This window comes from Motacilla alba, chromosome Z (genome assembly GCF_015832195.1).
Source record: "Motacilla alba alba isolate MOTALB_02 chromosome Z, Motacilla_alba_V1.0_pri, whole genome shotgun sequence".
NCBI classification, from domain to species: Eukaryota; Metazoa; Chordata; class Aves; order Passeriformes; family Motacillidae; genus Motacilla; species Motacilla alba.
In genome coordinates, this window is record NC_052046.1 from 12362395 (window position 1) to 12479713 (window position 117319).

The 117319-nt window shown below is 41.5% G+C and overlaps 1 protein-coding gene and 1 pseudogene across 3 annotated transcripts; both read left to right on the plus strand.

Annotated features, from left to right (window-relative positions):
- Nucleotides 1–30764: 30764 nt before the first annotated feature.
- EGFLAM (EGF like, fibronectin type III and laminin G domains) lies at nucleotides 30765–106429 on the plus strand. 3 transcript variants are annotated; one of them, XM_038125257.1, is made up of 24 exons: nucleotides 30765–31441; nucleotides 46942–47054; nucleotides 49004–49087; nucleotides 50205–50231; nucleotides 54570–54687; nucleotides 54931–55066; nucleotides 61443–61609; nucleotides 74375–74490; nucleotides 74747–75083; nucleotides 77565–77665; nucleotides 78899–78999; nucleotides 80082–80226; nucleotides 82080–82269; nucleotides 86092–86217; nucleotides 86968–87211; nucleotides 91459–91570; nucleotides 93083–93199; nucleotides 95383–95563; nucleotides 97807–97830; nucleotides 99955–100033; nucleotides 100930–101073; nucleotides 103601–103684; nucleotides 104724–104827; nucleotides 105339–106429. In XM_038125257.1, the coding sequence occupies exons 1-24, from the start codon at nucleotides 31333–31335 to the stop codon at nucleotides 105491–105493; spliced, it is 3114 nt and encodes a 1037-aa protein (XP_037981185.1). In that variant the 5' UTR covers nucleotides 30765–31332; the 3' UTR covers nucleotides 105494–106429. The 3 variants fall into 3 exon arrangements, with proteins under 3 accessions (XP_037981185.1, XP_037981188.1, XP_037981187.1); XM_038125259.1 differs by having other exon boundaries at nucleotides 30766–31441; nucleotides 46945–47054; XM_038125260.1 differs by lacking the exon at nucleotides 97807–97830.
- LOC119695252 lies at nucleotides 62453–74366 on the plus strand (annotated as a pseudogene).
- Nucleotides 106430–117319: the final 10890 nt, after the last annotated feature.

The window sequence follows — 117319 nt, forward strand, 5'->3', positions numbered from 1 at the left end:
CCTCCAATTCAAACCACTGAATGATTCTATGATTCTTTTTCATAATTATCTAGAACAGAGAGATGTCAAATGAAACAAGGTAGTGTCAGACTTAACATCAAAATGACATATTTCATAGTGGGCTCTGAACTGTGGAAAACTCTGGCAGAAGTTTGTAAGTGGCAGTGTGGCTTAACAGATAGGATTTGTTCCTTCACAGAATCGTTTCTGTGCCAGGAATATCTGGAGGCAGGGAAGGTACACTGAGACCTGTGGTTCTTCAGGGGCTGTTTTGGGAGAGGAATGCTGAATAGAGGAATGCTATAGGGTGACCCACTACAGCTTACTGACTTATAGCTGGGAGAAATAGCAATGGGAGTGTACAGGCTGTTCAGGATTCTGGTTACACGCTGAAGATGCCCATGCTGATATCTGTGCTGCTCTACCTTCGCCACTGTTTTTACCACGTTACCACGTGCAAGATCACAGCCAGCAAGAGGGAGTGCCTGTTCTAGTGTGCATGTGCTGCCAGGCTGCAGTGGAAGAGCTCAGAGCGCTCGTGCTCTGGGAAACGGGCTCAAATGTTGCAGATGTAGAGCAGCAGATGACTTTTCTCCCAGGTGCTCAGGTGCAAGTACCCTTATGTTCCTCACAATTCTGCTTAATGTTGCTGCGCTTGCAGGGTTATCTTCCTCCTTCAACAGCATGTCTGAGAAACTGCATACCCAAGACAGTAACCTTCTTTACCCACTAGATGTCCCACAAACCCAGCGATTGCAGTCATTCTGCTCAACTGGCACTTCTTTCAGCCACGAAAGTTTATCATCTCTGAAATAAAAAGGCTCTACTAAAAATAAATTCTTTATTCATCTGTATGCTGATGCTTGAGAAATACTGGAGAAGAAGCTTAATATTCCAAAACACATAGATTAGACTAGATTTCAGTGGGAAATTATTGTTAGAAGCCGGGCTTCATTCAAGGATTCAAATCAAGCAAGTTGTGAAAGTCTAATTGGACCACAGGGGATAAGAATGAACAAACCAGTTTAGGACCTGGGCTGTAAAGCTATTCACAGCTCACACAGAAGGGTTTTTACATAGCTGGTCCTAACTTGTTATTAATAATGTTTAGGGCTTTTTGTTTCTTTTGGGCTACTGCCTTTCTAAATAAGGCTTTTTCTTTCAAAATGTCAACTCTTCTGTCTCTAAACATACATAAGACCCCCACAGATATACAAGTTGCTCTGCTTAGCATACAAAGATCCACTTAACAACTCTTCCACTAAGGATATGGAAATTTAGCTGCCAGAGTATCTGCATCTTTTTTATTATTTGAACAAAACCAAGAGTTGCTGCTCCTGCTTTTAGGGTGGGAACACTGGATTTGTGAGCTAAAAGATAAAACTCGTTGCAATTATTGACTCTACAGCTACCACAGTGCCCTGGAATTTCTTTTCTGTGCTATTTAGGCAGCTGAATTTGGGATACCCTGTTCTAAATGTTGGTACACTACATAAACAGTGAAAAGCTTTTTTTTTTTTTTTCATTTTGCAGAAGAAATACTACTCAAAAATGTCTTAATAAGCTGGGTTTGCTTTTAAAAATATTTTATAAATGCAAAGAATTATAAGGACTTTTTTCTGACATGATTTTAGTACAGACCAGAGATACTGGCCATACAGTTGCTAATGCCAGTATTTAGAAAGGTTGCAACAGTTGAAGTGTTTGCCGAGAGTAACACAGCTTCTAGAAAGATATCTAAACTGCAAGACTGTAAAATCCACTGTGATTCTAGGTGTGTTGTTCTGCTAACTAATTTCTCTCATTACTAAAAATGTGTAGATTTCTTCACATGGAATTTTTCCACCTTTACTCCAGCCCTGGACCTGATTATGCCTTTCCATATTAGGCTAAAACCCACCAGAGCCAATACTAAGGCCTCTATTTGTTCTAATGAACATTTGTACTGATGAAACACTTTAAGACTCTTCAGGGTATGGTATGGTACCTGTTTAAAAGAGATGAAGAGGTCCACAGAAACTAGATTTAGATTGCTAGGAGAAACCTTAGGTCTTGATATTACATCACTTGCAATGGTTTTCCCTTCAAGTACCTGCTTAGTTAGAGACTGAAAAAAATAATAGAAAAATATTTAGTGTGGTGTGTTTCAGTGGGAAGGAAAACCTTTGTGTTTCCACAGCCCTGCCTGGTAGAGATTTTGGTAAAGTTCAAATGAAGATGGAGGGTTGTCTTCTATAGTTAATGTTTCTTAAAAATCAGAGAGTCTTTTTGGGAAGTAGGTGTCTTTCTAAACCCAAATAACCAGACAAACTAAGATAGTCTGAAATAACATGGCTTAGGACATTTATGGCTATTTCAGTATTAAAATAAAACAGATTAACAAAGCTTGTCCTCTTTGTTGGCAAAGAGATTTTTAGTGCTTTCTTTTTATTTTTCTTTTTTTCCCCTTCTTCTCAAGCCTATGACAAAGTGCTATTCCCTTTGGAGAATGAAAATATTTTCATATTTTCAGTGTGTTCTCAGCAGTTGCTGCCAAAATCTGGGGTTCTTTGACTTCATGTTTCTACTTAAGACATATCTCAGGGGAGACTTTCTAGCAGGCCTGGGGTGAAAAAGGCACTGGAGACTTTGGCTGTACAATGCGTACAGAGGGGAAATTTGCTGTGTAGTGATAAGAGAGCAGTTGAGGAAACGGTTTAGACACTGACCTTCAAGTTAGAAGGGAGCAAAATCTAGGACAGCAGAAGGAAATCTAGTAATTTGAAAGAAACAAAGAGCTCGTGAAAGATGTTTGAGACAAGAATGGAAAGAAGACTCTCTTGAAGTTGGGAAGGTTTTTGAACAGACCTAAGCTTCTCCAAAGCTAGGTTCAGCAGTATTTTGGGAAGGTGAAACAATAATGGGAATAGAGGTTCATGAGCTGTAAGTCTGGGTTTCTGTGGGACACTACCTCATCCAGTCCAGCTACCTGTGGAAAAATCTTTATTCTTGCCTCACGATTGGTCCTCTCAGAGGACTTACTCAGACATTTATTTATTTGCTGATTACTAATGTTTTGATTCTCAGATTAAATGTGTTCCAACACCGTTTGCAACAATTTTTTATGTCATAGAATCATAGGATATCCTGAGTTGGAAGGAACCCACAAGAGTCATCAAAGTCGAACTCCTGCTCCTTCAGAGGACTGTCCCTAGAGTCACACTATGTTCCTGAGAGCATTGTTTAAACAGTTCTTGAATTCTTTCAGGCTTAATGCTGTGACCAACTTACTGGGGAGCCTGTTGCAGTGCCCAACCACCCTCTGGGTGAAGAACCTTTACTAATATCCAACCTGAACCTCTCCTGACACAGCTTCAGGCCATTTAGGTCCTGTCACAGAGAAGAGATCAGTGTCTGCCCCTCCTCTTCCCCTCATGGGGAAGTTGTAATTGCAGTGAGGTCTCCAGACAGAATCCAGATAAAATTACCCCAGCCACACCTCTATGGCTTCTTCTCCAGACCTTTTACCTTCCTTGTGGCCCTTCTTTGGACACTTTCTGACAATTTATTGGTTTTTTTTGTGTTATGGCACCCTAAAGTGCCTCCAGGCACTCAGTGCAGAGCAGAGCGGGACAATCCCCTCCCTTGCCTGGCTGTTGATGCTGTGCCCGATGCCCCCAGGACAGGGTTGGCCCTCCTGGCTGCCAGGGCACTGCTGGCTCGTGTTTATCTTGCCATCGACCCAGAGCCCCTTGTTCCTGGGGCAGTGCTTTCCCAGCATCTCCTTCCCCAGTCTGTCAGTACATCCAGGGTTCCCCTGGCCCAGGTGCAGAATCCAGCACTTAGTTGAATGGTTGGTCATTGTCCAGCTCTGATTTGTCAAAGTCACCCTGCAGGTTCAGGCTCTTGTGGATGTCAATGTCCCAGTTTAGTGTCTTCAGCAAACTTGCTCAGTGTCCTTTCCAGCCCTGTGTCCAAGTAATTTATGAAGATGTTGAAGAGCACAGGGCTGAGGATGGAGCCCTGTGGAACCCCACTGGTGACAGCCTCATGTCACCCCAGTCACTGTAACTCTTCATGCCCCCACCATGAGCCAGTTGCTCACACATCACAGGATGTGTTTATCCAGCTGTGGGCTGGACATTTTGTCCAGAAGGACACTGGGAGACACTGTGTCAAAAGATCTGCCAGAATGCAGAAAAATTCCATTAATTGGCTTCTTTTTATCTGCTGTGTGGGTTACCTTGCCATGAAAGGAAATCAGGTTTCATAAGTAGGACTTTCCACTCATGAAGCTATGTTGGCTGTGACTGATGACTGTGTTGTTCTTCAGCTGTTTTTCAATATCTCCCAGAATAATTTTCTCCATAACTTTACCAGGAACTGAAGTGAGGCCGACAGGTCTGTAGTTTCTAGGCTCATCCTTCTCACCTTTCTTGAAAATGAGGACAACTTCCAGTCAAATGGGACCTCTCTAGATTCCCAAGATGGCTCAAAAGTTCATCAAGAGAGGCCTTGTGATGACATCAGCCAGCTCTTTGAGTATGCTCACATGAATCCCATCAGGCCCCGTAGATTTTTAAGGGTTCATCTGGCGTAGCTGATCCCACACTACTTCATAGTCATCTGAGAACTGGCCACTCTCACAGCCATGTTCCTCCACCTTAGAGCATTGGATGTCCTCAGTCCATCATCTGTATTGAAGACAGAGTCAATGAAAGCACTAAGCACATCTTCCTTGTCTCTATCCCTGTTCTGTGAAGTGACCATCCTTCAGCTTGTGACAGGCTGATGTTTTTTCTGCACTGACTTCTGCCAACACTGAATTTGAAAGTTTTTGTGTCCCCCCCATATTTCTGTCCAGCTTCTACTCCAATTGAGCTTTGGCCACATGAGTTTTCTCTCTGCTGTAGTATATTTCTCCCACACCACCTAATTTGCTTTCACTGGGAATATACTTTTCTTTTTGCCTTAGTTCCTTATGCCCATTCCTTATCTCAGTGATGCCCTTTATTTTAAATAACATTTTACTTTCCCTCATATTTACCTTTAGAATATAATCAGAGAAATCATTGTTTCAGACATGATTTTTTTAGAGTACTTAATCCACTCCAGTAGTATAGAATCTCTCTCTTTTTTATATTAAAAGATGTGTCTTATTTGAACATCTTATATTTAAATCTGGTACATTCATAAATGTTTGAAAATCATTATTGGTTATCTGTGAAATCAGCATAACATGTTTAAAAAGAAATTAGACTATATTACCATAATTTTTTTTAAGTACCAGTAAACATACTTGTTTTGCCAGATTAAAAGCTAAGTCTGTCCTGAGCCTGTAAAATCCTGAATAAAGTAGATTTTGAAGCTGAAACATGCTAGTTTAAAGACAGTACTTTTAACACTTGTTTTTATTTTGCTCAGGTCTCTGCCTTTGCAAATATTTTGTGTGTTGTTTTTCACTATAATGGATTGAGGACTTAAATTTTCATATTAGAAATTATTTGCCCGATTGAAGTAATATTTCAGTTAGTCAACTACCTCAGGTACTGCATTTTGCATTTCAGAAAAATATAACACTTTTCTTTTTTCACCCCACTAAGTTTATTTTGCCATTTGAAAACACATTTTCTTCCAAGTATCTTGTGAAATGACACCCGAGTAAAAAGTGCCAGAAAGACATCAAGTTTGGAGAGTTAAAAGAGTTTTTATCTTCCTTGGGTGATTTGTTGCCATGCTTGAAAAAGTCCTTTTGGAGTTTTGCTCTTTTGATGTAGAGATCTAGATTAAAAAAAAAAAAAAAAAAAAGAGAGAGAGAGAGAGAGATGTGTATTATTGGTTTAATATGTACACTCAAGCTTGATCCAATACACAGAGAAAGCAAAAGCCTTCCTTTAGATTTTATGGGCCCTTTAAACATCAGCATATCCTCCAGTGCAGCAGCTGATGAATTGTTGCTGATTGTGGCCTTTGAAAATGAACCATGGTGGGGTTTTTACCACTTCCAACAGGATCCCACCAAGGTAATCATTATGTACAAAGCTAAGTAAGAGAAACATTTATTCTGTAGCATATTATTTATGTTTCTCCTCTTGTCTCACAGTATCTCTTTCATTACACTCCCCTTTCCTATTTATTATCTCTGTAATCAGATTCTTTCAGTATGCATAATTTGATGGAATATAGCTGGTATGAAAGGCACCATAGGAAATAAGGTTTTATTTCATAAATAATTGCTTTTAAATGATGGACATATTGGCTATTGATTTCATTTTTATTGCACTATGAAATCATAAGCCACTTGAACACTTGAACTCTTATATCCTTCACAGCAAATAAGCAATGAAGTAATGAGTAATACATTTTTTATTTATGTTGCTTCCTGCAAGTTCCATCTAAGGCTATTGGGTGAAGATTTAATTTTCAATGCACTGTGTAGCTAGCAGTTGTACACCCATAATCTATCACAAAATAAATATTTGTATTGCTGCATTTAAAAACAAAGGAAAAACTTGGTGGGGGGGGACTGTGCTCCTGTTGAATAAAGCCTTTCTTTCTGTTTTTTATATCAGTTTTTACCCAGAGATCCTGCTATGGACAGTATGGTGAGTTTCCGGTGTATGTCTTACGTGAAGGTGGGTGAAAGTAAATTGTATTTTGGTATCTAAGGAAAGGTTGTGGACAGACAAACTGTTAGCCTAGGTATCCAAGTTAACATTGCTTTGGCAATGAGGGTTGATATGCTTGCTTTGCAGATGACACACAAGCATTAGAGCAGCCTCTTGATTATTCCTCCCTTAGACATTAGACATATCCAACACATGGGAGCCTCAGGAATTCATGCGTCTTGCCAACACTCAGATGGTATCTTGATGTTTGCAAAATGAAGTATCATTCCCCAGCACCCTCCCTTTCCCATCCATCCTTCTCTTCCATGGCTCATTTCCTCCATTTTTGCTAGCAAAATGACCTGGGGTTAATCTGAACTATTTTTGTTTTATTTTGTTTCAACAGACAGAGTCTTTCTTATCCAGCCTTTTTTGAAAATTAGATTTGAGGGGTTATTATCAAAATAACTACACAGTTAGTTCTAAAGGAATAGGAAGACAGGAAAAGGCACATGCATAGGATCAGTAAAACTAACTGAAGCACAGATGTGGCAGTTTTTCAGGTACTGGAATCTTTCCACTAAGCTACAGGCAAATGCTTGTTTTAACCCAAATGCTTATATTCAAACTTTCCAGTGTTGTGCCTGTTTTGCCTTTAGATCTCCTCTCTTAAGGATGAGGAACTCTTTGTAACACAAGAAACATTCAGAGGTGGCCTTTGTGATGATTTAAACCACTCCTGTGGCACAGATGGAACAGAAGCACCCTCCACTCCTAGAAAGACCTCAGAAATTTGGACTCCACTGAGTAGTTCTGATGCTGCCAAGGCTGAGAGGCCTCCAGAAGGTCCCTTCTCCATAGCTCTGTTCCCTCACCAGCTAGGAGGGAACCCCTTCCTAGTAAAACACTTTCAGGCTCACTGATGGTGGTCTAAGAGCTGGGGACTGTCAAACTGTAATGCAGCATGACAGCATGTCCACAATACTCCAGTGACATTGCACGTAGGCACTGAACATAAAACAGCCCTGTGAAGATAGCCAGAGACCCTCACTAAAACTGAAACTGATCACTGAAATTGATCTGAGGGAGTTTTCTTCTACTGCGAAATCAGAGGAAGTAGAAAGGTTCTCCTAAGCACAATATAATGTGTATAACAATTCCCTTTCTTTCAATGAACTGACCTTGTATCTATAACCTCTGATGCTGATAGACAGAGCTAGGCTCTTGGTAACCGGTTCTTCCTGGTACCCAAAGAACACTGGTGTCATCACATTGAAGTTTTCTTCCATTATTGCCTTTAATACCCAGAAGAATGATACAGAAGGCCCCTCTTAGTCCTGTGAGCCTGTGCCATGGGCCCTTTAGAACTCCTTTTTGTCCTACAACACCATGGGTGGTTTCCCTGAGACATGCAGTGGGCTGAAGTAAGACTGTCACTGAAATACAGGGATAGCTCTTAAGTGTCATTACCACATATTCCAGCTACTTGCATCAGTTACCTTCATGTTTATCAGCTTTCTTTCTTGCTGCAAAGGCTAGGATCTTATTTTCAATGGAAGCTGCACTACTGAATTGATCTTATGCCTCTGGAGCATGGGGCTCTCAGAGTGGTAAGGTAATATTTACAATATCGGTTGAACCTCCTAAAGAAAAAAGATCAGATAAATTGTTAGTTTATCTAGGAGAAAGAACTCTCAGTGACTTCCAGTTTTACTGGTATAGATCCTCCACTTGTGATCATTTGTTGCTAAGCTTAACCCCTTTTCCAAAGGTTTCTTCTTGTTCATCACTATTTTCAATTTTAAATACCTAACCTCCACTTCGAAATCAGGTCAAAGCTCAGATCCTACTTCACAGCTTCTCTATCCTTGTGCTTCTTTTGGCCTCTCATTGCCTTTCTCAGCCCATTGCTGTCATCAGCTGCTGTCTTTTTCTCATCTCCCACAGAACTTCAACAGGCTCAATTAGCATTGAAGTACATTATGTGAGTGCTTCCTCAGCACCTGACATGATGTTCACAGAAAAGGAAATTAAAGCTCCCAGTTTTTCTAAATATTCCTATGTGTCTTCTCCTTTGAAGAGGGTGAATTTTGTATCTTGTACATCTTAATTCTGTTGCTTACCAGCTCTTGTGCCATTGAGGGTTTATTGCCCAGGATCCCTTGCTGACATACACATTTTCCTTGAATATTGTAGCAGAAGTTAGGATGTAGCTTTGCTGATTAAGCAGCGGTATTGAGCAACAATAGCTCTATACATGATCAGAAGTATTTTTCGAAGCAGCAGCTCTTGGCGGCACAAAGCCCCCTCTCATCAGGCAGTGCCTATGAATACGTGAATACAAAGTCAGGCTGTGTGCAGGAGCTGTTTAACAGAACAGCACCGTGCACTTTACCAACCATAGGCAACAGTGGAAAGGGGACCAGGGCATGGAAACTCAGACCAAGAACAAAACCAAATCTGGTAACAGCTAAGCTTGTCATGCAAAGTCCTGTTCAGTACAAGCAGTCCTCTGAAAACGTACCACTGCAAGTGTTCTGCCACAGAAAGAATATATCAGTCCTATTTACCACATGGTAAATTGAATACAGCACAGCTTTCCATCCTTCCACAGTAGGGAGGCCCTGTGCTATAGGAGAAAGGGTAATCCAGGAATGTTTTTGCAGAAATTTCAGAGAAATCAGTGATGGAGGTTATAGGGCTGCTCAGAAGTACCTTTCAAAGAGAAAAATGATCCATGGGATGTGCAGGGGTATACTATATTGCCCATATCTAACAACAGCAAGTTTCCTCACATATCCCACAGAAATCTCTTTTGCCTCTACGCCACTGCTATAGAAAAATAAGAAAGGAAATGGGAGTCTCATTGTTGTTTTTTGTTCTTTTAATCTGAATCTGGGCATAAGTCTGAGACAGAGGACTTCAGAGTTACCTTCAGAGCAAATGCTATTAAATACCTCTTATTATTTGGTGGTCACTTTCCACATGAGACTCAGTCATGCTTCATTTTCATCTGCCAAAGCTGGATTAGGGGGCTGGGTGAGAGACTGTGAGATGTCTCCTGATTATGGTCTCAGCACATCCAGCTGAGTGCTGCCAGGTTTCTTTGAGGTTACATTGCAGCGAGGAGGGGATAACCTGCCAATGTGTTCTGTTTCCTCCACAGGGAGTAAATGAGATGAGCACTCACAGGAGAATTAACACGAGATAACCAAAATACTGCAATTCCCTTGCCAGTCAGTGACCCTCCTGGCAGATAAGCCTTCTTCACACCATGATCTTAAACCAGTGCAGTGAAATGTATGCTTAGCATTGCTTTGCTGTAAACTGCCTGCTGTCCCAGTAAATGTTTTAACTGCTGGTGTCAAACATGCCTATCATTGGCTGAAATACCAGCATTCACAGAGAAATTTGCACAAGCTTGGCTGAAGACATCTGTGTGTGGAGAAGTCTGGGCAGCAGGACCTCTTTGGAGTCCTAGCACAGAGTGGCCATGCAATATCTTTGCTCATCTGTAACAGCTGGGCTCCTCTAGGCAAAACAGAAAAACCCTCATCTTCTGTGTGTCCAAAACCCCATCTGCATTCCTGACCTGTGACAGAAACTTCCATTTCTGTATGCAGGGTTTTGCACTCAGATTTTTCTTTGCTACTGATCATTGCAGCACAGAAACAGCTGCACACAACAACATATTCATGATCCCAGCATCTGTGTACAGAAGGGCAGGAACCTTCTGCTGCAGCACAGGGATGCAGCTCCAGACTCATGTCTGGTATCTTTAGGACAGCAGCAGGTAGAGAAGAGAGTGGAGATTTTCCCCCTGCATACTGAAGCTTTTTTTCACGTACATTTTCCATCAGTAACATTACCTGCTAGCTTAGCATAAATTACTAGAAATTTAGAGAATATTACATTGATTCACTGACAAAGACACCAACGATGGGGTCAGTCAGGTGTACAGCTAATGCAAGAAAGTACTTTTGTCTTTTATTGCTATCATGTGCTGTTGTTTGTGTTTGAGTGTGGGAGTGTGTGTGTGTGTATTTTTAGCAGCTTGGGTGTAGAATAAAAGTAACTTCATTCCCTTGACAAAAAATATTAAGCATCTGACAAAAAGTGTAGGTTCAGCAATTGCATTCCACATCTATTTTCTTTGCCTTTTAAATTATTTGTACAGTTACACCCCCCATAGCTTCACAGTGTTTTGCACTCAGTGAAAAAATTCTATGTGGATAGGATTCACTCTTTTGTCTTTTCTTACCTGCTATAAGACATATAAAGTACAATGTGATAACAAACAAATGGCAGCGGATTATATGAAAAAAATTAGATTTTTATTACATGAATACCTCAAAGACAAAAAGAAAAGAGTTTATTTCTGCAAAGGGAAAACAGAGAAACAGAGAACAATAATATAAATACTGCAGCTAAACAAATAAATAGATCATATTCCTAGGCTTGCTGTTCTGATTAATTCCTAATAAAATACACAGATTTTTCTGGATTTAATTCCAGACACAACATGAGTGGCTTTTCACTGATGAAGTCACAGTCTGATGGCCTGAATTTAAGACAATGGTGGATTCTGAATATTCAGCATCAGCTTGTGAATCAGGTTATATGCAGCCAGACGAAACACACTGGTAACATAAAACTATAGAGACAATGAACCTGAGGCTGCACCTTGTCCTTATCAATGCTGATGGCAAACTTCCCATTGGCTTTAGTCTAATTATTTGCTTGTTTGTGAGGTTGGATAAATTATTATTAACTTGAAGCTATGTCACAGAAATGTTAACAAGGCAAAAAGAAATAACAAGGACACAAATTTTAGCAGGAAAACGAATCATTATTTATTCCATAGAAAATAATTTATGTTCTTGAATTGTAAATTATCCTCAGAGTTCATGCTTTTGCAGATTTCTCTAAAATCAAACATCAAGAAAAGATTTACATTTTCTCTCTAGGAACTTCCTTGTTGCATTAGAGAAAATAAAGTCTGACTTAAAACAGAAATTTGAAACTAAGCACTGACATTTCGAAACAAGCACTTTGGTTAGTTTCAAAACGTTATTTTGAAAAATGGAAATATTTTCTCAAAATTGCTATTTTCCCAGGGGTAGATGGGACTCTTTAAATTAGGAAATGCAGGAAACTTTTGTCCTCCACTAATTCATCTACTTGACTTTGGAATTTGAGAATGAAGCTGAGGCAGTTCTTTGAAGGAAAACTGAGTGTCTATAAAGAATAATAAACTCCAGTGTATCTCTCCATCTGCACAATATTATATCATGTCACATATTTTCTGTATTTTGCAAAGCAGGAACAGAAAGAGACTATACATCTGTGCTGTGCTTAACCTAAAAATATCCTGATTTTTGCCACAGTGCTAACAAGAACCAAAATGGGTTTGTCCAGTTCACTGTAATGTTCAATAAACCAATGAATAGAACTTCTGCACGTCCCGAGAAGGTAGATTAAAACACTCACTCTACCATTTTCTATTTTTTTTTTTTTTTAATATTCCTCAGGAAGGTACCAGGACCTTCTGCTGCACTTCAGCATATTTCAGGCTGCCTCAGTTGTAGCTGTGTCACTCATGTGTTTCAGAGCTCTGATGCCCAACACATATCTGTGTTAGAAGCTCTTTCCTGCTTCAAGGCCATCATTTCCCTGCATAAAGTCTGATTTTTTGCAGATTTTCCTGAGGTGAAAAGAATTCATGCTCCAGACAAACTCAGTCCCCTTATGCTGGATACAGAGATGATACTAATCTTGCTAAGCCTAGAAGCTTAGCTCTAATGTCCAATATTGTAAGCCGGTCTCATCCTGTTCCAGTTTCATAGCTGAAGATTTGCAATTTAACCTTACATGATGGTTTTGATCTGGAGGAGCCACTTGTTTCAGCTGGGTGCACTAAGGACATGCCTCAGATGACCAAAAGCAGCCAGACAAGATAGGTGATAAAGACACTGGGATTACTACCAGTGGGATAATTTTATATATATATATAAAGAAATGGCTGGCTAACTCAGTCCTTCACAAACTACACTGTTCTGTGTTTTGCCTCTTCCTAGTTTTGCCCTAGCAAAGAGACAAAGTAGCCATGAATCCTGGCTTTCCAGCCTGCTCCAGTGTCCTCCCCACCATGCCGTGCCAGGGTCTGCACCAGGCTCAGGTCACAGCACAAAGGATATGTGCTCTTGCTCATTTCTCTGCTCCTTAACTCTCTGCCCCCTGAACTTGAACTTGCTGACAGAAAATTACAGTCTGTCTCCATATGTTCCACCCAGCTGTGCTTTATAGTTCACTGCAGCCAAGAAGTCAGTGCTGATTCTCTGGTGCACAGGAGAATCCAGATTTCCCCTGGGATAACATGTCACTTTCTTTCAAGTACTAGCTTGCAAGCTTTGCACTGTCACAGCATGAAATCACAAGTCTGGACCTTATTTTGATTTTTTATTAGTAGCTGATTGACACTCGTAGCCAAGTAGAAAATAGACTGATATCCTGGAATACAGTGAAAAGCAAATGGAGTTGACAGTTGCTGCAGATATCCCATGTTATCTTCTCATTTCCTCACAGAATGGGAGAAGGTTCATTTTTCAGAGCTTTGCTGTCATTTGGCCATGTGAGCAAAAGCAGAGTCAGTGCAGCCTCATCTGACTGTGCGGGTGCCAGACAGAGCATCCCAAGCCCAGGGCCACCTTGGATGAGCAGCCCTGTTTCTTCATCATTCATTCTCTTTTTTTGGACTATTTTATTTATTATTGGAGGTACTACACAAACACCTTCTTGTGACAACATGAGGCCTCTTGTTGTTTAGAGCTAAATTGTACTGGGTAAGGGAAATCCCAAAACTTGCACAACCCTTCATTTCACATTCCCCTACTTCAAAGGCACATGAGGGAGTGTGGCTGTGTGTGTTCTGTTATAGCATCCCCTCTCTTCAAACACAAAAGGATATTCCTGGGATAACCCCAGGAACATAAGTTTGTACATGTATACATGTACAAATCCTCTTTGAAGAGGATTTTTTCCAAGTAGGACTGCCAGCAGAGATAGGAGAATGGGAAATGTTTTTAAAGTGAAAGAGGGTTAATTCAGACTAGATATATAAGGCGGAATTTTTTTATGCTGAGGGTGGTGAAACACTGAAACAGGTGACCCAGAGTACCTGTGGATGCTCTATGCATGGAAACAATCAAGGTCCGGTTGGATGGGGCCCTGAGCAAAGTGGTCCAGTGGAAAATCTCCCTGCCTGTGGAGGCTGGACTAGACAACTTTTAAAGGTCCCTTCTAACCCAAACCATTCAGTGCTTCTGTGATTTTTTTTTCAGGATAATGCTTCTAAAAGATTTATTTTCTGGTTCCAGTGTAAAACATCGTAACACCTATGTCAGGCAAGTAGTCATCACTGGGCTGTGAGGGGGTATGAAAAGACTTACTCCTGGCTCCCCTGAATTTCTGTTCTCAAAGTGGGACTGGGGAATAGGTAAGAATGTGAATATTCAGAAATAATATTATTTGCTTTAAAATAATGTAAAATTACCCAGATGAATAAATTTCCTTCCAACAGATTGCCTTTTGCTGTTGGATTTTTTAGGATTTATGCAGAACACTTCTTTTTTCCTCCAATTTAAACTACAACAACTGAGTTTTAAAATTAAATCCTTAATTCTCTATCTGATCATGTAACTCCTGGAGTTCATGTTTCATATTGCACAAATTGTCACCCCAACTGTTTCCTCAAAAAAATTGAGGGATTCAGAGCTCCTACAGAGCTTTTCAATAGAGCTGCACTTCTGAGCTGGCTCCTTTATCTTCATCTTTGACTTGCTATCTTTAGCACTCTCCCTAGACTTATTTCATGTCTCAGATCTTACATACCCTGCACGCTTACATACTTGGCTCTAGTTTTTTTCCCCTGGAGTTTGCTCTTCACTGGTTCTTCTCTCTGGCACTCACTGTCTCTCTCTATCAAGATACATCCTCTTTTGGAGTGTACATCTCAAATCTCCCTGTTTCTCATTATGCTAAACCCATTTCAGGCCCGCATCCATGCACTTTTATCTTTGCCTTGCAAACAAGGCGGATTTATCTTCTCTTTTAGCTGCTTTTTTATTTTCTTTTATCTACTGAATTTGTACAGTTTATCTGTTTATAGTCAAGGCTGTGCTAAACATTCTTGCACTCACCTCTGACGAAGCGTTTTTTGATTCTCTCGATGATACAGGTGTTGTGAATGCTAGTACCCCTTTCTTGCATGCAACCATCACTAGTAATTTCTTTGTTGTTGTTCCTTCCTTGTACTGATTTATGTTAGGTATTCCATTACCTTGATTATGCATGGATGTCATTTACATACACAATTTAGGCAACTGGACCATATTAATCTTGTTTGAAATGATGGCTTTCACTCTTTCACAGATTAACTCATTACAAAGAAAATCCTGTCATTCACTTACTAGAAGTTAGGCATTTTACTTCTCCAGCAATTAGAAATACATCCTTTTTACCAAAGAGTAGTTACTGAGCTACACAGACTTCCAAGGGAAGAAATGGAGAGCTGGACCTTTTTGATGAGGCCAAGGGCATCTCATAGCCTAATATCCCATTAGCAAGGAAAAGTTTGCAGGAGTCTGTGTCTTGTCTAAGTCATCATTCTCCTTTGTTCATGGAGAAAGGAAGGAAAAACACAGCCACTGCTGGTATAGAGCCCTTTCTCCTTATCACTTTTTTCATTTCAAAAGGGAAAAGTTTAGCTATCCTACCTCATCTTTGACCATCCTTTCTCTGTCCAGTTGCATGGGAGGAACAGCAACCATTACAAAAGTAGTTTTGTACCTCAGACTGGGCTTATGCACTGCAGCGTGGAGGTCATGAAGGACAGCCTCAGCTCTTTCTACCAGATCGTGTCAGGCATGGAGAACTGTTTACACAGATAGGAGTCAGTTGAAGGTTTCATTTCCTTTGTTTCTAAGAAATGCTCTGGAAAAGAAATGTCCCATTTACTTGCAGCTGTCCTTCAATTTTCTAATGATCTACTCATTTTCCCTTTTTGTGCAAGTTTTTTTCTGGAACTTAATTTCACCAGTGTTTTCATCTGTAAAAGCTTTTGTATCCTGTCTAACATCTTCCAAGGTAGATCCTCATTCACAGAATCATAAAATTGCTGAAGTTGGAAAAGATCTTTAAGATCAAGTCCAATCTAGCACCACCACTATGTTCACCATTAACCGCATCCTCAAGTGCATATTCACATGTTTCTTGAAGACTTTCAGGGATGGTGACTCCACCACCACCCTGAGCAGCCCATTCCAATGCTTAGTACTGTTTCAATGGTTAAATTCTTCCTGATGTCTGACCTGAACATCCTCTGGCACAGCTTGAGGCCATTTCCTCTTCTCCTCTCACTGGCTTCCAGGAAGAAGAGGCTGATCCCCACCTGGCTAAAACCTCCTTTCAGGAGGCTGTAGAAAGTGACAAGGTCTCCCCTGAGCCTCCTTTTCTCCAGGCTAAACACACCCAGTTCCCGCAGCTGCTTCTCAAAAGACTCATACACCAGACCCTTCCCCAGCCTTACTGCCCTTCTCTGGACCCTCTCCAGCACTTCAACAACTTTCTCGTACAGAGGGGCCCTGAACTGGATTGAGAACATGAGTTGTGGCCTTCACCAGTGCCCAGTGCAGGAGAACAATCCCTGCCCTGGTCCTGCTGGCCACACTATTGCTGATGCAGGCCAGGGTGTCCTTGGCCTTCTTGCCCACCTGGCACACACACTGGCTCACGTTCAGCTGCTGCTGACCAGCACTCCTGGTCCTTTCCCACCCAGCAGCTTTCCAGCCACTCTTAACCCAGCCTATAGCTCTGCCTGGGGCTGCTGTTACCTAAGGGCAGGGTTTACTGAGCCTCATACAATTGGCCTCGGGCCATGGACCTAGCCTGCCCACGTCCCAACTGACCCAACAGACAGATCTTAGACAAGAGAGCAGTCCCTCAGGGCTGGATTGTGAATCTCCAGTCTAAGCTGAGATGGATGGGGGAGCAGCATCACTTTGTGTGGGGATCAAAGTATAGGCTTTGTCCTTACCTCTTGTCCCCTCATTTGTTTTGGAAAAGCTGATATCACTAGCCTAAAGAATTGCACCACACTGTTCCCTGCCCTTTTACTATCAGCACCCAATAGTGGCTGGCTTCCACAGGAATGGAAGGCACTAGTTTTTCTCTGTTCTACTGCTATCTTTTTCCTAAGTCACCACTTTGCTTCTTGTAGTGTGGGGAGAATGAAGGCCTTTTCATTTTCTTTACCCACTAAGTTGGAGCAGTGTCAATTTAGTTTTCAGACAGCAGGTCACACCAGCCAATAAACAAACCCCAATGATCCCCTACAGCTTTCACAGGCCTGCACTTTGACATTTGATTTCTGAGACTCCCACTGCAGCTGAAAAGGTCTGTTCACATTTTGTTTCTAAGAGCTCTGGATGACATTCAAACTATCTTGTGTACATACAACATGGGCAAGGAATTTAATTGTTTATAACATGGCTAGGTATTCATAAGTATTTAAAGTGTCCCTAGACCAAGCCCCCAATGCATGGTTGCATTTCTAAGTCCTATTTGTTTTAAAATCCTTCTTGTTTGTATGAAGAAAACTAAGCACTGTTTTTTTACCACCTAAACCAATTTTTTGTTTTTGTTTTTCCAGAGTTCATGGACAATGGGTTTACAAATAGCAAGAGAAGTGGTTACAGCATGATTATAACCAGCAGCTGAGCATGTCTGGATGGTTTGTCACAATCATCGTGACACCCACTCTATTGCACTCAAGGGTGACAGACAGGCCAGCAGGGTTCAGATGCCTGTACTGTCACAAGTGCTTCAAAGTCAGGGGCCAACAGAACAGTTTGCTATATGTTGGTGTTGCAGAACAGTTTGCTATATTTTGGTGTGGGATCTGGACTCTGGTAGTGAGTGAAGCTGCAGTGCAGCTGAGAGCCACAGCCCAAAAGCCAGAGCATTCTGGTAAGATCAGAGACAGAACACTGCAGACTGTCTTCCTGATGTGGCTGTGCCAAACAGAAAAAAAATATAAGTTATTTTAGAATTAAATTCTGCATAAATTCAGCATTAGATTATTAGTGAGAGCAAAGGTTACAGGATTGGTTTTCAGCAGTATGTATTAATATAATATCTATAAAAATGAAGATATAAAACATTTTATGCTCTTAATTACATGCCACATGCACATAGCAAATAGATTTGGTTAGCTGAAATCTTGACAAATTTACAGGCTACAGAAGATGAAAATATATAGAGTTTTTTGGTCAGAGAAATTTAAAGAATGAGCCTCTTTAATAACTACCATTCTACTGCATGTGAAGAAGACAACAGATGGATCCAAGTGGTGTTCTCTTAACAGAAAATAGCATGTCTTACCTCTGGGATTGGTACAGGAATGGAAATAAATCAAAGAACAATTACTTTAGGAAGATACAGAATGGTATCCTTGAGGAAAGAAATCTAAATATGACACCAACAAATCAGCATTCAATAAATTTTAAATTGGCTTACTCCAAGAGACAGTGTGATGCCACAAAAATATGATACACGTGATGCAAGCTTCTATTATTTCTGTTGACACAATGCCATCTGGAAGGTCCTGAAGATCTGAGAAGTTTTTATGGGCATAACATGTTTCCTTCTTTCTTCTGAAAATATTGTTTTCCTGATGGTAGACAAAGGGAGAACAAACACACCTGTTCTTTCACCATGTAAGATAAAAAGTAAAAATAGTTTGTAGTGTTAAATATAATGTTAGAATACTTTTAATTAATAAGAAGACTCAGTCATTGTCTTCCTCCTGAATGAGTGAGAAAACGAAATCCTTGATGACTTCAAAGAAGGGTTTGGAAAACACAAGCTGCATAAACACTGGAATCTTATTTCATGAGCAGGCTGTCCCTTCCCCCCATACTGCTATAAGGTAATGTGCTAGGGCCAGACCCTTGGTCACTGTGACAGGCAATGTTTTTCTGAAGCTGATGGAGGATTCTAGGAGCTGTTCTCAAATCTACAAAGGACCTGAGCTAATACATTGCAAAAAATAATATGGCTAATGTAAAGGGGACATACATTTATATCCTTATTGGTCATCTGTGTGTTTGGCAGCAGCAAAGTGACCTCAGGAAACATGGTTGCAAAGCAAAGATACAGGTGGCATTTGTTGCTGTGGCAGCTTCAGACAAAACAATGAGCTTAGAGTTACACAGCAAAAAAATTACTTGGAATCTCCTCTTAATAAAATCCCTGGACTTCCTGTACCCAGTGTCTTTGAGATTGTTCTCTTTTATATGGAGGTTCCTTTAGTAACTAGAATGGAGAATTACAGCCTGGTTCATTCCACTTAATGTAAAGTTATGTATATGCCCTTTATCACTGCTCTGTCTTGAGCCTGACCTGAAAAATGATCCTGAACTGAAAAATGGTACTATAAATCCAGAATAGCTCCAAGATATGGGTAGAGATGGACAGATTACTCTGAGTATAAGCTGTTGTATTTTTGCTTTCAAATTGTGTAAAAGTCAGTATTTACCTCCTTCTACAAAGAAGGTAGCTTATCTAATATTTGATAGAGCTCATTGCTTACTAGAATATAAACATGAAAGAGGCACTACCTAATGTACTTAGAGCAACCATTTTTTCTGGCTACTCTTGTTCTGTCTGGAAATTTTACCTGGACAGAATTTAAGAACTTTTGCACATTTTTATGATCCCTCGGAATCAGGCCTAATGAAGCAGCAGACCTGATGACACTCATTAAGATTCCATATCCCGCTCAGTACACATGCTTTTTATACCAGCAGAGTAGGCACTAGACCATGCACACAGAGATGTGTTTCTGAAAGGAAAACCTGGTCAAAGCCACAGTAGTACCACTGAAATTATGATATTTGAGAGTACTGCAATTCAAAACAATTTAAAAAATATGTGGCATATAGGAAGGAAGTCTCTAAAAAACATGAAGTTCTCAGTTCCTACAGAAGAAAATATTTAAAAAAAAAAAGCCAAACATTTTTATTTCCCTTTAGTTCTTTATTTTCAATATTAAAGTTGTTTTAGTTCAGCCTTAGGTTTACTGTCCTTGTTACAGCATATCTGTGCAGATATTAAGACTGTTTAGGAAACCCTAGTAATCTGTAGCACGTGCACCTGAAGAAATAGGGCAGTCTTTAGGGGCTTGGTCAATGGCTCCTCTCTCCTGTCTTGTAAGCCAAAGCATAATTTGTTGCTTCTTAACTTTTTGTTAAAAAGTAAATTTCATGGGTTCTTACAGTATCCACATCAGGTTTCTTTTCTCACTAAGACTACACAAGAGTCTTGCTCTTAGACAAGAGCAGTGTAGCTCAGAGACCTTCACACTGTTTGGAAGCTGGATGCAAAGTCCTACATATGTGCATAAATCAGAGTACAAAGTGGTGTTTCCCAACTACTGCCCTTTTTTGCCTAGAGTAGGAGCAGCATGGTTGCAGCTTCATGTATCCCCAAACATAGAGGTATTAAAAAAGATGCCTGAGCACCTCAACATTCATCTGACAAATGCAAAATGACTGAAATCACTAAAAGGTTTTCAGTTGACTTTACCAGCTTTGGTTTCAGTCCAGTAAGGCAGTTGCATTAGTAAGTTTTCCAGAACCATGTGGTCTAAGTTACAAACAAAGTGTCTTATTTGTATTAGATCCATAGCAAAAAATGCTAAATCAGATGGAGAACTCATATTAGAATGACAAGCTGAATATACCATCCCGTTCCCTGTCTCTGAGAGAAAAATAAATTGGTATGTCCATTGGCAAGGGAACAGCTGGCCAACTTAATGCATAACTTCAAGTCCAAAACTGATGCAGTTCGCTTGAGGGAGCTAAGCTGTATGTTTGCTGGCAGAAGCAGGCAGACAAGGAGACTCCACACGGCTTCTGAGGGTGCTGATTAGATGAGGGTTTATTGGGGTCCCACCCCTGGGAGCAGCATGGTTTCTGACGGAGAAGGGGGAAGGGGGAGGAAGGGAGAGAGACAGAGAGCCTAGGGAGAAAAGGGCCGAGAGGTGGTCTCGTCTTCTCTGCACAGCTTAAGAGGGAGATTCAAAGTGGGCGTGGAATAAGACTTGGGCCAATGGGATTACAGATACATGACTCTGCAGGGGAGGATCACAGCTTGGAATAAACCGTACATTTTTGAGGGGTGATACAGAACATAGCATTTAACTAAAATGCAACACCACACAAAACCACAGTGCCTCGCAGTGACTTTGCCTCAGCACTTGGGTTGCCATATGTCTCAGCAGTGGGTACCAGAGAAGCAAATAGCAGGGTGGTCAGCATTGAAACTAGGGTGGTAATTTTAGGAAAAGAAGCTCAAGATGGACTCTGGGACAGGAACACAGTATCCTACACCTCACCAACTCTGCAAGATAACAGGACTGTTGGGTGGAAATGCATGTCAAAACTGCCTTGGCACTAGAAAACTGCTGGAACAATCTGGCCTTGAATGTCAAAGTCACAGGAAATGGAGATGCATGAACAGGCCAGAAGGCACCACAACTGACCAAGACTTGAGACATTTTTACATACACTAGCATGGATATCACACGTGATGTTAGTGCACAGCTGCCCTGCAAAGAGACCATCAGACACCTTCATCGGTTGCATCAATGGAATAGTACCCTCATCTCCTGAAACTGCATTACAGATCAGCCCCATTTCCCCTGTACTGCTTTACAGCCCACCAAGACACTTGGAACCTCAAATATGGATCCACAACATAGTCATTATAAACATAAATAAGATGAATGATGACATTTCCTACTCCATAAAATCTGCTGCTCTCCGACTGCTCAAGAGTTCATTTGGTCATGTGCTCTTGGGGAAACAAAAAATCTCCCAGATCCCTTATGTTAACAACTGGGCAGTTCTTGTGTTAGTGACTGCCGCCAAGCAGCCACCCTTGGTGGCCACACTTGAACTTGTCCCTCTGGAATTTTGTGGAACCTAGATATTACCCTATGCAGGTAAGCAAAAGGAAATTGCTGTCTTGTTTAAAACATCTTTCAGCCTAAAAATAAGAATCATGATTTTAGGATTAGTACCTTAGTAACCCACTGTTTTCATATTTGCACAAGCAGGGGGCTTTTATAATGACAAGAAAGATGTAAGATCACATTGAGTTAAGCTTGTGAAATAAATCACACTTTTTTTTTTTCTTAGTCAAAATATGAAAAAAGTTAAAAGGTTTCACAACTTATTCATCTTCTAATCCCACCCTGGTGCTGTTGGTGCCTTTATGGTTTATTGGCTGCACCTTGCTACCAGATATTTTTATATAAATATTACTACTCTGCTAGAGCAAACACTAAAAACTGTTTTAAAAGCTATCTTTAAAAAATTATGATTTTCAAAAACTCCTTAGAGGCGCATCAAGCTGCAAGACAGCTGGAGTTATCTCTATGCTATTTTCTCTGTGTTTCAAGACAGTGAATAATGTGTGACAAGTGAAGTTTTCAGTGATCTTTGGAAAGAGACAGAGGAGGAATATCTAAGATGAATCAATGATCAAAATTAGCTGGACACTTCTTATTTTTTATATTAATGTAAACTGGGAAACCATGCGATACCTACAAGAGGGTTTTTAATGTCAGGTTCAAGAGGCAAACTAATGTATGATATTATATCCATGGCAATGTGTCAGAACACTCAAGACCATGACTGGGCTCCTACAATGAACATGGCACTCATTCAGCAGCTTTCTCCTTGACTTGGAAAGAAAAATTCATCTTATTAAAACTTTTGCTTTTCCCTCCAGTGCTTATGTTCCTCTATGGAACGAGGAGAAGAGAATGACTGAGTGAAAGTAAACAAGCAGATCTTGTCATCTTCCACTTCTTCAATGACGTTCCCAGAAATGTCATTCCTTCTGCAAATTCATCTTTTAGTGCTCGCTCTGGCAAGTAAGAAGGGAGGAGTGGATGAGACCCCAGAATGCTGCATAGCCCTTCAGAAGAGCCTCAAGAGGTAGGAAAGATGGACAGAAAAGAACAGTTTGAAATTCTACGAGGGCAAATGCAGTGTCCTGCACCTGGGGAGGAACAACCCTGGGTACCAGCACAGGCTGGGGCCCAACCTGCTGGAAAGCAGCTCATGGGAGCAGGACCTGGGGGTCCTGGTGGACACCAAACTGAGCAGGAGCCAGCATGAACCAGCCATGAGCCTGTGTGGCCAGGACCAACAGAATCCTGGGATGCCTTTGGAAGAGCACTGCCAGAAATTCAAGGGAGGTGATCCTGCCCTGCCACTCAGCTCTAGTGAGGTCCCACCAGGAGCCTGTGCTCACTGCTGGTCTCTGGAGCACAACAAAGACATGGAACTCCTGGAGTGAGTCCAGCTATTGTGGGGTTTCACCCCCGGATTGTGGTGACCCCAAAAGATGGAAAAGTCCCTCCTCCAACCCGTGCCTTCGAAGAAAGACTCAGTAGTCTTCTGTTGTCTGTTCTCAAGGTAGTTTATTGTTGGTTATCTAAAAGATTCTTCTCCTGAACTGCTGTGGCCCGTTCAGCAGGTCAGACAAAGACACACTGCCCTCCCAGGGGGCTGGTGCCATCTTTTATATCATATATTACGTACTACATGTTTATACTTTTCCCCCAATACCTACTATCTATATTGAATGGTGACTTTCTACTCTAGACCAATCTGTGAGTGCCAACATCACCAAAGACATGGAGGTTAGGAAAGAGAAAGAAAGAGGACAGGGCACACCCAAATCCCTCCATCTTAGAATCCCTGACCCCCATGTACAAAACTTGGACCCCTGCGTACAAGGCTTAAAACCCCCCTGTACAGCACTCAAAAATCCTTCCTTTCACTTCGTGATTATCTCTACTACAATATCTAAACTTGTGTGTGTGTGTGGCTTGTAATTCTTCATACAGAGTTAGTAATTTGCTCCATGGGCTAAGATTGAAACCCCAAGAGTGTCTTTGGCTGCATGCCAGGGTCTCAGAGCCCCCTGCCAGCGGCTCTGGCCATCCAGGGCACCCAGAGGGATGTTCTGGATTCTGACAAGCTATAAAGGTGATCAAGGGGCTGGAGCATCTCTCTGATGAGGAAAGGCTGAGACAATCGATCCTGTTCACCCTTGAAAAGGGATAACTGAGAGGGGACCCCATCAGTGTCTGTCAGTGACGGCAGGGAGGGGTCAGAGCAGGGACTGGGCTCTGCTCAGTGCTGCCGAGCAGTAGGACAAGAGGCGATGGGCAGGAACTGATGCACAGGAAGTTTCAGCTGAACATGAGGAGGAACTTTTTTACTGTGCAGTGCCCGAGCAATGGAACAGTTAGCCCACAAAGGCTGTGGAGTCTCCCTCTCTGGAGATATCCCATTTTTTTGGATGCAATCCTGTGCCATGTGCCCTGGGATGGCTCTGCTTGGGCTGGGGTTTGGACCAGATGACCCATAGCGGTCCTTCCTGACCCATTTGGTGATTCTGAAATTCTGATCACAAACGTGGGAAAAATATCATGGGAAATTATATCCTCAGCTGGAGTTATACACCAGTCTGTGAAGTTAACAGATGAGGGGGTGGGGAAATGATACATATTATGTATCGTCATAAACAGAAAAACAATGAAAGACAATCTTTGAAGCTACTTTTTTTTGAGAGCAGCAGAAGGACTGAAATGGGAAAACGAATACGAAGATGGTGCCCTGAGCTCCTCAAAGCAATGTGGATAATTCATTTTTCATTATATCATTATCATCAACTAAAAAGACAAAACCCCATCTTTTTTCCAACACTTCCCACACTTACAAATAATAAATATTTAATATTTGCTGCATGTAAACTTTATGAGTGTCTAAAGCAATATGAAGTTTGTAAAAGACCACATCTCTTCCTTCTGCTGCTTTTCATTGCATTTATCATAGGTCCAAAGAACTGACTTGGAAAGAGGAGAACTTCCTCTGCTAAATCACCAGGAATAAACCTGGGAATTATTGACTTATCTGAGATGAAAGGGTGAGAGACGTGTATAAAAATTTGCTTATATTCTTAAGCAAATTTTTTTTTTGTATTTTGGTCTTTGTGCTTCTGCTGTTTCTTTATGAGTTGAATAAAGGACACTGTAAAGAGTGTCTGAGTTCAAAACAGTGCTTTCCCCACCTTATCAAAACATAGCCAAGGAAGAAGAAAGGAGAAGGAAAACAAGGTTATTAAACCAGGAACCTACAAATCCACAAACAAATCTGACAGAAAGAATAATTAAATAGCTTTCTCGTAAATAACAAGTGTCAGGTTTGGCTCTCACAAGCTACCACACTTGTTGCTGGGTCCCATTTCCATGGGGCTCCTTTGCTTATGAATCTTCCAATCTTGTAGTTAAATTTACTCAGATTGAATGGTCTTTGCAGCTTACTTTTGACATCTATAGCACACTGAAACCCTAATCTATGACCAAAGAGCTGTCAAATTCTTTGCTACAGGAGTCAGAAAAAGTAATATTTACCAAAAGAAACTACAGGATTACATTTTAGGATTTGAACACATAGACTACAACATCCATTTTGGAGTGCTGGCACAAATGAATGATTGTGTTCACTCCTACTCACATTTATTTTAAATTTTAAACAAAGTAACAAAGTTGGCCCACAAACGGAACACCTACTGTTTATTCCCTGTCATCCTATTGTTTTAGCAGTGTAAAGCATACTAGCTCTTTATTATAAATTATTATAAATTATAAATATAGATGATCTTAATTATAAATATACTGCAAAGTGTGACTAATAAAAAATGTATAGTGTGTTAGGGAAGAACACTTGATAACATGATAAATACTAATGTGGCATAAAACAAAAAGTGAAAATTAGTGAGGGCAAAAGAGGAATACAATGTTTTATACTGGCCAGATGACTGCAGGGCTGTGACCACTACCTTTCTTGTTGCTCATCATCCTCCCATTCCCCACTTTTGTTCTCAGTGTTTACTTGTGGCATGCTCAGAAGTCTGGGCCACAATGAGGCCTCGCTATATTATGTCCTGGTCTCTGTGTGTAGAGCTACAGGTCTTGGCTCTGGTTTGTAAGTCCTGATGGAGTACATGGGACAAAGTAACCCGTGAAATTATTTAGTAAAACCACCCTCAAATGTCATAGGAAGTGAAGAGATGGAGGGACCAAAAACTAGCCCAGAAACCAGCAGGAGGCAGGGGGTTAGGAGAAAGAGCTGACAGCATATGAACGAAGGTTGTAAAGATTCTCTTCCCTGTAGCACTGTCATTGCTTGCAGATGCTCATGTGTGCAATGGCAATGCTGGCAATGCTACAGCTAGTCTATAAGAGAGACAAGGGAGGACAGAAAGAATCTGAGCCCTTGGTGAGGATGATGGACTTCAAACCATCAGTTTGGCTAATAAATACATGTCAAATATTTATTGATGTAACAAGAGAAGGCTGATGCTGTTTATTTGGTCTTGTTTTTTCAGCATTTAGCACATGCCCATGTGTAATATGTCTCTGATGTACAGTTATTTCTATATTAAGATGTGACTAAATGGCAGGCAGGGATTGTTTTGGGTTCCTTCCCTTGAATGAATTAAATCAGGGCTTCATAGACTGTCTTCTGGAAAACATAAAGAAAGAAAGAGCCTTGAAGGCTCAGTTGAGATCCAGATCTAAAATAAGTTGATGGTGTCAGAAGCTAAGAGCCTAATAGGATAAATTCATCCCTTCACTGTTTCAATGTAGTTTAAATTTACATAGACCTTGATGTGTTTCCTAATAATATGCTAAGGAAGAAGCCCTACCAACTCTGCAGGAAAACTAGTTTCCATGACCTTTGCCCCTTGAGTTTGTTGGGCAGCCTGAATTTCCTAATCTGTTCAGATGTACATTGGCTGAAACAGCTCTACCCAAGACACTCTTTAGTTAAGCCAGGAAAAAACAGTTTATGCAGAGGAGTTATGGCTTTAAGTGAGATATTGTCATATGCACTCTATGCACATCTATGGCATTTTGAAAGTTAGGCAATTAGTTATTATAGAGATTAGTAGAAGCAACAAATATATTCATTTATTAAACATCACTGGTTTCTAATTTAATAATAACATACAAATTATCATTGGTTTGCTTGTTGTTGCTATAAAGCTAAATGTGGCTTGCTAAATTAAAGTTTGCTGGTTTTAAGTGATGTGACGTTTTTGAGGTTTAATTTTGAAAATTAGTAACTAATAGTCCTTCCATTTTCCATAAATTTATGACGTTACCAAAGTCAATAAAAAGATCTTTTCTTTCCTATAATTCTATTTAACACATGTACAGATTGGTATAACTCTTAATCAGTATCTCATTGGAATAAATACCAGGATGGTAAAATAGATAGAGTGAACTTGACATACTGAAAGGACCTTAGTGGGTCAAAAATTAATGCTCTTCCTTTGAGAAGAATTTATGAAAAACTCTCAACGAAAACTATAGTGGATCATGAACAAATTGACACAATGCTACATATGTGGAATTTGTCTTTTAAAAATTGCTGATTATTCAAAAAAAAAAGAGGGTGAACAACAGAATTTTTAAAGCTTTAATTCATGAGAAAAGAATCCATTCTTTATAATTATGAAAATGTCCAGATTCCAAATGTCTTAATCTGCCCCCTATACTCCTATCATAAAAATAATTATAAAGATGTAAAATATCCCATTTCAACATGAGATGCCCCCATTTGTACACTTCTATCTCAAAACACTTTTTCACTGTTTTTGTTTTATTCCTATTCTGGACTAAATATATCCACATGTTGAGCAAATCTGGAAAATGTTATTAATTTGCACTCCTGTTTCAAGTGAAGACAAGCTCCGAGGCAAAGACGTGGCTCTTCTACCCCCATGAATTACAGTGGAAAAGCCTGCTTAGCCTCACTGGTCAGATTCTACCGCTACCCAGTCTCTCCATCTGCTCACTGACTGCCCACAAACAAAGGTTTCCTTGCTTCTACCAAATAGTTTTGGGGTAAACATCCTGTTTTAGGTCCTTCCACAGTGATTTATTGTAAAATCAGGTGTTGAAAGTAAGTGTAGGGATCTATTTTTAACTATGAGGGGGTAATGGACTAGATGCCTACTAAACACACTTTGTTCCTTAGAGAGTCTTGATGTGCCAACTTTGAAATTTACCCAAAAAATGAAGTCCTGTTACACTGAACCTCCAACACCTGAAAAGGGAGGTTATGGCCATACTTGAAAATTTGGTGCTTTGCATTTATATCTATTTTTACCTTTTCAAGGAAAAGGGGTGACTTTAGATTCTGGCACTTGGAAATCACATGTTGATACAACAGGCTAATGGAGCTGCAAGCTGAATCAAGTTGATCCTTTAGGACATAGAGCTTTTAAAAGGGTCTGAGTACATAGAAATATGAGACACACTCTCTCCTGCCTTCCCAGGACATCATTCCTTGCATCCCTATTGCTGTATGCATGTGCACTGCCTCTTAAGGACAAGAGGTGAGAGGAAAATTCTCTGTGTTGTATCCCTTTGCTTCACTGAGAAAGAAACTATGGAGTTTCAGACTGGAGTCTGATTCTATGGAGAATCAGACTGGAGTCTGATTCCTTCCCAGAGCTACAGAGCAAGAGAAAGAATGGAAGATTCAACCTGAACACAGGGCTAGTATATCCCAATTCATGTGCTGGCTTTGTTAGCATCTTCCCTGGGGGAGGAGATAATGATAGAAAATTGCCTTCACCACCACTAGACTCCTGGGTTTATGGACTTTTGAAAGACTGTGTCTCAGTCCTTATCAACAAGTATTTACAACCACTGGAGAACCAGGCACCTGAAGGATATTTTACATATTCTCTGGAACAGAACAAAAATCTTATCACTGGTATAGAGGTGGCTCTGAGGCTAAATCAAATTGCAGACCACCGATTAAAGCCAAATCCAGAGAGAGCAAGTTTCAGGTGAGGACAAGGAGAAGCAGCTGGAAGAATATGGTGACAAGAGGTACAATTAGTAACTGTGCTTTTCTGGTACAACAGACTCCTCCATGATAAAGGTAATTTTTTGTCTGTAAGATGATGATGATGTATCTCACAAGCTGGTCTGAGACAGTCACAAAACTCAGCAACAGTCTAACCTCCCAAAACTCAGCACTGTCCAAAGTTCATGTAACTCTTCACTCATCTTTTCATCTCTCAGATCAATCAACAGCAAGGCATATGTTTATCTTTTAAACAAAATTCTAAGCTTTAATTCTACACACTCCACCAAAATGCTTCTCCCTCTAAAAGAGGTTGCATTAACAAAGGTGTGCCAAGTTTTATTAATTTTAATCAGTATGCTACTGGAAGACAACAGGGACTATGCCAATGAGGAGAGTGTAAAGATCTTTACAACATGGGAATCATGTTGTTATTTAGAGGGAATTCGCCAGGCTTGTGGTGGATTACCTTTGTTGGTAGGATTTTCAGGAAGAGCACCTCTCCATACATCCAGAACTGAATATCCTGCTCCATCGCAGCAGAAGGCAACTTGCCAACTTGCATGGCTGCAGAGATAATCTCCTAAAACTGTAATTAAAATTACAAAATCTGTCTGAATCTTATGACTGCCTGAAACTCAGCAGTATCAACTTTGGAGTTCCAATCATTTTGGCCTCAATATGTCCAACTACAACTTAATCACAGAATACTTTGGGTAGATAGGCATATGTGAGAAGACAAACTACAGTGGTTATTGTGAGTACTTTCAGAAAAGAAAGTCAGAGGAAGGCAATGGGGGAGTGAAGGAAGGGAGGAAGGTGATCAAGTGAGAAGAAAAACAGAAATTGTAATGTATTTGATGACAGCGCACTGTACCAACCACAATTACTTGGAGTGTATATAAAGGACAGGCTTTGCTTTTCTCCACCTTTGGCTGTGATCTGCTTGCCATTTTTGCCAAGGAGTGAGCAGTCCATGTGCCTTTTGGGCAAATATGGAGTCCAGAGTTCATTCTATGCCCTCTGAACTGCAGTTACTTAGCACACCACAGTTACTGACCCTGCCAGGAATTTCTGCCATGAGTCCTGCAGCTCTCCCACATGTACTGCAATTCCTCTGTCTCTGCAAAGGCAGGCTGATAAGAGTGTGAGACAGACATACCACTGGCATCCCAATCACGCTAACAAAACTACTCCTCATCTTTAATTCCTGTAGCCTTGAGCATATTCTCCTGGCAGTGATCATTTTGAAACTTGGATGGTGCCCTTTCTAAGGGGACTGAGTTTCTGTCTCTTCTCCTTTCCTGAGGCAGGCAAGGGCTGTTCTCTCCACTGTCTCCTGTAAAGGTTTGGATCACCGCCTCCACCTTCTTCATGAGGTACTTGCAGTACTTTTACAGAATAGAGGATCAAAATCCCTTCCTCCGATCTTCTGTCCAAAAGGACTTCATCACCATTTCCTTGCCACCTCTCATTGCTCCCACAGAGAGACAGTTTTTCTTCTGATCTCTTCCTGGTTTTTCTCCACATGTCATAAAATTACGGCATGGAACTCATTGAACAGACTATCAGTTTTACAGATTCACAAAGAGACTGTATAAACATACATAATTTATATGGACATCAAACCCACTGAAAGTTATCAAAGCAAACAGCAAAATAAACAAATTAAGCAAATTTCCAAACCAAGCCCACACAAACCCTCAAGACATAACAACTCTGGTGTTTCAGGGTTTATACTGATCTCTAACTAACCAATCTTAGGATGAGACCTGGAGCGGAGGATAGATAATCTCATGTCTGGTAATACAAAGTTTCTGCACTTCCTTCTGTCTTTTAAATTTCAAAGATGGGATACTGAACCAAATGGATTTGGTCCTTCATCCCACCAATGTTTCGTTGCTCTGAAGAGATGCCTTGGATTTCTTGTTTATCTCATTTTTTTTCTGGTATGGTCAAACTCCAGCACTTCCCCTTGCCTTCCTCCCCCTGCTCTCCCCATCCCCTCTAATCTCCACAGTGGTTTCTATATTAGTCTGAGTGGCTGGATAGGTCTCAGCCTCCATCTGGGGGGGGGGGGATTAAACTTAATTTATCCTCTTAATTCAGCAACAATTTCCTCACCAAATCCTCTTCCTAGCTTCGCCTTTGCTCCAGCAGTTGGTTAGCATTTCAGCCCCGTACCTTCGGGGGAAAAAAAAATGGAGGAAACCCGTTTCAAATGCCGACGCTCCCTGGGGAGAGCAGCACTGGAGCTGGGGTCCCTCAGGCCGGAACGGGGCCGAGGGCGGGGGGAGGGCAGCGGTCCCTGCTGAGGAAGGGGTGCCCCACGGTATCCAGGGGTGGGTCCCGAGCGCCCTCCCCGCGGGCAGGGCCGGGCTGCCGAGCCACCCCGCCGGCACAGGGTCTCCCTCCCGGCAGGGGACGCCGCGGCCCCTCCAGCGGGGCTGGGTCGGGCGAGCCGGGGCTGCGGCGCCCCGCGGGGGAGGTGCCGAGCCGTGCCCCTCGCCGAGCGGCCGTAATCCCATCAAAGCGCCGGACTCAGCCTCCTCCCCCCTTCCCTCCGTCCCTCCCCGTCCCAGCCCGGCCGCGTCCCAGCCCCGCTGTCCGCTGCTCGCCGCCCCGGCTCCGCTCCGCACCCGGGAGGGCGCCGCGCCCCTCGCCCGCGGCCAGCGGCCCCAGCTCCCCGCTCACTCGGGCGGGGGGACTCGGCGCACATGGAGGTGCCGGGCGGCTGTCACCGCCGCCGCCTCGCCTTGGTGCTGCTCCTGGCTTCGTGCATGGGGTGTGCGGCCACGCCGCGCAGGAACATCCCCCGCCGGCAAGGTAGGACGGGCGGCAGCGCCAGACGAGGGGTGCCCGCCCCGCGACGCGCTGGCCCCGGCGAAGTTCCGCGTCCCGTTGACGCCGGGGCTGCCCCGGGTCGGGCACAGGCGGCGGCGGGGCCGGGCGGCAGCCCCCGGGCGGGAAGCAGGGCAGTGCCTCGGGTCGGGCCGCCGCGCCCCCGATCAGCGAGCTCGTCCGGGAGCTCCGGGCGCCCGGCGGGGCGTCCGCCGCTCCTCGCCCTTCGCTGCGAGCCCCTGCCGCCCTCTCACGGGGAAGAGAGAATGCCCAGGCAGTGGCAGGGACCTGTGAAGTTGCCGGGTCGGTGTATGACCCGTTTCCTCCGACATCTTGCACTCAGTGCCGGTGGGCGCGCTCGATTTACAAACCAGGACCAGGCTGCAGCTACCGCAGAAGAAATTGGCGGAAATTTTATCCGGTTTTCCCTGGATGCCGTTACCTGCGGGGCGGCGTAAGCAGAGTTAGAAGCCAGGTGAACCTCTAAGCGGTCAGGAGTGACCTGTCTGGAAGGCTGTTCCGTGGCTGTGACATTGGTATGTGTGGCGGCGAATAACCTAAGACACAGAGTAGTAAATGTGAAAGAAAAATTACTAGAGAAGCAATGATTTTGTCCCAAAAAATGTAGCTATCATGTCCCAAGCATGATGTGATGTGCGTCCTGGTCCTGCTCCTGGCTGAGCGCTGCCCGTGCCCTGTGGGAGAGTTCCCACGGCTGTCGACGGGAGGTTTGCGTGCTGATCAAGGAGGTCCTGCACAGTCCTTAGAGGCTGAAAGTTAAAACCTCGAATCTGTTGAAACCCTTTTACAGTCTGCAGCATATGAAACAGTAAGGTAAAATGTAAGCAATAAGATGAGACATGGTGCGTAGTGAAGTTTGACATTCTGTATACTTTACAAATTGCGGTGCTAAGAGAAGATAACTATGCCTGCCTGGGACTCTCTCAAACACTGGGGCTGTCCTGGAGTCTCTGTGACCAACACCAACTCTTATCACTGAGTTCACTGAGATCCGTTCAGCTGAAAATACAAAAAGTTTAGTAAGTTCTGCCTCATTTCACACAGTGAGTTTGTAGCTTTAGATCCTTTTTTTATCTATCCCACGGTATTGGAAGATTTTTATTGTGCCTTTTCTTGCTCATATGAGAAGAAAACAAATGTACAGTTGGAAACTTAATACTTAAATACAGCCTGAGCTTAAAACCCTTACTGGACAGATGGCTAATTTTACTGGTCTGACCTTGTCTCTTAGGGATCTAGTCCCATGATCCTTGGTTGTCATAATAGCCACCGTTAAGTACTTGAGGAAATTAGGCAGACAGGCGTTGTGAATGAGATGATTAGTCACTTGCATTAAAAATACTGGCTGTGTGAAGTTGGGGAGGCAAATGTGTAAATATTTTAAGATATTCTTTGACTGTAACATACTGTTGTGTGTGTTTCCGCTAGTCACAGGAGAATGGCAGACCTGGGGAAAATGTATTTCTGTGCATTAAATAAAACAGCTTAAAGCTTGGAAATTTCACTGTAGTGTTATGAAGGAAAGGAATTAATATGTTTGTATTGTGTTTACGTTACTTTTGTTAGCACACATTTTTATGTTAATTTTTTATAACATGCTTCAGATTCACCAGCTGATTCAATCTTTCCTTTCTTGCTTCTTTTGCTGTATAAGAAGTAATGAGTATTATTGGGCAAAATTTTTTCAAAATCTGTGCAAACATTTGAAAATCCACTTGTAGCAAGATTTGAAGAGGGTGATCCCCCACAGAGATTGTGTGCAGTATATATTTATGATTTAAATCCCATCTGCATTTTGTGGGGACTGTTGGAATTAAGGGCTCCCAAGCGTGCCGTGACCGGGTCCTTACTATGAAATGTTGCTCTCAAAACACTCAGAACAGGTGTACTTTCAAGTAGCTGGAACATCTCTGCCTTGTTTTGCAGCATATCATGTGCTGGGTGGTTAAGAGTGGAAAAGAACTATCATTCACTCACACATCCAAAATTACACATTCAGTGAGTAAAAAAGAAATAAGATAGTAAAAAGTTCTTCAGGATTTTTTTCCTTTCATTTTGCCCTTTTAATAGTGATATAAGGGAGATTTGTACAGGAATTTTAACTGAGGTGAAAGCAAGAGCTTATATCAACAGAGAAGTCATAAAACAAATTGATCTTCAATAACAGAAGCTGAATTGGAGGTCCTGTGAATCAAAAGAAAAAATATAGTAAAATGGATCTCCATTTTTCCCAGGTTTCAGTTCAGGGCTTAGTTTACAAAGATCAGTTCTGTAATCCCAAGAAAGCAGCAAAGTGAGAAATCTGTTTGTGGAGTTAAAAATATGTAGCAAAATGGCCACAAATGCAACTTCTTAAATTAATCTTCAGGGGAAAGGGCTGTCTTACTCAACTACAAGACATTCTGATGACTGTTAAAATAATTTGAACATTTATTTACAGTTACATAATACATTTTCTGTAGACAAGAAAACGGGATGACAGACTCTTTGGGAAGGGCTTAAAACAAATCCTTAGACACCGTGTGGTGAACAGTATAGCTGGGAACAGATTAGCCTGGGATTCTCTATATCTTTTACTCCCAGAAGCTGGCACTCATACTGCTGCTTTCACATTGTTTTCTTGGTTTTGCCCTCTGCAAAGGCACAGGTTTTTGCCATCTCTGTTTCAAGTTTCAGCTGGTTGAAGAATAGAGAGTCTGAAGCTAGCTCCCAATGTGTTACTCTGCTACTAATATAAGCACAGTATTTAATATTAATGGTTGTGTGATTTTAGAGAATTTTAGGGGAAAGAGCTGACCAGTCCTGTGGATGTTCATGGCATTAAGTTGTTGCACTGTATTGCATTGATGCTTCTTTAGTAACACAGTGTAGAATTCCAACTCCCTGTAGAATAATAAAACGGGTAAGTCGGTCTGCATGGACAATAAAAATAATCATATCTGATGCTTTGGAATGCTTCTCCTTTTATAAATATATTATGCTTGCCAGCTAATATAAATAAAGAATTTGGCTTGTGTCTCTTTCCCAGATGTCCACAGCAGTAGATATCACCAGCTTTCTGTGTAAATGCTGGAAGAATCAGACCAGTTAAAGTCTGAAGATTTTACAAGAGAGTAGCACTCAATACCAGGGCCAGAGTTTCAAAAGAGTACAGATCCTTGGTCAGCACTACAGTAAATGAATTTTTTCCAAAGGATTTGGCACTGGGATACTTGAATTCTTTAGAAAATCTGACTATAATAAGAGCTGCTACATAAAGAACACTTTTGAAAGTCTGGCCATATTTATGTATCAGAATAGGTCAAACTGCCTTGAAATCAGGTCTACAGATTTGAAAAATGCAACAGTCTTTGAGAAAAAAAGGTGCTTATTTGAGTTTTTAAATATTACAGTTTTTTTGGAACGACAATAGGATGAATTCTTATTCACTGTCATAATAAATCCCACACGTAAAGCATGCAAGGGTAAGGTTGATTTGCTGCTGGATGTGAAGTGTCTGAGAAGAGGAATGACTTAGAAGCTGAATGAATCCTAATGTGAGGGATGTAGAGCTGTCAGAGACAGTGCATATCTGTGAGCTGGAACTAATAAAGAAGATGTGAATAATTGATTTGAAGGAAGATTAGTATCATTCTCTTACTGTTTCAAAAATGCCTGATTTATTCAACAGCAATAAAATCAAGCACTCATATATGTATTTGTTGTTTGTCACCTTCAGGTGTAAGTTGCGTCACAACATTATGTGACATTTTCATTTTGATTGGACTTCCTCATGTGCCTCTGGGGTCCATGGTGTGGTAAATTCTGAAAACTGATCAATCACATCACCACCTCATGCAAATAGGAGCATTCTGATAATACTTTCCAGGGCAGCAATAGAAATGCAGTGAATTAGTCCACTTGAGCATGTTACTCCGTGTGTCACTGTTACTCATTTTGAAGTATGTTTTCTGACTTTCTGTCTCGCAGCAAAATGTCTTGTGCCCTTTCCATCATGAAATTGCAATCTTCCTCTGTATAAGCAAACTTTCAGTAAATGTTTCTCATTGGCACCATTTTGCCAATGCCAATGTCTGAAATGACTATTCAGACTTCCAACAGTGTTCAGAAAGGTAAAATTAGCCATGGCATTCTATACCAAATACTGGGATTCACAGTGATGCTTTGGAGAGGAGGGGTTGTTTTGGAGTTAGGACACTAGAGTGATCCTTGGGGCTGCATTGAGGCTGTCACAGACTGTCTTTGATAGCTTGCCAGTCCTTCACAGGCCAGATTTTTATTTTTAAAAATGGGAATGGAGTGTTTTTATGCTTTTATCCTTTTCCAGCCATGCCACTTTAGACAGTGAAAATACTCCTACAGGGTGCTCATCACAGCTGTACCCCAATTTAAGTCAATGCTTCCAGGCTTTAACTGAGTGATAATGTGTAGGTGATTTTCACGGTGTGTTCTGGTGTGCCTTGCAGAAAAAAACCCTCTTTTTCTCTCAGTGACACCGGACTAGACAGGACACAGCACTGTGTACTGTTTGCAGTTTATTACAAGTGAACACATCCAACAGTGATACTCACCTTAAACTTAATGGCAGGGATTCTGAGTGTCAGTCACCCAAAAGACATCCTGAGGAAAAGAATAGTACTTTGTTTTCTTAAACTGGAAAATTTCAGTGCATGAGTTCTCTTCAGTGACCCTTAAAACTCATTGATTAGCTGAAAGAATACTTGGAAGTTTGTAACTCCTCAGGTCATGCTTAAATTGGGACTCACGTTTTTGCATGTTTCTATTTATTATCTTTTAATATTTGTTTATGCTCTTTTTAAAATTGAAAATAAAATTAATTTTAAAAGGTGACTATTATTGCTTCATGTCCTCAAAATAGGACTGATAGGACTTTTTCACAAGTTTTACATTATAAGGAAATGAAATTCTAAAATGCTTATAGAAAGTTTTTCATATTATAAAGTCATTAAAAGATATTAAAGATACCTGTAATCTATGCAAACAGCCATGAATAGGTCTTTGCAGAATTTATTATTTCATTATTGAGTGTACAGTTGGGTGCCATATTTATCAGTGAATGTGTGATTGGTGGTCTATGATTGCATTACAAAAGACTTCCTAAATTACAGGGACACAGGAGATTATGTTAGATGTGTGATCTTGAATAAAATTTCTTAATTGTTTTCTGTGCAAACAAATGATCTATCTAAAAAAAAAATCCCACAAATCAAACAAATTCTCAAACCTGTTCTTCATGGCTAATTCCAGCTGAAAGGAAATACTTTTGGGTAAGGCTAGGCAAGATTTTATTTTCTTTTGTTTTTTACTTTTAGTGAAGATGCTTACACATGACAACAAGATTAATTATTTCAGATAATGTGACCATCCAAACCACAGCAAAATATCAACATTACTTTTTCAGACTTTTCAGAGCCACTGAGCTGAGAACAAGCACACCAGAATTCGTCTTTGAAAGTAACTGCTTCAGGAGGGCATAAGCCACTGAAAATTGAAGGCTTAGGGGGAAAGCTTTTGCACAACCAGGTGCCTAACTCAAATCTAGATAATGATACGCTGTGTGATGATCCATAAAACTCTGCAGGTAAGAGGTGTATAGTGTGAAACTGGCACCAAGTTCATGCCAGTTCCTCCACTGAACATAGGGTAGCTACACTCAGGAGTAAAGACTCCTGTTGAGGAAAGTCCCTCAGGATATTGGCCTCTAATGAAAAAGGAATCCACACAATATTGATAAAGGGAGCCATTTGTTCAAAAGGGATAGGACAGCTATGTGGTCATGGGAGAAACCCTTTCTTCTCTTGGGTTGGATCCCTGTGGGTGGATAGCAAAATGCATTGGCTTTCTTTTCTTAAAAAGATGTCTCACTAAAGCATCGCCAAAGTTATCCTGGATTTTTAAAGCTAGGAAATAGAAATCATATGCAGGTGCTAGGAGCTGAACATGGCTTTCTGAGTGTATCCCCAAGTAGTGATAGGGTGTCTTTCCCCTTATATATGTTAACCTTACAGCTAATAAACACATTTTATGTAACAGTGCAAACAGCAGTTGTGTCAAGAACAGTTCTTCTGAGAAGTGGACAGAGTGGTTCTGAGTTTCCTCACACCCTTAGAGGATAGTCAGTCCAGTGTTATTTGCACAGAAAGATCTCTGAAGCTGGAAGAATCCCAAAATTGATTACTCTTCACACCTCTCTCAATTTTAAAAGTAGTTTAAAATTGCTGGCATCCATGAAAACAATTGTATATATCACTACTTATGTACATTTGGAACTTGCAAAATTGTCTTTCTCAAATGATGGGAAATTAATATCCTGTGAATGTTGATCAGACTACAGAAGTCATTCTGATCTTTCTGCTGTGCCAGAGGTATTGTTGCACATACAAAGTTTTAAATCAAGACTGGCTTTGTGTTTCTGTGTTCAAAAATCTTTTGACAAAAAATCCTAAGGGCAAAAATTATACAGTATTTCACTCAAGTTTAATTGCTTTTATGCATTAAAAATTTCAACTAGAGTATCATTTTAGGAAAAAAGAAGCCAAACTGTGAACAAAACCCATCAAACTGTAGATGATGGTAAGTACATGTCTAGGACCAAAATTTTTGTGGTTTAATTAGAGATTGCAGAAGCCAAAATCTGTTCCTTGGAACTGAAATGTGAGGTCTCTTTCATATTCTGCTTTCTAGACAATTACAGGAGAAGGTAACATGTTTCCAAAAATGAGCAGGCATTTTGTGAAGATGATTGTTTACAGAGTTGTTGGCATTGCAGCTGATACTCCAGCCATGCATGGAGATTGGTGTCCTGCTGGCATTTTTAGTTTTGGTTCCCATTTCATGATGTTCTTGTTCCCATGTGAACCTGTGGTGGGCAGGTTGCTAATGTTCCCATCTTAACTGATCAATCACAATGGCAGAGTTGAACTTTGCAGCGAAGAACTGTTTCTCTGTCCCTGTGTGTGCCAAAAGACTCACTCAGTAGGATGAGATGAGGGCCTTCCAGCCATTTACTCCTACAGAACCATAGGGTCATAGGATGGAAGAAGAAACCTCTAGAATATAAGCAATTCCTTGAGCGACTTCTGGACAAAGAACAAGACAGCACCTAAAAGGGCTTTAAAGGGAAAAAAAAAGCGAGCTGTTTGGACCAGCTGATGCCAAGTAAAGGGCATGGTTTGCATCAGGTAGCCCTGGTGGAGGTTGGACAAAGGGTTGGACTCTGCAGGCTGCAGGAGACAGTGAGCAGGGAATGATTTGAGAGGATTAGGGAGCATTAGATACTAGCTGTGTGGACATCATAGCTGGGCCTGTGTCATGTGTTATTTTCTGCCCTATGTATTTGTTCTTTATACTGGGATATATTTCCATGCCTCATTGTCTCTTGCACCAAAGAGGGTTTTGTCCTTCCCTTAGCTCTCTTAGCTCTCACATCCTGCTGCTTGTTACTGGTTCTTTGAATGCACAGGCTGTGTCCCACACTAAATCAGTGCAGAGATTCAGGTTTAAAAACCACAGTTATTTCAGTCACTTAGTACAGACAAAGAATTTCCTCTGGTTTTACTGATAGTGTTAGTGAATGGAGAGACTTGCTGACTGCAGAAGGTATTGAAGTTACCCCATTTCTTATGGAGGAACTGAGTTGGGGAAGAATTTCCTGCTCCTTGAGAAGATGCCAGATTTTCTTCAGAAGTAAAATACTTGTGGCAATCATACAAGTGTATAAAAATTATGAGGGAGTAATGAAGATGGAGCTAGGCTTTTCTCAGTGGTGCCCTGTGACAGGGCTGGAAGCAGTGGACACAAAGGAAAAGCAGGAAATTCCCTTTAACATGAGCAAATACTTTTTTACTGTGAGGGTGACTGAGAATTTAGCCTGAGAGATCGTGGAGTCTCTGTCCTTGGAGATATTCAAACCTCTTTATGCAAAGTCTTGGGCAATCTGGTGCAGCTGAGCCTGCTCTGAGCAGGGGTTTGGACTAGGTGATCTCCAAATGTGCCTTCCAGCCTCACTCCCTCTGTGATTTTGCAGAGTGTCACGAGGATCTCCTGAAAATGTCAGTTTCACCTTGCAGATTTAGCTTCCTTTGAGCTCTCCTGCACCCAGTCATGGACTGAAAACACCAACTGGACCCACTACTCTGCTTCTACAGAGAAATTAGTGTTTTCTGACATTGTCAGCAGTATAAAGTGTTTGGTGGGGGTTGCTGCTACACTTTGTGTTGTGTACCTCTATGAGGCCTGTGCCAGAACCTCAGGGATAATAAAGCCACATGCTGATTTTTGTGATACTTCCTGGGACAGGACAAGATCATTTGTGTCCATGAATTATGAGCTTCAGAACAGTCACTCAGGACTTGGAAGGATTGTGGTAACCCAAATGCTGCATGTCACATCCTCCCCCTGCACATTTGTCACATGGTCAGCTTTGTCCACTTTACACTTTAATCTTTTTGCATGTGTGTATGTAATGCATGTGTGATTGTCTGATTGTAATTTTTTTCTATCTGATCACTATTCGGGAAGCTCCCCTTTAATTATTTTCTTGTACCAAGTAAGATGTTTCTTCAATAACTGATTTGTTCTAGGTTTCAGCAAGAAAGAAATGTGTAGTAAGTAAAGCGAACCAATTAAGGTACATCAAGGAGAGCACTTTTCAACTGCCATGAACAATTTTGCCATGTGTTCCATTGCGTTAATAAGATTTGGACAGCAAACACCTGAAAAAAATAAGTGATATGAATTGATGGGATAATAAATTTTCAAGTTATTTGTTAGGCATTTTTACGATTTCACTGGGCTTTTTACTTTTCGAAGTGCTGTGGTTTGTGAAGCTCCTCCAGTATTTGTGCTTCCTAGCTCCTCGGACACATAACCCATGAGACAAAAGAGGTGGGAGGAGATGCCCGGATATGCTACTGGCATGCTGGTTCCTAAGCAGCCCATCCCACTGACTACAAAAGTCTATTACACAGACAGGGAGACGTACTGCTGCTTGATTTCAGCTACCTTCTGGCACTTAAGTTAAATCTCTTAGACAAGTTTTTTCAAAGTTATTTGAAAACTGCTGAAGCAGCTGATGAGAGGGCTGGCTGTGGCAGGGCAGGCAGTGTGCTGGCAGCAGGCAGGGCTGGCTGCAGCGTGCCAATCACTGGACACATCCACAGGGACAAGGCAGGTTGGAGCCCAGACAGGAAATCCTAAGACAGGAAAAATACTGAGCTTTGCATTCAAGCAGCTTGTAGGCTGGAGAAGGGAGAAGTGAGCCTCAGTACCGTCCTGTCCCTTCTCCAAGAACAGGAACCTGGTTACCAATTTCCTCTGCCAGGCCAAGGTGCTGCAGAGATATTGGGAATTAGGACAGCCATGCCCCAGCATTGGGGCTTCAATGGGCGAAGCACAAGCCTGGATTTAAGCATTAGATTAGTGGAGTGTTAGTGGAGTGTCTTGGTGGGGGTTTTTGTAGGCACCTATACTCCACTTCCTCTGGAAGTGGAAAATGCTTCCATTAGGAAAGCATAACTTCCACCAAGTTATCCAGGTGCAGTTACAAGGTGTGAACAGATATATTTTTGTGAATCAAACTGGCCTCTGAGCAGTAATTATTAAACACACAAGCCTGTAAGAGTTGCCTAGGGATTGCCTGTTGTGCTCATTTTGACTAGGGCAAGACAGCTACAAACTAGACCTTTGCTCAGAGATATGATGTCCCCTGCTTTTTATAACCTGCAGCACCAAGAATTCTTCAAAATTGTGTCCAGGGCATAACCATCCATAGCCAGAAATTTTTATATATAGCTCTCCAAAAGTTTTTTTAAAAAAGTAGTTAGTGCTTTTCCTTTTCAGTCCTCTAAGTCACTGTTGCACTGTGCAGAGCTCACCTCCTCTCTCCTTCCCTGTGCTGCAGCTGGAGCCTTCCTGGGAGCAGAGCCTTGCTCCAGGAAGGGGTGTAAGGAGAGAACTTCCCCTTGCTGCCTTTCTGTTTAGTGATCTGCCTGGCAAAGGTACAGCAGGAAAAACCACGACAAAGCCACCAGTGACATTGTGCCTGTTCGTTCTTAATGAGATTTGTGGTGTTGCACTGTAGCTTAAGTTCTGAGCTTTGTATCCTTCATTCCCCTTTGCTGGGCTATAAAAATCCCAGTGACTGTCACCTCAGTTGTCCCTGGGGCAGATAACAGAGGCTATATAAGCATCAGCAAAACATCACATGAGTCCAAGCCTGTTATTTATTAAAATGTTCAGAGATTTTTTTCATTGTGGTTTCTTTTGCAGTATTTTTAAAAGACTATGAAGGTCAGGTGAGTCTCTCCAAAGATTTGTGCACTGGTTTGAATCAAAAACCATGGTGCCTTTCTAGTGCCATGTAACCTGCCACCTCTGCTGCAGGATCTGATGCAGTGGTAGGCGATTCATTCAGAGAAACGATTATCAGGATTTTTGGTGTGTGGATGTTGCTGCTCTGGGTGCAGAACCAGGACAGGCTGGCTGAGATTTTCCAGTTTTGAGTCCTTGTCCTTTGTAGTTGTTGTGGCTGCGAAATTCTTGCTCTCTTACGTACTGCTGCTGGGCAGTTGGAGCTGGAAAAGGCTTCAAAGAAATTTAAAGATGGCATATTTTTCTCATTTAGAATTTCCGGACCTTTTCAGTTTGTCATATTGTCTTCCTTCCACTGTGGTGTTTGCATAACTTTTGGTCTGTAAAATAGGGAAGCAAAAAACCTTATCACTGTTTATAGTTTAATAAATAAGAATTTCACCAATATTTCAGTGAGAGAGTGAATGGACTGTCTACACTTTGTTTCACCTCTTGGAGTGGACAAGCTTTTTTCCTTTGAAAACAGCTATTACAATAATAAAATGCTATTTTAATAAAATCCATTGGGAGTTTGGTTTTTTTGTGAATTGGTGAACAAAAATAATGTTTTAAAGAGAAGAAATTTAGAGGTATTTCTGAAAAATGTTTTTTTTTTCAGAAAACTTCAATTTAGAATTAGTTTGAATTGTTTTCTTTAGCTTTTTTTATTCCTCTTTTCTTACATTGTGACATGTTAGTAGTGACAGCTGGCATTTCATCAACAAGTTTCACTTGTTTCATGGGACACAAATGGGAGACATATTAACCTGGAAAGTAAGGAGCCCTCCAATCAGTACCTCTTAGGCTGTTACCCACAGAGATTTAGGAGCAAAACAGTGAAATGCTTATCTCCTTTTATTGGCTTATGCTCTTCCATTAAGAGTAGTATAGAAAATGTAGTATAAAGATTTTGATTTTCCAAACTACAAACTCATAAAGATGAAATTAACCATCTGTTTTCTCTTAAATGTATTACTGTATTATTGCATGTGGATTGTATCAGTGAATTTGGATGTTGTTTCAGGATCTGCAAGTGCCTGTGACTATCTGCATGCCTTGATACAGCGACAACATCTAAAAAGAAAATATTAAATTCAAAATATTATTAGAATTTTAAAAGCAAAATTTCTAACACAAATACTTTCAGATATTCTGTTCATCAGTATTTAAGTTTAAAACTGTTTTCAATCACTAGTATTTTAATCTAATTTAAAATTTGAATCAGTTTTGAAATTTGCTCTAAAATAGTAGTACTAGTAGTATATACTAGTAAGGATGAGCTTTATCCAATTCATCCAAAGTGCTTCGAATGTGAAGCTTATGAACATTTGAAATGTATTTGGCTTGAAGTTGAGGTATTTTCTCACAACTGTTCATCACTGTAGTTAAATTTTGGTTTCAGTCCATGACTAGAAGGAAGGAAGGAAGGAAGGAAGGAAGGAAGGAAGGAAGGAAGGAAGGAAGGAAGGAAGGAAGGAAGGAAGGAAGGAAGGAAGGGCTTCCTGCATAAGCAGTTTTTTGGAGTAGCTGGAGGAAAGGATCCAGATGAGGTGGCTGCTCCTGAGCCCTGCACAAGGCCAGCATGGTTGGCCTGGGAGCAGAGGGTGGATTCACTGGAAGTGTTTCTGCTGTGTACTCGAGGTAACTGCACAAAATCACAGGGACAGACGTAGAAGTGACATTTCTGCTGATGGATTCAGTGATGGCGAGGAGCATCCAGAGGCACTGGTGCACAGAATCACAGAATAGTAGAATGCTAAGGGGTTGAAGGGACCTTAAAGACCATCTAATCCCAATCCCCTTTCCATAGGGACACCTCCCACTAGACTGGTTTGCTCAAGGCCTTATCTAACCTGACCATGAACTTTGCCAAGGCTGGGGCATCCACAGCCTCTTAGTGCAACCTCTGACAGTGCCTCACCACCCTCACAGCAAAGAATTTCATCTCTTCATTGCAGTAAAGGATAACACCATTGAGGGGCCCAGGCTGGGGAACATTCCCAGGAGGCATGCATTTAGCCTGGGCCACCCTGATGGTAGCCCATGGGTATTTAATATATGGGCAGAGGCTGTTGTATGTAGCAGTGAGAGCCACAGTGGAAGTGACACTTGTATTGATGGTGTAAGCATTTTCACCATTTTTAATTTGAGTTGCTCTTGTGAAGCAAAAATTTAAATAATAGTCATTATTTTGAAATGGCAAAATTTACTCCATCTCTGGGAGACTTCTTATGTATTCTTCAGCTTACTTGGAGAGCTTCTTTGGGGACTTTTTTACTGGTTTGGTGTTTTTTCCATATTTTTAGAAGTACGGAACCAAAGACGTATAAACGGGAAGGAAAGTAGCTGTAAACAGAAAAGTAAACACAACATTGTCAGCTCAACATTGTTTATCTAATGAGGCTAAATCCTCATTAAGTTCTTGTGTTTGATATACTTTCACAATGTATAGTCATAATATGTGTGAGAGTGCTCCCCCTTGATTAATGGCTTCTTTGCATCGCACTGGAGTCATTGCTTCCATTACCATAAAAGCATTTTGGACGGTATTGAACTTTCTGTGCCTGATGGGCCGGAAATGAGAACGATTGTGTTTGTACAAAACATGTTTAATTTCATTGTTTATATAAATTGGCTCCTTGTTCTTTATCATCAGAGCAAATCTCCATGCCTTCTTAGGTATTCATTGACCCAACTGCAGAGGGCACTGGCAGGGGGATCATCACTCAGGCAGATCTTCAGACCATGTACAAGTAGTGGATATGTCTCACCCGCCTTGTCTGCAGATTCACGGTCCACGGGGTGCAGAGGGGAGGAGGCTCTGTTGTGAGTTTGCACTGTGCCTGGTCCTACCAGATTAACAGAGGTTTCATGCTGAGTTTTGAGAAGAGGTATTTCAGCCCCCAGTTGTGGAGGAAACTACAAATACCCCAAGAGTTTTACCCTTGAAAACTCTTTATTATTTTTAATACTCTAAACATGACGTTTGACATAAAGATGTAAATGTTTAGACCAGCTTCAATATCTGTGTTTAGTATGACTAAAACATGATGCTCTGTAAAATCATGCAAAATTAAGCTCAGATTTAATCATGTAAAATCATGCAAAATTAAGCTCAGATTTATCTCAAAATGGCTTGTCAGTAGAGCAGTGACATGTGCTGCAGCAGTTGTGGTCAGCTGACAAACCACTTTGATATGGTTGTTCAAAAGCCATGACATCTCCTGCAGCTCAGTGCCATAAACAATGCTAGTGTCAGATCCTGCCGTCACTTTGCCACGGCTGAGAAGGGAAAGTTCAGTCCAGAAATGGATATTTTTTACTTTCTGCCAGGTTTTGAGAAATTCTGACAACGAGAAGTGACTCTGAATCCCCAGATGCACATCACTGAGCTGTCAGGCCAGGAGTGGTGACAGCAGAGGACTCTGGGACTGCCATGCTGCATGAGATACTCCTCTCTGCCTTGCCCTCTAGCCTCCCCAGGAAATAACTCTGTGCATGGGTCACAGCTGCCACTGGCTTTCTTTTTCCTCTTGGCTCCTGGTCTGGGCATGAGGCAGCAGGTCCCCTGCAGTGCGAGTGCCATGTGCCTGCCTGTCACACGGCTTTGTCACAGAGAGGGCAGGATGCAGTGGTGTGGTGGCCATCACCTGAGGCTGCTTGCAAAGACAGCGATGGTGTCTGATGGTGCTTATGCCTGGTTCCCAAGCAAGCATCCAGCCATACCCCTGTTGTGTTAGGAGAATTCCCTAACTTCTAGGGAGAACTAAACAGGGAGGATAAATATATAGGCCTCTCTGGCTTCTTGCTCTTGTTTTCCCTGTCATAGTCCAGGGCTTTGTATTTACTCCACAGTGACAATTTATAGGCCAGTGTAACTGAGGTCACTGTTTGGCTCTCTGTGTCTCTTTCATCATCTGCAACCTGGAGATAGTAGTGTTTTCTAGGGCTGAGTGAATAATTCATTATGTGGCTCCTTATTAAACAGATGCTGTCTCTCTGTTTGCAGATAGTCTACAAATGGATTGCATTTTGTTCAAATTTATTTGTTGTTCCAAATTATTCACCAAATATTTTCAGTAAATAATGTTATTGGCCTATAGTGCATCCAGAATATGAATTTGAAACTTGCCTTATATGACTATTTGTCATTGCTGGTTAAAATTCATTATTTCAGCAACTATGCCTTCCAGCAAATTTGTCTCATAGAGCTTCCCCAGAAGTAACACAAGGATGCTATGAATATGCTAAGAGTGAATGCTTAGGGGGTATTCTTTCTTCCTTATTACTAATGCAGCTGAAATGCTAATCTGCCTCATTGAGTATTGTGAAGACTGGAAAGCTGTTTTCTGAATGTGAAATCCTTCTCAGGTGGACACCAGCCCTGGCTGCTTGTCCTTGCCACTCCTTTAAGTAGCAGGTGGTGTGTGGTTCCAGCTACTGCTGAGTGCAGGGCAGAAAGTAAGCATAGGAGGTAGCACATGCTGTGTTCAGAGCCACTGATTCAATTAGGAATCTATGGGACTAAGTCTGTGCTAATGAAGAAAATTGGCGAGGGCACGGGAGCATGGCATGGTTTGGCTCTCTTCCACACAGTTGAACTTTCCTTCCCCAAAGATGTCCATATGGACTTACAGATGTGTGAGAGGTGCTGTCTTCTACACTGTTCCTGGGAGACCTTCCCAGTAGTCTGAATCTGTGCCACAGCTGTACTGTACAAGCAGTATGAATGTGTGAATGTCCCTGTCTTTGGGTCCTGGGTAGTATCCAGCATTTCATGAACATGTTTAAAAGCCTATGAGTTGTTCAATGGCATTGCTTGAAGCACTGGGTTCTCCTAAGCTAAGCAACAGCTTGCCCACTAAGAAGATATGTCCCCCTTTACACCCCCTCTCCTGGTGTTCCACTGCTACCTTGGAAGTCAGAAGTGGAGAGGGAAAAGGGGCACCCAAGTCAAATCTGCGTAGTGGTCTGTGTTTGATAGTTTGGAGTGAGGGCAGCACAGGCCTGTTCTTCAAAGACATACCTGCCAGGCAGCTGAAGGAGAGGGATTTCATCCTATGGCTCCTTACACAATGCCATTTTGTTTTTAGCAGATAGGCTGGGGCCTCCTCTGGATATTCTGCTGGATTCACTGAACTGCACAGCGTTGAGCGTGCAATGGAAGATGCCAAAGCAGCACACGAGCACCATCACGGGGTACACGGTAAGTGATGCTCCGTGCTGCTGCCTGGCCTCAGGCTGCACACACTGAAACCAGCAGGACAGCCCCTTCTCTTGACAAACAGTGCCACTGCCCAGAAAGCAGCCAGGGGACAGTGGGCTTGAGCAGACTGAGCTGTAACCTTTAAAAAAAAAAAAAAAAAAAAAAAAGCGGCTCATGTTCTAGAAACAAGCTGTGATGGGAATTTGGGTTGGATGCCAAGGGCCTGTAGTGGATATAGATTGCTTTTCTGTTGGGGTTTTCCTGCAAGGCTCTCAATTCTCTCTGATAAAGCAGTAAAGAAGAACAGAGTAGGTTGATATTGCACTGTGCAAGTGAGGGCTGACTTGTACTTCCAGCCTGAGGATTACTTTAGCAGGAATATGTTTTCAAACTAAGCCTCTAAAACTTCCCAGATTTGCAGCAGGTACAAGGGAAGAACTGTTTCATGGAATCTCTTCTTAGATGGGTACTGTACTGCATAGAATCCCTGGGAACCCACCTGCAGCCATAAATATCAAAAGGGCTTTTGTTTTATTCCCCCCTACCTCAGAAATCAGTTTCTGTTAAAGAAGCTGAATGATTTTCCTGTTGTACTCAGTAATTTTTTCGGGAAGTCTCTGACCCCCATCCAGCCTCTGCCATGTTACCTTCTGCCTACAGGACAAAACAGAAGGGCTAGGCTAAACTGGTTACTGTATTTTAGTGTGCAAGAAGCAAAACAATGAACACTAACATGCCATTCATTCATTTTTGTTAGGTATTGTTTTAACAGGTATTCCATGGCAATGAAACTCAGTCCCAAAATAGAAGTGAGTCAGTGGGAAATTAGCACACCAAAGGTGTGAGATGTTGACTAGAATGTGTTGCTTTCCCCTTCAACAACAACAAAAAAATGAATAGGAGTTTTTCTGATTAGCATTTTCGTGGACATATTTGAAATTTCCAATAATAAAAATTCAGTTTTATGTAAAAAGGTGGCAAGCAGAATACTACTGAGTACCTTATTATTAATGCACACTAAGAGAAAGAGAAAAATCCCTGCAATAGGTATTTCTGCTATACATGCTCCTTTATTCCACAGTCTTGTAAATGACACCAGTGCAGCCCAGCTGCAGAGTTAATTTCTTTGTTATGAAAGTGCTATGAATTAGCATACAGTAGTCTAAAACTCCAAAATGCACTTGCCGTGGCCAGGATCTGCCTCAGGTGAGCTCTGTGTGTAGCTGGGTCCACCCTTCTCTGTGAAAGCAAAGGTGCAGGTAGTAAGTGGCCTAAGTTGTACACAGTGATCACTCTTCATTCATGCAGATCAAGCATCTGAGCTCCACTTCTTTTTTCAAGCCTTGAGCTGGTGTGTGGCATGATCATAAAACCAATGACCAGCAGCATCAATAGTGGTCTGCCCAAAATGTCTTCACTGTAGTATCTTGACCCTCTGTCATCTCTGGGTCTGTGTGCACAGGAAAGCAGATTGTCTGTCTCATTAGTCTCCACTACATGGCAACAGACATGAAGAGACATTCTATGATAGAGCAATTTTTATAATGTCATAATCATGAAATGTCAACATCTTTCTTGCATGAAGTAAGGTGTCTGTACAGTGCAGACTAGTCCCACAACTCTTCAGCTGTCCATGTTAATGGCAGACAAATGATGCACAATGAAACAGCTCAGGCCTACAAGCTACAAGTGCTACAAGCACTACAACTGTGTTTCACATTAGGTAAGTGTATTCACTTTGAGATGGTGTCCTTTGGTCACACTGACAACTTCTAGCAAATTGGAAATGAATATTAAAGGACTTCAGCTTTTCCTGCCAAAAAGGCAGGGGATCAAGGGCTCAAATTCTGTCCTCAGTGTGAGAATGATGCACTGGTGCATTCATTCTCAAGTAATTCTGAAATACTGAGTTATTGTTGTAACTGGTTTGACTGTGTCTTCTTTGCAAGGTCTTTTACTCGGAAGTTGAAGGTGATAAAGCAGTTAAACAGCTCTCACACGATGTTCCCCTGAGTCTGGATATGATTAGCATGGTGAGTATTTCTTTTCATCAACAATCAGGTCATTGGAGCAGAACATGCAAGTGGAAACTTGCAACTGTCTCCTTGTAGTTTTGTGAAATATGTTGCGGATCCAAGCCCCAAATCTGCTCTGGATTGTGAGCAAAAGGAAATCACAAAGTTTTTGTGTTTGAATGATGCACTTTTTCTCCATCTTGTTGTACTGTTTTATCATGTAATACTATTGGGACTTGCCCTCAGCTTCCTAGTACTGACCTTTTTCAGTAAATGTACTAAAACAGAACTTTTAATCTTAAATGCATGCATTTTCACACATGGAAGGGCTGGAATTTCATGAGTCTATGGGAGAGAGTTGCATTATGACTGTACGTGTATTGCAGTGTCTGACACAGCTGTGTGAGTTAACACACAGAGTGTTTTTGCTTCTAAAGACTGTGGCCTCCTGAAATATGGCCACTTTAGTTGCAGTTCTGCAAGTTCATATTCTAGAAGATTCCCCCAGCCGCTGATGTTTATTTTGTTCTTGAAAGGATTAGTTTTTCTCATTGCTCTCCATTGTTTTTAAAGTTATGTTTTTTCTTTTATATCTCCTTTGCATTCTTGCTTTGGGTTTTTTCTTTCATTTTTCCCTTCTCTTTCCTCCTTCCCTTTTTCTGCCCCACTTCCTCACTAGAAGCGTAGGTGAGGAGGATGCTCAGATTTCCTGCAGGTTTCCATCACTCTGGTTGTCAGTTCTGACTTCTGCAGGATTCTGGGATCACAGTGAATAAAACAATATTGCTGTCATGATATATCATTTCTTTATTCATGCATTATTTTCTCCCTTCTTATCTTTATCTCTGTATTCCTTTCTTGCCTTTTTTGTTTCTTAAAAATTAGTTTTGCTAGTAGTGCCGAGAAAGATCAAACAGCACTGTTTTTTTTAATCTTAATCCTAACAGCAGTACTTCTTAATCACTGGGAGAGGAAAGTCTGTATCCCAGTACTCATGCAGATGATTAACAGCCACACAGACTGCTATATGCTGTAGCATTGGTCTTGTTTTAATTCCCTGACCCATTATTTATGTGCTTTTGGCATCACTTTTTATTATTTTAGTTCTTAACAAGTTCTATTTGTTTTTTCCCAGGGTCAACTTGAAGGACAAGCAATTTTTGTAAGTATTGATTCACATGAAACTTGGTCACAGATGTGATTAAAAATAAAATTGAATGTTTCTGACTTGGTCTCTCCACAGATGCACAAAAGTTGATCTCAGGTGTTGATTCTATGTAGCACTTATACTTATGATCTTTTGTAGTCAAAATGTAGCAGATAGTAGTCTCAAAAAGCTCAAAATCCACTGGTGGACAAGGTGGATACGTGTAGGCAAAGTAGCTCCCTTTTTAGGGAATGAATAAACCTTTTTCTCAGTCACCATAGGTATTTATGGATGTCATGTTTTAATGGAGTAAATTTGTGTAAAAAATATCCAGGCAGTGAGGATTTAGAGATTATGGGGATAGTCAAGTAGTCAGACAGACAGTAGAAGGGAAGAACAAAGTCTGGCAGTTGGAGAGGAGATGAAGAGGGAAAAATCTGAACCAGTCCAGAGAGAGCCAAGGAGGAGGAGGAGCACAGAAAGAAGCGCCAGCTTTGCAACGCCCAGGAGGAAGGAGTGGGAGACTAGCTACTAGCATAAAACAAGTTTGAAAGAAATACCAACTCTCTTAATGGCTTTGCAGCTGGTGAATTAATCAGATTGATTATTTCCAGTCCTGCACTCAGTCCAGTCTACTTCCTGTAAGCAGTAAACAGGTTGGGTTTATTGTGAGCAGGAAGCAAGCAGGAGGTGCTCGGGTTTGGGTGGGAGAAGGACAGCAATTTCAGTGTTTAACTGAAATCCCTGGCATCAACAGCCTCTTGCAAACTTTTGTTTTCTGAGGGCTGTTTTAGGAATAGAGAAATCTCACATGGTTGGTGGAGCTCACAGAACTTCTGTGGTCTGAAATAAGGGGAGTTTTTTTGGACTACAGGAGGCTCAGGATGCACTTGAATCAGGACTATCTGGTTCAATCCTAGCTGAGCTGAGTCTGGATTATGGCATTTCAGAATTGAGGTTCCATGCTTGGCACTTTCTTTCTGCTTGATAAAAATAACACTTCTGAAGGATACTAGTGGAGAAGTATGAATGGCTGGGATTAATCAGCTCCCAGCTGTCATTAATCCTCCAGGAAGTGGTGTTCTCGATGAAATGCCTTCTGTTGTATTCATACCAAACTCAACAGAAACGAAATCTGCAATAGTTTTGTGGTTAAGTCTTCATAGTTAATGTTTCCACCACTCCTCTCCTGGTGCTGGGTATGACCCTGCTGCTTTCTTGGAGGCTTCTCTGGGCCATGTGGGATTGCTGCAGCAGCAAGAGCTGTTTCTATTTATGTGTCTGTGTGTTAGCAAGGTGGATAATGTATTATTGTGTATTATATCATCGTAAAGCAGAGAATATGTAAGTGACAGCAGCCAGGGGAAGTGCAGATGCAGTACCATTTAGAGTAGGCAGTTTATCGAAAGGGGCATAATATTCAGGAACTCCAGTACACATAAAAATCAATAAAAATCAATAAAAATTAGTACGCTTTAAAGGTGGGAGGTTTTAGGCTGGGCACAGAGCCCTGGAGAGCAACACTGCTCCCTGTCAAATGACTAAACATACCAGTACAAAATGGGAAGTGACTAGCTGAGACCAGTAGTTCAGGGAAGGAATTGTCACCAGGTGACAGACTGTCATTAAAACAAGCTCAGTTCCTGCAGCTGTGAACCCAGAGTTTGATGGTTTTTTGGATTAAAACAAAACAGAAAACAGACATTCTTCTGGAAAACAATTTGTAATCCTGGTTTCTGTGAGGCAACTTACTGAGCCTCACAAACAGTTTCAACACACTTGTAGGGAAGGCAAGCTGTGTGGCAGGGCAGTGAGGGATATATGGGATAATCAGTGTGAAATTGGCTCCCCTACCACAGAAAAGGCATCACATTGCCTCACCCCATTCAACAATGTGAGATTGTAATGAGAATACCAAATGTCATTGATCAGGATTTTAGCGAGAGAATCGTGCAAGGCAGGAAAGTGAGGCTGGTGACTATTGTACCATCACCAGCAATTGAGTGATAAGTTTGGGGCATCAGACTTCAAAATATAGAGCTAATCTGAGCGGAGGGGGCACTGCAAAAATGATGGGGATAACTCTTCCACATACTGCCTGAATTTGTTATTTTTGAGGCCACTCTGTCTTCTGAGAGGGACAGAACTTGGGTTTAAGACCTGTCTTCTAGATACAAGCAAAAAAAGAAATTAAATATGTACTCCCAGGCTACTGAACAGTGGGGCACAAGGAACTGTGTTTCTTTTCTATGATCTGATTTGAAAGCGCTCCTGGTGTGAGGAGGTTATTCCCTGACATTGCCACAGGTCAGGGTAGCTTGATGGTGTCCTGAATTTTTACTTATTCACTGATATCCTGATCCTTGAAGATGAGGTGTTTGGTTTCAGAGATACTCACTGTGTGTTTCAGGGCTGTGTTCATGGAGAGGGCACTGCCAGAAGGAAGCAGGTAGCCATGTATGTAGGACATGAGTACACCTTGCTGAGGTTTTGAGGGCACACGCATAGAACTTGCTGAATACCTTAGCAGATATCAGGACTTTGATCTTGACTGGCCAGGCACTCAAAGAAATTCTCTCAGTTCAGTTTATTGTATACTTGAGTCTGGAGGTAATAATATGAGGCACATACATGAATATCTAACTCTCTCCGATGGCCAAATTCCTGAATAGTGTGAAAACAATACGAGAGATAATGAAGGATTTTTCCTTATAAGCATGAACATAATAAAGAGGAATACTGGCAGGAAAAAATGGACATAGTTTAAGGGCAGACAGACAGTACGTATGGCATGGAGGATAGACAGGCAGAAGCAGGGGTGTCAGTTCTGTCACCAGGAGGAGGTACAGAGTTTTCAGCAAGTGGCTTCTCAGGTCACATTGCAAAAGATCTCAGTCCCTTCAGCTATGAGATTGAAAGACACAGATTAATCTTTCAGAGTGAGTGTTCTTGCTGCCTCTCTCTGGACAGTTACTATTCCAGCATTGTTATCATCTCAGATTCATCTCAGACCTGTCCAGATCATTCAAGCAGATCAAGGGTGAATGATGGAAAAACAAGATAGTGGTCAGGTGGTCCATGTTAATCGGAAATCAGTGTTGGAGCTTCAAAACCACGTCCAGAGAAATGACAGATGGCAGGGTGTTGCTGAACAATGTTGTAGTAATAATGTAAGTTTCCCAAAGAGTAGAGAGGAATTGTTTTTTTCCAAAAGACCATCAAAAGAAAATTTAGCAGTTAATAAAATTTTGGGATTGTTTACTATTTTAATGCAACTGGAGGTGCAGATTTAAAGTTTGTTCCAACATGAAGAAAAAGGAGAACTCTACATTTTTCAAATGCACTGTGACTAATGTGTTTAACATCAGAGAATGAAAACCAGAAGAATAATAGCTGTAAAACAGGTTTTTTGTAAGTGCTTATTTTTCACACCAGAACAGGCTGTGGTATAGAACCTGATATTTCTTTTTCCTTGTACATTGCTGTCAAAATTCATAAATCTGGGATTAACATAGACATTCCAGGTAGGCTGCAGGTAAAGAATACTCAATTTCTTTACACATGTACGCACTCGCCATTAAAGATCAGATCTAAATGTCTGAGGCTGATCCATGCTATGTGAAGCAGCCAGTGATGAAATATAATGTTTTGGTGATGTTTTCTATTTTCTGGGAGATTTGAACAGGCTCCTCTGAAGAGTATTCATCAGCCCAAGCTCTTCACATGGAGCTGAGCATTGCCTCCTTTACGGTAGTTGTCTGTGGGTTAATCTTTCTGTGTTTATGGCAGAAGGACAAATAAGGGAAATGCTCGCTTCAGGTCAAGGCTGTTAGCTGAGCTCATAAAATTGTGAGAGATGATGGGATAGGACTCTGCTCCGTGAGAAATTAAGGATCATCAGTTCACACTGCATCAAATTGCTTCACTCTCAGGAGGTTTTATGGCCTCTGAATTTAAAAGAGAAATAAAAACAAACAAGAAAAAAAAAGGGGAAAACACACCAGACTGACACCAAATGCTAGCAGTTGGCTCAACAGAGGGAATAATATATGACTTTGACTTCACCAGTGAAAAAGCTAGATGTAAAATGCGAATAATCTGCAACCTTATGAAATATGCTGAGAAATGGGTCCAGGTTGACCTTGTGGATTCCCCTGGGGCAAAGCTGCAGCTTGAGAGGAAACATGATTCTATTTGTGTTTGTTGTTTCTAAGCTGAACTGGGCAGGGGACAATCTTCCAAGGAGAGCACAGGGAAAACACCATGTGAGATCCTGGAGACCCAGCTCACAGCACCATCCCCAGTTACATTGAACTGCTGTCACAACGTGCTTGTCTGCTCTTGACTTGGCAGGATGTTGTTATTGGCGACCTGAAGCCAGGCACTCCACACCGCGTTAGCGTTGGAGCGTACAGCTGGGCAGGGAAAGGACGGCCCAGCATGCCCAGGGAGGTGACAACTTTATCCCAAGGTAATTCTGCCTGCAGGGCTCTGTTGCAAAACTGGCAGGGCAGATGTCTGTAGCACTCACACCTAATCTCTGTCATGTACAGTATCATGGTATTTCTCCGGTACTTTTCCACATATGTAGGGTTTTAGAGGGGCAATAGCATGAGGGGAGAAGCCTATGAATTTGATTCCTAAGTTGTTGGTGTTGGGTATTGTGTGTAGCAACTCAGCTGCTTCTCTAATGCTACTCCTTTGCACTTCTTAGATAAGTGCATGCCTCCTGCGCCACCCTATCAGCCCCAGATTGTGGTGGTTTCTGATTCAGAAGTTGCGTTGTCCTGGAAGCCTGGAGTGAGTGAAGGAAGTTCTCCCATCCGGTACTATACTGTGGAGTTTATCAGGCAAGTTTGCTAGTGGAGTCTGAATTTCAGTGTTTGCGCGCTGTAGTGTTTTGGGGGTTTTTTAACCTCAACTGCACTATTCAACTGCATATAGACATGATTTATTTACTTACTGTGTATTGTATGCTTAGTTTTCCTCTCAGTGTGTGTTGAATTACCACGGAAATTTAAAGACAAAACCAGAAAGGATCCAATTTGTTGTAAAATCACCAATAAGTTGTACTTTCTGATGGAAAAAAAATAAGGTCTGATTTGATCTGTTTCATCTAACAGCAGCCTGGATCAATGAAGTTTTAAGTTTTTCCTGTTATCAAATGTTGTCAAACCATGCTGAGGAAAGGATGTTTGGCAGAGTGGTTTCCCTGGGCTGCTTTAGAAAATAATCTGAGGACTGAAAATTCAGTGTGTTTGACAGTTTTACCTGACAAAAATTATAGTATCGTAGAAATACCGGTTTTGGAAGAGACCTTCAAGATCATCCAGCCCGATCATCAACCCGACACTGTAGCCCCTAAATGACTAAATCACATAACCCAGTGCCAGACCCAGACACCTCTTGAACATAAAGTTGTTTTTGTCTTGAGCTTGCAGAATTTAAACTTGCTTTGTTATACTAACACTAATCAAGTTTACATAAAATGTTTATCTCTCTGATTTAGATTTGGGGAGAAGAGTGGGGTGTTGGTGGGGTGCTTTTTTTGTTCTTTTATGATGAACTCTTAAAATACACATCAGTGGAACTGAACTGTCAGAAGTTTCCAGTTAAATTGCTTTTATAAGCTTCATAAAAAGGGCCAGGAGGAGGTGATTGTATTTGCAAGCATAAACAAGTATCTGTACTTGACTGTTCATATGCTTGTGTGAGCTAATATCTGCATACAAATCTATTTATTTTTATTTGTCTAACTGTTTACCCTTACAGTGAATGTAAAATTCACCCTTTTAATCCTTTGAGCAAATACTTGATTACAGGTTTTAGGTGAGGTTCCTGGAAAAGAAGAGAGAATTGATTCTTAAACTACTCTGATGTGTAAAAGGTCAAAAAAAATGTTCTTAAGGAAAAAATAGTAATTTTAAAAAAAGAATTGTTGTTGTAAGAACACACAGGAAGATCTTGATTTTCAAAGTATGGGTGCAATCGAGAAGATATTGATATAGCAAAAAGATATTGACATAGCAGAAAGAATACCCAGACTGAAAACGTACTTGTTAACTGATGCACTTTGTGTTTGGGCTGAAAGCCCCCATTCAGTGCGCTGCGAGGCAGGACATGAGGGCTGAAGATACTTATCTCCTTTGTGTAATGTCTGCTGTAGACCTACAGTGAAATTTCTTCAGTATCTGTTTTTTGAACACAATTTTATCTGAGCTTTTTGCTCTCTCTCCATCTCTTCTCTCTCATTTGCTCAGTTGATGGGGAAGGGATTTTGTTGCGTTCTGATTGACTGCACAGTGGAACCTGGAGGCTTATGTAAACTTCTTCATAGCACCAGGAGCCTGCTAATGGAAGAAGTGGGCACCATCATCTCCATCTGACACACCGAAAGTGCACCCTTGAATGTTTTTGTTCAACCAGGGAGTGGAAAGCTGCTGTTTAGGTCAAAAGATGCAAGTGATTGAAATTTCAGTGTTTCATTGGCTTTAGACTTTGGGAAAGAATTTGCTAACAGCAAAATGTTTTGATTACACTGTTTAGTTTGAGCTTTAAAGCTAAGTTGAAAGTGCCTTTGTTAATCTTGGGATTATGCTCTCTTAGACTTGGAAGCTTGGTTGTATATTTGGGGTAAGTTCAATGAGCCATAAGCCCTAATGGCAGCTAAAGGTAAACATTTAACTAAGCTTCCTTGTCTTTTGCTGCATATATTTTAATTACTATAAAATGTATTATCATAAGTTAAAGCTAGTAGATTAAACCAATGTAAGACTAAAACAAATCAGTTCAAGTAAATTAGAATTGGGTCCTCTTATGTCAAAGAAATACACCATTATCCTGTGATTTGGCAAAATTAATAACAAATGCAAATTTGTAATTTTGCTTGGGCACAGCACAAATTTCTAAAAACTATGACATTGTTTAAGTTATTTCCATCTCCTTATAATTAACTTTATGTTTTTAACCATAGGAAAAACATGTTGGGACAAAACACTCCTCTCAATTGCTCATCTGTGATACTGGGGAAATGCATTGCATTCATGAAAAGTCAGTATATTAATTGTTTTGAGATACCAGAATCTAATCAGAACCAGAGCTAGCTGAATCCTGTCTCTACTCAGGGTCTAAATTTGGTGCTTTATTTAAGCATTTGCCTAAGGGATTTCCCTTGGGACCAAAGGAAGTAGTTGGTTCACTACAGGCAGTGGAGGGTAGCAGGCAGCTTCAGATATAAGATGAGCTGAGCTAATTCAGGCTCTGCTGTGCTGCTGACTAACAGAGGATGCTAAGGATATCACAATCCCACTTGTCTAAATGCTGAAAGTCTGGATGGAGACTGTAGGACTCAGTATTCACTGGAGAGTTCTAATTGAATGTGCAATAAAACCAAAATATATATGTCTGTGCAACTTTGTAGGCTCAGTGTAAATATTCTATTGGTTAATGGTGACAAGTATTTAATAAAAAATTACATTTCTATGAAAGTGTCTAAAGCAAGACCCCAGACTTAAACATATGAACTTAGGTGTTTTTCCTAAAGATGCTATGCAAAATGAATTCATAGAAATGTCTTGGATATTTTCACTCAAATACTACAAATACTCAAATTTTTAATCTGTTGAATGCCTACATGATCTTTTAAACTTGGTGATAAACTTACCTGAATTTTTATAGCCACATATTAACAGCTACAGAACCACAAGTGTTAGCAACACATGCCCTAAAACAATCAGGTCTCTTTCTTTTCATCTCATTGGTATGTAGATGAAATCAAAAGCTTTTAATATTAATCTTGGCATGCAAAGGAAATTTTTCAGTATCTTGGTAGTGACATGAAACTTCTGCTGCAATGAACTTGGCATGTTCTGCTGATAAAACTGGGAGATTTATTAGTATTCAGATGTTAGGGTGGTGCAGATTCAGCATAGTGTTGTGCACAGATTTCTTGATTAGTTTGAAGCCTTCCCTCTCCATCCCAGAAAAATCTATCCCTGCATCCCTGAATCCCTGCTGAACTGTCTCTGGCACTGCACTGAACCAGACAGTCATTGTTTGCTTTTGTTTGCAAAGAGCCTGAAACAACAGATCTGACCAGGGAGACACCTCCCAGTGTCTAGGAAAAAATACTTTTAATATTGTTTCCCTGATTATTGCATGAAACAGGCATATTTGACTCAGTAGTTAGCTCACTGCTTGTGAGATTAACTCCTTGAAGGAGGTGGTAGCTGATGAAGAAGGAGGAGTGAAAGATATTAGGGAGGAAGTGCTTAACAAAACTGATTGTATCACTGATTGTATTCTTTTGAATGTATCAGAAGAATATCTAACAAGAGAATGAGTTACCAAAATTGTTCACTTTTCCTTTCCTCACAGATGGCCTGGTATATCAGTTGATCTATTTTGTACAAAGTGTCACAATAATGTGAAATAATAATAGTTACTAAAAAGAATATGTTATAGTGCAGTATATTATATAAGAGATTTTTCCATTGCAAATGATGATAAATTGTAGTTGTCATCATATTTATTATTTGCTGGAATATTTTTAAAACCATTATAAGATTGAACTTTCCCCTTGAGATGAGTACAAATACAGCACGGAAGAACAATCAGAAACATTAGAAAAATTGGATTGCTATGGGGTGCCTCATACTTAAATAATTTCCAGGTGATTTTAAAAGGATGTTCAAGTGACTATAAAATTGCTGTTCTCTGCACCAGAAAGAATTCCCTTCTTGAATCAGTTCCCAAGTTACAACATAAAGCAATAATCCAAACTTTTTAGGTACATTTGGCATGAAATTCTGCCCTTGGTTTATACCCATCCAGTGCTATTGGCTTTAGCCATGTTTTTATTGTCTTAAAACCACTATGCCTTGTGTTAGATTCTTTCTGCATAACATTTATGTGTCAGTGATGCACAGCTGCGTCAAAAACAGGCAATGTCCATTGAAATTGTCTGATTTCCCCAGTCACAGATACAGTACTTGGAACTGCCCTGCAAGGTGTTGTCCCCTGTGTTGGGGGGTGTACTGCTGCAGAAAAAGGGGCAAAGTGGTCTCAGAATGGGCCCTTCCCGTGTAAAAGTTGACAACACATTGAAATACAACATAAAAAAAAAGGACCATGAAGACAGTTTTCAACAAAATGTTCTCATCTCAGGGAACATGGGAGCTGGCTTGCCCTGGATGCACTCACCAGCTGAATTTGTGTTCCTTTCCCCATCTGTTTGCCATGTTTTCATCTCATACAGTTTTGTTCACACAGGGAGCATTCTGGAGAAGTAGCAAAGGTCAAGTGATAAATCTCCCTCTTTCTCTCTCCTTCAGCTGCAGATCCTTACATGTTTGCAGGCATTTCCTTTATTACAAACTTCTGCAGAAGGAAATGTTGGGAGGGACAGTCAGTGTATTTGAAGCCTAGCCTGCTGTTTGTGTTATCTCCTAGATCTTTTCAGGGTGCAATGCCTCCTTTGGGTCCCTTAATCAAAGGTGTGTTGTTTCCACTTGGGTGGACACACGAGCAAGGTCTGCTGCAAAGAGGCTGCTCTTGAGCTAGCAGGAATTCCTTGGATGGGAATTAGAACCAAAAAAGGATGTGTACAGGAAAATTGAAAACACTACTAAGCGAGCCTTTGGAAGGGAGAAGTGTTAACAGCTTTCATTTGGAAAACACTGTATATTTTCATTTTGGCCCAGGCATCAAAAGCTCAGAGGAGGGAAACAATGGAAAAGTAGCCAAAATAAATGCCCTTCTGTCTACCAGGAAATGGTGGTGAAGGGTGACTTAAGATGGTCTGTTTAGCTATCATTAAATCTTGTGTGTTTGTCTGATTTTGTTTTTATTTTTAGCAAGACAATGAAATACTCATGTCCTGTGTGCCACTGTGCTCTTGAGACAGGCAGCTGGGAACTACTACTTTGCCACTGCGTTTGCCATGCTGGCACAAAGCAATGGACCTCAGTGATCAATAAATCTTGTATTGACCATTAAAAGAAAACATACATTAACTTTGGCATTTCCTTCCAGCTGAAAATAAACAAATACAAAATGCCTGCCTTGTGCTACAATTTTTAATTTGAAGACTGTTGGAGACATTTGCAGCTAGTCCTATGTAAACACTGGTAGATTCAGGGTGCACTCGGAGGTTATTTCCTGTAATAAATATTGCAAGAACACTGGAATAATTTTCTCTGCAAGCTATTTCTGTCCTAATTTTACTTTCATAAACTTTAGTTTTAATATTTTGGGTGGCCTAGAGTGAATGTTTACATTGTTGTGTTGTTTGTATTTGTTTAGCTTCTTATTTTGTTCTCTCTTTGATAAGAAGAGGCCACTTTTGGACAGAGTGGAAATGGTGTGAAAGCATCACAATACTCTCTCAGAGTACTTGAAGTCACCCACCCCTTTACAATGTGCCTGTATGCATGAAATTTAAACACTTAATAGCAAACTGCCATGTGAATGGTTATACTGGTTTCACTTGAAATATAATGGCACCTAGAGAAGTACTTATTGGCAGTTGGCTTCCATATGAATTGGGAGTTAACCAGGCATTATCCAAAAGTAGCTATAGGAATGTTGTTACAAAATCTGGGCACATACGCCATGTTCTCTGTGGGTTTTGTGTGTTGTCTGTGTGGGTTTTTTTGGTGGTTTTGTTTGGGCTTTTTTGTCTGTTTGTTTTTCTGAAGAGAAGACTTTGGATCCGTATGTTCCTGTGTAAGGATTAACCTGATTACCTGGGAGATCAAATGTTGGATTCTCATCTCGCTAATGCTTGTATATGTTTGAAGGGACTTACTGGCATTAGAACACAAACTCTTAAGAAATAAATCAAGACCTTTTCCTCTATTGCAAACTGTTGTTTTATACAGCCACATAGGGAGGTGGGAACTGTGGGTAAGAGATCTCCACTTGAAAACTATGAATCCAAAATCCACAAAACATATAAACTTAACTGGATTTGTCAGTCATTCCTTGACTTTATAAGCAAAATCTGAGTAATTTGGTTTGTATGATTATACAGTTTTGACATCACAGGCTTCACAGCTTGGTAATGGTGGGTTGCACAGTCTGATCTTTTAAGAGTGAAGGGTTTCAATGATGATTTAGTAGACTTCTGTCTCATTTATTAGTGTATCCCCCAGAAAAGTATAAATGCAGCTAAATTATACAGCTAGCTTTAATAATTCAAGATCTGGTCTTTGTTTGATCCTCAAGGCCAGACCTTGACAGCAACTGGACGGTAATAAGAGAGCAGATCCAGATGGAGTCCATGGTTCTCAAAGGACTTCTCCCAAACACGAAGTATCAGTTTGCCATCCGAGCAGCAAACTCCTTTGGCTCCAGCCCTGCCAGTGCACCGAGCGACGTCATTCGTACATTCAGTGAGTACAGCCACCTTTTTGTTATTAAAGCTAAAGAAAAATGAAGTATATCTGTAAATAAAGTGTATCTGGGGTAGCTGTGGAGGCCTGCTGGTGGAAATAGTTGCTCTCCAGGCAACCTCCATTCAGACACCTCTCAGTCCTGTCTGAGGAACTTGCAGCAAGCACCCTATGAAAGCCCAGCCATGAGCAAAGATTTGAAAAGACCCAGGCAGCATCACTCTCATGCCATTTCTTTGCTCTGGTGGTCTTTAACAGGTATTTTTGGATCAGTACTTTCTGAATTTTGTGCTGGCTTCATGCAGTACTAATAAATGAATATCATGGGGAGAAATGAGAGAGACGAGTCTATTGTTCATTTTTCCTGTTCTTTGAAGATGAACCTTATATATTACATTTATAATTTCAGCAGCTCAGAAAGACCAAATCAAACTTGTACAGTTGTCTGAGGAGTAAGACTCTTAACTATTAACCACAGTCATGAAAATAATGATATGAGGAAACAAGCACCCCTTTCTGATCAGAAGCTGCATAGCAAAAATATTAGGTGAACCTGCCAATATACCAACTTGTTAACTATTATATTTACATTTGTGTAGCAATATAGACCCTGCACACTGCAGTAAGTGTTGGTCCAGGTTGGGCTGCTGGGCTTCCTCAGGATGCAATCCTCTGCCAGTACTGGTTTCTCTGTAGGCTGACTTTAAGGAGTTGTTGCTCCTCATCACACCCAAATTCACAGCTTGCATGTGCGAATCCCAACCAAGCCAACACAGAGCATATTGGAAATCACAAAAAACACATCTTCTAACAGCAAAAAACCCAATGTCACAATGAGAAACAATGGAGGAAACAGAACCAAAGCCAGTAAGGTATGGGGACTAACTGAGCTATGTCATTAATGTTCCAAACTTTTTCTATAACAGTGTGTTATCAGTACTTTTAAGTTTAAGTGCCTTTTTTTCTTGTTTTCTCACCCTCTCAATTGCAAACCATCTTTAATTAACTAGTGAAAATGAGCAGCAGTTATTCAGGTAGGACTGTGAGCTCTGCAAGAAGAGTTTGCATGCTGCAAAAACATAAACAACATGCTTAGTGATCCACAAACTTAACCTGATAAAGATTTATTTCTAAACTGCCTCTCTGTTGTGGAATCCCTTTTCTCATTGACTCTAATATGGCAGTTTCCATTCCTTTTGTCCCTCTGTCATAAATTCAATTACTTGAACAGTTTGCATGTAGTTTGCTGTGGCTGCTGAGCTCCTAAGTTTAACTTCTGAAGTAAATGTTTGTGAAAACCTTGTGCAGTATACTCTGGAGTTCCTCAGCCCGTGGATCGTCCAGGGTCAACTCCTGCTGCCTCAGGCACACGTGTGCTCCTTGGTATCTTGTTTATCTTTGGATGCAAGCAGCTGCATCCTTTGGTCAGAAAAGATAAAGTGTTTAGCTCTGTTAATAAGGGTGGAATCATCCTCATGCTGTGCTTATTTCTGCAGTACTCCAGGGAAGGCACTTTGCCTTAGAAACTGCTTGTTCTGCAAAGGCCTGCCAAGATGTCTCTAGAACATGGGTTTCTGTCATTAGAGCTTGGAATCAAATTCACATCTGGTGTGCATAAGCATTGATTTCTAGAGAGGTTCATAAGGGACATTAGCTTGTCTCTCTATGCCTTGATCAGATCTGAAAATTCTGTATATTATGCATTTTGTACGGCTCTTTGATTGGGCTTAAAAAGTGTGTGCTGGCCCAGGATAGGCACATTGGTGCTGCAGTGGCTGAGGTTGGTTTCCCTGCTCCAAGAGCCTGGCAGTGCTTGGCAGAGACCCTCATGAGCAGGCAGAGCTCCTGCAGGCCAGGGCCATGTCATGTCCGTGATGTGCTCCAGCCCTGCTCCAGGCCTCTTGTACTTGGGGCTACTTTGGCCCTCTGGACTCTTTGGCAAATTCAAATGTTGTTCTTTTGTCAGTGTACTATTTGAAAATAGGCTTAAAAACTACATATAGCCTCTACCCATGAAAACCTGCATTATCTTCTGGATACCTGTTGTCACCTCAACCAGATTCATGCAGAGCAAGGAGTGTTGCTCAAAAGTGTCAGGGATGCATGCCTTTAGAAATAAATTATTTGGTTTTCTGAAGGGAGGAGTGTAGCTGAGATGATAGTCTAGCTGATAGCAGCTCTCACTTGTCTCTACTTGTGATGTCTGTGTAGGAGACTGACTTGATGTTAACCAGACACACAAGTACTCTGCATATTAGTACAAAAGCTAAACTTTTGTTGGAGAAAATTGTTCTTCATTAAAGCTCTGCATAGCCTGAACATTTATTTTTTTTTTTCCCCAAAACATTAAAAACTTCTGAAGAATGTTTCAAAGGACAAGTTTCAGAAAAAAAAACAGGAACAGAAAAAACCCCAAACTACACACTGTGCTCAAGGGCATCCAATTAAAACTCACTCCTAATTCACATTATGTATCTGAAGGTACCCTCCTGCTTCTAGCTGCCAGAAAAACCAGAATTTTGGTCCAGTTAATCACTCACTTCAGTTGCTCAGGTGTTAGTGTTCATCAGATTTGAGGTCCTCAAAGTTTTGTGGTTTTCATCAGTCTCTGCAGGAGGGCATGTGCCATTCACAGACACCTGATAGTCCCCTGGGGCTGGCTCAGGTGGTACCAGTTGCTTGACTGTCTCAAAGTGCCAGGGAGTGACCTCTTAGTCACCTGTGTTTTTGAAAAGGTGCCAGACAGTTGGTATCTCTGAAACTGAAGCACTGCTTTTTTTCAGAGTGCGCATCATAAGAATTACCACCTTCATTATTACCGTGGTTCCTCCTTCTACCTAAGCAGTGAAACATGCCACATGCCACAGATTTTTGATGCTATTTTCTGACTGCCCATGTATTCTTCAGAAATTCCTGAAATATCTCAGAAAGCTGGCAGAAGTTATATCTGACTCCTTTGCATTACATTTAGCTCACATGGTGCCGGCACTAAGGTCCTTAGTGTGTTTGGATTTTAAAAATTTGCAGTTTTACGCTTGTACATGCTGGATTTTCTATGCATGACTTGACATAAGTAGTGCTTTTCTGATGTTTATTTTAATTAATTAACAAATTCCTAACATTACCTCAAATGCAGAGGACCTTCAGGGTCCCTGATGTCTTGCACAGGTTCTCTTGCAGCTCTTGCAGGCAGGCTGAGGCAGAGATGAGTCCATGCTACTTGGGGATGTTTTCTGTTGTGGTTTATCTCATTCTCACAGGTAGTTCACTCATTTTGTTTTTAAAATGGGGCTGGATTTGCAGTACTCTTGACTGCATTGTTTCAGGTCAGCATAGGAAAACATCGTCTTGATTTGCTCCACTAAAGGGATGCTGACAGTTTCACCTAATGTGACAGACCTCCCAAGGTCCTTGAAAATAGAACATGTGGCCTTGATTATAAGCAGTTACCTCCTTACCTACTAAAAAATGCATGCTTCGTTAATTGCTCCATTTTCAGGGAGTAAAGAGAGGGCAAGTTTCCCCAAGGGTTCTCATTTATTTGTGATTTGGTTTCATTATTTTTCTTCTAGAGGGAAATGATGCAATAAATCAATTTTTTTTGTTGCCTTTCTTAATTACAGTTGCACATTGTGGGCATTTCACCTACATGGTTGCTGGGATTTTGTTGTATAAAATCTTTCGAAATATCATGGAAAATTCACTGGAAAATAAAAAATTGTACATACTCAGTTTAGAAACAACAAAATAAACTGTCCCAAAGAATAAAACAAAAAAATGTCATCACCTGCATTGCTTAAATACCCTTCATCTCCTCGGGAAACAGATGGAGTTTGCACTGTGCCTGCAAGGTCACCAGCCTTGGGCTTTACCAGACCAACAGAGGAAGTGTCTTCTGTTAAAAATACCTTCCTGCTTGTCTCCACAACAAAAGTGACAGAAGTGACTGCTTAAGCAGGGCTCATCCCTTCCTCTCCTCCTGGCTGTCACTGCCAGGATCACACAGGGCAGGGCATTGCCACAGATGCTTATATATTCTGCATGGAGCTTGAATGTGTCAGCTGAGGCTCAGGCACAAAAAAAAGGGCAGTCTCTGGGGCCCAAACCTTGATTTAAATGATGGTGATGTGTCCTGGAGGTAGTAAATGGAGAAGGTTTTCCACAGAACTGTTTCCCACACACGTCCAGAGAATTTACAAAAGCAGTGTTGGTAGTTGTAGGGACAGTGACAAAAAGCAAGAGACAGGCCAAGCGACATGCAGGGTCACACTGTGAGTCATTGAAAGGCATAAAGCGTGTTTTAAAATGTTACTGATGTATTTTGGATTAAGACCTTTTGGGGGGTTCTGGATGAAGCCAGTCAGTCTGTTAACAGTTCCATTCAATCTGTCTGTGTTACAGTGCCCCCTGTACTACCTCCTACACTCTCTCATGTCTCTTCATCAGTATGATGATGGCAACTTATTTAGCAGAACAAAAGTTTTTGTGGCTTTGTACTTGTTTTGAGAAGGATTTCTTTAGTATAACTTAATGCCTAATTATTTGGAAAGAAGCTGTCCAAAGTTCATGACCCCCACAAGTTCTTCAATTATTTGTAAAACAGGATTATAGGACCTGGTAAAAGGTCTTACTCAGACTTCATCTCCTTGTACACTGGAACACTGATTTAATTAAATATAGCCTGCTAATAATCTCTGCAGTCATTGTTCCGGTATTTGCAGAATACCACTTTGGTTAATTGTCCCTGATTTACCACCCATTACGAGATGAGCTCTCCAGAAAAGCAACATATTGCACTTAGGAGATGGGCTGATGTCATGGTTTACCTACAAAAAGTCCTGTTAATTTCTCTGCATCCTGTTTTGTAGTTATATTGCATCACGTCACATGTGGCTATCATATTATGTCCAGTGAGCAAAGACGAAATGTAGGGAAGAACAAGGCAGCTGAGAAACCACTGGTCTCATCAGTTCTGCGTGTACTCACTTGTGTAAGTTCAGACATGGTCAGGAGTGAGTGCATCCAGCAGGTGCATTGCTACCAAGTGCATTACATGTTACCAAAACTGCTCACAGATCAGCAGGTAGAGCAATGTAGCATGTGCTGGCTCAAATGCAGATAGCTAGAGTCAGGAAGGGGAAAAATTGGAGAGTTGGAGACCTCTGGATATTAGGACATCTTCTGAAGTCACACTTATTCTGGTGTGACTTACATAGTGAATGTCTTTGAAGAAGGGCCTCAAAGCAGTCTTTCTACCAGACACAATAAGCCATACCTTCTTTGTTCTCTTCAGGCTCTAAATGTTGTACCAGTTCAATAACGTGAAATGTACCATCATCCAGTTTAAAATAGTGGGTACATTTGGTCTCCCAAGGTCTTCTGTTGCAAAAGCATGGAACATTTTGATCTGCTGGATGAAAGAGGCACACCTGCTGTTTGGAGAGCTGCTACTCTCTCCTAAGCTACCACATCTCATTGCATGCTGGTGGTTATTAATGTATTTTAGTGATGACCACTCAAATCAGGAGAGTTACAATTCTGTGAAACTGGCATGATATTAAAATCATACCCATACATGCAAGTGCATTTATCTGAATATTAATTCCAGACCTATCATTTTCCTATGTGTGAATATATGGATACTTCATTTTCTGCATTGCTTCACTCCTGCCATCCATATAGAACTTCCATCCTATTAAGCCAATAGAACATTGGATTGGAAGGAAAAAGAAAGGACAGTATTTTGACCATAACAGATGTTTATTTTGTAGCTTATGACTTCTAAGTTAGAAAATGGAGTTTGTGTATTACAGCTTGTTTGGATACAGATTAGATTATTTCCCTTGACACATCATTGCGAGTTTTCCCTTCTTTATTCCCAAATTATCTATATGGCTTCCACTGCTCTTCGGCAAATTATAGTTTCATACACTGAAAGAACAAAATTAGCTCTGAAATACTTTCAGACATAATATAAAGGCAATAAGTAATAGTGCTGGAAAGGATACAACTTCTAAAATATCTAACTAACTTCAGTCAGGGATTTTGTTTGGCTTCACCCTAGGGAGAAGGGAATGGAAGTTTCTTTTTAAGGGACTGTTCCCTGGGCAGGGCTTGATGAGTCTGGGAAGAGATCAATAAGAATACCAAGAATGAGGACCTAATTAGCATCGAAGGCAAAGGGATCAGTAACCAATAGGAAACCAAATACTAAGAACTGTGTAACTTAGAACCAATGAACCAATGGATTTCTCTAGGTTTTGACTGTATGTGAAAAATCTAGTAAAGAGCCATGTGTGATGGAATGATTTTATCTGCACAAGTACAGGCAATGTGTGGATGAAATTTTCTGTTACACATCCTGGCCAGAATAAAGTAATGCCTTAATTCTCTAATACTTAAAAAATGTTGTTGGAGAGCTTTTGTTTTTCCTGTGGTTTTGGTGACAGTAGCATGGACCTGATTTAAAAGCAACAGTGTTCAGGGAGCTGAAAATTGCTGCAAATGCTGGGAGCTGAGTTAATGGTGTCCCTTCCCATGGCGTTGAGCTGTGAGCAGGATAAAGCTGAACATCTCTTTCCCAGCCACTGGCTGCCAGAAACCATTGAAGTGGATGATGGCTGCAAGCTAAGAACATTTTATGAGAAACAAATGGCCACAGAGGTCGGGGGTGACTCCCTTGGTGAGGAGTGGAAGTGATACTGAGTAAAGGCAAAGGGTTGTTTTGTGTGGACATAACTGCTAACTGCAGCATAATGAGAGAAAGTTTTTGCTTAAAACTGATATTCTCCAGCAGTACGGTCAAGGGCATACCTGGGCTGCTCTCCAAGTGAAGCTGTTGTACACTTGTAAATCTCGTCTCTGAGAAATAACTTGCAAAAACTGCAGGACTGGAACTTTTGCAAAGGGGGAAAAGAAATCTCCTGGCCAGGTAGCATATGCTCAGTCTAAGATGGTTGCCCACAGAGCACATGGTCAGTCTGAGATGGCTGTCCCAAATAAGATTAAAAAAATAAGGGGGTGTTAAATGGCTACCCAAAAAGAGAAGCACATTTTTGCTAAGGAGCTGATAAAGGTGCCACTTGCCTTGAAGGCTGAAACAACAGCTTGTCCTCAGGGCTGAGGCAGAGCTGATGGCCCAAAAGCAACTAGCCCAGAACCCCAGAAACCTATTTGTGCAGAGCTGAAGGGCTTTAGAATGCAAATTAACATCTTTGGGGGAAGCATGGATGCCAATCTGGACGCAGTGGTGGGCCACCCTGAACATGACCTCACCCCCAGGGAGGAGTTTGCACCAAAGCCAGACTCCTCCCCACAACACTGAACTCTGCCCACCTGTTAAAGATGAGGCGGCAGAGAGGGAGGCAGAGCTCCCTGACCATGGTGTTACTGATGCCACCTCCCTTCACACCTTGGAGGAGGGGGATAACTGATTGGAGCCACCCTCTCTGATAATCACCCTCAGGGCTGCTCTTTCTTAAGGCATTAGCATATGATGGAGCAGAGCTGATGGTGATAATACCACACCCTGCAACAGAATTAACTAAGTTACAAAGGACAGAGACTCTTTTGAAAATTTTACTAGTGTTGGAAAATTAAATAAAGCTTTCTGAAGAAAAAATGCACATGGCAAAGAGCTGTGTCTTTTAATCAGAATGCATACTGTTGCATGAGAAGTTTCCTTGTTGGAAAGGGGGGAACTGATCCCTCCATCCACTCCAACATGTGATAAAAATATTGGGAGTGTAGGGGAAATGGTGACCTTCCAAACAATGTCTGAGAGGGAGCTGGTACCCTGTTGGCTTTTTCCCAGATTATTGTTTTTCATTCCAAAATTTAAAGATCAGTACTGAGACAAAAAACTCTCAGAACCACTCCCAGAAGGTGAGCTGGGAGTGGGGGCCAAATTAGAATATCACAAAAAGCTTACTAAAAATGCATGGAAGTTTAGTTTCCCTGTATTTTCAGTGAAACTTTGCGAACAGTGTCCAGTGTGCCCAGGTGGCCAAGAAGGCCAATGGCATCCTGGCCAGTCTCAGGAATAGTGTGGCCAGCAGGAGCAGGGCAGTGATTGTCCCCCAGTACACGGCGCTGGTGAGGCCACACCTTGAATGCTGCATCCAGTTCTGGCCCCTTCAGCTTAGGAAGGATATTGAGATGCTCGAATGCATCCAGAGGAGGGCAGCAAGGCCTGGAACACAAGCCCTACGAAGAACGACTGAGTGAGCTGCGTGGTTTAGCCTGGAAAAAGAGGAGGCTCAGTGGAGACCTTATCACTCTCTACAACTTCCTGAAAAGAGGTTTGGGTCAGTGGCGGGTCAGTCTCTTCCCCAACCACTGACAGAACAAGCGGTCAGCATCTTATGCTGCACCAGGGGAAGTTTAGGCTGGACATTAGAAAGAAATTCTTCACTTTAAGAGTGATTGGGCACTAGAATCATCTGCCCAGGGAGGTGGTGGAGTCACCATCCCTAGACATGTTTTAAAAAAGACTGGATGTGGCACACTGTCATAGTTTTGTTGATTAAGTGGTGTTAGGTCATGGGTGGGACTTGATGATCTCAAAGGTCTTTTCCAACCTAGTTAATTCTGTGATGCTGTGATTCAGTGAGCTGAAAATTGCTGTGAGTGCTGGGAGCTGAGTTAAGCAGTGTCAAGGTGTGAGCATGATGAAGCTGAATATCTCTTTCTCAGCCACCAGCTGCCAAATGCTCATTGAAGTGGACAATGGGTGCAAACTAAGAACATTTTATGAGGAATGAATGGCCACAGAGCCATTCTGACTCCTTTGGTGAGGAGTGGGCGGGATATGTCATCTGCATCAGTGGTGGCAATGACAAAGGTTTCTCCATGAAGCAAGGTGACCTGCCTTAGAAATGTGTCTGCCTTCTGCTCAGCAAGGAGCATTCCTGCTATTACCCCAGAGGAACTGGAGAGAGAGAGCGCAAATCCATTCGGGGTTGCATTGTTGATGCAAATTTGAGTCACTCTGTCATAGTGAATAAGAGTGACAAGGGCATTCTGTCATCTTGGTCCCAAGAGGACCAGCAGAGTACCCAAGCTGTTCAACCTGTTTAAGAAGGATGATGTTTGCTGGTGTGTTGTGAGGAAGCCTCTGAACAAGGGATGGCAAGAAACCCAGAAACAAGGCTCCTAAAATCCAGTGACTCTCAAATGCTGCAGCAGAAGTGCCAGGCATATTGCTCTGAAGAAGCAGGGCACTCAAAAGAACAAGGAGGAAGCAGCAGAATACAAAGCTCTTGGCTAAGAGAATGAAGAAAGCCAATGAGAAATGCCAGGAGCAAATTGTGAACTGGAGCTGGCTTTCTTCGTTGAGAGCTTCTACATCTAAATCAAGGCAAGGATTAAGGACACTGTATGTGATGCTAAAAAGATATTGTACATGGTATTACAAATAAATCCCTTTTGTGATGAACTTTAAAAAAAAATTCCAACATTAAAACCAAAATAAAATCATCACAACACAGAACAAAAATGAACAATTTGCACAAAATTCACTCCTTGATCCTTCACCACAATTACAAGAAAAATTCCCCATGATCATTATAACACTTAACACTTTTCAGTACTTGTTTTGCCCATTACTTCTCCCAGCTACTGTCCTTATCTGAAAATCTTCATGATTGTCCACATCCTCCAGTAAGAAGACTGGGTTAACCCGGGCCAGATACTAGGCCTCTACCAAAGCCACTCTCTCTCCGCTCTGCAGCTGGACTGAGGAGAAAAAAATTAATGAAGGGTTCAGGTGTTGAGGTGGGCACCTGTAGAGATCACTCATCAAATATCATCATGGGCAAAACTGGCTCAACTTAGAGATATGAAGGGAATTTATTACTAACAAAAACAGAACAGGATAATGAGAAGTAAAATAAATCCTTAAAAACACATTCCTCCACCCCTCCCTCCCTCCCAGCTCTACCTCCTACCCCAGCAGTGCAAGGAGACAGGGAATGGGGGTTGTGGTCAGTTCATCACCCAGGACTTCTCTCGCTGCTGAGGGAGAGGAGTCATTCCCCTGCTGCATCCTGGGGTCCCTCCTGTGGGAGACAGTTCTCCATGAACTTCTCCAGTGTGAGTCCATCCCATGGGCAGCAGCACCCCTCTGCTGCATTGGGTCACTCTTCTGGGAGGTGCAGTCCTTCAGGGACAGGCTGCTCCAGCCTGGGAGCAGGGCCCTTTTCCCACAGGTCTCCCACAGGCTCCTCTCAGGCACCCCCCTGCTCTGGTGTGGGCTCCTCCAGGGGCTGCAGGTGGATCCCTGCATGCCTGTGCACCTCCCTGTGCTGCAGGGGCACAGCTGCCTCACCAAGGGCTGCACCAGGGGCTGCCAGGGTACCTCGACTCTGGTGCCTGGACCCTCCTCCTTCACTGACCCTGTGTCTGCATGTTGCTCTTCTCACATGTTGTCATCTCCTACTCTGTCAGGAATTAAAACTGTGCCACAAACTTTGTTTTGATTTCTTCTCAAATGTGTTATTACTGGGGCATTACCATCATTTCTAATTGACCCAGCATGTCCATTTTTGGAGCCACCAGGGATTGAGTTTGCTGGATATGGAAGAAACTTCTAACATCTTCTCATAGAAGCCACCCCTGTAACCCTGCCCTGCTACAAAAACCAGGCAATGTAAAACCAATCCAACTACAAATCATATTTGTAATGCATATATTTGTGGTTTTACGGACTGAAACTCTTTTTTAGAAATGCATGTCTTACAGAATCACTGTTTACCAGAGAAGGGGATTCTGATGCAATGACAGGTAGGAGATGCAGCTTGATCATTGTAGGTTCCTTCCAACCCTGCTTTGCTGTACTGTACTCTACTCTGTTCTACTCTGCTCTACTCTACTCTACTGTACTCTACTCTACTCTTCTCTGCTTTAATCTCACTGGCTTTCTACCTGGCATAAAATTGTTCTGGATGGTGATTAACCTGAATGACTATAAAAGTGAATAGTAGGAGTAAGAGGGTTTTTTTACGTTTTGATTTCAGCATGGTGAAATTCATTCCAGTTTTTGTGGGACTGGGACCAGTTAATGAATGGGCAGTCTGATTCCGTAATAGTAATCCTTTGCCTGTGCATTCACAGTCAGTAGCAGAAATAATCTGGGTGTAGTTTGTAGTTTGCCTCATCTTGTTACCAGTCATAGAGCAGAGCTCTGTGCCTAGCTCATTTGGTTGAACTCAGTGCTGAATACCTCTATTTAATGTACAGATAAAATATATTATTTACAGATGACTAGGTATACATGTTAGAGTGGAAAGACTTACACACATGCTGTCCCAGTCCAGCATGCTTTCTTGGTTGCAAGTGTGGTTGCCTCATTATCCCTACTCATTTGTTTCTAATTTTTCTGTATGGTGATGTAATGTGCTGAGCCCGTTGATAAGTAACCCCTGCAGAGCATAGGGAGTGTGGCCAGTTAACCAGCCAGGGCACACATTCAACTCTGGCGCACATATGTTGGATTTCATAACTGCCTGCCAGGACTTCTGGGTTGCAATCACAGCAAAGGAGGAGAAAGTATAAAAAGATTTAGGTAAGTACACTCAGCTCAGTAGAGAGACTTCGTAAACCGAAGGTTGCTTATGCTGTTTATAAGTGATGGAAAAATATTGTATGGAAAAGGCAGATGTATGGGTCTGTTCTGTTAATGGTTTAAAGATATCTGTTCTCAGCCTCACTGAAATGACAAGTAACTGTAATGATTTGGTTACTTTTTCTGTATTTCTTCATGACCTGGTGAATTTTAATAGCTAAAATGCACAAACCATGGTTTAGGCAGAATTTGCTATGTGAAGTGCAGAAAAGTACAGATTCTTTCTGTGAAATAGAAATGAGGATCTCCTTACTGTTCAAACTGTCCATTCCCAGCCCAAAGTCCTCCAAAGCACAGTTCAGCACTCTGGGAAGTGGCAGAAGTACATTATGTACTTGAAAAACACATGGTCATAGAATCACTGAATATCTGGAGTTGGAAAGAATCAACAAGGACCATCAAGTCCAACTCCTGGCCCTGCACATGACAGCCCAAATAATCCCACCATGTGCCTGAGAGAATTGTCCAAGTGCTTCTTGAGCTCTGTGAGGCTTGGTGCCATGACCACTTCCCTGGGGAGCCTGTTCCAGTGCCCAACAACCCTCTGGGTGAAGGTGTTTGTGCATGTTTCCTGTTTCAAGGTGCTGACTATTTTAAAAAATAGTCTAAGAATACACATAGGACATTAATTTCAGGACTTTGAAGTCAGTGGAGGTAGATTAAATCCTAAACAGAGTGTATCTTACCTGTACACATCTCTTTTGCTGTTCCTATTTATTATCTCTCTTGCTGTTCCATTAAGGCAGATACAAGACTGTATTTCCAAAAGGGAAAAGCTTGACTTAAAAACAATTCAGTAATTAGAATGTTGTCCATGCCAAAAAAGTCTGAAACCTTTGTCCTGGAAAAATTATAAATACAAGTCAGTTTGCAGAGGGAGAACTGACGTTTGCCTGTTTTATTTGTTTAATCACCTAGTAAGTGACTAAATGTAGGTCTTCACTTGGTTTTAAGCTGTGTGTATATCACTTAGACAGGATCTGCCATCTCCAGACTGAATACACTTGCATTGTCTGTACAGGATGAACATTAGCATCAGTTCACATTTAAGTGTTGTGAATCGGGGGAGTGGTAAGATCTGAATTGCTGTGAGCAAAGAGAAAAATCTATATGAACTGAATATGCCCGTTATGTCTTTTCAGGCTCTGAGGAGTTGGGAAGTGGAAGCTATGGGCATCGGTACATCACAGACACAGTGACTGGTGATGGTGATGGATTTGATGTCGATGATTCAGACTATGACATTTATATAGAAGAGGTAAATGTCAAGATTTGTCTTTGGCACTTTCGTTTTCTTTACTTTCTTTCTTTCTTTCTGGATATTTTAAAGTGTCCGGTCCTCTCAAGACATTTAATATTTGATAATTAAGTGCTTAGATATAGTGATGTGGTCACTTCTTTTTCTTCATTGAGGATGAGTTTGTTGCCTCAGATCTGTATCTTGAAAGGTACTAATTTCATTTCCCCATAGCATTTATATTTTACTAAATTAGTGTTTCTTTACTTCCTTTCAGCTCAGACCACTTCCTGCTATCAAAGGAGGCAACAGAAAATTTCTGGTTGAAACAAAGGTCACTCCAGGGTCTAGTTCCAGGCTCCTGTCACGGGTCCTAACAACCACTTCTGAGCCCACTACTTCCACTGCTGCCAGCACACGGCCTTCGACCACAGCGAGGGTGACCACAGCGCGGGCCGCGCGGAGGGGCAGCGCGTCCTCTGCCGCGCGCCTCTCTGACCTGTCCTGCGACGAGGCCGTGTGCTCTGCCGACAGCTTCTGCATCAACGACTATGACCGGGGCGGCTCACGCTGCCACTGCAACTTGGGCAAAGGAGGGGAGGCGTGTGAGGAAGGTAGGTTTCTGTGTGCCCACTGCTGCTGGCTGCTCTTTTTCTGGGTCAAGGAGTGGCTTTGCAAAGAGCCCACCAATGTGCACTTTGGGAATAGCCAGCTGGGCTTTGTGGATCCCTACCAGTGGCAAATTGCAGTTCAGGCATCACCCCATTTGCTTTTTTCCCTCAATGAGGTGGGAAAAAGTCATTCCTTAAAAAAGCTGAATGCAGAACCCGTGTAAAGATGCACAGGGGCAGTTAATCCTCCTTCCTGCAACTAAGAGTCAGGAGATAGTGGAGCAGGTATGCTGTTAATCACCAGGTGTGACAGGATCCAATCATGACACCCTCAGGTGGAAGCTGAAGACATTCAACCCCTCTTTGACACTTGCAGCTGAAGCCCTGACCCTCCCTCATTTTCTCTGTGGTCCAGATGATGCTGGTCCCACCGCAGGGATGCGAGAAAGCTCCCATTGTAAAAATTCCTCCAGAGGAGGCTTTCCCCATGGTCTGCAAGTCTGTAGTGCAGCACTCGTGTCAGGCAAACTGGGGCAAGGGAGGAACAAAATCTCATCCCCAGTTCAAAAAGCATGTCCTGAAGGCTAGGTCCATGTGAGGATGTGTTTGTCAGGACTTGCCACATATCCTATTGCCTCTTTTCAGGGCAGCTGAGCCATGGCAAGTACTTGCTGAGTTGAAGGAGCCTGTCCTACTTCTTCCTTCACTGCCTTCTTGTTCTTTCCCTCTAGACACCTAAACCCACCCTTTCACAAGTTCAACACTGAGCAGGTCTCCTGGTGAGCCAGTCCAGCTCCCTCACCAGGCCACTTTTTCCTCCTGAAGTAATTTTTCTTCTGGTTTGGTGACCAAGGGGTCAGATGAATGCCAGGGCTCATGAAAAGAAAATGTCCCATTGGCTGGTGGTGGTGCTGTTCCTCCAGCTAAGAAGGAACTGATCTGCCCATCCCTCTGCTTGCTGATCTGATCTGCCAAGACTGTGCCATACAGCAAAGCATCAGGGACACATGTTTCTTCTACAGGGTTATGTTAGACTTTCATGTTGCACAGTGTCATGCATCAGGGATACAGACACCGAGGGTGCTTCATCTTCTTAAACTGGAGTGCTGGAACAAAGAGAGCTCCTTCTGAAAACAATTTGATGTGACTCAGCGACATGGAACAGCTGCAAGATATGATTTTAGTACTTGATCAAGTATGAAGAGTTGAGGATTTATTTGAACTGACAAGGCCATATACAACTTGTAAAGCAGTCTATTAACACCAGATCAAACCCTCTGTTTTTCACAGGGGAGGGTGTTACTCCAAAGTAAACATCATGTGCCAATACTCCTTTGTACCGAGTTTGTCTTCAACAGCCAATATTGTTAAATAATATATTAATCTGAATGGAAACAGACTTTTCTTCACATTCAATAGCTGCCTGGCACTCTGGTCCAGTCAGTTCTGCTTGTGATCAGGACATGAGATAATAGCCCTCTGCTGTGGTTGCATTCAGGTTTATAGCACTAATCCCCTTCAACTCAGCCTAAAATGTATGCCTTGCAAGCAAAAACGCTGAGAGAACTCTACCCAGATTCAAAAACTGAGTGAGAAAAACAGTATTTGAATAGCAAAGAGGAATAGGAATCCTCATCCTTCCTTCCTTATTAGACTTAAATCCACTGTCAGTATAAAAACTCAGTCCTGAAACTGTGTCTGTCCTCAGTGCTTCTTAGGAAAATAGGCTGCAATGGTAATTTTACAGCTGACAGTGGCTAGCAGTAAGACATCTCTAATTTTCATTTTCTCTCAGGGTCAGGGTCTAACACAAGACAGCAAAGGGTGAGGGTTGATAATGCCATTTGACAAGAGCATTTAAAAGAGCCACTGTTGCAGCAAGGGATGGAAGGATGCCTGCAAGGACTCTCTTCTCCCCATCACTCCTTTTAGGTTCTGTCCTGAGCTGACTTGAGAGAAGAGCTGGAACCTGTTGGGTTGTTATGAGACATCCAGTGATTCTCCAGATGCTGAATGCAGCAGCTACAGAGTAGCAATGACTAATGCTGCCTAGAGTCTGGTCATATTTCCCATGTGTGTTTTTGTAATCCTGCAGAACAGAAAATTACTTTGTCCTTTCTTTCTTAAATCAGTTCTTAAAAGAAGATAAATATAAAGTTGATGAGATCTTTATTCTATAACAAGGATGAAAACCTGCTGAAATTCTTTGAACTCTCTGATTAAACTATTGAGCATTATTTGGCCCTCAGTATCCTGTTTCTTTCCAAGTTCATCGGGTCCTTGGGAATAAAGGAATTAGCTGTAAAAAGTGGTGGGAGGACAAGGTAATAGGTTAACTGATTGTTGACTGCTAGTGACTAATGGTTGTCTCTAGAGGAACTCTGCCTTTCATTGGCACCTGATGTTATCCACTACTAAATGTGTATATGGTTTTTTATTTGGAAGAAACCTGCTAAATAACATGCTTCCCTCTTTACTTTTCAGACATTAGTATCCAGTATCCTCAGTTCTCTGGTTACTCATATATCACCTTTGAACCATTGAAAAAGTCCTATCAGACATTTCAAATTACCCTTGAATTCAGGGTAAGTTAAAGGAATTCTCACATTGGTGTTTTAAATTTTATGTACTTACTCTGATGTGGTGGACAATAGAGCAGTAATTTAGCTTCAGTGTAATTGTAGTGAACCTGTGTGTAACCTTCATCTGCAAAGATCTGGCTCGACCCTCAGTGAATATAAATTAAGTTTGTAAGCAGCTGAAGGGTGTTCATCCACTGTTGGTAAGCACTGCATGACAGAACCCCTGGGACTAGTAGTTGTGGACTAGCAGCAGTGTACGTTGGCAAGGTTACAGTCATGTGGTTGAGCTACAGGCTGAAGAACACAAAGAATTTTTGTGAATTAGACTTTGAAAGTGGTATGCAGTATCTTTGTGGATAAGAGATTATGATCCTGTCATATTAAGCAAAACACTGCCATATATACAGCATTCCTTTCCCACCCTGCAGGATCTTCGTGGACATTATTTTCCCCCTCTGAAGTTTGGGACATGGGCTACTAATACATTCAGGATACCGTATTACTTAAAATGCAGGATTAAAGTGGGGATACACCCCATGCTGGCTTGTGTTGGTGCTGTCTGTTCATTATGGACAGAACATGTAGGGCTGCCTCTAGGGAGGGTGGCCAAGCTCTTGGATGCATCCCCACCCCCACATAAAGCAGACTCACCAGCTTCACAATCTGGGAAGGAGGCTGTTACTAAAGCAGCAGCAATCAGTTGCCTCAGTGGTGATCTTACACTCCTCTGGCAACTTGCCATTTTAATATGCAGGATGGCTGCAAAAAGCCACCGTGTCAGCTGCTATGAGCATATGGAGAAATGCTGCCAGCACAGCTTGTTTGGCTTGAGGAGTGTCAGTCTCATGGAACATGTGAAGTAGGGTGTATGTATTCATACACAGTGAGTCTGATGTGTCTACCCTTACCAGGCTTGCTAGGACATTCTTGCTAGACTTTTTACTCAGGAGTCTCGTATGGGATGTGTCTGACAGTCTTTAGTACCTCCAGGCTTTTTTTCAGGTCTGATAGTATCATACTTTAGGAGATGGTCTTAAATTGTTTAACCATTAAGGCAGTGATTGTCTAGGTTTTTCAAATGCAGGATTCAAAACTGATCAAACAATTCTGATTCGGCAACTTAAAAACTCATTCTGAAAAATGATGACCCTTTTCTGGAGAAAAGTCCCCCACTGCTGCTTGCTTTTATCTGTAATTGTGAGGCTTTGATTTTTCATGTTGGCACAATGATTGCAGGCTGAATCTGAAGATGGTTTGCTGCTGTACTGTGGAGAAAATGAACATGGTCGTGGTGATTTTATGTCACTGGCAATTATCCGACGTAGCCTCCAGTTCAGGTAAAACCTCCATCCTAAATATGATGCAAAGAGAAATGGCTGTTGCTTCCTCCTGGGACTGCTACATGTGATGAATATCTCCAGTGTCTTTCACTTCTGCCCCATACAGTGCACCAAATGGACAGTATAATTTCATTTAAGAGTACTTTAATACTTTTTTCTCTCATATTTTTTAGTGTGTGAACATGTGCCCTGTTGAGCTCTTTTATTCAGACCTCAGTTTAAAGGCAAAATTATCAGTTTTCTTTAAGACATTTTTCTGGGGCTCATAGCTATGTTACCAGAGATGCCAGTGAGCCAATGTATTTACTAAGCTGGTGGTAGATTGATGGTATATTGAGTCAGTGTTTTTACTAAACAGAAAAAGGCTTGCAGATAATGTAGCAAAACAAAGGATGTAGTGCCAGCAAGGGGCCAGGAACTTCATCTTATATGCTTTGTTTAGATGACACCTTGTTTATGTTTCTTAAATGAAGATGAAAGGGGTTTCTTGTGGTCCGGTAGATATGAAGCAAATGAAAGAGTTATTTCCAGGGTCTCCTAAATTGGGAGGGTGAGTCCTTTAAAAGTGGGAATAACGAAGTGGGTGATGTGCCTTAATTGTGTTTCTGTTCACCTGCACTGCATGACAGTCAGGGAAAATGGGACATTTTGTGCACATTCAGCTTTCCTGGAGGTCTTCCTGTCAATCAATGCTGGGTTTCAAATAGACTAGCAGAGTTATTAATGTATCACTGCCTTTCACCAGGGAGCTAGAAAAATTCCCAGGAGAAATTACTGTGATAGCATGAACTCAGTTTGTAATACCCTCCATCTTGAAACAGTTTCAGCTGTTGGCAAGCTTGGCAATGCACTTGCTATGGACTGAGAATGCAAAATCTCCACGTTGGAAGACAGATAATGAAGTTTGAAATTTGGAACAGATCTTATGTAGACTTGCTCTCTGAATTTCTTGTGCTAATATGCAGTGTGGAACAGAGAGGTTCCCAAGTGCAAAAAGAATATTTGGAGTCTAAAACCAACTTTTGGTTATTTGGTCAATGTAAGATTATCACCTTGCCCTCTCCATCTCATGATCCCAGGTTCAACTGTGGCACGGGAGTTGGAGTCATAACGAGTGAAAACAAAATCAAGCTGGGGAACTGGCACAGTGTCACATTGTTCAGAGATGGGGTGAATGGCTGGCTCAGGATGGACAACAATGCTCCAGTGACAGGAAAATCTCAGGTTGGTAATCCTGCCTTTGTGGCTTGATCTTGGGGTCTCTCAAGGTTGTAATGTTGTTTCTTTTCTTGCCACCAGAAGCCTGATCAGATTTAAAAGGTGCAGTTTTATTTATTGGTGTTAGGACATTTAGTGAACTAAGATCAGAGTACAGATTACTCTTCCAAATACATAATCTAGAAATGACAGAGATAAGTATCTCAGGGCTGAATTCCATCACTGTTTCCCTGTTGTGCTCCATGTTTGCTCTGCCACCCTTCAGCTACCCCATGCCAGTCTCAAATACAGGCCATTAGAAGTTTACTAGATTGTACAGCTGCTGCCCCTGATCGCTTTCTTTTTCAAGCCTCAGAGAACTGTTCTGCTTCCTCAGAAATAAAAATTAGATGCATATGTATGTATGAGTATATATTTATGTATAATATGCACATATCCACATGAGATTGGTATACAGAGGTGTAATTACATGCATATCCTGGACAAAGATTTAAGCATAGTAATGGAGATAGACATTCTACCCTGACTTATGTTAACACCATCAAGTTCATACAGGGCTGACAAGATAAAATATAATACAGGAAGTTGCTTTGACTTGCTCATCTGTTGCTGGGCCAGAAAACAAAATTAAGGCACTGGAAGAAAAGGCAATTTCAAATTGTTTCAGATGTCTTTCCTTTGATAGCCACTATTAACATGCTATCCCTAGCCCTGAAAGAAAGCAGCTTCAGATGTCTTATTACTTTCCACTTTTATGTGCAGACACTGAAGAGAAAGAATTGCAGTGTATTGAGTTCTCATCAGCTGGAAATGACAGAGGAAAGAATTTCAGTGTGTCATGTGTTGCTGCTACCAATGCTATGAGGCCATGCAAAGGGCAGATGTGAGTCAGGAGATATATGTACAGCTTCTGCAGTGTACTTTGCAAGCAAATACCTGCAATCTCAATAACCTCAGCTTATTTAGCCTGCCCAAATACAGGCTATGGTGATAGAATGTGTTTTTATAAATGCTATGGGTGCTGGGCAGGGGTGAAAAATCCTGAAGGATTTTAGGCTAGAGGTCAGTGCTGTCAAAAGCACAGGTTGGTAAAACCTGGCCCCAAATAACTGAGAGTTTTTAATATTTTCTTCTAAAGGTCCATGGGGTTTTGAAAGAGCTCTTGAGTAGGAGGAAAAGTCATATTTTGATCAGTTTGTGGAAGGAATTTTGACTCATTTGTCTGCAGTAGCGTGGAGTTTGGGTCAGTGGTCCAAAAACGTTCTGTTGGTTTTGATGTTTTTTGTTCTTTCACTGTAGCAATTTTATTAAACTTGTATATGTAGGTTTCTATAGATTTGTTAAAGAGATGGGCAGTACATTTAGCAATGGCAAAGTGAGCAGAACCCTGCTAAGTTGTAACTTTACTGGCTTTTGCCTTTTCTTTGTTTTTTTTCCTTTTTTTGTCATTTCATAATTATTAATACTGAACACTTGTGGGATTCTGTCCAAAAGACAATATCTCATTGGTCTGTCCCTCAGGGCTTGCAGTTTAGAAGACAAACAATTTTTTGGCAGAAAGAAAGGAAGACATTGCAGCAAAAGACAGACCATGCTTTCTCCTCAGAACAGTGATTTCTGGTCTTTTTTATTGTGCTTTTAGTAGTTCATGTTATCCTGATGGGATGCAGGTGAAAAAGGTTGATTTCAAATGGTGGACTGATTTAGGGAATGACTAACGGGAAGGAATTACCAATGAACAACATTCCCTGACGCAGTTCTTCGTGGAGGAAAAGACTGGATTGTAAAGCGCTGTGGCTTAATGATTTCTCCAGTGTTATATCTGTTACACAGCATGCTGTGCTCTGCTCTCCCTTCAGGGCCAGTACAGCAAAATCACGTTCCAGACTCCCTTCTACGTTGGCGGTGCTCCCAGCGTGTACTGGCTGGTCAGGGCCACCGGCACCAACCGCGGCTTCCAGGGCTGCGTCCAGGCACTGAGCATCAATGGAAAGATAATTGACATGAGACCCTGGCCATTAGGGAAAGCTCTCAGTGGTGCTGACGTCGGTGAGTGTAATGGTGTGGGGTCTTTAATCAGTTACTAACCCGGGGTTATTTTTTATCCTGTTGGGACAAATTGAGCAATGGTCCAGGTTTGAGAGGGGGAAGGCACAGTCTCTATTTCTGGCCTGGTTTTCCTCTGTTCCTTTGCACATTGCTCTTGCTGGGTCTGTAGCAAGACAGTTCATCAGGCTGCACAAGCAAGCCCTTTGTGGACACACTGTGCACAGTAAATAGTAAACCCATTTTCATGAGAGAACAGTAAGATCTGTGTTGGAGATATCATTATAACTGCGCCGGTATTTCTGCCAGCAGCTCTCAGGGCACCTCTTCATGCCCCTGACTGACACAGTCACGTCATCAGAAATCAATATTTTGTATGCTGAGCTTGTGTTTGAAACAATACGGACCCAACAAAATGCGTTTTGCCTAAAGACATCATTGCACTTGTCCAAAGTAATACATGGTTCTCTCAGGCCCGCAGCAGCCCTGTGGATGTTACAGAAGGCTTTCTGTGTTACACCCAACCACTGCTGAAGTATATTGGCTTTCCTTTATACCATCCTTTGTTTTGCTATCCAGAGTCATGGTATGATTTAAAAATATCTTGGAATAAATGCTTCCAGCAGCTTTTTGAAGTGTTATTATAAAATTATTTTCCCTTCATAGAGTAAAAGGTGGAGAAGTAGGGAAGCTAATTAACTGGTCTTGTCTTATTTATTCAAGTATTTAATCCTTTTAGTGGGCACTTGAAAAAAGGCAGGGCAACAAAATCCTTGCTTTAATGATCTCCCAGTCTATACAGTATAAGAAGAAGGATAAACCCAATTCAGAAGGCAAGGGCTAACAGCAAGAAATAGATTCCATACCACTGAATTCTCCCTACCATGCTTCAGCCACAAAGTCATCTTTCTTCTCTTCTATAGCTGTGGATTTAACATCCCAAGAAGGAAATTATTTATGAGAAACTTCTTAACAATTACTCTGTATTCTCTAGATAACATGGCCAAAGTTCTGTGCAATATAGGGGTAGAACAGACTGGCCAAAGAAACAGTTGCTGAAAAGAGTAAGATTTTGGTATCAGAGTGTAATTTCACGATAGAGTGAGAATCTATGGAATTTAGACAGATGAAAGCCTGGCTGAACTTCTCTAGCCCTAATCTCTATTGCCTTTTGGGATGCAGCTAGCTTCATTCCCATCCATGAATGCTCCACATACTATTGCATTAACAATCAACATCAATGAAAATAAATGCTGTGCTCTGCCATGTGTGACTCGAAACTGACTGCTAACGCCTTGTTGTCCTTGTGTGACTGCACACATTTATATGAAACTGTACCAGAAGAGACTTGCAAACAATAGTTCATGTAAGTATAACTCAAAATAAAAACTTGCAAGTAAGCTCTGCTAGGGTTTAGGAATGACTTTTGTGAGTCAGTCACTTGGAGATTTTTTTCTGTTGGCACAGTATATAAACAGGACAGGACAGCTGTGCTACATGGATCACAGAACTGAGGGAGGCGAGGAGAGGGGTCCGTCCATCTCTCTGCTCTCTCTTCTGGCTACAGCAGAGGTCCCGCTATGAGCTGAGGGACCAACAGAGGATGGTCCAACCACTGGGCATGGTTTGGAGCGGGCATGGCAGGACCCCGGGACTCCTGCTGCAGCTTCTCTCCTTCTTCATCTGCTGTTGGAGCCAAGCAAATGAAGCCAACACACTTGTGGTTTGCCTCTTCAGCACAGTCACCTATGCTGGCCCAAAGGCTGTGAAAAGCCACTGGGACACTGGGAGAGCATCCTGTCCTTCAATGTCAAGACTACTCCAGTTCAAGCTGTTTCTCAAATCAGGGATCCCATGACTGGTCCTGTTGCTGTTGTCTTCTTTGTTCTTTTCTCAAAGACTTTGTTTAACTCTGATCTGTTTGAACATACTGTCAACATTAACACTGGAACAGATGCAGCAAAGATGAGCATTGATGCATAGAGATCACACACTTGATGCATAGAGATCCTTGTTTACACATGTCTTGGCTCTGTTTCCTTGCCTGTAAAACAGAGCTAGTGCCATTCTGTCAGTGTCACGATAATTGGTGGGTGTGTGAAGGATCTGAGGGACAAGATACCTGTCCTGCCTTGGTTCACTTGTGGCCATTAACAGTGCAGGCCAGAAGAGGCAAAGACAGCTCAATGAGCACCCCTGATCCCGTGGCTGGGCATGGGGCAGATGTAACTGTCCCCTTCCATGGAAAAGGAGCATTTTTTCCCTGCTGGGGGACTTGTGTGTTTTGTCTGTGCTCCTCAAGTCAGCCCTGGAGTCCTGTGTCATGGCTGCTGTACTCAGACCTTCCGTCCATACAACGAAAAGTGGTCCTGGTAGGAGATTTGTAGATGAGCAATAGGAGACAAGTCTGGTCTATCAGGGAGTTGTGCCAGATGACCTGTGAGTTGTTTCTGCTTCTGCCCTGAGTTAGTTAGAAAAGGTTGTTTTCCACTGTGGAGAGCGGAGTGATTTGGATGGACCACATCTGCCATTTATAGCTGCATATTTGTTTGTGGTTTTCTTTCTGCCTTTGGGTTGGGAATTCAAACTGTAAAGCTGGGGCTGTACAAACACCAGTGCCTTACTGAAGATGTGTAGAGACCTGCTCTCAAAACTGTCATTGCAATCAGAGTGCTGTGTTTAAACAACAACAACAACAACAAAAACAAACAAACAAACAAAAAAACCCAAAAAAAACCCCAAAAAAACCCCAACCAACCCAAAAAACCAAAAAAACCAAGCAAAGAAAAAAGAAAAAAGAAACCACCAAAATAAACCCCCAAAAAGGGCATATCCCCTTCTTGCAATAGTTTTTCAAGACTTCTCTTACTCACCTCAAGTTACAAAACTGTTCCCCAAGTGTTTATTGCCAGAACTGCCTCGTGAAATCTTTGTCATCTCAGAGGTGATACTTCAATGTCCCTCAAAATAAATGTGTAATTGTTAGTTTGCTTTAAGACACTAAGCCACTCCAAATGGTGTGCTTACTGTTGTACACCACAACTTGGTCTCTCTTAATGTATACAGATGATGTAGTTTGTTACTATTGATGAGGGGAGAGTTACTTGATCAGAAACTAAAAGAGAAAATAAATTCAACAAGAACTTCAATCAGGTGTAAGTTTGATGGTTGAATAGTTTCAGTTTGACAGTTTTATAGATATCAGTTTTAAGAAGCAAATGAGAATTTATTTGTTCTACAACAATTTCAGCTAAAATCCTGCAAGAAGAAATACCCTCCTTGTTATATAAGTTGATGTGCCAGCATAGTAGAGATGCTTCTTAAAAAGTCCATATGTTGATGGTATGGATCCCTTTTAGTGTGGACAAGAGGGTAGACAACCTCATTTTGGTTAATAAGATTAGTTGATGATGATTAACACCTCTCATGCTCAGCATGGCATGAATTTATAGTGAGCAAAGAAGCACTTGAGATAATTAAAATTAAGCCAGGCTTGGTGCAAACAATTCAGAGAAATTTGTATCTTATGAGAAAATAGGAAGAAGAGCAGACAATAGGTAATCCAAGGAATGATTGAATGTTACATCTATCATGGTTTGCTTGTAAGGGCTACTCCTTGCTATTTATAAGGTCTCTTGCTGGTCTGATATTAAAAAAAATACTAATAATCAGGTTTCCTTGTCTAAATTGCACACCATTTGACAAATTGGGAAAGAATCTAGGCATAAGAGCAAATTGTGTTGGTTAGTGGCAGCGATCAACAGCCAAATAAATCTTCTTTGAAAAACTTCTTTGATAAATTGATGTTCTGACTCCTGTGTTTAGGTGAATGTAGCAGTGGCATATGTGATGAGGCAGCCTGCATCAACAGTGGCACCTGTACTGCAAGCAAAGCAGACTCTTACATTTGCCTTTGTCCTCTTGGATTTAAAGGTCATCATTGCGAGGAAGGTGAGTGGATACTGGCATGCCTCTATTTCTTTGTGTGTGTTATTTAGTGTTTGATGTGTTTTCCACTTAGAGACACCCGAGGAGGTCTCATACTGTTACACTGACAGAAAAGAATACTTGTTACTTCATCTTTTTAAAGTCACCTATGGAAACCCTTCCCTTACTGCTTTGGAGCTACATCCAGCTCCTACACAATCTGTTATTCTCAAATCTCTTTGCTTATTTAAACTAACTGTAGTTAAGCATAGTTTAAGCATCTTGAAATTCCTATTCAGAAGTTAAAATAATGTACCACTCCACAGCTGCACATTAATCCTAAAAGAATACCCACCTTTCTCCTAAAACCAGTGCCATTTATATATTTTGAAATGTAAAGGACATAATGTCAATTGCCTGCTAATATCAGAGATCCAAGTACTAAAATACATGAGGCATTATTTTTTATGCTGTAGAAATTTTCATGCTACCACCCACTGTGTGCATGCTTGCTACTTTGAAAGGCGCTATTATGAATCACTAAATAAAAGGTACAAAATGCTTTACAATACAAATACATCGCTAGAAAAGGAAGGGATTAACTAGTATTGGGTAGGATTATAAAATATTTTTAATTTAGATTAAAAAAAAAATCAGGTTGTTTTGCTAATCATTAGCTTAAATACTTAACACAAGGAACAGACACTGGTTAGTAAGAGTCAATCCTTTGTGTTTGAGCCTCAAGTGACCTGCTTGTTATTTCTGGATTTCCAGCACTCACCTTGGCCATACCTCAGTTCAACGAATCCTTAAGATCATTTGCTAGCACACCCTGGCCCTTGGAACCACAGAATTACCTTTCCTTCATGGAGTTTGAGCTGACATTTCGTCCAGATTTAGAGACTGGTGTCCTTTTGTACAGCTATGACACAGACAGCAAGGACTTCCTCTCCATTAACATGGTGGCTGGCTACGTGGAGTTCAGGTTCGACTGCGGCTCAGGAACAGCTGTTATCAGGTAAATGGTGCTGCTGGTGTTTGCTTCCCAACAGTGCCACGGTGCTGATCCAGGAGAGGAGTGGACTGAAAAGAGTCACAGCCTATGATACGGTGTGTGAGCCTCTTGGTCTCTTGTGCCTGCTTCTGAGGAAGCACAGAAGCACTATTAAACACAATAATTTTGGTCAAGGGGACAGGATTTTTTCCCTACATTGGTGTATTTCAAAGCTTTATGCTTTGTCTTACTGCAGGTGTTATATTTGTGTCTGTATGGTATTGCAGTAATTCCCTTCTTGCCCCCATGACACTGTTAGGGGATCTATAAATATTTTATGCATATACTTTCTAGCCACAGGATTTCACAATATTGGCACTTATGTGAGCATCCTCCTTTCTGGTTTCCAGTTCCAAGCAGGGGTGCCAGGCTGGAGGTGGCACAAGAAGATACAACTCCAGGTCCCTCCACTTCCTCATAGTGCTTTTTTTGAGGGACCTGAGGCTAGTATCCAATTTATACTACGTCAGCTGTCTAAAACATAAATATGTGGTTTAACCTGGTCACCAAGGTTCCCAGACAGACCTTCTGTGAGTGACTCATTGCATCCAAAATTAATGTCTAGGAGGATAGAAGCAATGAAATGTCTCAAAACCACTGCTCTCTCCCCCTGTGTAACTGAGTGCCCAGTCACTGGGCAACTGTTCCTGGGCTTTCTGAAAAGGCACTGAGCTGAACAGAGGCACTGAGTATCTTGGATATGGCCCAGGAGGCTGCCAGTTTGACCAGGCTGACCTGATACTTAGAAATTATCTATATAAAGCTTATGCAAAATGTGTACACTGTCTGCAAGTCTTGCATGGCAATGATTCCTGTGGATGGGCATCAGGAATTTTGACTATACTGTGATTAGGGAAAATGTACTGATTTTACAATGAATGAGGACTTAAGCAAACAACTCAGTCAGTTTTGCAGACAAAATCAGATATGAAATATAGAGGGAGCAAATGCAAAATAATGCACAAGCCTAACAATGCACAGCTGTGAAAAACAGTTTGTGTTGTCAGACAGAGAAAGATCCTGGAGTCATCATGGATAGCTCTGTGGAAGCAACAGCAAACTGTTTGGAGACAAATAGGGAAACGTAAGTACAATGCAGAGAATTATTAGGAATGGAATAAGGAAGAATGTCTCTGCTGAAGCCCACAATGCACCCTGTCTTGAAAACTTACTGCTATTCTGGTCACATCATTTCAAAAGAAATTAGCAAAATTAAAAAGGAAGAGTAGTTTTGACATCCAGAAGAGGGAATGAAACATCTTCCACAAAACTCTTTCGCAGCAGGACTTTTCAACCTGGAAAATAAAGAGTTTGGTGGAAGTATGATAGAGATTTTAAAATAATGAATGACATGGACATTAATGAGTATTCTGTATTTTTTCAATATGCAAAGAAAATAAGGAACCAAAGAAAATAAGACTTTTTTTCTTTGGGTTTGGGGTTTATTTTTTTTCAGAGGAGTACATGAATAAGTTGTGGAAACTAATCGTCACAACAAGTTACAGATGCCAAAACTATAAATAGGTTTAAAAAAATTGGACAAATTTGAAGAAAGCTCCATTGAGGGAGATCAAATGCAATTGTACAGATGCAGCCTCTGACTCAGGATATTGCTAAATGACAAGTTGCCAGAAGCTGATAGGATATATTAAGGGAAGAATCACTTCCTACTTGCCCTATTCTATTCTCTTGCTGAAAAGTGGCAGAAATAGCTAATTTTGGAGACTTTTTCTCCAACTCAGAATAGCCCTTCTTACAACAGCCTTCAGTCTTTGCTGATTGCAGCCTTCTAATTCCTGTTACTGGCAACCATAAAATACTAAAGTAGAATTTTTTTTTTCTTCCAAGAATATTGTAGGACTTCAAAACACCTTGTACTGAAGTTTATCTGATATGTAGGGTTATGAAATGTAGAGAGAGCCACAAGCATATGCCTGGGAGTAGAAACTGCCCCTTTCTGCTGGAAAGCAGAAGAGCAAGCTGGATGGCAGCTACTGCCTGAGCTACATGCACTGGAGGAAAAGAGTGTGGTGAGGTAGCTGCAGAATGGGCAAGACTCAGGAGACCATCAGGACTCAGTGAAAATTGTCAGACTGTCCTGTTAGCTCTTTTTTCTAGATAAAATATGCAACTCGCACCCTGTCATCAGCTCTGTCAGTGATTAAATAAGACAAATAGATTCCCTGTTTTTCGTGCCTGCCTGGTCAATGTACTCTTAAAAGTCCATCTTTATCAAACTACTTCATGCCTACACTGTGTCTTTAACAGGGATATAGCTCTGGTCATCCTGATAGCTCTGCCATAGGACCACCAGGCTGTTAGATATTATATCATAATCTGAACACAGCCATAATAACTATAATTAGGATGAGGCAAGCTTATTTGTGTATGTCAGCAGCAGCAGTAGGAGAGCTGATGCTGGTGGAGGTTGTGATTTCCTGATGTATCCCAGGATGGAAGCAGAACAGTGTGCTCTGGGGGCTCCACAGGCAGAAGGGGTGCAGAGTGGGTGGCCAGATGCAGAACCTGAGTGCTGGAATGTCTCAGAGGAGAAGCTGTTGGGATTTCCCTTGGCCAAGCAGGATCAAGATTTTCATGATCTGGTGTATTTTTTAAGCTTTGGTGTACATGGGAAAAAGTAACCCCACAGCACATGAAGAGCCAGGAGTGTTCAAACATCAGAAGAAAGTGTTACCAAACTCATGTTGGTTTCAAAAAGCCCATGATTCCATGAAAGAGCTTGCAGCTCTGAAGTGATGACTCTGCAAGGCTTAATCATCCCTGATTGTAATTAAATCTAGCAAAGCAGGAGGGTTAGCATGATGATGACCTAAGCAGCAGAGGAGATAATGTTTGTTTTGCCACTTACTATGTAGCCAAACCTATCTGGTTCCTTTATATGTATATGTTGACTTCTTCAAGGTGATTAGATTTGCTTAGCTATTGATTTACCCAGAACAGTTAAACCCTAAGTGGTGCTACATAAGAAAGAGGACAAGTGACTGGCATTGCTTGATAATATTTTTAGTGGTGGTTTTGTGAACCAAGTGTCATTCAGAAGTGTCAAGTAATACTGCCAGCATCATTAAAATAGATGAAAATGAGCTTTAAGAAAACCTGAAGGATTGAAAAAATCATGACAGAAAGGTTTAAAAACTGATGTTGATTGTTAAGAAAAAAAAGAAAATATTTTCACATTTTCAAACTTATATAAGTTTTTTAATCAGCATTTGAATCACTGTTGACTCACTATTACAGATTACTATTTTTTCCTTTTTTTAATTTCAAAATTTTTTTTGTTTTGTTTTTAAATGCAAGTATTCTGAAAATACAAAACATTATTTCATACCCAGAAATTATATATTTTTTTCACTGAAGCTAGGAAGTCTTAGGGGTCCTAGATAACACAGTTCTCATTTTTCCAGCTTGGTCAGTAAATCAAACACAAGTTTCCAGTCCTCCTGGAGGAAAGGCTGCTACATCTCATTTAGACATAAAATGCTTTAACCAGTGTAGTAAAATGACATTTGAAAACAAGATACAAAGATCTATAGAACTCGTGAAAGGGAATGTGGTTTTGCCCTTCATACAGGCTGCTATTCATATTAGTGCTGTGCCAGTAAAGATTGAAAAATGCTTCCTTTGAGACTGGTGAATACTTTGCACAACTGGGGATTATTGTTCCTAGCCAAGATCTCATCACATCATTAGGATAATTTTTTAATTACTTCCCTTTTATGCACAGCATCCGGGCTGCACGTGTGTGTGTGTGTGTAGATGTCAGTGTAACAGGATGCATAAATAGAGCTGATAAGCCAACACAAAGTAGTTCTGTTTTAAAAGAGGATGAGGAATGTGGGGCTAAACCAACCATTAAGTGGGAAGCTTTTAGTGAATTGAGGATGTACAGCTGAGACAAAAACTCATTTTTACATGTTATAAATGACTGAACAGAAAAACTAGCACAGAGGTAGCTAAAGTGTGTGCTAGTGATAGTGTTTAATTTATAAATAAAACTAGAGTGCTTGTTATTTGCTCTAGAAATATGGTCTTTGCAGAGGATTGTTACTTCCTTATGAGGGAAGAATCACAGTGGCTGATATTTATTTTTTATTTAGAAAATAATCCCAGAGGACTTGACTTTTTAACATTACAGAGTATCAGAAAGGCACAGTGTTACATGCTTGAAAATTTTCTTGCCCTTAAAACAGGAGTGAAGAACCTGTCAGCTTGGGTCAGTGGCATGAATTGCGAGTGTCTCGCACGGCAAAGAATGGTATCCTGCAGGTGGACAAACAGAAGCCAGTGGAAGGGATGGCAGAGGTGAGCTTATGGCAGACTTGTCTTGAATGCAGCTGTTGGACTGTAAAGTGATTGCATGGTAGACTTCACAGCCTGCTGTCAAAGCTCTTACTGGCTTAAAACAGTATACACATTAGGACAGCATTTTCTTAAGCCCAGAGTTGGGAATTTGTGCATAAGGTCTTCCCTCTGAGGACAAGGACACCCATAATGGCAGGGATCCTGCTGGAATCCAACTATACCTGCTCCTGACATGTAACTGTATTCATATTTTTGTTCTGGTTCATGTATCTTCCTGAGGTTCTTTTGTTGGTTCTTGTTGTGGCTAAGTCTGTTGAGCAACGTGTGCACTATGAGAGGTGTAATTTGGGGAAGTATCATGCTGAAAAGTATGTGCCCAGTCTTTTTTTGCTTTTTGCTGAATATTGTCGTGGAAAGGGAGACGTGAAGAGAATTGTTTCTTTGTCATCTTCTTGCTAAAGTAATTTGCAGGCCAGAGTAAGTGCTGGAACAATTAGGCAGTTGATGACTTGCTTTTTGTTCTTCAGTCACCAAGTGATCATTGTGAGTCAAATTTATGATAAAGTGAAACTGTACTTGTACCAAGTAGGATATTCACTCTGGGCACTTAAATGCCTGCACAGAGATATATTTTCTATTTTGATATAAGCCAAGCCTAGACCTGCTGGAAGAATGTCTTTTACCTAGTGGAGAGTGCAGACAGAAAACCAGACTCCAGCTCCCATAGCAAAAAAATCCCATAGCAGAAAAATCCCATAGCAGACTTTTCAGAAAACTGGGAAACTTATATCAAAACTTTGACTTTTCTTCAAATATTTAAATAAATTTAAATTCCAGTTGTCTGTTGGGAAACAAATTGAGTGAGAAACATTTGACTGGAGCACTCAAGACTTCTTTAGATAGATGGGTTAAGGTGAAGACTCCCATTTTTTTTCTCTTAAGTGCTGCACTGCAGTGCTCCAGGAGGAGCAGAAGCTTCTGCAGGACTGGAGTTACAGTTATTCTGTCTTTAGCTGTTAAATGTCTTTCAGTTAACTCTAGGATCCTGAATATTCCTATCAGGTATCCTGAGCAACTGCTTCTGGTAGTTGGTACTCAATGTTTCTTTCATTTAGCCCTCTAACTTCCGTTAGGTTATCTCTTAGATGTTGGAAATACTGATTGAGTCTCTGTTGCATGAACTTTGCTCTGAATTTAGCTTTATGAACCTAATTGTAGTTATAGATTTACATCAGTGTACCTCAAGTCCTTGCAAATAAAGCTATATGTGCAGTTAGAAAACACAATGAGTCAGTTTCCTTTCCTTCTTCCTTCACTATTGCCATTTTTAAATACTTGAGATTTTTCAGCTGCTTCTGACAGGGATAGTGTAAATTCAGTCAAGAGTGTCCTACAATGACTTTCTTGATTGTACAAAGAGGAGGCATTGAAATAAGCTATATGACAACTAAACTGAAGACAGAAGCATGGTTCCAGCTACTCTAATAAAATATTATTCTATGTTTCTTGCAGGGGGCTTTTACACAGATTAAATGCAGCTCTGAAATATTTATTGGTGGAGTCCCTAATTATGATGATGTGAAGAAGAACTCTGGGATCCTCAGACCCTTCAGTGGGAGCATCCAGAAGGTGTGTGCCCAGAGAAACACACTGTGGGCACTTATTTCTGCTGTATCCATGCATGCTTTTTCTGCAAACCTGCCATTATTCAACTGGCAATATTCAAAATAATCAAGGATCTCACCTTGGGAGCCCAGCATGAAGTGGTTTAATGATTATTTCACAGTGAAAAGTCCATCTAGTGTGCTCTTACATCACCATGGAGATGTGCACCATACTGCTTTCCCCTCTTACAATTTTATATGGGGCACATGTATGGAGGAGATGTTTTCCATTGTTAGCCGACATTAGGGGTGATGTTCCCATGTGATCAGCTGAGCATGAGTGCAGTTTGTATCAGGCCCAGTAAATAATCAAATGAAAGTGGAAACTGAACTTACATTTTTCTTTCTAAACATACTTAAAATAACTTGGATAAAGTTGAAAGGTTGGGCCTGAATCCTCACAGTTTTAGAGGACCGAATTGCATCAGATTAGTGCAAAGAAATAACAAATAAAACCAAATTTTTAATAATAGTTTTTATTAAAAAGAATTTAAAGCTCTGCAGTTAATAATTGCTCCAGGACAGAAAAGTAATTGTAGTTCAGTGTAAATGGTTTAATCACTCAGTCTAACACTTTTTACTGTTTTTGTCAGCCATCTAGCAGAAAGCATGAAGTTCAGGAAAACTAGAGTGAGTAATAGTGATGGGAACAGGTCAGGCACATGAATGTCATTTGGAAGGTAGACTTGACTAAACACAATGTATTTTGGGATGCAAGACAGAGAGCCTAGGAGCAATTAACACAGGTTACAATTACAAGGTGAGGGGTCATACAATAGAGTAAAGGCACTGATAAGCATTGGGAAATGCAGAGTGTGAGCCTTTATCTCTGTGATGTACTTAGTAAGGTACATTTGTATTCTCAGAGGCATGAATGGGATGTCAAGGAAAAGTACTGCCTGCCTTTTGGGCACTGGGAACTTTGGTTGCCTTCTTTACACATGGTAGGATTTAGGAGAACTCTACAGAAATAGAGCTGCAAACATCGCCGAGTACTGGAAAATATGCAGTATAGAAAGATCTAAGATCACAATAGGTTTAGTTCAGTTAGATAAGGCTGAGAAGTGACTTTATTGTGGTCTTCTAGTTCCTAGATAAGGATGAGATTTCTTTGGATATATGGTGCTGGGATTATGCAGAAAAAGACATGATGAGAAACAAGGACTGGAAACTGAATAGAAATTTAAAACAAAAGACATGTTTTTATGAGTGGAGGCTTGTTAACCTCTGGAACAAGATTTGGAAAGAAGCTGAAAACATAGTGCAGTCTTCCCTGGTTCGTTACATGACAGGACTGGATGTTTTTTCTGCTGTTATAATTGTGTAGTGCTTTATGTAACCTGTTCTACCGGTTGGATCCCCGAAGGTGCATTGTCCAAGTTATGTAGGAGCCAGAGCAGCTATTGCTTTCTCAGTTCTGGCCTTAAAATCTATTGTTTGTTAAGACATACTTATTTTGATGTAGCTGAGATCAGATGCTGTGCCTGCATGCAATCCCTCTTGCTGAGATGTCAGCTGAGATTATACAAATGTTGATTTATTTTGAAGAACATATGCTGCTGACATATTGGAAAAATCCCAGCATTTAGAAGTTCTCTTCCATTTATATACAAACAGTTTTGTGAAGTCATTATTTATGTTTTTCATTCATCTTAACTCTAGCTTCTTTCAGGCAAGATGAGATACTAGAAAGCAATAGAAAATGTGAAAAACAAGCTTTTCTGCTTAGTATTTCTGTTGTCAACACTCATCTCCTAGGGGGTTTTCTGATCTCAGAAATGCTTTTCTACATCAGCACTCATCTAATTTTACCATCCCAGCTCACAGTTCAGCTACAACCAGTGTTGCACCAGTGTTCAGGCAAGGGCCTGGTTAATTCCACACAGCTTCATCCCTTACAGGGGTTGCCTAGGCTGTTTCACAAGACACAAAAGAGATTAATCTTTAATGGATCAGGGGGAACAAAAGTATGAGCTGGACCTCTGTAACTTGAAAGCACACAAGAATAGGGTTTGGGCCAAGTTTTGAGAGTTACAATTCAATGAAGTCTTTCAGAGGAATCTTCTAAGTAGCAGCAGGATACTCTGGTTTTGGAAGTTTTAACATTGTCTTTTCACACCTTTTTTTCTTTTTTTTTTTAACATACAGATTGTCTTGAATGACCGGACAATTGATGTGAAACAGGATTTCACTTTTGGAATCAACTTAGCAAATGCTGCCCACCCCTGTGTGACCTTACCATGTGCAAATGGAGGCACCTGTGTTCCCAAGAAGGACAGCTACGAATGTGACTGTCCCCTGGGCTTCGATGGGCAACATTGCCAAAAAGGTAACAATGGTTGGATATAAACCCAGGGATCGGGAGCTGATCATAAAAATAAGGAAGATTTAGCACCTACAACTGCTGCTGTACACATGCCTTGAAATAGAAACCCTGGAGGCCAGAGCACCCCTTTCATCTGTGTGCTTTCCATGTATCTAGGGAAGAATTTGTTTTGTTATTTAGGAATGTGGTAATTGTTATCCCAGCACAGGGCTAAGATCCATAGATAGCAACCTGGTATCTGGTTGCTTGTGGTGAACAACCCTGAACACTAACACTTTGTACACATCCCTAATTGTGCAGTGCTGTGCAAAGGGGGAATTCCTGCCAGGGTCCTCCGGACAGTAGTTATGTTACATCTCACACACAGAAAGGTCTGCTCCTGTTTTAGGCACTGACAACTCTGATGGAGGTTGGACCATCTGCAGAGATCCTGCCTTGGTGGGGCGAAGGAGACCACCAAGGAGGAAAACTCATCCACATGCACATTACTTTTTTTACTTCAGAGCCACTGTAATAGTTCAAACATCAGATTCAGGAAAGGGAGAAGTTGCAAAAAAAGCATTTAAAAACTGTGCTTTGTGTTCTTCCACTAGATGGAGTGGTTTCACTTCTGTCAAGCTTGATCTTAAAAAATTCCTGAGCAGAAGTTTTGTAATGTAACAGTAAACTCAAGAGCTGGCTGACATTATTGTCTTCACCCACTGCTTCATTTCTCACAGTCATAAACTTCAAAGTTAAATGTAGTGGTTTTGGTTAAATTGCAATGAATATATTGGCCTTTTTTTCAAAACAGACAATATCTTAGAACAAAAGCATTATAATAAAATGCAATGCAAGAATCCCCTTTGCTTACGTTGTTGTGGTCTAACTAAGAGCTGAAACAACGTCATTTACCCCGGCTTTTTTGTAGGGAGGCAAGAGAATTGGGATTTTGGCTTTCTAGGTATGTGCAGGATGCTAAATTCCTGACTTCAAGATGGTATCTGCAGCAGTACCAATACATGTCCAAGAACAGTCATTCAAGGGAATGCTTTGCAGCAGGGTGTGTGACTGCCTGCCCGTTTGGTGTGCAGTGCTGGGGCCATGGCTCCTCACCTCTGCTCAGCTCCTGGCCTGTGCTGAGCCCAGGGAGCAGTGTCTGAGCTCATGGTACCAGCAGTGCTGCCACTTGGCTGGCATGTCCTCGCTGTTGTCACCTCAGTGGATGTCCAGGCTTTCAGAGACAGTCTGAAGCACCTTTTTCCTTTTACTTAGCCAGATCCTGGGTGCTGCTGCCTATGTGAATCCAATCTTTATTAATTTTTAAGGGGGTCCAAAAGCATGAGCCACCTGGTTTCTGTTCCTAATACCTGTGGCTCATATTCAGGTGCAGCTCAACCTCCCTGAACTTGTGCAGCCTCAGCTGCCACCAAAAATTGAAAGGTTTTCTGATAGATGTGCACAGAGCGTGGAGTTGCTCTTGAACCTCAGTTCATGACAGCCTTGATGAGAACCACCTGAAACAGATTCCTCAAAATAATCCTTACCTGTGTCTCTGTTGGGCTGTAGACATTCTTGAGGTGAGATGCACATCTGTGTCCCCTTCTGTTTCACAACAGGTTTTTGGTTAGTGCAGTGAGAAGGTATGTGAAGTGAAGGTGCTGTCTCCATCCTTCTTGGTGGTAGGCTGCTATAAAAAACCCTAAAAAGCAAAGTGCTTTTGAGGGAGTGCACCTCATCCTTCAAAATTACGCACACCACTTAAAACCTCAAGTAATGCTGGTATAAGGTGTATGAGATATTGATTGTAATGGATCATTAGCTGACGATTCAGTGGAGTTTTTGCTGATATTGCTAGGTTTTATATTTCCTGTCCAAGCTTGGGGAGTGCTAAAGGTATTTTTATACTTTAACTGGAAGATGGAAGAGAACACCAAACACTTGTTTTCTCTTGGCTAGAGCTGATCCATGGGTAAAATCTGGTAAGTCGCTGAGATTTGAGAAGCAGGACCAGCAGAAGGATTTGCTGCTGGTCCCCCTGTCTTGTCCCTTTGTGTGTTTTGAGCAGACAAATATAGATACTTGGAGCAAACCAATTATGAAAACAGTACTACCTTCACAGTGATTGTAGTCATTTAAGCAAATCATAGGTGGAAGATTACACATTTGTAGAAAAGTAGGTATGAATTTGGACTAAAGAAGAATTTTATGCTTTAGAATAATAAACCCAGAATGTTCTTGTTTTGTTTTGTGCTGACTCACTGCAGAGTGTGGAAGTTACTGCCTAAACAGTAAGTACTGCAAATTATGTGAAAACTGCTCTGTTACTGTGTGTTTGTCTGGATGCTGGGTTTCCATTAAGCATGGCAAATTTCTGTCATTAAGCCAAAATATTTTCTAAAGTTATACAGTACTTCCTTAAACATTATGCTGTTGATATTTCAAACTTCATCCAAAGCATTTGCCAAGCTCAGAACAGTGGCTATAGAGCTGTCCCTGTATTTGCAGAACAGAGGGGCCAGGTAGCTGGCTGAGGGTTTTGTGATGAGACTTCAGACTGCCCTGCAGTCCGGAGCTCAGTTCTTCTTGGCATGAGAGCTTTGGTGCTTGTCTGCTGCATTGTGATGAGTAAAGAATGACTGTGTGTAGTCCTAGATCTCCTTACTGGCTCTGCTCCCTTCCAGCTGCAAAGATCCTGGCTGCATCAAGGGTACTGCTAAAATTTGCTTGTTTTTCTGCACTCAGATTCAGTGAAACAATTAAAGAGCAAGCAGAGGTAAATGCCCATTAAGCTCTCTGGAGAAAATCAGAGTACTCTAGCACAGGCAAAGGTTGCTGCGCGACACGGGCACCTTCCCCTGCTGAAGGCAAGAGCAGTGGGGCTCTAGCGCAGGATGTGATGGGGAAACAAGGGCTCCTTTCATGCTCTGCTGCCATCAGAGGCTGTCCAGTGCAGGAAATGTCAGACCTGGCGAGGAATATTTGGCCAGTGTAACACAACTTTTGCAATCTTCCAGTGACATAGGCAGATTGCAGGCTGGACATGGCCTGTGGTGGTTTCTTCAGACACATTAGGCAGCTTTCCTGATTTCACTATGGATGAAAACAGTCATTCATCACTGTCTAAAATTCTCAGTCTTGGCACCTAGAGCTAAATTTCATATTACTGTTGCTGACTGCCAGACTACACCAATTGTTGCATATCTGTGTCACAGTGAGCTCTAAAAGCCCAGCCAGACCCTGTGTTGCGTAAAGAAAGCAAGCATCCTTGCCCTGGAAATCTTGAAATTTATATAGATGGGATTAGCTGTGGGTTGAAGGGATTATTCCTCAGTAAGAAAATAGGATGAAGGCATCTATTTTAAGTAATTTATACAACTGGCTTATATTAATGCAGAAGTTATGGGAGATCAGCAACAAAACTGTAGGATGTTCACTCAACGTAAAAGTCTGTTTGGGGCGGTGCTTGTAGCCTGGTGAAGGGCTCTATATCAGGAGTGTTCCGTGGTTTATGTCACACAGCTGAGTTATTTTGCAAAGTCTTCTCCGTGGGCAGCAGTGCACCAACTCCAGTTCTGGCTGCAATGTTTGCCACTGTCCCAGCCATGCACCATAGGGGCACCTGGGGCTGTCCCTAGAGAAATGCTGTATGGGGACACAGAAAAAGATCCCCAAGGCTGCACTGCAGTGTTGAATACGTCAAAGGGCTCCACAGCCTCTGCCATGTAGCCTTTAGCATAGTCCCAGTTGTTTTCAATAGACTAAAGTGATCTGGGACTCTGGACTCTGTAACTCCTCCCTGAGATACCCTGCCCCCTCACTGCACCCCAGGGGTGAGCTCTGAGCAGGCAGCAGCTGCTCAGTGCAGTCTCATGCACAGAAAGAGAAAACAGGGAGCTCACAGGTTGTGTGTGCTGTCTCTCAGCCTCTCTTTGCAGGGTGAGAGGTCCCAATGTGCTCTGCATATGGTGCTCTGTTCGCAGCTGGGGAGGAGTTTCTTAGTCTATAAACAAAGGTGGTTAATGCACAGTCTTTGGCAAGAGGGAGTGTTGAACCACATAGAGAATCAAGGAATGTGGAAATGGGGGTAAAGAGAAAATTTGCAATGTTTTCCCAATGCTTCGTAATTTTCTGCACTAACATTTGTAGTGGAGCAATACATTAGGCTCCTGACATGGAGGCTGTAAGCAGAGGGACTGTCAGCCATTTAAACATTTAAACTGCTGCCCCTACATTTAGGTAAAATCTTGCAGTGCCTGTTTGTAAAGCAGTGTGGGTTCAGCTCAGTTCTGTGTCGCAGTCTGTTACCTGCCACTGCAGGAGTAAATCAATAAAAGAGTCTTGTCTCTTTTTCTCCTTCCATTCCCAAGTCAGCTATCTGACACTCATCTTCAATTTTTGTATTTACTTCTCAGCCATTACAGAAGCAATTGAAATCCCACAATTTATTGGTCGCAGTTACCTCACATATGATAATCCAGATATTCTCAAAAGGTAATGTATCTCCTCTGGACCTATGCATTCTGTTTCTTAAATGTTATAATGTTAGGAGCCTTATGTGAGAGAGTGCAGTATATGTACATGTTTTAAGCTGTATTAATAATATTTCTAACTGTATTTCTGACATATTTTTAAATTTCAGGGAAAAATATATTTTAAGTGCATATCCTTGTGGCTTACTTTATTATACTTGAGCATCTTACAGCCTGTCAAGAAATAGCACACCTACGTCTGGCATGGAGAGGGACTGTTTTTTCCCCTGAGGGCAAAGAACAGACATACAGAGCTTGTGTCTCAAATGGGACTAAGGACCTTAACTCTATTTTAACTCCTGCTTTAGCCTAACATTTAGATCCTCAAGGTTACTTTTTTGACTGCTTTGTATCCTAGAACATCCCCACATTCCAGCAAATGTTGGCTTGTTTTGACAAATTCCTCCATCTACCTTTATTTCAGCCACTGAGTAGAGAAGGGTTCACTAGTGTCCTCACCTGCCAGTTGGTACCTCCCACCTACTGGGGCTTACTGATTTGCCTTTCTTCTACTTCTTCCACTAGCTTCTGAGGGCATCACATCTACTGGGCATTTGCAAAATCTGCTTTTTGGGCTGGATTTCACACCAGGCTAGAGGAATAAAAGGATTTTTTCTTAATTGCATGGAATAATCTAGCAGCTATTGTGTAGAGAGATGAGTTAAATTCCCCTACTCTGAAATGGTGGGAATGGGGATGTGAGCCAGAATCCTTCACAGATCAGCATGTAAATGAGTTGCAGGAGAGTAACCCACCAGACCAGCGGAGACTAAATACTGCATCATCTTTATGTTTTTTTGAAAGAAAACTGGCACAATTTAGTATTTTACTACTATTTCCTTCTTCTACATTAAACAGGGTATCAGGAACAAGAACGAACGTGTTCATGAGGTTTAAAACCACAATGAAGGAGGGCCTTTTGATGTGGAGGGGAAACAGTCCCATGCGACCTAACAGTGATTTCATCTCGCTAGGCCTTCAGGAGGGAGCATTAATATTCAGGTAAACTTTCTCTCCCTTGTTTGTGTAACTCACAGGGCTCAAAGGAGTTGCTACAACACATACAGTGCACTTGTCCCTTGGCACAGTGTGAGACACTCTCATCCTCAAAGTTTTGTTCAATTGTGGATCCCATTTTCTGTCTGGAAGAGGATGTAAGTTGAAGAGGTAACATGCTGCAAAATTTGCATCACTCCTCCTTCCCAGTTTTTCAAATATCAGGGCTTTATTGTGATTTTCTGAAAGATTTCTTATGAGGGGATGAATACTCTTGGTAAGCCCCCCACATACCTATTAAATCTGTCTCAGGCAGAGCAGGGTAGGGCTGGCAGGAGTCGCAGACAAACTTTGGTGGTGCCATTGCTCACTGTGGGCTCACTCTATGCCAGACAGTGCACACAGGAGCAGGGCTTCCACCGCCTCAAACCCCCAGATATCTAGCCCTGTGACACACACACACAGCTGTCCCCACACCTTTTTTCTGCCGCCATCCAAAGAATCACTTAATTAAGCAGTAATACTGCTGTCAAAATGGTGAAATTGGGGAGTATTGGGAAATGCTGGGGTCTTGCTCCAGCATCTCTTTCTCCCTTGCAGATGCTCAGGCACACCCTGTGCAAGTTTTTGCATGGTGCTTTTTTGGGACTCCTCTGTTTTGAAAGCCTTATGTTTCCTCATGGTGCTCCTTTAGGTTGTGTAAGGCAAATACTGAAACAGCAAACTACAGATGCCATCACTATCATGGATTTTTGTGAGACACTATCGATCATGTGGCAGAGAGTTTATTATTTAAGCTAATTTTTTTTACTGTACTTAACTGGCTGTTCTTTGCTACCATGAATATATAGATAAGTTGCATGTTTCTATTTAAATTAATTTCTTTTACACTTCCGTTTTAAAAATGTGATTTAGCAGTGGCTAACTTGGCAAAAAACTGTTGGTTTCCTCATTGATTTATAAACAAGGAACTGACACTGCAGAAGTGGTGTGTTGTTTGAATGCTTTTGGAAGGGACTGTCTTTTTAAGATGCATGGTAGTAAGTGGCCACTTTATTCTGTTTCCAAAACACAGTGCAATTTTTATTAGGTTGCTGCTCTTCCTCAGAGCTAAAGATAGTCAAAAGCTTTAGACCAAACCAGCTGAATTTTACTGAAATATTTGTACCTTCCACATTCATTTAGGAAGATGAAAAATTAAACTTCCAAAATAAAACCCTCATAAGCAATAACTGCTTACTGAAGGGGAGCATCAAAGAAGATGGTGAAAGGACAAATGAAGAAAAAAAAAATTCTGAATGGTTGATCCTCATGCTATATTTCCATCTTTTGAGAGGTGAAGTCAGGAGACTATCAGGGCTGTAAATTTGTCTGAGGAATTTTCCTGCAGATCAAATTTAGATGTCTGTATTCTGATCCAATTTGAAATCCAAAACACACTTTTACTTTCCCGTTTTCTATGTCCTTATTACCTGTACAGTGTACTTGCTGCTAGAAATTCTTTCTGTTGCTCCCTGCCTCTGTCAAAGGTTATTTCACTGCTGTAGTGGGATAGCTGTTGTAGAAGGATTCATAAAGGATATTAATCTAATTTCTGTTATCAAAGGCCTAACATTTTGATGCATTCCTGAACACTCAAATCCTCTTTTTGTTTTTGACCTAGACTGGAGTTTGCATCCTGGGTAAAAGGGGGTGCTTGCCTGACACTCAAACCCCTGGGGGGGAAACAAATTTAGGATAACCAGTTTGCACTGGACAGCTCACAGTTTAATGTGCTGTTCTTCAGAACCTCACCCTGGCCATGAGTTCATTCCATGTTCAGTCGTTTTTGGAGAGATGGTGATGTTGGCTTTAATCCCTCCTGCTTCGAACAGGCTGAAGTCCAGCAGCAGCTAGTTCATCCGGAGCACTCAATAGCTCACTGTGCTGTAGCAGCTACTTCTCTTTTGTTAAGGTTGGCCCAAGCTTCAGGGACCCAGAAATTAAGATGCCTGAAGTGTAAACATGATGGGGACATTATATCTGCTGAGTTATTTTAATAGAAGCAAGCACAAAGAAATAATTAGAGTGGCAGCTGAAGTAGCAGCATTTATTAGACTTCATCTTTTCTAACATCACAAGTCTCAACCTTTGCTATATTTCAGATGGTTTGTAGATCTGTTATAGGTCGCATGCTTATTTTCTGTTGTAAAAATTTATTTATTAACTGTATTTGCATATTTGCGGTCTCCCACTAGGCCAAAGGTCTGCAGATCACTGACCTTCATAGTCCCCTGCTTTGGGGAGGAGTGGCCATGCAGAGGCTCTCTTCCTGCTCCCATGGGAAGGTGGTGATGGTACTCACCCTGACTCAGGGAGTTTTGCCTGCTTGTCCATGAGACTGACTTTGCAAAATAAGAGCACTGCTGCTCCAAAGGACTCCACTGATTGCCCCAAAATCTGAGCCAAAAGGGAGTAAGGATGCCCGAGCAGCTTGGCAGGCAACCGGTCCTTTCAAGGAAGGCAGTAACATTTCAATTTTCTTTAATTGCAGCTACAATTTGGGCAGTGGCATTGCTTCCATCACGGTGAACGGCTCCTTCAGCGACGGCCGATGGCACAGAGTCAAAGCTGTTCGGTAAGTGGGCAGGCTTCACCTGGCAGGCGCTTGGGAGTCACCCTGCCATTAAAGATGCTGATTGGCGTCTCTGGGTGCTGGCAGGGTGTTAATCACTGCGGCTCCACACTCACACCTCGTTTAGGAGTGGAACTGTTAGCAGCTTGGCTGTTTCAGGAGGATGTACACAAAGATTGCAGTATTTGAGGTGACAGTGCCAGCTCGGCACAGCTCAAGGCAGGCTGCCAAAGTCATGCAGGGCTATTCTGGGGCTGTGACAGACATTCTATTAAACCCGTACCATTTCGGCCAAGAGTATTTTTCTTTAATGTCTGCATTTTAAAATTCCCTGGTGAGTATTTTGTGGGCTGGCACAAGCATTGGAGCACAGACAGTGTAAACCTAGTTTTTCTATTTGGAGGAGGTGCAGACATCTTGCAGTGTATATATAACTCATATTTATAACTCATTACCTCATGGGAGGCAGAGAAAGCATACATCCCTCTCTTCATGAGAGGTTGATTCCCTGGAAATCACAATCTGACATTGAGCGCACCATGTTATCAAATTCAGTGGGAATAGGACCCATCAAGTAGCTTTCCTGTTAATACTGTTATTGACCATATGTAAAATGGCTCTAGTGATAAACAAAACTGCCTAAAAGTAAATTTTACCATAGCTTGCCCATTTTTTCCCTGCTGTTGGAACTTCTGCTGTTAACTTTTAACATTACATTTGATTTTTAACAGCAGGTTAGAATTTGCCCATCCCCTCTGTCCCCTACCTGTCCAATTTGATTCTTTTCCAGCACTTTCTGCTCTGAAAATGTGTCCTGCACACTTTGCAGGTCTTCTACATCTATAAAAAAAATCCTAAAACCTGAGAAGTCTGGATGGCCTTAATACACTGTGTCTGTGGGGCTCCCCAGTTCCAAGCCTTCACCATGAAACCAGCTAAGCTCTGAGTTGCTCTTGTCTCCTGGCAAGTGGAAAATGCCACTGCCCCTCCTCCCATCTGATTGTAGGCTGGTTGAACGAGAGTGGTTTGCTTTTTGTTTCAGGGATGGACAGTCTGGCAAAGTAACCGTGGACGATTATGGTGCCAGGACCGGTAAATCCCCTGGGAAGATGAGGCAGTTAAATATCAATGGAGATCTCTATGTAGGTGGGTGCTAATTATTCACTTTGAGGACACAGATGCAAGGTCAGCTGCAAGACGGGGCTTTCTAGCTCTGTCCGGCTCCTGGTGGAGGTGTCACTCAGCAGCCTCTAGTCTGCCACAGCCTGTTTTTTGTGAGGAGGCCTCTCTGAGTGGGATGGGGGAATGGGTATAAGAAGGGATGAGCACTGTAGGACACCCTATGGTACTCCTGGCAGGTACATAGAGAAACAGCAAGAGGCAGCTAGAAACCCCACACCTGGGCACAAGCTGATTCAGCTCTTACTGATGCTACAATTTCTGGAATAAATAATTAGTGTCCTAATTAATTACCTCCTGCTTATCCCCTCTGTAGTTTCAAGTGCTTAAAATCGTTACTTAAAACAACCAGAGCAACCTATACATTAAAATTCCCTTCTGAGGTGCACTAGGAATGGCATTGCTGGGTGTGCAGCCTGCCAAGCAGGAGCAGATGCCCGTGTTGGTGAAGAGTTTCTGACAGCTGCCTTTCCCACAGGTGGCATGAAGGAAATTGCCCTGCACACGAACCGGCAGTACCTGCGGGGGCTGGTGGGCTGCATCTCCCACCTCACGCTCTCAACTGACTACCACATCTCGCTGGTGGAGGATGCTGCCAACGGGAAGAACATCAACACATGTGGGACCAAGTGACAAGAGAGGAATCCCGGTGCTGAGGACCTGTCTTGTGCTTGTGTGTGTGGCTGAGTGAGAGCTGGCTGACACAGTCCTCTACAGCCGGACCATGTTTGCCATCTGGGAAGGTGACAAAGCCAAAGGGAAACCCAAAAACAAGGAAAAAAAAAGAACATTCTTCCCCTCTCATTCCCTCTCCTTTCTTCTCCTTTCCTGTCCAAATGAAACCAAGCAATTTGTGTATGAACCGTGCCCTCTACCCCTTAAGTGTCTAGTGAACGCTAAAGGTTGTGCATCAGTGCAAACGGCAAAGTGTGATGTTACAAGTAGCTCAGTGACTGTGTTTTGTGGTCCTTAGGTTATCTTTTGTAGTATCAGAGAAAGCAATCTTGAAACACCTGCAATCATCCCACCCTGCAGTGATACAGTGACTGTGCTGTTCAACAAATACACCATCGGGCAGCATATTTCTGCATTCACATGTAGGTCCTGGAACAAGCAGTTCTCCTTACCACTCCCTGATTTAGCTAAATTATGTTTCATCCTGTGTAGCAGGATAACAGTTACAATGACTGGTTTCAGAATATTGTTGTTTGTTGAGGAGGAAAGTTCTTACAAGTCTACTTTTTTATTACAAGCAACAAAAAATGAACCAATTTTGTAGAAGTAATTTTATACTTGTCTATTTTTTATAGCAGCAGCAGACCTGCTTACATGGCATCACTTTTAACATTTACACATACTATACAATTAGCTCTTTGCACACTTTCCTAAAATAGAAAAGTGACCTGTGGCTTAATGTCTGTATTATACAGTTTTAATGGGGATATTTGTGAGTTATGACCAGTTTTACATTTGACTCTTTTTGTTCTGTAAATTTTGACAGTTTAAAATTGTACATTATGAAGCTTTCCTGTCTTAAACAGATTAAAAGATTAGGAAAAAAAGAGCAAATACTTGCTACTGTGGTATTATATATTTTTTTAGAAATATGAGAAAAGCTATTGCAAGAGACCTTGGTGGGTCACAGTCCTCTTAAAATGTTGTGTTTTCTATGCACTGGACCAGCATTTATGCAACCTTGATTGCCAAAGTATAATTTAAGCAGGCAAAGAAGAGTGCTGTTGAGACACTGAAGAGGGGTCCAGAATTTCATAACTTGGAGATTTTTCTTTCTTAATTCTTTGTCCAAAGTGGATGAGTGAGCCTGTGAAGGGGCTGGTGGGAGGAACCATGTAACAGGGCACCCCACAGCCTGCCATGTGCTTGTGGCAGGGGAGCCACAAACTTTCTCAGGGGCTCATCTGAATGCCTGTGAGCTGAAAGGACCTGATGTGGTGAAAGCAATGGATGTGAGGAGGTTTCTGCTGCATTTTTATTGTGCTCAGAGTGCTCCTGGCCCCCTGAGAGGTCACACACATTCCCTGGATTCATCCCACCTACAGCAAATCTAGATAATGATACAGACAAATTCCTGCCAAGGACATCCCAGCTCCTGTCCTGCGTGCTAAAGGGACACCCTGATCTCTTAGATGAAAGATCTGCTACTCCTTGTAGATAAGGTAGCAGTGGTCAAAAGCAAATGCACGCACTTATTAGAAACAGAAAGTAAAATAAAAATACGTGGTGGTGCTGTCATGTGATGTGCACCTGTGCTCTGCCCCCTATTCAAATGATACTTCGGGAAAAAAAGTCTGTAGAAGACACAGGCAGCTTGCAGAGGAACTGGAGACATTCATGGCTCTCCTCCCAGGAGAAGCAAAGTTTTGTTTGGCTTGGGAGCCCCATGGGGAAGGAGAAACCCTCTGTGGCTGGGAAAAAGCAGGATAAAGTATACTAGATCAAGATGTGCCTTTGAAACCAAAGTAAATGGAAGTGGATGCCTTGGGATGTAAAAGGAAAATGTGTAGAGTCTGAAAAAGAGGGAAAGCTAAAATTTCTGGAGGCTGAAGATTTTTCTGTCTGTTCAGTGTAGCCCTGTGGGATTGGCCTGACATAGCCTTGGGTCATGTCTGAACTGCTGGCTGCCTGAGGGAAAATTCACATCTTAAGAGCCTGAGGGGTTTTCCAGATGCTAATGACCTGTCCTGACCTGGCAGAGAGTAGGGGAATTTGACTGGCTGTACCCCTGATCCTCTGGACATGCTGGGTTGGTGTTGATGGGGCTCAACCATGGTCCACAAACAGCATCATCCTCGGCTCTGTCTTATGTGCCTTGCCTTTCCTATCCTTTCGTTTCTGTCACAGGGTTTGGAGACCAGTTCCAAGACAAACATCTGGTGGGAGACGTCTCTATTTTAAGATAATTTACTGCAGAATACCGGGTGCTTTGGTACGAGGCGGTGCTTCGGTACAGGCAGTGCTTCTTCAAAACAAAAGCTCTTCTGAAATGTTGGGTAGGGAGGGGCGCGGGTAGGAAATACCTCTGTTGTTGTTGTGGGAAAAGAAGAGCAGCTTCCCAAATGCCTGTTTCCGACTCTGCTTATCACCACGTGGGAATTCAGGACCCCCTGCAGCGGTGCAGGCTGAACAGCAGCAGCACAGCTGTGCGGTGCCGGCCAGGCCGGGGGTGGAGGCGTGAATAGCAAAGATGCTGACTAGTTTAAATAATTAAAAAAATATTCTTTCTGCATCCTTTTAAAGACAATCTGAGAAACATTCTTCATCTACGTCTCCACTCTTCCTGGTAAAGCTTGGGCATGGGTGTCCACTGTGGTTTCCACGTCAGGGGCTGAACAGGAGACAGGTACCAGAAAATCAGGAACATCTGACCACATGTGGAGGCTCTGCCCCTCTCACCCTCTGTCACCCTCCCCACTGGCGCTGGGTCAGGGAAGGAGAAAGGAAAGGTGGACAGTGAATGGCAGAGTGATTAGTCATTTTCCTAGGAACTGGCCTGCATGTGCTGCTCGCTGTCTCCAGGAATGTTTATTAGTCACATTACTCATTGCTTGGGCTGACTCAGATGCAAGGCATGACCCCAGTGCTGAACAGGGTAAATTCTTGCCAGCTGGAGCCGTGTCCCTTTTGCTGCAGTTACCTGAGCAAACCAGCAGAGAAGGCAGCAGCCACAAGAGCTTGTACCTCTCTTTGCAATTTTATCTCCTTCCTTAAACTGCCGCTCTTAATTTTCTTACTAGTTTTCCACATTATTCCCTCTTAGTAGGGCTGAATACCTGCCTTGATGCCAGCTTTGGTGGGCTGAGTCAGGCTTTGTGCTGAGCACTGGCTGCTGGCCAGAGCTGCTTCCTGATTGCCCCTCACTCTGCTCAGGGAAAAGTGTGTCTTGCTGCTCTCCACTTATGAGAAGTGGAGAGCACCCCTACTCTATCTTTATGGGAAACAGGAATCAGCTACTAGGAATCAGCAGTTAGGCTTAATCTGCTTCATCCTAAAGGAAAATTAGGCTAAAAGAAAAAGAAAGCAAGTGAAGGGGCTCTGAAGCCAGATGAGACTTATAAATGCTCCCTATGGTTGGAAAATTCTTTCTGCATTGGTTTGTCCTGGGTCAGCTAGGAGCTCATTTCCATCCCAGTCCTCCAAGCTTGGCCCCAGGGAGCAAAAGAGTGAAGAGGAGGAGGAGGAGGAGGAGGAGGGGGCTGCCAGGGTTGGGAAGCTGCCCATTCCCTGGATGGAGTATTACCCTGCAATAGTTGCCTGGTAAAAGTTGCTATTTTGTCAGCCAGGCATTCCTTTTGAGAAAAAGTTTTCATTCTGTTTGCACGGCAAAGTAAGCTGGGTGGAAAATATATTGTTCCAGCTCTGCATGTTCAGCTCCCTCCACAACAGCATCATCCCTCAAGGGGAAAATCTCCTCACTTTAAAGGACTGGGTAAGGTAGAGTTGTAGTGTACTCAGGGAGAGCAATAGCCACATCCCATCAGACAGATATATCTTTCATCAGCATTTAATTTCTTGGGTGGTGGGGGGTGGGGTGGGGGTGTTCCCCTCCCCAGCTCTCTGCCACTCCATTTTTCATTGGTTTGAGTCATTGTGGGCACTATGGGGCCCACAAAGGCACTGTGATGTTCTGCCCTTGATTCTGCACTTAGGCATTTCACTCATGAATAACAGCCTGGAGCCAGCACCTGTGGTCACTGCAGCTCTGCAAGGTCCTGGCTTTCTATCCCTGTGGACAGGACTTGCTCATCTGTGAGTGCCCTCTTGTGAAACCCCTTGTGATGGAGACTGCCTGGCAGTGCTGTGACCGACTGCCCTGATTTCTTTTGAATATCCATTCACTGTCACAGCATTTTTCTTTGTTCATTGTGTGCTAAGACAAAGATGACATTGTTCTTCTTCCCCTGCTCTTTCTTTTTAAATCTTCCCTCAGTCTTTCTAGGAAAACAGCCGTGCCAGTTCTATCAACACTATCTCCACAGGCCATGTTTTCCAGCACTTTTTGTTACTGAGATATATGGAGAAGCATGGAAGAAATAGAGCTGCAGAGTACGGGCACCCCATGTTCTGTCTCACAAAGCAGCAGCTTTCCAACATAATTTTTTGTTTTGCAGATTCTTAAATAACAACCGACATCATCACTTTTTGTGGACATTGCAGAATTCTCCTAAATATTTCTATCTTTTGAAAGCATGGGAGGAGCAATGTCTAATATTTTCTTTACCATTTCACTTGCTTCCATTTTTTTCCTCTCTACAGTTTCTAGTTTTGATATCAGCAAAGCAGAATTCAAAAATGGAATCACCCATTTATCATTATGTTTGGGCAGCTTTCATTTAAACTGATTGTTCTTACCAAAACACAGATTTCTTTTGATAGGTAACAAATGTTTCATACAGAGGGACTTTAAGCTTTATTTTTGTGTTAAGAGAAGCTTTGGTGGCTGCAGATCACGGGGGGTGTGTACTTTGATGCCAGTGCCACATTGGGAGCAACCAGCACTGGCAGCACAGGGAGAGTCAAAAAGAAGATAAGGTTATGTGCTGGAACCAGAGAGAAAACATGGATGGTCTGACTCCCTCTCTCCACTCTCATTGTGGTGATGACATATGGGACACTTCATGGTCCTCTGCTGCTCCTGTTGTGTGTCTCCATGATGATTTTATTTACTGATTCTAGCTGCCCAGGAGCCGTGTTAAATATACAGCCCAGCTAGATTAACCTGGTTTTGCCAAGCATTGAATTAGCTATATCTGATCATGTGCAATATCTTCAAAAGATATTGCAAAGCCATCATCCTGTTAATTCTTTTAGACCTGAGACACAGATGATGGAGTGAGACCTGTCTGGAACTCTTCCCTGGTGTCCCTGCTCTGACCAGAGCAGTAGCAGGGCTAGAGAGGGCAGCTGTGGGTTTCACTTTTGAAACAATTAAGCCTTCCCTCATTTCCACAGTTCTAAGTGTCTTTTCAGAGCAGTACTTGTCAGTTCCACTAAAAGACCTAAATCCCACATCAACCCAGTGCTCAGAGGAGGTCCCACACCCTGCCCAGTTGCTGTCGTATCAAGCTGCACCAATCTGCTGTTTTGAGGCAAGGAATTGACTTTCAAGGACTCTGACTTTCAAGGATGCCTCTAAAGAGATAAAGAGAGCACAATGCCACCATGCCATGGTGGTTTTGTGCGACGTGCTGTGGTGCAGCACCGTCATTACACACATTGCAAAGCTCAGGTATCATTCCCAAGTAAAGGTGCTGTGGGTTGGATGAACCACAAAATTATTTGGCTGTCACTAAGACACCAAATGACAAGACTTAAATGGCCTCAAACATAAGGCCCATGACCATTAGCTGGTCATTTCACTTTCACTAAAGCATGCTGAGAAAGTGTCCTACACCACCCAAACCAACACCTAGTGCACAGCCTGGGCCCCTTCATCCTGCCATTTTGCCCTTCATCCCAGCACAGGGATGTTCCCTGTGCGGAGTCTGCAGGGGCTGATGTCTGCACACCCTCAGCCCAGGCATGCAGGGGGATCACATATCAAACCCCAGCTCTGTTAGAGCCACAAGCCAAGGAGGACACAGGTAAGTGACCCAGACTTTTTCCTATCACTGCATTGTACACGAAGAACAGGGGGGCTTCAATGGGCCTTGGAAATGGTAGGGCCTGTTGTGATGAGGAGAAGCCGCCTGGGGAGTATTTGTTACTATCCACTCTGCCTATCAGGAAGCCAAGGCTGTGCTTGCTAGATCCTGGGGTTATTTACTCTGGCACAAAATTCAAATAACTCTGTTTGTACTGGGGCATGAGCAGAATTTAACTCTTACTTAAAAAATAAATGGGAAAGCAAAGAATATGAAGACATATAAGAGTGTAAGAAAATATATTTATTAAATTTCATGGCAATACTATGGCAAAATTGTTAAACACATGCTTACTTTTAGACACCCAAGCAATACAACAGGAGTTACATCAAGCAAGCAAACTAGGTTTAAAATGTATGAAAGTTGTATCTTAGTGTTACGTTAGTCTTAAATGTCAACTGCCACACTGAAATATTATATCCCCAACATGATCCCATGCTTCCTTTTTTAAGCATGCATTTGTTTAACTGCTTAGCTGATAAATTTTCATATTGATACACTTTGTTGAATCAGTATTTTACTTGGCATGCTACAGCTTCATTAAAGTGCCTTGTGATGATTTTGCTAATATCGTGAAAGAAGTAATTTTTCAATAGCAGATTTGGAAGCTGGAAAATTTCAGTATCATTCAGCAACAAAAATATGCTGAATGATTTATCAGATTTAGTGTGTTATGAAGACTATTTTTTCAGCTCAATCTACTGATTTATTCTCAGAATTAACTTCATAGATGACTATGTCAAATTGGCAAACAATATTTTCACTAGTATTAAACAAAAGTCCATTAAAATCTTCATAAAAACAGAACATAAAAAACATCTCTAAGCAAATTATTTATGCTGTAAAAAATATGGTATAAAAAGAGCTAAAAAAACCATTGAACCTATTCACAGTATATGTTTGAAGTTACAGCATTATAGTACAATGTTGTGTAGTTTTTTCAGGTGACCTGTATGATTCCACCAGTTCTGATGTTTTCTGTGCCACAACAGGCTCGAAGTTCAAATTGCTGTTACCTTCAAGTAGGATCTCAGATATGATATGATTCACTTGTCTTCTCTTTTTGTTATCCCCAGCTTTACAAACTTTTGACATGCTATCAAAACGTAAAATGTTTCCAAAGCCATTCTTGAACCACATTTAGAAAACATTGAAAGAGTGATGTTCAAGGATTCTTTTTTTATTGTATTACTACTAAAGGGTGTGACCTTTCTAATTTACTTTGCCCTGCTTGAGCTATTAATTTTTAAATTTTTCCTAATCCAAGTAATTAAAAAGTGAAAATTTCACTTTTTGCTTTGTTCCTGGGTTTTACTCACTACCTTTTGCACAACATGAGACCAAGTGAGCTGCAAAGGTATTGAGCCTTCTAGTGGAAGTTGTCCATAAATCTCCACTAAAGCTTGCTTTCAGTCAAAATGCAGATTAGGGACTGTCCTAAAGATTTTGTTAGGTATCACATTAAAAACCAAGGATTTCATCTGCTCTGGTGCACCACAAAATCACCTGGACAGTGCTGTCACAAGAAGAGGGTGAGACTGGAGAGGGATTAACCCCATCCTCTCATGAAACACCCTGCCATTAGGCCAGCTCACCTGCATAGAGATGCTGGTGAGCCCCTGCCTTCCAAAACCCAGAAGTCCTATCGAGTTGTTTTTTTTTTTTTTTTTTTTTTTTTTTTTTTTTTTTTTTTTTTGTTTTTTTTTTTTTTGTTTTTTTTTTTTTTTTTTCAGTTGTAAAAGCAGAAGGAGTTAATAGATGTTTTTGTGGGGGAGAAGTATTGTCATGCACGCTGGGACAACTTATAAAGTTACAGAACGCCTGCCAATATCATCTGAGGTTTGTTTGTATAACATGCTAAAAGGAAACAAATACTGGCTATCTTAGAAACACTGGGGAAAATCCAGAGTTATATAAATGGGGGAGGGGAAAGAAAATTGTGGTAAAAGAAACTATTTTACAGCTCCTAATGAGATATCTAAGACAGTCTTAAACATAAGGGAATAAAATACTCAAACACTTTTAAATCCTTGTCTAGCATTTGGGGATCTAGGACTGTGTTTCCAGGCAGGCTAAGAAAAAGACGAAGGGAAAAAACCAACAAATACTGCCAACAGCATCTCTGAGCATCATCCACAGAGGGCACCATTTAATGCACAGCACCACAAGTGTTGCAAAGTGTGTTGGGAGGAGCACAAGACGGCAGGTGCTTCCTCTGGGAAAAAATGTCTCAGAAGGTATATATTCATGTACAGGACTCCAAAAAAATCACTTTGGCAATGGTAAGCTGACTTCCTCTGCCATATGCACCTAGGCACATGGTGATGCAAGCACATGTGTGCATAAAGGGTTAGGACTTAGTGTTATAAATATTAAATGTCATTTGCACTGAAGTCTTCATCAAAGTCTGTGGCAGAACATAAGATGCTATTTACAAGGGAAGCTCTTCATAGATTTATGGTACACAGAGCCTTGTTAGCAATCTCATTCTCTAAATGTTACATTTTTCTAATATCTGTCAAATTATTTTACTATATTTCTATCTACCTGTAGGGATACAAGTGTTCTATTTACAAAGCAGTATTTATTTAAAAACAGAGCACAGTATGTATCATTGCCTTTTCAGAGCGATGTCTAATCACCTTCTCTCTCCAGTGCACCCAATCACTTTCATTTTTGCTCCTATTCATGTTCAACTGAGTGTCCTCATGATCACAGGAAACACCACAGCACTAAGCTTTACCCAGCTGAACCTATCAACAACAACATAAAAGGTGACTTGAAAATGCCTCTTCAGAGCAGCCTAAAGCTCGAGTCACCAGGAGTGTGCTGCTGCCACGTTCCTGGCAAAGTAAAGTTCTGGTCCCCCACATAAACCAAAGATGAAGAAACACAGCACATCTGCCAATTGTGCCATGACAAACAGCACAGTGACTGGCTCTCTTTGGAAATGGTTTACCCATGAAAGCAGCAACTAGATATAATAAAGACAGCAAATGTCAGTTATTGGGTTCTAGGTCTGCCTATACAGCCACTGCATAGCAGGGGAGATAATTCACTGCCTGCCTGTAATATTAGCTTACTGTTTTGCTGATATATTAACTAGTAGTTCTGTGAGGTATATCATATGCAGATCTACCATCCCAAAATCTAACACAAGCTTGAGATCCCAGATCTCAGGCAAGTCAAAAAACCAAAAATAATGAATGTGTCAAATAGAAGAGTGCTCAATGATACATCAAATGTGACTGATGTTCCACACGTACAGTGAACAGTACAAAAACCCATTACAAAACTTAAATTGTCACATATGACAGGCATGGCTCAAAAATAAAAAGCAGCAGAACTGACGACCTTCTTCAGAAAGCAACTGCTTGGCATTAAAACCCTACATCTCTGAACACTGATCCTGGAGGACTGAAGTTAGGCATGACACAATCCCTTCTGGTCATATCCCTTCTGGAAGTTGTTGGGTTTTGCTTTTCGTTTGGTTCTTTTTATTTTTTTTTTAAAGCTGCACTTTCTACTCTTCTAGAAAATGAAGTAGAAAGCCCAAAGCACTAAAAATAAATGTTCAATAAAGGATAAGACTTTTCACAAAAGGATAGTAAGGAAATGCTGTTTAAACTTTAGGATTCCTAAGATATTTTTCAGAAAAAAACCAACCAAACAAAAAAAAAAACCTTGTCCGAAGAGGCTCATCAGGAAGCTAGAAGGCACTAGTACAAAGAATCTGATCCCCTCTGAAACTTACAACTGTTATCAAAGCATTTAGAGGCTTTGAGAGAGCACCATGCTTTGAAAGACTTTTTGGTTCAAAGACATTCCTAAAGATGCTTCACGGGTTTAACATGGCACTTGGGCTCAGAAAGCAAGTCTGTTCCCTGACTGTCCTTGTCATTCATCCCTACTGCTCCATGTACCTAGGAGTGGCGGATCACATTAGGAGACCACCTCTCCCTATGCATCTGAATTAATCGCTGAAGATCTGAGATAGGCATTTGAAAGGCAGCACTGAATAGGCTCAAAGGAAACCACAGAGGTGAAGCAGCTGAGCTTTCAAACGCTTGAATGACAACTGTTTACTGGCTCATCAGCATTAAGCAACAATGATGCTACAGATCCTGCACAAGCTTGTGTCTCTCCCACATCTGCCCCACTCTTCTTACTGAAGCCATTGCTGTTAAAGGACCTTTCTGACCTGCATCTTGAAAGTTAGAACACCAGGTATATAGTCAAGAATTAAAAAAAAAAAAAAAAAAAAAAAAAAAAAAAAAAAAAAAAAGAATTAAAAGAGATGAATAACTGAATAACTGGGTCAGAGAGATAACATCAGTATTGAGGCAGAACATGCATTTGTGGACCTTTTCCTTGCCTAACCACTAAGAAATTAAGCAATTTAAAATGTTGTCTTTACTGAATAGGAGGAGCAGCACACTGGGAAACATGAGTATGTGATGCTTATGTGTAAATAATTCACAATGTGAACACCGAGAAAGATCCTAAACTGCTTCCTGTGAGAGCTCTGTGTGTTCTCTGCAGCTGCCTTGATTTCCAGTCTCCAAATTAGAAATTGCTAGTACTCTCAAACAGCAGTTTGATTTTGTTTCTTGCAATACAAAGCCATATGAAAAGCACAGTTATTCTTCATGGTCAGCTGTTCTGCTACAGAGTTGTTTTTTTTTTTTTCAGTTGGATCACCATACAATACTGATTGCTCCTCTGTACTGAGAATCTGCTCTATAAAAAAAAACCCTAACCACTACCCATACACGCTGTCCATGACATTATCTGCTTTCAATTAAAAGCATATAGCAGCAAAAGCTAAAATTCATCTTAGGAGATGGACACATCTACACTAGTAAAAAGAAATATTCTAAAAAAAATTATGAAAAGCAGTTGTTTCTATTAGGATTTAGCCTCCTCCCAGCTATCAATCACAAAGGGCTTAACTGCTTCCTTTCATGTGTTAGTTTAATGTTCTAAGTAATATTCTATGACACTTCCCTTGTGCTGACGATTGGTCGCAAATGGACGTCAGCTCTTTGCACTGCCTGTCTTTCCACGTGCAGCCCTGCTAACTCAAACACTCAAACGATGAATCCTATGTGCACTTTCGGTCCTTTCAGAGACACCTTGCACTCTGCCAGACCTGCAGACTAATCTGTTTTTCACTACTTCACAGCTCACTCTTCCGGGAGGCACACACAGGAAGTTGTTACCTATTATGGTAACTATGTAGTGCTTTGCCTTTTTGTCAGTTTTGAAACACCTCTACACTTTCATTCTATGGAGATGGCAGAGACATACCAGCCTCTGAAACGGAACCACCCACTGCTGTGATCAGGTTTAACCTTATGCTTGGCTTTATTTTGATGGCCAGATCATGTGGTTTGGAGACCAAATGTCTGTCAAGTCATCCTCCCGGTCTACTCTCACACCTTTACAACTAGCAGCCTAGCTAATTCAGGCTCCTTATCTGGTTTTTTTTTTTTTTGGGTTTTTTTTTTTTTTTTGGTTTTTTTTTTTTTTTGTTTTAAAAAACCATTCACATGTCTTATTTATTAAAAAAAAACCAAACCCCAAAACCAAACAACAATCCAAATCCCAAACAAAACACAGTAGCTAAGAAAATGGAGATTAAAAAAAAAATTGGTTAGAACTTCATGGAAACCCTTTTTGATCAACTTTTTAACATCTGATGCCTCTCCACTGTTTTACAGCAAGAAACAGGTAAATTTCTCAAAAGGTTCTCCTGTAAGCTAGTGAAATTCATGCATGCCACAGCCTGAAATTT

Bases quoted from the DNA above. Each gene is read 5' to 3' on its own strand.
- EGFLAM (XM_038125257.1), top strand. From the start codon at position 31,333: ATGGAGGTGCCGGGCGGCTGTCACCGCCGCCGCCTCGCCTTGGTGCTG. The intron at 55,067-61,442 runs GCAAGTTTGCTA...TTGATCCTCAAG, and splicing joins TATACTGTGGAGTTTATCAG to GCCAGACCTTGACAGCAACT. The intron at 74,491-74,746 runs GTAAATGTCAAG...ACTTCCTTTCAG, and splicing joins ATGACATTTATATAGAAGAG to CTCAGACCACTTCCTGCTAT.